The sequence below is a fragment of the Brachionichthys hirsutus genome, chromosome 13, assembly GCF_040956055.1.
Source record: "Brachionichthys hirsutus isolate HB-005 chromosome 13, CSIRO-AGI_Bhir_v1, whole genome shotgun sequence".
Lineage (NCBI taxonomy): Eukaryota > Metazoa > Chordata > Actinopteri > Lophiiformes > Brachionichthyidae > Brachionichthys > Brachionichthys hirsutus.
The window spans coordinates 9977513-10109924 of record NC_090909.1 but is presented as its reverse complement, the minus strand read 5'-3'; the positions used below and the strand labels follow the sequence as shown (position 1 = coordinate 10109924).

The following is a 132412-nucleotide window of genomic DNA, read 5'->3' as shown; positions in this document are numbered from 1 at the left end:
TGATTAACACTTTCACACGTGAGCAGCGGACCTGCACACATGCAGACACACCATCTTTTGCTGCTGTTGCCTGGCAACAAGTCTGTGTGTCCTGTGTTAGCAGAGCGCTGTCCAGTGGTGCCATGACCGCTGCAGCTGACCGACTGAAGGATGGAGAGAGGAGGGCAGAGAGATAGAGGCAGAGGAAGGGAGGTAGAGAGGATGAGGGGATGAACCGAAGGGCAAATAAAGAAACAGAGGGTGAGGGAGAGGAAATTAGATTTGTAGATACACAACTATGAGTTTATACAACAAAAATAATTATTGATGCTAAATGATAGGAAACAGCATAATTACTATTAAAAAGTAAAATCAGTCCTAAAACAGCCTGGAAGCGGTTGCAGAATATAAAAGACCCAACATGCAGTCAGAATGAATGAGAAATTAAATTGTGGCTGAAGAAATGTGCAGATTGTTTCATTTATTCTGCACCTTCAACATTATTTATGTATTCGTTTTGAATTGAATATGAAAGATATTTTACAAGCAGGCCGGAACATGAACTTCTTTATTCGATGGGCATAAAGAATATTTTAGTCCAGCTTAGGGTGAGACTTTGGTGAAATGACGACAACCCAGTTTTTGTCATCATTTCTTTTGTGATTTGCATTGAAAGCAGTCATTATTTCATGAAACTTTGTGAGACCAGGAGGGGGTTTGCTCTCGCTGTGCTGTAGCCATAACGACCTGAGTATGAAGGTAAGCTAGTTACCAGTGTGTGTGTGTGTGTGTGTGCTGACCCTTAAAGATCCCCTCCACACACACACACACACAGGGATACATCCCCATCGCTGATGTGTGCTGGACATGATTTTTATACAATCTAATCAATGTGATGGGGACAGGTGGAAAAGGCAAGCAGCCAGCTTGCTTGTGTGTGTGTGTGTGTGTGCGAGTGTGTGTGTCACACAACATGGCTGAGACCATGTGACCTCTGACATCCACACGCCAAAACAGCATGAGCAACTGCCCCCCTAAACACACACACACACACAGAGAAACCCACGCGCCGTCTGTCACCGGCCTCTGACAAGCGTGACCGGGGTGGGATGGGTTTAGGACCCCTCCAGCCATCCTACGTCCCTCACCCTCACTCATCCCCTTTTCTAATCCGTGGGAGTGGGCAAACGAACCCAAAAGGCTGCAGTCAAACTTTCCTGGTGGAGGTGTGTGTGTGTGTGTGTGTGTGTGCGTGTGTGTGAGGTGTACTTTTTAGATGTTAACATTTTGAGAGTTCCTAAAATCTTTCACTAATTTTATTTTTTAATGTTTTTGGTGTCAGTCATGACTGATGAAGATTTACTGATGAAACCAACTTAATGCTGAGAAACGAGCAACAAAGCAGAAAAATAATAGTTCAAGTCTGATCAGAAAAATAATTCCTCATGTGTGCAGGACATCTGTGACATTTACGGTGTTTGATTTAATATATACGAAGTGGGAGGAAGGATGGAGGGTGGGGGTTCAAACACGGCCAGAGGGGGTTCGGGGGCAGTTGAGATGTTACTGGGAGGGAGGGGGAGATGGACCGGAGGGGAGTGGGATGATAAAATTATTTCATGGGCTCCCTGCCTTCATATGCTGAGAAGTGGAAGGAGGATAGAACAATAAGTGTGTGTGTGTGCGTGTGTGTGTGTGTGTGTGTGCGTGTGTTTTCAGGTGCAGCATATTAACCCATATTTGAATGGATCCAACATTTCGGAGGTTGTGTTTTTTTTAATATTGACTTCACTTGTGTTGACGACGGCAGTGATGACACAAACACTAGCAGTCGATCACTGTTATTGATCCTGATACAAGCAGTGGTGCAGGTAAGTGTATCTGATGCTGGTAGTTGGGCAATGAGCAGCATCCATCCATCCATCCATCCATCTATCGTCCACATCTTATCCGGGGCCGGGGCCCGGAGGCAACAGTTTCTGCAGGGATTTCCAGACTTCCCTCTCTCCAGCTCTTCCGGGGGGGTCCCAAGGCGTAGCCTCTCCAGCGTGTCCTCGATCTTCCCCGAGGGTTCCTCCCAGTGGGACATGCACGCCCCAGGGAGGTGGCCAGGGCACGTCCAAAATAGTCCTCCTCCATGGCTTTTTTTTGACTCCATAACCACTCGGGTACTCTTGCCACTCTTGGTACCTTTCAGCTGCCTCCGGAGTCCCACAAGTCAACAAGACTCGATAAGACTCCTTCTTCAGCTTGATCGCATCCCTTAATTCCAGAGTCCACCACCGAATTTTGGGGTTGCTGCCGCGGCAGGCACTGGAGTCCCTGCGACCACAGCTCCGAGCAGCTGCTTCAACAATGGAGGAGGAGAACATGGTCCACTCCGACTCAACGTCCGTAGCCTCCTCCGGGATCTATAGGAGAAGTTCTCCTGGAAGTGGGAGTTGAAGACGGCACTGACAGAGGGCTCTGCTGGGCGTTCCCAGTAGACCCTTAAAACAGGTTTGGGCCAGCCAAGTCTGTCCAGGCTCCTACCCTGCCGGCGGATCCAACTCACCGCGAGGTCGTGATAAGTTGACAGCTCTTCCCCTCTCTTCACCCGAGTGTCCAAGACCCGTAGTCGGAGGTCCGATGACACAACAACAATGTCAATCATTGACCTCTGGCCTAGGGTGTCCTGATGCCACATGCACTTATGGACAAACTGTGACTAGCACAGAAGTCCAACAACAGAACACCACTCACATTCAGATCGGAGAGGCCGTTCATCCCAATCACCCCCCCCCCCCCCCCCTCCTCTGTCAAGAACGCTGAACAGGATGATATGGATTCAAAATGCAGAGGAACAGACAGACATTAGAGAATCAGAAGGGTTTAATCCAAAAAAGGGTTCGGTAGAGAGAAAGCAGTCCACACTGGTAAAGGTATCATCCAAATCGCCAGGCAAAAGGCAAGGTCAAAAATCATTCAACACAACGAGGCAGGGATATCCAAAGCAGCAGGCTAAAGGCAGGGTCGCCAAAACATGCGAAACAAGGCTGCGGCTATGGCGTGAGAAAAAGGCTGGAACGTGACTGTGAGGCACTGCCGAGGTGCTCTTGAGCAAGGCACCCACACCCCACACTGCTCCAGGTGCATCGACCATGACAGCGCCTGAATATGCATGTGTGGAGGGGCCCAGGGTGGAAATGACATTTCTTCTTCTAAAGTTGCTTAAGGTTTTTTTTTTTTTTTTTACCCGCTGTACCCGTGGGTACACACACGGGAACACACACTTCGACACTTTCGTTCTGATTAAGGAAGATTATTTTGATAGCGGTCCTCGGCCGCTTCTGGCTCAGTATTTCCAGGAGTTTACTGCCACCATCTGGTCGAGTTGTGTAACTGCATCCGTCAACAACTTTTCAGTTTGTATTGACCACAATAATGCAGATGGAATGTATTTATTTATTTATCTTTTAACAGAAAACTAATATTAATAGATTTTCTTTGCCATCTAACACATAACTTAATAAAAGAAGCCACAGAAGGATAAAGGAGCTCGATGTGCATAAAGGTTTATTTTTAATATACATTTTGCATCTTGTTTCCTCAATATATTTTCTTTTCTTTCTTAAACTCATTCTTCTTCATCCCCCTCCTTTGCTTTCTACATTCTTTCATCACACGTTTAACTTTTTCAGGGTGAACTTGATGCAACGATTCACCGTATCGACGTGGTCTGTAAAGGACTCCACTCCTTGGGTCCTGATTTTTACCCGGGTCTCATCCACATACCTGAACCAATGACTGGGTGTCTCCCTGTAAAAGAGGGAATGTTTCTGCCATCGTGGCGGTGAGGACGATTGACTCGTCTTTCTGGTGGATGACTGGGAAACACTTCATGGATCAGAGAGAGAGAGAGACTGGAGTTCAAGTCAAAGTTGAACCAACGAGTGCTCATGAATATATTGTCTGTCTCCTACATTCTGAGAGACCTGTCCTCTGACTGGACCAACGTTCGCCACAGTTGCTCCAGCGCTAATTCATCACTTAACCCTTGTCCCGTTCATAATCACAGAGCTGTCGTAAGTCAGGATTTGTTAATTATTTGTTCGTCTCCATTCATTTTAAGGATCAGTCTGTCAGTCTAAGAAAGTGAACTGTAGAGAATGGAGACAGAACTCTCTGAGAAATATAATTTAGAGGATGTCACTATCAATGATCACTTATTTGTGAGATGATCGATTGATTTCCTTTCAGCTTTTTACAATGGTTTTATAATGATGCCTCTCATAGACGTGATCGCAGTAAAATGAGCCCAGCACAGAAAAACAAGGTCCGTGCAACAACAACTGTCCGCGTGTTGTAGCAGCAGGGTCTTTCTTGTAGGGAGGGTGTGCCATCTAGTGATTCTTAGACACTACAACACAAACCGCCCATGATGACTGCTGGAGAAGGAGACCACTTCATCATTGCAGCTGCTCTGTGACCTTGGCCCGGAGAGAGAAAGGTCACAAGTAAACAGGTCAAAATTAATTGTGTGGCGACACAATTAATGAAAATAGTGCCCAATTTTCACACCAGTTACATCTTAGCTAGGGTGTAATTGGTGTCATGGGACCATGCTTGTGATGCCATTGATCTTTTATTGTATATCTGGTCTGCAGACTGCTGGAGAGGTAAAGTTCAACAAACATTGTTGCTGCAACCTAATGGGACGAAATGAATTTGTTTGCAGGGATTCAATCCAGCGATCTTTGAATCAAGAGGTGAGAAACTAATGGATTGAGCGCATGTAGAACTTGGTCTGCGAGAGCGAGTACCGGCACCTTTTTTGAGCCACACTGAGCACTGATGAGGATTCATCCCTTCTTTCATATTTGAAGAACATATGCAGCAAAAAATATGCAACTTAGGTTCAGATCATTATTGAAAATGAGAAATAGTTCTCAATTAACTTACCTTAAAAGGTAAAAAAAAAAAACATTCTGGGAGGTCACATAACAAAAAGAGGGAGATGAGATGGTGGCAAAATTTTGAAACAAAGAGAAGACAAGTTTGATCTTCTCTCCTAAAACAACAATAAAAAAGACCTGAAGTTTCAGCTACTCTGAGGGGCAGAAATAAGTAGTGAATGTATGCTCGGCCGCTGCCAGCTAGAAGTACTGATGCATGAAATATCTATAATCCCTGGCAGGTATCAGGGCTCCTGCTCTGCTCCGGGCCCCTTGAATGATTCAGGAGTTTTCCTCCCAGTTGGCTCCCCTCTGCCAGATTCGAGAGAAAAGCGCATGCATGCTAAAAGTCCTCCTGCTACATCAGCGACTCTCGACTCACCAAAACTGTGAGAGAATTTAGAGCAAACTGTTGCAGAATAAGGGAGTGCAAAACAGGAAGCGAGGATTTCATGACTTATAAATACACGTTCAGCAGAGAGATGTAGTTCTGATGTTTGGCTTTTTTTTTGCTGATTGAGCAAGAATCACCTGCGTTATTGGTTTAAAGCAGGGGTGGGCAAACTTTTTGAATCGCGGGCCACAATAGGTTCTAAAATTTGACAGACGGGCCGGACCAAGAAAAGAGGGATGGAGTATTTGTGTGAGCTAATATAAATGACACATGAAAGCTATTGCATTAAAGGGTTTGGCCTTTTACAGGTAGCATTACAGGGAAAAGGTCAAATAAATGCGGTTTAATCATAATACAATTTTATTTAATGATATAATTTTGACAAGTTTGGCGGGCCGGATTAAAAAGACCAACGGGCCGCATATGGCCCCCGGGCCTGGGTTTGCCCATGCCTGGTTTAAAGTAAGAATCAAAGAGAGAGAAACATTCTGTGTGTAAAACATTTACCGTCCTCACACCGCCATGCTGCAACGCACACGGTGAGTGTCTTCTATCAGCGAGGACACCAACATGTCTCATCTCAGCTGTCTCTACAGGCAAAAAACAGACGGACGGGGCTTTAAATAAAATACGAACCACATCAGACACAGGAAAGCACAATAACTCTCTGTTCTAGAATAACAAACAAGTTACCGCTGTTTAGTAGTTCAGATTCAGACAACTTAAGCGATCCCTAGACAGATGAATCATCTGAAGCTAACGCAAAATAGCTTCATAAATCACACAAAAAACACATAAGAATAGAACAAGTGGGTAGAATAAAAAAAGAGAACAGCACCTCACAGAGACCTTCACCTTTAATTCTCACTGATCCCCCCCCCCCTACTTTAGTGGATCCACTCCAGAACCCAGTGGTTCTGATTTAGATCATGCTACAGTCTTCCATCACGTTTCATGGAAATCTGTCAAGCAGTTTATGTGTAACTGTTAAAAAATAGGGGTCTAAATATCACAAAAAGCCGTAACAACATAACCCTGGCCTGAGGCCATCACAGAGAATTCTCTGGATAGAACAGAGATTCACTTCCAGAACGGCATTCCAGCTGTTCCTGACGATCCATTAAAGCAGCAGATGAATAAGTTGAGATAATTCCCGAAGGTCAAGAAGAAGAGCTTCACAGATGAAGTCTGGTTTTGTCTAAGTCTGTTCTAAGATTTATGTACATGTCAAACGTTCAATGTCTCTCAATAGAGTCTGAGCAAAAGAAACACTGGTGGAAAAAATTATTTTCAAAGCCTTCATTTGATCAGACATATAAATGTTTTAAAACCTGTGTCCTCCTCTGCGTCTACTCGATGATAAAAAGTGAATTAATATATCAGATTTCTATTTATTTGCTCTTCTGGAGGGTGTTTCTAAGTTCTTTCATTGTTAAGAGCACCTTAATATTTCCCAAATTCACTGCAAACCTGAGCGCTTGTCTTCAGAATTCATTTTTATAATTAGGAGACATATATTTCCCGCAGAAATAACTTTTTAGTTCACATTCCAATTCCAGCGTGAGCAGTTTTCTCTTTTTGTATGGAATTAAATCGCCTGTAATTCCCTGCAGTAATAAAGTCTTTGGATTGCATTGATTTTAATGGAGAAGGATCTTAAAACGACAATACTAAACAACTTTGTTTGTAGGGTTTTATAAAGTGTACTGTACATCATAATGACGGAGATACATATGATGTCTGGACACATTCACGATCTAGAACCTCCCTTGGCTCCAGATCAGTCTCTATGTGGTAGATCTAATGGGGATTTTTTTTCAAAGCATAGTTGACATTTTCCCTGGAAGTAATCACTGTCCCTATCCTGCAATAATGACAAAGAAAAAAACATCCTGCACCCAGATGTTAATCCAGATGATCCGCATCGTGATTGGTTCTCCACCGATATCAAATCAACATTTTATTTGATCTGATCATAAATCTCAAAATCAATTCATCATGATCCAGAGAGAGAAACAAACAATCCGATGCTGGCAAAAACATCTCCTAAAGCGTTAATGAAACACTGGCTGTAAACATTTACTTTCAGAAGTGCTCCAAACATCTGACTTTAACTCTGGAGATCAAAATGTATTTATTATTATTTATTTATTTATTGCGTATCCATGATTGTTCTCTCTGTTTCGTGGCTTCAATTTTTTGTTCAAAACTTTTAAGGAAAAGCTCCTATTTGTTGGACAGCTAGTCGCTTTGTCTTATAAAGTTGGATTTATTAGAGCCTTCTTTAAATTGAAGAACAAAAACCAAACAATTAGCTTGCTGATATATTCTGTGTATAACTCAGAGGAAATAGTTGCATGAACATCATTATTTGATTCAGATTTTAATATATAAATAATACTTACCTTACTTATTATTTTAAATAATAATAATTTCCTGATCATCCTTGATGTCAGTGTTCTCTTTTTCACCTATTTTGCATTTTAAAGTTGCACCTGCACACTTCTTAAGTGGTTTTACACTAAAGCTCAGACTAGAAAAAACTAAAGATCCTCTTTGTGTTTCCTCTGTGAGACGTTTCCTGGAAGTGTCTGGTCTCATTTTTCATTACATCCCGAATCCGGCGAAGGGCCGACAATAAGGACAACGACACAGGGAGGTGACTTTGGTCTAAATTTGCACTTTATTCCTAACACTTACAGGTTTGTTTTGTCCCCCCGTTTCCCTGGCCCCCAAAACAACAGGCACACAGATAGCGATGAATTAAGGGACAGTAGAGATCAGTTTCAAACCCAGACGTTTCCAACAGAATCAGGTTATAGAATTAACTCAGACAGCGAGACAGAGAGCCTCGAGGTCAAAAAACAGCATAGAGTACTTGAAAACAAAAGCTTCATCTTTTATGTTCATCACCAATATCATCATCGCTATATTAAGGAAAACGCTTGAGCTTACAGCCGTCGTAGAAACGTGGGTGTTGTAAAACGAGGAGAAATAGAAAATCAAGGTGAGAAAAAAAAAACACAGCGGAGCTCTTTGGTTTTAACTATTGAGGTTTTTCTTTCGCAGTAAAATCTATCTTTGCTGTCCTCTTAACCTTTGGATTGAAGCTGCATTGTAGAAAAAATAGAACGGAAAAGGTTTCTTCTAAATTCTTCCAAAAACAAAGCAAGGATCACACGGGGAAAATAATGTTGACTGAACTTATTGTGTCTTTTTTCTTCTTCTCTTTTTTCCCCCTCTCTGTTATTAGGTTTTACAGTTTGCTTTCTCAAGGTCGAAAGAAAATCTCTTTTATGTTACGGTGACAAGAAAAGTTGAGCATAGTAATAAAATGAACATTCACAGCCACAGAAGAACTACAGTAGAAAACTGTCAAGGCCTGAAGTGCTCTTATTGTCTGACAGTCGCTTCACATTAACAACAGGCGATGGATAATTAATTTTAGCGGTTACAGCCCCTAACATCCTGCATGTTTATGTACACATGGAATGACAGTGAGTGAGTGTTTGTGTGTGTGTGTGTGTGTGTGTGTGTGTGTGTTGCCGTGTTGTGTGTCAACTGTGGTCGTTTTAACTTTGGTATTATTATTATCACGCTACAGAGGAATACAAAAAAGGCAGAGCTGCTCTGCTGTCAGAGAAAACAAAAAGGCATATCTTAAAAAATAGACATTTGCATTCGCTTTAAGTTTAGTTTGACATCCATTCTGTTTTTGGCTGCAGCCTGAAGGTCTAAAACACATTAGCATGTTTATCCAAAGGAGCTCACGCCTAGAGTTCAAAGTGTTTTCCTCCGACAGCAGTAGTGAACGCATGCGCTCTCCTCTCTACAAGACACGTCCGTGTCCTCAGCGTGTCTCTGAGCACGCAGCCATCAGACACAGTATTCTGTAGGTCGGAGCCTGACGAGAAGTTGGGTATGAAGCCAAACTAAGTTGCTATAGGGCCGGTTTTGCATCCTTCCCTCCTGAGTTCAAGCGATTCCCGTCTTTATTTTTATTTTTCTGTCATTAAAGCTTGCGTGTCTATTTGGTTTTTCCATCAGAATATCAGAGGTATGAGTTCAAGCCCTCGTCCTGGGGAAACCAAAAGGGTTCTCGGAGCGCAGCGGAGGAGGTGTGAATGGAGGGAAATCACTCGACTCCGCTAAAATGTTAGACTTAAAAAGTTAAATACTGTGTTCTTCTAAAACTGTGCTCTAATTACGTGCTGAGTCGTTCCCACGTTCATATTAGCTATTAGCTAGTTTTAGACTAGAGATTTACAAAGTCAGGCTGCCCCTCAGAAAAAAACACATTTATTAAAGATGATTTATTTTATGTGTTGTGACACCATCTAGTCACAAATCCACTGTTAGCATCATTAGCTATTAGATAACTGTAACTCTTCATATTCAATAATGCTTCACATAGCTAGGTTAAGTTTGAACTTAAGAGGGGCTGCAACCTGACGACTTGGTTGAAATTCACATAAGTGCGATCCATAACGAGAAAAGTTAAAAAAGAATTCCATTAAATTAGAGTTATAGAAAAGTAAACATCATTTGCTGATTAGAAATCATGGACAGTGAACATCAAGAGACAATATTCCCACCAGGCTTCTTTAAAAACAGCATTTTCCTCTGCCACATTATTCCCTCCTACGTTCTGTCTCAGGCTGCTACAGACCTCGGGTTTGGTTTTCCTTTGAAACATTCATTTGGCTTCTTCTCTTGTCTTGATCGCAAGAACGACCCAGATAAAACCTTCACAACAACCCCTGAAAAAACTATTACAAAGATCCAGCGAGACATAAATAGCATCCAATAAATACATAAATAAGAAAAAACAAGATATAAATAAACACGTTGATGGACAAAGTTCATAAAATACACATGGACCGTTCCTCCCATCCCCACAAAAACACACACCTCCCTCATACAATAAATACAAATATTAGTATTATTTCCATCGAAGAGCCTGTGAGAGAGTTTTAAAGCTTTTGGTTCGTCGTCTTCGGTCATCATCAAGGATAATAGTCCCAGCCTTTCAATACATACAAGTAAGAGCATTTGAACATAGATTATTTAACCCTTCAAAATCCTAAAATAACTAATGGATACATTCCCTCTAAAATGGACTGCTGTCTGAGGCATCAGTACCCCCACTACCCCTTCACCATCATCCGGATCCTGGGTTATCTTCAGTGTCTTCATTCCGGGCCAGACCTCAGCCTCCGGGCCAGAAGAATGATACTTTTATGGTGATTGTTTATAAAAGTCTCAGACTGGTTTTAAGTTATCACTGGGTCACTTTCACTATTATATTCAGTACATTTCAGTATTGATATTGAAAATCTCTGAGGTTTCTAGCAAGGTATTATTGTAAACTCAAGTGATGCATTCCTTAGAGGCAGCCTCAGATCATCCTTTTGTGATTTACTGGTTTGTTACCGCAATGTTACACCTTTACTGGTTTGTTACCATGCTGTTACACTTTTACTGGTTTGTTACCATGATGTTACACCTTCACTGGTTTGTTACCGCGCAGTTACACTTTTACTGGTTTGTTACCGCCCTGTTACACCTTTACTGGTTTGTTACAGTGCTGTTACACTTTAATTGGTTTGTTACCACGATGTTACACTTTTACTGGTTTGTCACCGCGCTGTTACACTTTAATTGGTTTGTTACCACGATGTTACACTTTTACTGGTTTGTCACCGCGCTGTTACACTTTAATTGGTTTGTTACCACGATGTTACACTTTTACTGGTTTGTTACAGTGCTGTTACACTTTTACTGGTTTGTTACCGGGCTATTACACTTTTATTGGTTTGTTACCATGCTGTTACACCTTTACTGGTTTGTTACCATGCTGTTACACTTTTACTGGTTTGTTACCGCCCTGTTACACTTTTACTGGTTTGTTACCGCCCTGTTACACTCTTACTGGTTTGTTACCGCGCGGTTACACTTTTACTGGTTTGTTACCGTGCTGTTACTTTTACTGGTTTGTTACCGTGCTGTTACACTTTTACTGGTTTGTTACCACGCGGTTACACTTTTACTGGTTTGTTACCCCGCTGTTACACTTTTACTGGTTTGTTACCACGCGGTTACACTTTTACTGGTTTGTTACCACGCGGTTACACTTTTACTGGTTTGTTACCACGCGGTTACACTTTTACTGGTTTGTTACCACGCGGTTACACTTTTACTGGTTTGTTACCCTGCTGTTACACTTTTACTGGTTTGTTACCATGCTGTTAACAAATAAAAACCAGTAGCTGCCTGTAAGATTTTAAAAACACAAACTATAACAGAAGAATTAGATAATTGGTGGTGTAAGATGTGTGAATCCTAAAATGCTGTCCAATAAATAAACTCCAATAATGAGCAATGGCTGACCTGGAAAAACATGTTTTTACGGTTACAGTTTTACTCCTCTTTTTTATTGTTAGCATGATTTTTCATTCATCATGTGTGTTTTGTTTTGAGTTTGATGTTTATAACCCAGATATATTTATTTATTTGGATATGTATCACTTTGACTGTGATCTTCTGCAGCTAATCTGCTTTGTGATAGCATCTTATTGATAAGCTATCTGCAGTTTTTTTCCATCTACCAACCTCTCTTTATGTCTCATATACTGAAACACGATCTTTGTTAAAAAGATATAAATGACTGCTGCTGCGTTATTATCTCGTCCTGCATGACAGAATGTTGGGAGTTTATCAGCTTGCCTTGAATGCGAGATAATTATTATACTGACACACACACACACACCGGCTGAGCGACACTTACAACTTGTGCATTGGTTTGGTTGTACGTCTGCAAAGTTTAACTTTTGGTTATCAGTTTTGGCATTTTCACAACATGCTGGATCGACAAAAAGAAAAAAAGAGCTTAACCTTGGAAGCTACATTTTCACAGCTATTTCCAACCGTAAATGAAGAACCCAAAGCACGACCGAAGAGACAAGAAAATATGAAAATAGGCAACGCTCCACCCAAGCCCCCACCCTGCCCCTCCCTCCACCCCACCAGGTAATAAGTAGAAAGTAGTGAGACGAATCCATACATCATTAACAGACACACTATGGAAAGCAAAAACAAAAATAGATATATTCTCAGAGTCAGTTTGTTGAGGTTATTTTATCCATCCAGGAGAATCAAGGTGAGAGTAAAGGCAATGTCGCTGGCAGAAGGGGAGAAGGAGCATTTCTGTCTGTCGATACAAGAACAGCAATCACAGCTAAAGACAACAGACAGACAGGGCCGCACTCGCCCTTCCTCCCCTCGCCCTCCTCGCCGCTCTTTCTATTTGGTTTAGTTACACTTCAGTCACTCATACTTAACTAGTAGCAGTAGTAGTAGCTTTTGGTTTGGGGTTACTTTTTGGTTTTTTTGGTCCATCACTTCGAGCACACCTCCTCCTGCTCCTCTTCCTCCTCCCCCCCCCCCCCCTGTAGCTTTTCATACCTGTGGCTCCTTCATTTTTGGCTACTTATCCGTTTCTTTTCTTTTGGCCTTTTGATCTGATCTTTGGAGACAAAGGAGATGGGGCAGGTGGGGGGAGGGATGATGGAGGGCAGTGAGGGGAATGGCGGCGCTTCACTTATTTCTTTTGTTCTTTTTTTTTGGTTTTGACTCTGTCTTATGCTTGCAGCATGTGTGTGTGTGTGTGTCTGTTTTCCTTTGACGCTGCTGAGGTTTTCTCTGGACACTCGTCTCTCCGGCGAATCCAGAGACAACGCAGCCAGAGGCGATGCTTTGGTATCCAAGAGTGACTGTCTGGTGGGAGATGATCCGTCTGGAAGATGACATGATGATGGGATGGGTGTGTATGGGATATCATAAATAAAGAACAGCAGCCAATTATAAAAAGAGTTCCACTAAAGTCCGTATCTGCCTGTGGTGTAAATCCTAATAAGTGTGTATACTTTTGTTTGCAAAAACCTTTAAGCGATAATAAAAAAGTTGAATAATAATAATGATGATGATGATGATGATGATAACAAAGGTGATGAAAAGCATAACGGAAATGTTTCCTAAAAACAGAAATGTAAGGTGTAAACAATCCCCTGAAATCACAATCAATCTTTTCATCAGACATTTATGGATAACCAGCCAATATCTAGTCAGATTAAAAGGGATTTCCCAACATCCAATGCACATGCCAGAAGGGCGGGACGCGCCTCGGAGTACCACAATGCTCTACAACCGTCTAATATTACAGCATGCATGGCTGGCATCTTACCAATTAATAAACTCCACCCATCTGCCACGGCAAAAAAAACACGCTGTTCTATTAAATGTAGGTTCCCACTGTAAAGCTGTAAAGAGGTAGGTAGATATCCCGCATGTGGGAGCAGACGTAAACCTGCAAGAAACTACGTTGAATACAAAATAACAGTAAACTAAGTGTTTTTGTAAATCTTGAACTGAATGAAATGAAACTTGATAGTAGGACTGAAATGGAAAATGTTTGACATGAAGTAAGACGGGGGCACCAAACTGATCCAGGACAGATCAGAAGGTCAAAGTCTTTTTGAACTAAAGCTTTTCTCTCCGTTTTTTATTGTTGTTGTTGATGTTTTTGGCTTTTTTGGTTTTCAGTTTTTGGTATTTGGAGATTTTGGTTTTCATCTTTGACAGTATGTGTTTCTCTTTTCTTTTGTAAATGTGGCTGCAACCACTTGATCCTCTGAGCTTGTTGAACAAGTCTCTTTCTTCTTGCCTCCCATTTCTCCCTTTTTTCCCTTCTCATCTCTGCCCTCAGTGAGTTTCTTTTTCTAAATCATCCAGCTGATAAAAAGCACGGGGTTCCTTTCCCAAACACCAAAAACACTTCTTTGAGTCACCTCTCCAGCTGTCGCTCATTATTTGGTTTGAATGCCCTCTGTTCTGCAGTTCTCTCTATCCTCTCCATCCTGCCTCTCTCTTTGCCTCCTTCCGTCTTCATCTCTGTATATTTTTGGCTTCAGGAGACTTCGCCGGGGGAGACAGAGAAAGAGACGCAAATCACAGATGGATCAGACAGAGATGGCTTTGGTTGAAAGGTGAGGTTGTAAGTTTAGATTTTTAAAGCTCCTTTAATGCACTGCTCCTTTTTCCTCCTCCTCCTCCTCCTCTGATAGGATACTTTGGTGGTCAGCCAGGGATCACTCGGCCATGGCGCCTCCTAGGGGTGGTGGCGAGGCCTCGCTGAATGAACAGAACGAGGCGGGGCTTGAACACGGAGATGCGGATTCCTCTGGGCATGAGGTTGGGCTCATGAGGTTGATGGCACCAGCGGGCGGAGACTGGGGGAAAGGGGGTCTCGGGCCGCACACACCACTGCTGCTGCTTACTGGTCCCATGGCAGGTGTGGAGGCTGTCGCCATGGAGCCGGTCACCATGGGGAGAAGGGTGGGCCGATTGAGGAAGAAGGATGGATGGAGGGAGGGAGGAACAGCCGGACCCCCAGGTCCACCCAGAAGCATGTGACCTGCTGCCGCCTCAAGACTGGAGATAGGCAAATGACTGCTGGCTGCTAGGGCTGGTAGTGATGGAAGAGAGGAAGAAGAAGAAGAGGAAGGTGAGCAGTGATGGAAGAAGGACAGGAAGACCAGTGCAGAGAGGGAAGAACGTTGAGATTAGAATACAGAAAAGGTACAGCTCAAGAGAAAAAGGGGGAATAAGAATAGACAAATAAAACATAATAACAATAATGATGAAAAAATAATCATCAAGCAGGCAGAGTGGATGAGAAAAGACAAAATATAGAGGACACAAAAAAGACATTTAAATACTAGATAGGCTTTCTGCATGCAGCGAGACGAATGATTTTATTAGACAGTCACAGCCGCATGTTAGAATAAATGTCGATCCTCCACGAAGTTACAGCCGACGACTTTTGAATTTCACTGTAGTCGTCAACGCTTTAATCCACTATTACCGCACCACGGGTGTCAACATTCATAGCTTGTGTGGTGCCAGAGGGATCCCAACCGCAAATCCTTCCTTGTCAATGATCCATTTGGACCCCCACCCCCCTCTCTTTCACAGAGCTGCCTCTTTCTTCTCCCCTCAGCCTGTGACTCCATCAGAGCCGTGGCTGCAGTTTCCAAAACAGACTGTATCCTTCTCATCAACACATGGCCCGCAGGAACCCGCCGCTAAATGACGTGGAAGAACGGGGGTGAGGTCTGATCGGAGCTATAGGGAGATCGACCCCCATGAGGAATTCAAAGCCGAGCTCAAAGGATCGTATTTGGGATGCTTAATTGATTTGGGAGCACATCATCCCTTTTAAAAAGGGCAGTTTTCAGTGTAAACTGGTTGCTTAGCCAACAGGTTTGAGAGGGCGATTGTGCCTGTTCAACTCTTTACTGTGAGCTGACTTGGCTTCCTAAGCTTTGCCACAAGGGCCTCCTGTGACTTTGTGCTGATAGCAGACTATTGTGCGAGAATCAAATGGAATCTTTCACCTCTGAGTGATTCAAAAAGTTCGGGCTTAGGAGGAGGAGTGTGGCTGCAAGGAAATTCATTCTGTGTAGACGAGATGAAGGGTGAAATGGGAAGTATTCTATAGGAACGGAGACTTGTGGAGGCTTGGTGGGATGGGCGGGATGGACGGGACACGCACACGCACCTTTGAGGGTAGCCAGGGGATTGCTGCCGATGAGAGCCTGGTTCATCGCTGTGCTTACTGCCATCATCGGGTTCCTGAAATGGGAACGGCAGCAAATTCACGTTTTCGTGATGAAATACTGACATGCACCAATCAGAGACGCAGATCTTCAGTCTCCTGTGTGGGTGTTTCCCGAGACAACAGCAGCTGCTATTACTTCTTTGCCGCATCGAACATTTTCTACATAAAGTGGTCTGTACGCTTTCCGTACATCCACGTCTCCATGGTTACGTGAACAGAAGAGAGCGCAGCACACCTTTAGAATTGTGGGTAAATAAGAAGTGAAGCTTTTCTTTTTCCTGACGTGTTTGAGAGCCGATGCTTTACATTCCAGACTCTGGAAGGAACTCGGGAGTTTTTAATATGTTTTTCCTTCAGTGTGTTAAAAGCTGAATTAAACTTTTGCTAACAAGTTGTGAAATGAGTGAAACTAGCCATTAAAAATAAAATAAAACAAAAATACTCACCCGCTGCTGAGCCCGTGGACCCCGAGGTGGGATGGGGCGGGGCTGGCTGTGCTGTGAGGAGGTGGAGTCACAGCAGAAGAGGTGGAGCCTACCGCAGCAGAGCTAACAGGAGTCATGGGGCAGGATGCTGAAGGTGACAAACTGGCGCCTGAAGGGAAGCGAGGTGGGATATTAATGGCGTAGTGGTTTTGCAATCATTCTGTGGACGGTGCTATTAGGGAATAAACGCTTTAGCGCCACAGCTCTTCATCAGCAGTTACAATGCTGAGATCTTTGAGCAGCGCTCTCAAACTACAGACCAGTTATAGACTAGAAAGCATTGGCATCGGCAGGGCAATACATTTCCTGCGTGTTTCTTGCGTGTCAGTCCATCGGTCATATCTATGAAACCTGGGAAAAGCTCACATCGTAGCGATAAATCATGGCGACGGGTCAAGATTCATGGAGACAAACAAGTCAAGATGGAACCAGTTCCTCCATGTCAACAAAACAGCATTGCTTTCTGTTTCAATCGTTCTCTCACGGAAATGATTTTTGTGGAAAAAGACGACACTTCAGATCATATTTCAACTCCTTCCAAATAATATCAGGGCCGGTTTAATCTTCCTGTGACAGACCTTTGGGTCTCAAAAAAAACACCACAGAGGAGCAGCGTGTTAAACTTTCATGACTTATTAGTGCGAGCGAGAAAAGCTCAGACCGCAATTACAGCTCACCTGCTGTACTGAGGCTGGTGGTAACCTGGGACAGACCGTGACTGGATATCTGGAGAGGGAACAAGAAATCAGGAAATATTTCCGTCCATCGGTAAAACAAAATGTCAAGCCCACAGCCAAAATTACACGGCAAAACAAAAAGCAGAAAGGTACCATGTGTGGGCTGTAGCAGGAGGCTTTGTGCGTCACGGCAGGGGGGGTCTGGCTGGGAAGAGGAGGCGTGGTGCTGCTGGACGGGTTGATCCGTTTCTCTTTCTGCCTGCGGTTGCAGAACCAAACGCGAATCACCTCCTTCTCCATGTTGAGCTGCTCTGCCATCAGCAGGATCCCCTCCGAGGTAGGCTTCTGGTTCTGAGGAGAACATCAAACAGGCGGGCGCCGATGTAGCGAAAATATAAATGTGTTTTGGTCAATTTAAGACACGTTGGAAAGAACCGGCATCACTTTATCGCTGCTGTTATAAGATCACAAGTCTGTGTCCCCATTTGTATCCTGATCACATTATTTGTCATAATTTTCTACAAATTGAATCTTAATAGGTGCTTTTATACATTTGAAATGCAAACAAAATAAATATTTTAGATTTCAGACATAAATGATTCGCTCCGTGGTTTATAAGATCGATGCTGGAAACTGGCCGTGTTTTTATGTCTGTCTCCCCGAGCAGGCACCGGTTTATTAATGCCGGCTGTCCTACCGTGTTGAAATTGCGCTCTAAAGCCACTCGCACGTTGGTCTCTATGCTGGTGCGCTTCTTTCTGCGTCGGCCGGCCAGACCCTCAAGGCCCAACATAGGGGAGGAGAGAGAGGATGGGCTGGGCAGCATGCTGTCCACTGCCATGGTTTCTGTCAGGCGGAGAGAGATGAAAGAGATGTAAAGGTTCTGTTGCACAACTCACATGGTGGGAATACATTTTTAGTCTATGGATTTCATGTTAATGTCATTGTGTTGCCTGCAAAGTATTAATGAATGTCGTCTAAATTCAGATTGAGATGACTGTATTAATCCCAAAGGGAAATTCCTGCATTAATAGGCAGCAATGCAGATACAAGCACATTTAGTACACAATAGAAACACATATATACATTAAATATTGCATACATCTGACACATTTTGAGTTCATCAAGCTACGACTTTACACAGTTGAGTTCCATATTAGACATTATTTTTATGAATGGAGGAACAACTTCTGCTTGTTGCCTCTTTTCTTTTGTCATTAAGGATGCCTGTAATCTATTGTCATTCATTGTCACTGTGCATCAGTGGTGTAATTTTTTTTATTATTTTAATTTTTCTAATGTTACGTTGCATCAATTGAGCTATTGAATATTGGTTTTATTTGTATTTGTATTGTTACATGTTGATGATTTATGTACGGAAACAAGACCGCAAGGGCTTTTTTGAAATGCTCCTCTTAGACAGGATGTTTGACTTTATTTGTACTGTAATACATGCTACTGTGTGACTGTACTTGTACTCTAACATTCTATCTAATAAATATATTCATTCATTCATTCATTCATTCATTCATTCATGCTGTGATTTTTTTTTTTTTTTACCTGCATCTCCCAGCCATTTCTCCAGCAGAGGTTTCAGCTTGCACATGTTCTTAAAGCTCAGATTGAGCGCTTCAAATCGCGAGATGGTCGTCTGGCTGAAGTCGTTTCCATACAGTTTTCCCATCGCCACGCCAACGTCTCCCTGACAGAGGCAGACAGACAGTGTCACAAATCACGCGCAGACCCTCCTGCCAGCCCTCCTCTTATCACTGTCTTCTACCTGGGTAAATCCCAGCTTGATGCGTCGCTGTTTGAAGGTACGGGCAAATTGCTCTAACTCTTCCAGGTCGCTGGGCTCTTCCCCCATGTGACTGCTGTGCCCCCCAGGAGTCAAGGCAGATGTCAGGGAGGCGGCCATGGCACTGCTGGATGCTGATGTAGCTCCTGCAGACTCCACGACACTGACACCGCTGCTACCGCTGGTCACAACAGAGCTGCCGCGTCCTCCGACGGCCACTTCACCGCCCTTCTCCCTCTGGGATGTCAGAAAATCAAATCAAATGGTTTTTAGGTGCCTGGACAGATTCTACAGATTTGTCAGGCATCATGCAGGACGCCAGTCTTTTTTCTTTCTAAACAGGATAAAAATACTCTGCATTTATTATTCGGAAATAGGATTTAGCCTCGGCCTGGCTCTGGGTCAGCTGAGAACATGAAGGCGTGACAACCGCTGCTACGCGTTTCACTTACATCCAGCGTCTCTGTGTATAAAACACGGAAACAAGCAGGAGACGCCTGCCTTCGTGTTTGGGATGACGTCATTGTGGCCGTGCGGAGATTCGTTCATGCATTGTTTTAACGAAGGTGAAGGCTGCAGATGGAAGATGAGCTGCTTGACTTCATCGGACTCACAAAGCGTGTCTCACTATGAACACAAGCTGCTGCAGAATATATGTAACAGTGGACATCGACGGATCCCTGATCTAGTTTGACTTCAGCATTCTTGTCTGCAATTGAATAATATCACGAGGGCTAAATGCTGCAAATGCTACGTAGCGGTTAGCGGTGATGACTGCTACATTAAAGAAACTTGAAAGATCATCATTGTCTCGTGGGTCCTTTGAAGTAAACCTGAATAATAATGTTTGATTTATCATATAATATGTAATTATGAGGGCGGGGTGATCGATCCACCTGAGGACCTGGGATTCCTTCACCTTTATTGAGTATATTCTGCAGGTTTCTTTTAACAGTGTACACTTTCCCAGGGCTCCTTTCTCCCGCTGTCGTTCTCTCCACCCCACAAAGAGGTTTTCTACCTGTGCTTGGAGTCCCAGGCGAGGTGGAGTCGCCAGGAGGCCTCCTGGGTTTTGCTGAGGTAGCTGGATCACATTTGGTGTTGAAAGCAAGCCTGTCGAAAGAAGAGCAGTCCGTTAGACAACTGAACGTTCAATCATCCGAAGGATCCAGCAGCTACATCGTAGAGCGGGGAGGGTGGGGGTACAGAGGAGTCCCTCATGGCTAGAATTCTGCAGCGTGACTGTCTAAGCCAGTTTGCTTGTGGACCCTCACTCTGCTGCGGCTGCTGGCTCTGTGGGGCCTGCGACAGGAGGAACTGGGCAGGAGACTGGAGAGGATGGCCCGGCATTAACACCAGCTGCTGGAGCTGCAGAAGCTGCTGGATGTCCTGCAACCAACAGACAAACAAACACGACTTAAAGCTAATCTCTGATGCACAAGGACAAGCAACAGTTTAAAGTGAAGACCAAACATTTAGACCAAAGACTCATCAACAATATGACTCGGGAGATAAGTCTTCTATTTTTCATATGAAGCCACATTTTCGATCAATCAGCTGTTAAACTGTCGGTTGTCCTAACCTGGGCTGTGAGCTGGATTGGCTGCGTCAGTGCCAGCTGTGGCGGAGGCGGGGCTTGGACGGTTTGCTCTTGTTTGACTGGATGTTGCTGCTGCTGCTGGGATTGTGATTGGTTTTGCTGCTGTTGCTGCTGTTGCGCGGCGGCGTGGGCGGCGTGGGCGGCGTGAGCGGCGTGGGCGGCGTTGGTTTGCTGGACGGCAGCTGCCAGGAGCTGAGCCTGCGCCTGCTGCAGGAACAGCTGCTGCTGCGCCGGGAGGAGAGCGGCAAGCTGGGAGGTCGGGAAACAAAATCAAGACGTGAACATGGAGGGAGGATGAGAGGTGAAGAAGCATGAAAAAGGATGCATTAAGGAAGGATAATGAAAAGAGGATGTCGGTAAATCTTTGCAGCCCCCCCCCTTACCCCTGCTAGCTGACTGCCGGCCAGCATCAGCTGCGTGTGATGGTGTTGGGTCTGTTGCTGCTGTTGGGATGGAGGTGCAGGAACAACGTTGCTCATCTCAGAACGCTCCTCGTTCTTCCCCTAAAGTAAATCACAAATGCATGTTAGCAGGTGACGTATGATTAGAGGAGGCACCATCCTGCATCACATATTAACACACACACACACACACACACACACACACACACTGATTCTCGGAAGTCATTAACTTTTACATTGTGCTACCAGGGTGGAAAGCAGCAAACATGTGGCCGAGGGAGAAAACCTCCTTGGAGGAGTTGTTGCTCCTCAGCCTGGCGTCTCTGCAAAAAAAGACCCCAACGCCTGATTGGGTCTGAAACAAGCCTTTCACCAGTGACATAACACAGTCAATGGATATGAGAGAAACCTGCACACAATCTAGCTGCTGCTACTGTCCTTAAGTCAGGCAGGTAACAATGAAAGACGTGAGACACGTCCTGCAAGTCTGTCCCTGGAACAGGAAGTCGATCATGAATAGTTCCTTTCCTCAGGAGAATGAGAGAGGAGAGTAGATCAGAAAGACGAAACCATAAAGCCGCGGTGTTTTGAAAGCTGAAAGGAAATCAATCAACCATCTCACAAATAAGTGATTATTGATAGTCTAACACATTTTTGTACCTCTAAATGATATTTCTCAGAGAGTTCTGTCTCCATTCTCTACAGTTCACTTTATTAGACTGACAGACTGATCCTTAAAATGAATGGAGATGAACAAATAATTAACAAATCCGGACTTACGACAGCTCTGTGATTATGAACGGGACAAGGGTTAAGTGATGAATTAGCGCTGGAGCAACTGTGGCTAGCGTTGGTCCAGTCAGAGGACAGGTCTCTCAGAATGTATATTCATGAGCACTCGTTGGTTCGACTTTGACTTGAACTCCAGTCTCTCTCTCGCTCTGATCCCTGAAGTGTTTGCCAGTCATCCACCAGAAAGACGAGTCAATCGTCCTCGCCGCCACGGTGGCAGAATCATTCCAAAGCCGCTGACCCCTGACCCCCCCACCTGTCGTTACCCATCAGTCACCGCTGCGCTGTGGAGCATCTTTACCTTAATCACTCACTGTCACCTCATTCACAACCATCTCTTCTTGCCTGCCTTTCCCTCTTAGGCCGCTTTGCGGACAAAGACGTTTCCATATTCAGAGCCTCGCTCTGGGCGATATATGAATGACAGGAGAAGCAGAGTCAAAGGGGATTGATCTAAAGCTGTCGGCATGCAGGCATTCAAACAGGGAAGAGGTATCCACCAACTGTTGAATGCATTTCGACGAATCACTCAGCTCTTCGCAGCCAAAGAAAAGAATTCAGCTGCCGACTGCCAATCCCTATGGGCGAGATAAAGCGGACCCAAACAAACACACCTGCACATACATATTCATGCTTACCTTGCCAGCTCGAGTGGGAGAGATGCTGAAGGGGCTGGGCTTCGTGGGCTGGACCTGCAGCAAAACAAACGCCGTCCTGAGATCCGTGCCAGTAGGAATAACATTCAGAGGTGCTCAACCTTACAGGTGAAATGGTAAATGGACTGCACTTAGCGCTTTTCTTCACCCTCGCCGTGCCCAAAGCACTTTGCAAAGCCTCACATTCACACACACACACACACACGCACACACCGGACTGCTGCCAGGCCCACTGGGTTAACAGAGTTCATATTATCAGTAGCAAGAGTAAAAAAAAAAAAAAACTAACCTGGTCATCAGGACTGTTTCTCTCAGAGTCTGAAACACAGAGGGGCCACTGATTAAACACTGTGTGTGTGTGTGTGTGTTTGTGTGATCAAGTCTAAAATTCAAATCAAAATCCAAAACCGTGAAATAATTTCAAAACATTTCACACAAATCATTAGAAGCTGAATGCTGAATGTGAATAAAGGTGTAAGCATGTTTACCTGAACTGTCCCCTGGGTAGTCGGCCCCAGGCTTCTCCTCCTCTGCTGCTTTAGACATCCTGATATCTGTGAGAGACACACACACGTCACAGATGATTAAGCTCCACGGTCGGAAGAGCAGAGGGCTGTTGTTTTAAATTTACTCTCGGCATCGACCGTCTGGGAAAACCTCCGACCAGCCGACTTGCATGTCATCGTGAAAGCAGCGAAACTAGTTGTGTCCCGTAAATATGAATGTGGAATAAGCATTAAACGGATGAATTGTATTTATTGAATGTGATCGATCATCTGTTAATTTCAATGTGCACAGTAATTCAAAGCATTTCATTTGCAGAGTAATTTTTCAAAATGTAAATTAACACAAAACCACAAAAACACGACGATGGCAATTTCATTTAACTGAGAATCATTTTAAATGTGATTCATAAGGAAAATGTAATAATTACTGTAGGAAAATGGGTCAGACGCACAGATAAAAATGAAATGTTTGGACTCTGGCTGTTCTGTCCTCTCGCCGCCCCTCCTGCCCTGCAGCTCATTGTCATCATTCAGAGGCACCAACAGCACGACCACGGCCTTCTGAGCGAGGGGTCTTCCAGAAACGGATTACTCCGTTCCCGTGAGGCGTCGAGCTCAGGTCAGTTTTTTGGATTTACCACCACTCCCTCTGTTTTTGGTGACTTTGGGGATTTCAGAGGTGATTGTTCCAGGAACAACAGCGCCAGAGGAACTGCTTTCCCGATCGCCAGACATTACTCAGCAATCTTGGACACGAGCCTCCTTCGCCTTCTGCACTATTCTTTGAGCGTACAGATGCCGCATTTTTCTTTAACAACAGGTTTCATTTCTTGAGTTGAGCTCAATAAGAAAAGTACTTAAAGTAGTAATAGTGTTTAAAATGCTTTCAGCCTTTCTGCATGAGGTTGAGACTTAAAATATATCAGACTCCTTGAAAAGAGATCAAACAAAAAAACTAGAAAGAATACTGAAAATGACACTGCAAAATGTATATACTGTACATAAAAAAAAGATCTAGCCCTTTTTTTCTTCTGTGGCTTCTTTTATTAAGTTACGTGTTAGATGCCAACAAAAAATTCTAACAATATTAGTTTCAATTGTGTTAAAAGTAATAATTTAATTATTAGAAATAATTAACTAAAAACATTCCATCTGCGTTATTGTGGTAAATAGAAAATGCATTCAGGTGGCAACCGATGTAGTTACACAACGCGACCAAAAGGTGGCAGTAAACTCCTGGAAATGCTGAGCCAGAAGCTGCCGAGGACCACGCGGAGAAATGAACCAAATTAATCTGACAGTGTGAAAATTAGCTTTTACAATCAGAATAAAAGCACAGAAGTGTGTGTTCACGGGTACAGCGGGTAAAAAGCAGAACTCTAAAATGGAAACTGGAATACAATTCTCTAAACTGATTTGTCAGAGTTACCGAAGGAGAAGCATTTCAAAAATACACTTCAAGTCGAGCACATATCTACAACAGAACATCTTTAGTTGCAGACACAAATTTCTTGTGCCACCATTGAGGATCCAGCATCATCTTCATTTGGTGATAACAGTGATCGACTTCTAGTGTTTGTGTCATCTCTGCCGTCAATATTCAAAAAAACACAACCTCCGAAATGTTGGATCCATTCAAATATGGGTTAATATGCTGCACCTGAAAACACACACACACACACACACACACACACACACACACACACACTTATTGTTCTATCCTCCTTCCACTTCTCAGCATATGAAGGCAGGGAGCCCATAAAATCATTTTATCATCCCACTCCCCTCCGGTCCATCTCCCCCTCCCTCCCAGTAACATCTCAACTGCCCCCTAACCCCCTCTGGCCGTGTTTGAACCCCCACCCTCCATCCTTCCTCCCACTTCGTATATATTAAATCAAACACCGTAAATGTCACAGATGTCCTGCACACATGAGGAATTATTTTTCTGATCAGACTTGAACTATTATTTTTCTGCTTTGTTGCTCGTTTCTCAGCATTAAGTTGGTTTCATCAGTAAATCTTCATCAGTCATGACTGACACCAAAAACATTAAAAAATAAAATGAGTGAAAGATTTTAGGAACTCTCAAAATGTTAACATCTAAAAAGTACACCTCACACACACACACACACACACACACACACACCTCCACCAGGAAAGTGTGACTGCAGCCTTTTGGGTTCGATTCCCCACCCCCACCTGTCCTTACTCATCCTATCAGTGCTAATAGCACAGGGAGAAAGACGGAGGACACTGGACAGATGATGAATCTGTCTTCTGGGTTTGACACGGACAGCCTGCCGGTGTGTGTTTGAGGCGGAGGGGGGGGGGGGTCAGGAAATTAGAAAAAGGGGATGAGTGAGCGTGAGGGGCATAGGATGGCTGGAGGGGTCCTAAACCCACCCCACCTCCTTTCTTGCCCACCCATCCCACCCCGGTCACGCTTGTCAGAGGCCGGTGACAGACGGCGCGTGGGTTTCTCTCTGTGTGTGTGTGTGTGTTTAGGGGCGGGGGGGGTTGCTCGTGCTGCTTTGGCGTGTGGATGTCAGAGGTCAGACACATGGTCTCAGCCATGTTGTGTGACACGCACACACACACACACAAGCGAGCTGGCTGCTTGCCTTTTCCACCTGTCCCCGTCACATTGATTAGAAAACAGGCACGCAGCGTCGACGGGTAAATCTGCAAGCAGAGGACGGATCGGTTCAGCTGTGGAGGAGAAACAAGCCACCAACAAAGTGCCCTCAAACACAAGCCGTGCTTTAACTGCTGCTGTTCCTCTTTGTCCACAGAGCGGCATGCAGAGACGCTGAACGGATTGATTGTTTCCAGTTGGTTCTGTAATTCCTCCATTCTGCCAAACTTCTGCTTTTCTAGAGCTTCTGCATTAATTTTTTTGTTTTTTGTATATTTGCTTTGATACAATCGTTTGCTGATCTGTAAACAGGTGACGACATCGGTGTGTTATCCATGGACTGATATTTTATTGATGACTAGCAGGTTAACATCTTGCAGATTGAGAATCCATTGAAAGGTGTTACTATTCAGTTTCAGTTTCAGTCTGAACGTTACGTTTGTAAGGTCTGAGACTTTTAACACATTTTCACAGTCACTGCTGGAATTGACAGCGGACATTTTCTCCGTACGCAATCAAAGTGAAATTTTCAGAGGTCACTTTTATATTTTTATGACATTACAAATAGTTTGGATGCCAGTTCTGGTCCAGTATCTAATATATGTTTTATATATGGCTGATGTGTCCCTGTGTGTGTGTGTGGAGGGGATCTTTAAGGGTCAGCACTCACACACACACACACACACACACTGGTAACTAGCTTACCTTCATACTCAGGTCGTTATGGCTACAGCACAGCAAGAGCAAACCCCCTCCTGGTCTCACAAAGTTTCATGAAATAATGACTTCTTTCAATGCAAATCACAAAAGAAATGATGACAAAAACTGGGTTGTCGTCATTTCACCAAAGTCTCACCCCAAGCTGGACTAAAATATTCTTTATGCCCATCAAATAAAGAAGTTCATGTTCCGGCCTGCTTGTAAAATATCTTTCATATTCAATTCAAAACAAATACATAAATAATGTTGAAGGTGCAGAATAAATGAAACAATCTGCACATTTCTTCAGCCACAATTTAATTTCTCATTCATTCTGACTGCATGTTGGGTCTTTAATATTCTGCAACCGCTTCCAGGCTGTTTTAGGACTGATTTTACTTTTTAATAGTAATTATGCTGTTTCCTATCATTTAGAATCAATAATTATTTTTGTTGTATAAACTCATAGTTGTGTATCTACAAATCTAATTTCCTCTCCCTCACCCTCGGTGTCTTTATTTGCCCTTCGCTTCATCCCCTCATCCTCTCTACCTCCCTTCCTCTGCCTCTCTCTCTCTGCCCTCCTCTCTCCATCCTCCAGTCTTGGTCAGCTGCAGCGGTCATGGCACCACTGGACAGCGCTCTGCTAACACAGGACACACAGACTTGTTGCCAGGCAACAGCAGCAAAAGATGGTGTGTCTGCGTGTGTGCAGGTCTGCTGCTCACGTGTGAAAGTGTTAATCATTAAAAATAAACATGTTTCCCTGCCTGTAGCCGAAGCTTTGCAGCGAGCAAACAAAGTACTGCATGCTAATGCTAATGCTAATGCTAATGTCTGGACTGATGTTGACACTCTAACAACAGCTATTAGGGGATGATTCTGTTTTCTGTCTGCTGATATTAACATCACTGTGTCCTGATAAGAAAGGAGTGAAACCAGGATGACATTCATTCAAAGTATCCGTTTTACACGTGGCAAAGATCAGATGAGGATATTTCTGATTCGACAGGCTGTGAAGAACATCCTTCACGGTTCTGGCTTCATGTCGCTCCTGAAACAAGAACGTTGTCCGAGGTTTTCACAGACATTCCGGCCTCTTCCTCCTTTAAAACAGGCCGATCCTCAGCAGGATCTTCATGAAAGACATTTAAGACTCACACACACACCAAATATCTGTCAGTGGAGGCTTTAATGCTGATGGTTCAGACGTGAGTTTTAACAGAGGGACTGGATTCATGTATTTATAGACTGAGGAGGCTTCATTGTGATTCCATCTGGAGTGTGAATGAGGAAGAGTGTGTGATTGTGTTTGGCTCTTAATGTTAACTGTGCTTGTTTAGCACACACAGTATGTGTGTGTGTGTGTGTGTGTGTGTGTGCGTGCTCACGGGCGTGCAAACGTGCACAAGGGCAAGCGCTTCCCGAATATGTCTCTAGAGTGTTTATTATATCCGATACAGTACCTCTTTCTCGCACCACATATTTCTGTACCGATCGATTCTTCTGACTCCCGACAAGACAATAATCACACCACCCTCCCTCTCTCCTTCTCCCCCCCATTATTACTTCCCTCCCCAAGGAGCACAATGCAGGGATGAAGGGATGGACACAGAAATAAACAGAGGGAGGACAAGGGGAAGGAGGAAATGGCCACTGTGTGCTGCTTCCTCTTCCAGAATCCCCGTGCTGCGGCGTAAACATGGAGGGAGACATTAGATTGGATGAGGGAGGAAGAGAAGAGGAGGATGCTGGGAGATGGATCAAATGAGCATGAAGGATGGAGCTGCTGACTGGTGGTGGTGATGGGGGGGGGGGGGGGGTGTACTGGTGGAAGCTGGGTTTCAAAGAGAGAAAACAAGGTGAGTTAAGAGGTAGAAATCGGCAGGTAGGATGTTGATGCGGCGGCAGAGAAGACATCTAGAGCAAAGCAGAGTGTGACAGAGCTTCCCACAAGAACTAGCAGGGAGGAAGAGACGGTGGCAATTGGACTAACAAAGACACACAGCCTCGCCTTGGTGGTGTGGGGAGTGATTGGACGGGGAGGGAGGGGGCAGATTGTGTGCAACAGAGTCTACGACAAAGTGAAGGGACAGGGGGGACGGACAGACGACCAGAAAATGAGACTGAGGCCTTCAAAATAAAATGCAGGTCACACAAAACCCTTCGAGACGGGAAACATGCATTGTGAAATCTCCCTTTATGTCCAGGCGAAGCAGAATTCATCATCTTAATGCTTATCAAGGACTCGTGTGCTGGTTTAAAAAAAACAAACCTGTAATTATAATTATTGAAGAAGATGAAGAAGTGTCTGACTGCAGGGACAGTTGTGTGCAGACGAGCTGGTTTTGGGGGGAAATCCTTTGTACCGTGCCGGTAGAGCCCCCCCCCCACCTGAAAAGGAGGTGTGTTCATTGTGTTTGTGACTCCTCTCATTCACACTCAGGATGTGAGCTTGTTGATTCGTGAGCTCTGATATCCTGCAAAGCTCCACAAGTGCAAACAAAAGCTTGGACGACTGGATGAGGCGTTGAAAGGCGCCTCTCGTCCCTCCTCCAGCCTTGGATACCCAGTGATCTATGGAGCGCTGCGAGCCGTTAGACGCTCAGGTTTACAGGTTTATCGATTGGACCCGACTTAAATTGGCTTCCAATTAAAGAGAGCACGCACTTGACCTTTGTACCCCTTCCTGTCCTCTCTTTTCCTGTCCCGTTGAATACTCACAACCTCCGTCTCCTGATTCTCTCCACCTCCCTCCCACCATGCTCCTCTCCTTCAAAACGTCCGCCTCATGCTCCATGTAATACCTCTCCTCCCTCCCCCCTTCATCTACGACCATCACCCCATCCCCATTCAGTCCCCCCCCCCCCATTTAAAACACTGACTCTCCGTCACCGTACCGCTCTGCATGACTTCCTGCTCGCTGTCCATTTCCCATCCTTCATCAGTTCTAATGTTTTCTCTTTACACTTTCTCCAAGTCCATCCATTCATCCCTCCATAAATAACAAAAGTGAATTATGAAATTAATTTATTCAAGAGCATTAATTATAAAATACAGGCTTGTCAGTCTGGAGCCGACGAGGAGGAAGAAGAGGAGGGAGGGTCGGGAGGTAAAGGCAAGGTGGAGGGTGAGGTGGTTTGTGGTTACGGTTGGATTGGGGGGTAAAAGGAGAGGAGAAGTAAAAAAAGGGGGGGGGGGGTCAGGAAATTGGCGTGGCTAGCAGAACAGCAGACCTCCCCCCCCACCTCACCCTCCCTCACTCCCTCCTCACCCCCTTCCCTTCCCCATTCTGCTTTGTATTCTGCGGAGATGACAGGGGGAAAGCTTTATTGCTCTGAGTTCGTATCGATCGGGGCCCCACAGAGGGGGGAGCCAGACCCACGCACACGAGAGGCCCTTTTGCAGGGGCCGCTCGCCCCAACCAAGCACACCCTTCGCTCTTCTTCTTTTATTCTACCTCTTTTCGGAGACGCTGCAGCCGTAACTTTTTTCTCCTGGCGTACCTCACAGGAAGCTTTAGAAGACTGACGCCGAAATACGAGATACTTTCCACCCAAACACACGCCAGCAGAGGTGAAGAACGCTCACCGGGAGCAACAACACACACATGAATGCACTCATAGTTATAACACACACACACACACACACAATCCCAGGCTGCAGGGCTGAGCTGCTGTCCGGACCACAGTTGCATCAGAAATCCCTAATCTGAGAGCGTGACGGTCCTCAGTTCCAGCAGGCGGGGATCAGGATGCTCCGGGCAGATTCTGAATTTAAGGATAAGATGGGATGGGGATGTAGTTTCTGAAATCACCCCCAGGGACAGAGGGATGTGATGGGTCCAGGGATCCGGGTGCAGAGGTGAGAGGTATGATGTCCCCCCCCCCCCTTACTGTCCACACAACTTCCCAGCATTAGAGGACTCGAGGAGAGACTGAGGGACGGACGCCTCCCTCTTCTGCTGGGCAGCCTCCTTTAGCTGTTGGTGCAACTCATGTGGAGAGAAAGAAATCTGACTTTGGGGTTTAAATACAATAATGTTTATCAGTGGCAGAGCAATTATTCTGCACCTACTGGAGGCTTTACGGAGTTGTGACAGCAGCTGAATCCTCAAACAGCCAATGTGTGAACTGAAAATATGGACAATAAAGCAGCCTAAATTAAATAGCTGCTTTAACCATACCTATATATTAATTAATTTGAGAATGGTGAGGGGTTTTAAATGTTTGATGACGACGCACATTTTATGGCTTTAATCTATATTACTTTTAATTATATGTTCTGACAGTAACAATTATGTTCTTGGAGTTGAGGAGTGAATATAATTCAAATCTTATTCTATATTATGAGACTCTTTTTTTTTTTTTTTTACCTCCTCCAAAAATCCATCTGCCAAAAGAAACATGTTTTGTGAGAAAGAATGAAAGAGCGTGAATTTAGGGCGAACGACTGCGTCTGTAAATCTACAAGCGCTGCCAACCAATCAACCTCGACTGATCTGTGGATGAAGATCTGTCGGACCATCGTCACACATTCACACAGAACTCATCCGAATCCGTGACGTCTGCCGCAGCGCAGCCCTCCACTTAACAAACTGCACTCATTGAGGGAGAGAAAGAGATGGACGAATTAACAGCTGGAGGCAAGAATGGGTGCTCAAGGCCACCCTGTTCGCCCCCCCCTCCTTAAACTCTTTTTCTCCAGAGTGGCTGTTATCTCTATTTTTACACTCCATCCATCAACAGACTGCCCCAGACCCACTTATGTTCACTCACTAAATGACAAATGGACACACACACATAAAAAATACACAATTACAGATGTAGACAACGACCATGATGCTGTTCAGCCACTGTGTTATTAGGCGTGTGTGTGTGTGTGTGCGTGCGTGCCGCTGAACCTTCTACAGACACTGCCAATCACCTGCTGCCCCGCTGTTTGACCAGAGGTTCGATCAGCAGAGCTTTTCTCCTGCATTAGGCTGCTTTAGAAACGTTTCTCCGAAATGCTGCTCAAATCTCCGACGTGAGGCGTTTTTTTTTTTTTAAATTAGAGCATTACAAATTCTTTTGGAAACCGAAAAACAACATGATGATGAAAGCTGGAGGTGTATCAAGGTTGTTTCATTGGAGTCTTCGTTTTCATCAGGACTTTTTCCGCAGATTTCTCACAAAAGTGAACAAAAATCAAAAGCAATGCGACGGTTAACGATCGCTGGAAGCTGAATGGATGACGCTTTGCAACAACTGTAAGCAGAGACCGGCGGGAAATAATCACATCGGCGAGGTTAGGGTGACACACGCACGCACGCACACACACACGACACAATTACAGGCTTCCAGAGCAGAGATAATTGTAACAACCAAACAGAGAATTGTGTGTGTTATTGTATGGATTCAATCCATAGGGGGGCGACGATACAATAACGACCAATTTAAAGGGAAAGTCTTTTTGTGTGTGTGTGTTTAGATTGGAACACACAACCGGGATGCCAGCATGAGGCCGGTTTTCACTACAATATTATTCCTTACACTGTGTCTTTATGATTTCTGCCATAACTATGTGCTTTATTGTGTGTGTGTGTGTGTGTGGTTGCACATTGACCGTTATTCATTGCAGATGAACGCCTGCTGGTACATGCTGAATGACCATAGTGTTTGGAGCTAGAATATGCTCACACACACACACACACACACACACACACACACAGCCTGGCTGACTGACCTACCGCCATTTCACACTACTGACTAGTACAAATTGGATAAGGGTCCATTCTCTCTGCACCAGCACACTTTCACACACAGACACCAAGTGCACAAGTACACGCACACACACACTACACAACCAGCTCAAAATGGCCGACATGCTGCAGTTCGAGTCAGTCACAGTGGCGAGTAAAGTACAGAGCGGCGAGGGGAGGAGAGGTGAGATAAGGGAGGCGTGAGGAGCGTCCTCGCTGACTTCTAACTTTCAGAGATCAGCTCGGACATTTTGTCAACTGTTGCTTTTCTGAGATCTTTCAAAAGAGGGAAAAGTTGAAAGCGAAGTTCAACAAGGTTTAATCCAATAGAAAATTCTAAATACTTTAGTTACATTTTAATGTAACTAAAAGTTACCACCTTGATTTGTGTGGTTATTTTCAATAGTTTTTCTTTGCCACTTTAACATAAAACAATTACATTAATAAATTATATATGCTAATAAAAATGGTATCAATATAATTATATTCTCATTATTATTGATTAGCTTATTAAACCTTAAATATAACACATTTAAATTCCTCTTAGTCCCCCCCCCCCCCAGTCTCTTTCTCAAACCACTCACACTTTACGGTGACTTCCACCCGCCTTCACTTGCAGCCTTAAAACTGCAACACGAGTGTGGGATGTTAAAAGTTAGAGCTTGAATAGCAATCAGTGCATTTAAGAGAGGGACATGATGCTTTTGTCTCCCTGCAGAGCATGTGTAATTGTCCATGGCTGGGAGGGGGGGGGGGGCAAAGGGGAGAAAGTCCCCTATAGCTAATCGTTCACAGATGCTATCGTTCTCTCAGGCAGCAAAGAGATAAATATAAAAACTGCTAAAATGGACTGCCAGATATAAACAGAGCAAACAAGAGGGGAGGAGAAAAAAAGAAAATTAAAGTGGTAGACGATATTGTAGGTGCTAGCATTAGCTATAGAATCAGCATTAATCTGGCCTGAGTTCTATTCCGAGTCTAAAGGAACCTGTGACACGACTGTCATGTCCCTTGAAGGATGAGAAGTGCTCCACGCTAAAATGTGGGATCATCAGGCATTCTGAAGTATTCCTCATACTGGTGTGAAGAGGGTTAGAAAAACCCTAACAGTACATAGAGCGCTGACTCAGCTTCATATAGACTTTTGTAATTACAAAAACAACAAGTGTGCATTGTAGTCACGATGCAGTAACATCTGCTAACACAACAAAACATAAAACGCCAACATTGAGTTCGACTAAGGCTTCTAGAAAACATCTGAAACAACTGAAGGTCTGTTTGATTGTATTAGACTCTATGATGTTATAAATACCAATTGAGTGCATCACATTAAAAGCAATCAGAGGAAATCAAAGTAAAAAATGACACACGTTATCTGACATTATCTGCAAAGATGTACAATTTACAGACTCTTGCCTAATGTGCCCTTTGCTTTTCACCTAAGTTCTAAAGGTCGTAATCGATCAGCTGCATTTCTCTCTTTTGACGCTCTGTTTAATCTGGTAAAGTCAGAGATGGTGATTTTATTTTCATACTGGAGAGCACATTTAAATCCTGAAAGTAAGAAGATGATCAGTGGAGTGAGAGAAAACACAACATGGAAGTGAGCTATTCACTCAATAATTAAAGTGATGTCACCATATTTACCTGTCATGGTGACTACAGTTTTAATTTATTTTTATTTTTTTTAAATAGATGATGTTCCTTTGATCAGTATACCTGAATGGGATATGTAGTTTCTTAAACGCTGTGCCAGGAGGAACACAGGAAATGATGCGTTGAGGGTTAATTTCAGCTTCTGAGGCATCAAATAAATAAAATGTGCAACACTGCTTCAGATTCTTTTACAGACACAAATACAAACTAAAAGGAGAGGAGGTCCTCCAATATATGAACATGAGCTCTAGTACCTCTACATATTTGAATATATGCGCGTGTTTGTGCTCACAGGCGAGCCACGTGGCCCGCCGGTGTGTTTACAGCTGTTGATGGGGGGGCATGCAGTGCAATGTCTCACGGCAATCGATGAACAAGGGGACGGGAAGGGGAGGTCGGTAGGAGGGGAGGTGAGGAATTGGGGATAGGAAGAAAAATCAGTAAGGAAAGCAGTTTATCTCCTGTCATTAACGGAGGGATTCCCGCGTGGAGGGAAGCCGGGAGGGGCAGGCGGGTTGCGTAGGGGAAAGACCTGGGTTCATTGAGAAAAAACACGGCGTGCTTGGCATGAAGAGAAAGCAGACAATTATCTATATTGATTAAAGCCAGCCAGCCAGCACAGTGAAGACAGAAAACCATGGCTGGATCAATAGAGAGGGAGGGAGAGAGAGAGAGAGAGAGAGTGATGTAGGGCAAAGGAAAGAGGGATAGTTGGGAGGAAGCGATGGCTTGAAGAGAGACGAGTCGGAGATTCAACAGTTGAAGAAGTGAGTGGAGACAGAGTGAACAAAAGAGAGGAAACGAATTAAAGAGACGAGCGAGAGGTGAGAGGGAGGGGTGGCGAAGAAGAAGAAGAGATGGCAGGCAAGACACTTCCTATTGAGGGATGAGGACAAAGGGTTGTGCTTTGTGAGGCGGGTGTAACGAGATCAATGGATAAACAGAATTCCTGTAGGTGCAGATGGATTCTAGAGGGGAACAAACAAAACTCCAGAGGAAGGTAGGAAAGTGTCTGGAAGGAGGACACACATGTGATCACGCACGGCCATCACAAACGAGCTTCTATGCTAATGCCCAGCAGGTAATTAGCTGTGGCCGTATAAAAGCGGTCTGATTTATAGTTTCAGTCTTTATCTTCACGCCTGACTCCGAGGGCCGCCGACAGCTCGCCTCCCTCACTCCGGGTTCTCCTCCCTGATCAACCTTCATTATTTGGATAGTCCCTTGTCGTTGATGTAAAACTGTCCGGTATACCTGGAGCCTGATTTATGACTTGGTCTGACATTATGCAGATCAATCTGAGTCTCTGGCTCTAAAATATCATTGAGGAACTAGAATGCACTTAAATCATGATGATGAAAACCAAACAGACACGTAAACATGCAGAGGTAGCGCTCCTTTTGTTCATGCAACCTTTCCAAAGTTGCCGTTCAACTTGTGGATGGAACAAACTAGCCTGTCTTCTCTGGGTGGCCACTTTCCTTAATTCCCCCTCCTCTATTTTCTAATCTTCTCTTCTCTGCAATTTCTTTTCTCCCACTTTCTCCATCACAATTTCTCTCTCTCTCTCTCTCTCTCTCTCGCCAGTCTCCCTTCTCCCTTGCCATTGCCTCTTCATTTCTCCGTCACTCTGTCTCTCCTTCCGCGGGGTCAGCGTGATGGTGACCGAGGTGCTGTAGTGAGCAGTATGGAGGATTGTAGGTCTGGGTAAAATAGCCCTTAAATGGCTCTCAAACGCACACTGGCTTTATTGATGCCCTGGCCTGACGCCAGCTAGCCTCAGAGCGGTGTGTGTGTGTGTGTGTGTGTGTGTGTGTGGGCAGGCATTGGCCCTGATTGCTATGTTGCTATGATGATTATACAGAACAGACCTACACCTCTTTGGAAGCCTCTAAAAACAGACAAAGAAGAGAGACGAGACAGAGATAAATAGAAAACACAAATTTGATTTGATTGTTTCTGGAGAATATTTACATTTTCTTTGTGTTTATAGCAGATAAAAGGTTTTAAATACATACAAAATATATTGCTTTTCATTTGTGAGAACTTTTAATAATATAAAATATTTGGTTAGTGAGAGTCTTGAGGACATTTTTGTCGTATTTTGACAAGATGCTAGTTTTTTTGGAGTCACTCTGATATGATTGATCGTTACAGTGGCGGTCGACACGCTTCACAGGAAACCACGCAAATGCTTCAGAAACTCCAGGAACACCGAGGCCGTGTTTACAGGAGAGTTGCTCTGCTAAAATGGAAACGCGTTCCATTTAAGAATAGAAAATGTTAGTATTCTGACAAAAGAGCAAGTTTTGTGACTTTCTTTCCAATGTATACATTTAAAAGAAGAAATCCGAAGAATTTGGAAATTATGAATTCCATACAGCCAGATTTATAAAATATTTTAGGAGCATTTTTTATTTCTTTGGGTTAAGTGCTGCTTAAAGAACTTGAACATCCTACATCATTGGAGAAAAGGAAAACCTTGTTTGTCCCTGGATTTAAACATTATAGACGCAACACCTCCGGCTGCTGTCGCTCACTAATTATACTGAATGAGTGCGAGAAAAAAGCAGATCAGCAGAGGATGTTTGTCTGTGAACCTGGACATCCTCCGGTGCTCAGAAGCTTTCAAAGACCCGACTGGCGCTGATAGCAGGAAGTGTGCAGGAAACCCCAGTGTGGGTTGCATCTCTCTTTCCTGCTTCACTTGCTCCTTTCCTGCACACGCGTGTCCGCGCCGCATCAGAGCGGCCTCAGCCAGTCATACATAGTTAGGAGTCTCATCCACATCGCAGAGTATCTGGCTTCTGGTTCTGCAACTGACGTGACGCGTTACCGTGGACACACGCTCACATATACGTATAACCTTTCCCCACTCTGGCGCAAACAGGACGCGTGTGTGATCGGAAGTGTAGCGCGCTTATCCTCAATTTAAAAAATAAAGAAGTTATCAAATGACTTTCAGCTTATCGACAGTTTTAAACAAGGAGTGCGGGTTTTTAATATGTGTGCCGTGCAAATGATATGCAGAACCTGCTTTTATCATGCAATGTTTTCATTCCCCTGAGGAGGAAGGAGGAAATATTGAAATGTGTGGTTATGAGGATGACTCAGTGAATGGCCTCGCTTTGATATTGCTCCTGATGTGCGATTGATGACTGACTGAATTCAATAAACTCTGGCAGACTTCATGAAATTTGGAATGCAAACGCATGTAAAAGTATGTGGGGGGGAGGGGGGGGGGGCATTGCCTTCATTATAAGGAGTATTAGATGTGTCTATATGTGATTGGGGAGAAAGGCAGGGGGGGGGGGAAGGTCATGCTTATGAAAAATAAATTTCAAAAGGCCAACATTACCTCTGCTCAGGCCAGGCTCCAGCCTTTGCATTTCAATGTGAGGAGCAGCCTCCATTATTTATGACGCTTTACACCTCAAAACCGCGGCCTGCCTCTCTCTACCTCGCTCTCTCTCTCTCTCCCCTTATCCCCATAGTAACCGCTGGTCCTGGGTCTTCAGAAGCACTATCTGTGTGTATGCTGTAGTAGAGGGAACGAGATAGCGGCCTTTGGGACGCTTGGGTAACAGCGAGCAACAGCGTACATCACTAAATTATCACAGCTCCCCACTAAACTTCATATACAAACATCTCCGGTGGCTGATAGGAAGATCTTTCTTCTGCTTTTCTTTTTTTTACCACCGGTGACAACAAACACACACACACACACAGAGGCACATGTTTTCTCAACTTTCATTTTGGTCTCATATCTACAAGTTCTTTCCGCGATAGCAGCAGCTGTCACATCGGCATCAAAACCACGTCAAGAATGTTCCTCTCCGCCGCGCGCCTCACTTTCTTCCTGTCAGTATCTCAACCTGAAAGGAAAGTTTATCTTGACATGGAAGACGCTCCGCTGTCAGATGCTGCATATCCAAACTGAACAAAAGACAAAGTCCTGCTCAATGCCAAAAATTATCTGGACATGTTGGATCTTGCAGGGTTTATTGTCTCTATGTACAGTATACCTTAGTGCCTCATTTGTCATCAGAGACAGTATTTGAGTCTTTATAATAAGGGTGTAAATACTTGACTGCTTATTTGTGAGTTGGGAAACAGAGAGACTTTCTAACAGAATGGAGTGGAGGCTAGGACAAACCAGTGGCATCAAAAAATCACTGCTCCGCTGACAATAATTTGTTCCTTCTCAATTTGTGCATTTGCCTGTAATAATATTTTTCAGCCTCGGTCTTATTCATCTTGTCCCAAACATATTTCCACCTCAGTGCAGGAGAAGAAGACGAACAAATCTTGACAGTAAAAATAAGAAGCGTCACCTTCCGTACCGCAAAAAATCACCGCGGCTCAAATTAGGACTTCACTGTCAGCGCTGGACTCCTTTCAGCCGTTTGTCTCAGCCCCCCCCTCCCCCGACACTGAGGAGACGGTGACGGGAACGTCTGACGAAAAAATTGAGCGAGAGTTCTCGCAACTGTCTAAAATCAGGGTTCCATCTGTGTTCTTAAAAATGGTGCTCGCAAAGTCTTGGTCGGACCAACCAGATCCTGACAGGAACGGTTCCGAGTTCTAGACCTCAGGTTTGGGTTCTCCAGCCAAGAGCCGATTCAAAATGAGACGCTGGCTCCAACAGCCGTCTTCAATCATTGGAAAAAGGTTATTTATATGGTATGAAAAACAAAACACACCTTAATCTCTGAGTAAGTGCAAAATGATTACCAGGTTTTTATCGGACGCGCCACAATTAAAAAACGTAGAAGAAAAAAGGCATTAAACTTCAACCACGTTGTCAAAACTTTATTCCTGTATATTAAAGACACTCGATCTCTGCAGTTTTCTGTCTTCTTTATAAACACTCTATGATTGATTTAATCAGAGCAGATTATACATAATTAATATTGTCTAAGAACCGCAACACCCTTGAGGCTCATCGTCACCATTTACGTGTCCTGCCTGCTACCCCACAAATACGATCAAGGGTGCAACAAAATACTGGGTAATAAATTCCCGAGGGCATTGGGGCGCTTTGAGTTAAATCCATGGGAAGTGGAAGCACTTTGATAATTTGCCTCGCAGACGGCGTGCATATCCTCTGTGATGTTAGCGTGCAGCGCGAGGCTCGCTGGCCTGGGCGTGCCGTGAAAGTGTAAAGTGAAACTAATGTAATAACCGCAGCGCATCGAAGAGATGAGGCTTTCATAGAGGAAGATTTATAGTTTAGAGTGCAGGAAAAAAAAAAGAAGAAGCCATTTCCTGAATTAGAAGTGAACTGACCCCAGCGCTGCGACAATAGTTGGCGTGTAGCGTTAGAACATCTGCCAGACATTAGTCAAACACGCCATCGCCTGAATGATGGAGCTTCTGAGGGGGGGGGGCTGTAAATTACAATAGGAAAGAGGGTTAGTATCCATCAGTCCATCCATCTGTGTGTGTGTGTGTGTGTGTGTGTGTGTCTGTCCGGGCCTGCGGACAAAAGGCCCGCTGCTGTTACGCTGGCCAAAAGCTCTGCTGGTCAGATTTAATGACCCCCCCCACCCCCTCACACACACACACACACACACACTACCCATCCCCCTTCATAGGCTCTCTCTCTCTCTCCTCTCCAGTTCTACCTTGGCTGTGTCACTGCTAATATTGACGACCCCCCCCCCCTCCTCCTCTCTCCCGCCTTCCCTCCCCCATGCTTTGGCCAGCAACCGCTGTTGTCCACATCTCACCTCATCCATAGTAGACAGTATTGATTTTCAGCCCGGAAAATAAAAAAGGCCATGAATTTTAATGCCTTACTGTCTGTCTGTCTGTCTGTCGCCCGCCCACCTCTCTCGCTCTCTCTCTCTCCCCCATTCTCTTAGTACTCATCCTCACCTCCTCTTCTTTTATTCTCAGAGCCATGCCTCTCCCTTTCTCTGATGCGTCTTTCTGTCTGTCCATCGTTTCCTCTCTCTCTCTCTCTCTAACTGTCTTTCTTCTCTGACCAGTGTGTTCTCGCTCTATCATTTCACGTTTCTCTCTTTTTTTCCTGAGGGAAGAATGGGAAAATAATGTGGGGAGGAGGCAGTGATGTGTGTGTGTGTGTGTGTGTTTGGGTCAATGATCATTTCCGTGCTTATACGGTGCCACCCTGCTAAATAATCTGTGTGTATGAGTGTGTGTGTGAAGTGCGTGTGCGCGGTGGGATTTGGAAAGAAGCTCGATATTTGAAGAGAGAAAAACCTTTCTGTGTTTTCTTAAAACATCAGCTCATTAAAACCCGACCAGACAGTCTGATCATTACTTGGTTGAACTGCCAGAGAAGAAAACATCTTTTCTTCCAGATCATAAATTCTGGCAGTAACACTGCCGAGGTGTTTCACGATGTCTGAGCGTCATCAACGGCTGCAGCAGAGCGCCATTGGATTTTCTTCAGCCGCTACTAAGCCCGAGGTTCCACCGGTGACCGCTACGATTGATGCTCACTGACGTTAAGTGTCAAAGAAAAGGAAACGCACACGAGTGTTTTCAACATCGGCTGGAACGATGGGATCAGGTTTCCCCTCAGAGGAGTGTTTTTTTTTTTCCATGGGCTTCACATATTCAAGAAAATTATGTATTTACCGTTTCTAATGTTTTTTTTTAAATAGATCGCTAAAAGCACAGCACCAAAGGGAACGACCGGAAAAACGGGAAGATCGTGATTTCACCAGTCAGGAACAGAAGAAGAAAGTGGAAATTGCTATCAGTGGCTGCGTTTACAAAATGTCATTAATCCGATCAGAGTTCTGCTTCAGCTAGCTTCCGGGAATAGCAGCAGCGCGAATAGCTGACGTCACAAACATGCGCAGTAAGGACGGCTTGTACCGAAACATCGGAATAAGTGTTTTCATGCACCCTGATCGGATCATCAATCGGGATAGAATCTTGATCGGATCCTACTATTCCGACTTGGGTGTGTACATGAAGCATTTTTAATTCCGATCAGGCTTTGAATCCGATTAAATTTGTCCATATTCTCTTGTATGTCCACGGATTGTACATGTCAGGTAAAAAACTGTGATTCTTTAATTAAAGTACAATTGGGGGAAATAAATCTGTGTCATTTTTCTGAAATTGTAAATGCAAAAACTTAAAGTTTAAGTAAGAAAACACATAAATGCTAGGATGAGCTGCATCAAATATAGAAACTGAATCCATGAGCTGAGTGAAAGGCTGACAAACCGGCTGCACCAAAGCATTTTGTTACCTGGGATCAAACTAGCCTCCTGCTACATGCACACACATGACCATACGGGGGGGGGGGGTAACTAGATCAAATTTAGACATAACAAATGTGATACCTGGAGCTACGTAAATATGAAAGCCGAAAACCAAATAAAAGGAACTGTGACGGAAGAACCCGCCTCTACAAATCGGCACCATGTGAGTCAAGACGTGTGAATGCGTTTCAGTCAGTGTTTCAGTGCCAAGGTCAGCCGTCTCCGGGCTTTTTTTTTTCTATGACAAATGAGATATCATGGCTTGGTTCGGGACTACATTCACACGGGCAGTTTGACTTTCAGACGGAGACGATGCAAAGCACTATTACAGTTTGTACAACAGTAACCGGGTGTATTTTAGTACAGCCTCAGTCAACATTATTATGGAGCACAAGTTCTGCTGAACGGAAAGAATTAAGGCACAAAAAAAAGATGCTGAATTAATGAAATACCAGGCTCCGCGACTGCATAAAATAACCGCTATCTTCTGTCTGTGTTAATTTGCAAATAAAGTGATTCTGTATCCTCATTATTCAATAGGTTCTGAAATATATTGCAGTATAATGCATCTCAGAGGAAGCATTAGCGGCTGAGCTGCGCTCTCACAGGGTAGAAGCCATCCTCCAGTTGCTGTTTAACCTACAGGCCGGCTCCATCAGCTGCCAACGGAAGCTAAACCTGTTACCACTTTGAATGCCCCCCAAACACAAGCACCGGGTTAAATACCACACGGATGGAAAAAAGATTTCACACTTCACGTGTCCGTGGACTCGGCGCGGCTCCTTTCAGCTTTGCTGCGGAAAACTAGGAACAAATAAACCAAAAAGCACATGTTTGGGTGTTTGTTTGTTTTATTCTAGCATGCGTGGAAAGTGGGGTGCATAATGCAAACATGTTCTTGTTATTATTTCTTTGGCTGTGAATGTGTTTTTTTATTTTTTTTATTCATCTGAGGGTCCTCTGCAGGCTACGGCACCGCGCCCTCACAATAGTAGTATTCTTCCGTTTAATGAAAGCGTAGCTCTTATCAGTCGATGGTTCATTCATTGCATTCATTCACCGCCGCACGTACAAATTGAAGGACAGTGTGTGTTTGTGCTCTCATACACACTTCTTTTGTTAAAGGAGAAAATATAAGATGCGCCGCCCCCCCTCCAAAAAAAAAAAGCAATTTAAAAGTCGCCTCATGAAAACTAATGTAAGAGTCGGGGGCAGCATTAAGATTGCGCTCACAACACGCAAGAATCCACTGCTTTCACCCAAAAAATGACAATGGATAAGAGACATTATTCATTTCTAGAACTCTTACAACAAAAGTCACGCAGGCTTAAAACCAACACAGCCCCCCCCCACAAGAAGCCCCCTCCTTCCAGCTTTCACCGCTGACAATGCGCGTCAACACAAGGCGCCTCCCAATCTTATTAATCTACTCATCCACTCAATGTCAAGTCCACCGTCTGTGCGTCCGTCTGGCTGGCTAACCCGGGCCCCACCCACCTTGACCCTGACCCCGTGAATGCCGCACCAACACCAACCCCCCCCCCCCGCCCCTACAATGGAGCCTCTTGACAAAACCAGATTCTGAAGGTAAAATGCTGCACTGCTATGAAGGAAAGGAACTGCAGACCCCGCGACCATCCCTGCCCCCCCCCCCGCCAATAGAATGCACGATAATAAAATACCCCCTAATAAAATATTAGAACCCAAACATGCAGATTTCTAGCTTTAGCTTGATGCATTTCAAATATGTCAACCAAATGACAAACCTGACACATTTCATTAAATAATTGTCTTTGTGTTACCCCAGCCCCCCCCCCTGTCTGACCCACCCCCCTCCTGACCGGGTCCCCGCGGCCCTCCAGGTCGGGTCTGTCCTGACCTGACGTGGATCTGCATGGCCTGGCCCGTCTAAGGACTTGAACTTGACACGACAGCCTGGTCGGATGAAAGCAGAGAATGGGCGGGTGAGGGGTCACTTGCATATAAATCGCCAGGGCAACACAGAGGGGGGAGGGGGTTAGGGGGTAAAGGGTAAAGGTCAACCCCCCGCGTCCCAGGGTCCCGCGCAGGCCGCTCCCTAACTGACGAGCAGACAAAGGAGATGAGGAGAGGGTGTGGGATGACACGGTGCGCCTGACGCTCGGACGCTGCCCCCCCCCCCGCCCACCAGGAGGAGGAAGGTGGAGAATGGGGCTGGAAAATTAACAGACATATGTCTGGACACACACACACACAGACACACACACTCCACACATCGTCTTCATTGTTCTGTAACTTCTCTAACTGAGCGTCCCGGTTCGGAACAGAGGCGAGACTCAAGGGGAGGAGCCATCCCTCCTTCCTACGTTTACACACACGTGCGTTTCAGCAATGCTGCTGCCTCGTCTTCCTCAACGGAGAACGAGCAGACAGACACCACAGTGAGCCTTTATTTACAGAACGTACGAGTGGAATAAAGTTGCACCTGGAAAACTGTGTAAGTGCCCCCCCGCCCCATCTCCAAACTGTTTCTGCCACCTTTTGTCAGCTGATAAGACAAACCGTCCCTGAACAGTGAGGTCACACTTATTGATTCCATTTATGAGGCATCTGTCCTCAGGCGTGATTCTGAATTTCTATCTCTCTGAAGCCTGGCGCTAATAAATGTTTAATTTTACAAGCCCATGTAATTAGGTTTTACACATTGCATGAATATCTTAATCACCTACTGAAGATAAAGATGATATATATTATATATATATATATATATATATATATCTCAATTTAATGGGGACATCTTCTTGGGCTGCTTTGGCTCGCTGAAATCATAAAAACTCAAATGTTCCTCTATAATACAGATAAACGCTGGATCAAGTTCTTTCAGCCGAACTGATGATGATGATGATGATGATGATGATGATGATGATGATGATGATGATGATGATGACGATGATGCAGACCTGCTGACATGAACACACTCTGAACAGCACAACAGTGGAAACACAAAGCAGGTCCCTGAAGCCTTCTTTGACTTCAACCTGCTTCTCTCTCTCTCTCTCTCTCTCTCTCTCTCTCTCGCTCTAATTTACAACCGCAGTTCCACATTTGCTCATCCACTCCGGCCTGCTTCCCTTGGAGCAGCAGTTAAAGTCCCCGTCTCTGTGTGGAATCAGTTCAGTGATCCTCCAGCCCGTTCAATAAAACCCTTCCAATAACCCCCCCCCCCCCTCCAACCTAAAGACGGGACTCTTTTGCATCCTGCAGGCTTCTTTTATCCAGACTAAAGTTTTACACCAACTCGCAGGCGTCACCTGTACTGCTTTTAGAGGGACATATATCAGTATTTTGATACCGATATTTGTATTGATTGGCAGGTTTGCTGTCGAGGCCAACTCGGTGCAAACAAACGGAATGCTGTGTCTTCTCCGGTAACGGACGCCTGACAGTCTGTCTGAGGGAGCTGCCATCCAACCGTGTTCTCTGACCTCGACAAGGAGCTGCAGCGCTGGATGCGTGTGTGCGTGTGTGTGTGTGTGTGTGTGTGTGACAAAACATGACGATGGCCAATGGTGATCCCTCGGCGCCTCAGGCGAACAATAGTCACCGAGACACTGACATGGATAGAGGCTTCGCATGTGAGTGTAAAAGCCCCGCATCCAGAGAGCGATAGCTGTGTAGCTCCAGCCACCATTTTTAAGCCGCTCTGCTGTGTCGTGTGCTATCGCTGCTGCGGCGGCGGCGGCGCTGAGATAGATAGATAGGAGGATCGGGGCAGGCTGGGGCCCTTTTAAACCCCCAGAGAGCAGAAAGGGAGCGAGTGCTGGGCCTAAATGCAGAATCTCCTTAGCTTCTACCCCCCCGAGGGAGGCAGACACTGGGCCATTTTCTGGGAGAGAATCATGCCGCCAAGCGGACAGCGGATTTACCATATTCATACTCCTCTTTAGAAAGGAGGAGGAGGAGGGAGAGCATCTTCACCTGTCCCATTTCACTGCTATGACTATGTGGCTGCACCAGCTTCCACAGCCACTAAGGCCCCTAGGGGGAACCATTAAGGATAACCGCGCTCACTCCCCCCCCCCCCCCCCCCCCCATCCCTCGCTCCCTCTATCCCCTCCCCTCATCTCCCTGCCTCCTGTTTTCATATGAAATATAGAGCCCCCTCTCATTCATTCAATATCCCCACTAATAAGGCAGGGCCGTTCAGTCAAGGCCAAAGTTAAAATGCGGCGATATCGCCTGTCCCGATGTGGAAGTGGCAGGAATAAAAGGGGGGCGGGGCTATTTCCCAGGCACAAGCCCTGATAAAGGATGTGTAGCTGCTAAAAAGTACAGCTGCCGTGTTGCTGCTGCTGCTGCGGAGAAAATAGCCCAGATTCATATCAATGGCTTTGATTGAAGCGCTGGGAGAAACCCGTTTGTCATACATGTCAACATGTGTGTGTTTGTTTAGATACCTGGAATGAAGTGTGAGTGAGAACAGTGTCTGTGCATGCTTATGCTCACCTCACTGTGCGTGTGCGTGTGTGTGCGTTCCTCATGCGTAAATAACTGTGACAGTGCCTTTGTGTGTTTTTGTGTATGTGCGTGTGTGCAGAAAGTCTGTGGATTGAGATGGGGGGGCGGCCGGGCTAACAGATTCATATCCAATATGAAGAGGTTAAAGTGACGAGCCCAATCCTCCCCACAGAGCAAAGAGAGAATGAGATTGAGATGTGGGAGGAGAAAGGAAAGCTGGGTGGAAGAGGAGGAGGAGGGAGGAGAGGGGAGGACGGAGGGAGGCCTGTCGTACAACAGATTAATTTCATTTCTGAGGCCTCGGAGTCTAGCTTTGAAGAAAAAAGCTGAGTGTAATAATAGAGGATAAAAACGAGAGCAGCAGGGCAGCGATAAGCAGAAGAGCTGGGAGGAGAGAAGAAAACTGCAAAGAAAAACACGTTTTTGTTGTCCCTTTATCTGATGTGTGTCTTCTGTGTGTGGGAGAGTCGCAGAGTGCGAAGACGATTATGAGTTCAAAACTGCCCGTGAGTCTATCTGGCCCGTGTGCGTCTCGACATCACAGGTTGTAAACGTCATTTTAAATCAGGGCGTGCTCGAAAGAACAGCATCTGGGCTCTGAGTGTGAAATATGCACTATTTTTTACTACAATAAAAAATAAATCTGTTCTCCGCTGCCTCATATGGGTTCAGATCCAGCATAATGTAAGCTTGTCACATTGAACCAGTAACCTTTTGGTTGCTAGGTAACCCTGCTAACACAAAAGCCAAATACGTGTCTCTTTTGATTCATACTTAAAGATGTATGCACGTGTCGGGGCTGGACTGTAAGCCTTCAGTAATGCGATCCAGCATCTCAATGAGCAGCACGCTGCAGTGACTGGGAGCTATTTCAGGTGCACGTCTACAAAGACGCGTTAACGGTGGGTCAAAGGGCGTGTCAGCTGACGCTTCTGCATCCCTCTGCCACTCAGAAACACACATTTTTATTGTTTTTAGCGTTAGGAGAATGAATAACGGTACCGCTTGAGTTAAACGTGTCATCCTCGCTTGCATGGACCTTGTTTGGGTTTGAAAAGGTGGAGGTTGCCAAAACACAACAATTATTTTCACCAAGTATATCGCAAAAAAGACGTTGTTCTTACTCTGATGCTTCAGATAATAACAGCAACGGTGTTTCCAATCCGAAGGGACTTGAACCCACAAGGCCACGTGAGTTTGATAACATACTGTCAGAGATTCTGCAAAGAGGCCCTCGCGCTTTCCATCTGATGGGCGGAGACACAACAAAGCTAGTGGTTACAGCTAATGTTTTGGACGGGTGAAATGTTTTCTGCTATTAGACGCCGCTGTGGCAGCTGGAGACGCCTCAACGTGACATCATGTCATGTGAATTGAACCAGTTTACTGTGACGAGTAAGAAAATCGTGGCATCAAACAACAGAATGGGCGCAGAATGTATGCGGCGTAGCCAGAAGCCGGTCTCGAGTGCATTTCTGTGTTGATGTTGTTGTTGTTGTTGTTCGATCTCTCCACACAACCTGACATCAGAGGGAGTGAAGATGTGAAAACTAATATTACACCAACAAATAGCAAAGACATTGTTCTTTTGTTTTCTAGTTTTGTTGGATGGCACACATGAAAAGTCGCTGGGCCCAGTAGAAGTTATCTTAGGGCAGGATTGACCAACCTAAAATATCAGCTCGCTTTGGTCTAGAAATCATCTCAATAATAAGAACATTCATTCATTCTACGAGCGAGAGGCGGGGTACACCCTGGACAAGCCGCCAGTTCATCGCAGGGCCACACACACACACATTTCAGCGTAACCAATTCACCTAAGCTGCATGTGTTTGGTGGTGAGAGGACAGACGCGGGGAGAACACGCCCCAGCCCACTGCAAACACAACAGGAAACAAAACACTGGAGACAAGATGGTGATGTCAGCGTTTCTATTTAACTGTATTCCTTGATGAATAAATGTTCCCGTTTGACTGCTGGTTATTAACAGCTCCGGCAGCGGAGCGCCGCCACGCTGCACCATTAGCTCAGGCTCAGGGGCAGCGCATCGCTGTAGAAGCAGCGTTTAGAAAATGGATTTCCCTTTAAGTCCGGATGCTCAGCTCTTCAGCGGGCTCAGCTTCGTCCCAGCAGCTTGCTGGACCTACGCTGCAGTCATGGAAACAGCGGCTAAAAACACCCCCTAAAAGCCCTTGAACTCCAGAGTCAGGCCAGCGCATATGTTGAAAATGAGCCGTGAAGTGCATGTACACGCACGCATCTGGACGTGTGCGCATGTGTGTCTGCGTGTTGCGTGGTTGTCGAGTTCAGCGGATTGAAACTCTAACTAGAGCACTCAGATTTATTAAAAAGGGCTGGACCCAGCGCCTGTCCACTCCCACCCCTCCTCTATTGTTGTCACTTTACTTCTGTCTCCATGCATAGCCCCCCCCCCCATTTCATAGTGAAACCCTTCACAGTCCCTGCTGGTCCCTCAATAACACAGGCAAGAGGGAAGGATGTGTTCCTGAGGTGAATGGGGAGCCCCCCCCCCCATTCCTCTTGCCTCTCTTCTGTTCTACCCTCTCATGCCTCTTTCTCTGTCCCATACATTCATTACCATAACTCCTGCCTGCTAAATCAAATTGGGGGGTTCTAAATCCCCCCCCCCCCCCAAATGACGCTGACCACCAGCCAAGAGGACGCATGGGTGGAGAGGAGAGACAAAAGAGATGGCATCCAATCTATCTAAGCCCACTTGTGTCATCTGACTTTATTAGCTAAATGTATCAGCGGCGGGAAGAAGCACATTGTTGGCTGTGGGGAGTCAAGCTGCTTAGGAACACACACACACACACACACAAACACAAACACACACTTCCGGATATGCAAAAGAGCGGGACAAAGGACACGTGTTGGCTCTCTGTGTGTGGTTGATTCAATACAAACTACGTACTGAATAAACCACGTGCAGCATAAAACGTCCCTGCGGTCCAGCAAACGGCGAGATTACATTACAGCGGCTCCCGTAAACATGCAAACACACGCAGGGTCGCAGACCAGTGCACTCAACGACACAAACACACACTGCCCTGTCTACTGCCTGTCTTTATTTTAAAAAAATAAAAAATGAAAAGTTCGTAAGCCTTGAGACGACAAGCCGAGCTTCTTCACACAGAAAGGTTGTGTGTGAAAAGCACAGACTGGCATCATTATGTCGGAGACCTGTGAAGACAGGAGACCTCCCTAAGCCCCCGTCCTCTCGATCCTCGCAAGCAGCAGGGGGACAAGATCACTGCCTTTGGTGTTTGGACAAAGGACCAGCACTTCTACATGGCACACCTGTCAGCAGGCAGTGGCAGCTAACAGACGTGCACGTACCTGCACCAAACTGTGGACTGGTCCTCTTTGCAGCCACAATCAGCCACAGAATAAAGCGTCTTTCAGCGGTCCAGACATAGACTGCGTCTGTTTGTGCATTCATTATGGCAAATGGTGCAGCGCTCGGGAATGTCTGACCACAACAAAATTAAATGGTGCACCGCGTCGTAAATCTAAACTGCGCTGAATTATATATTTTCCCACCAGTCGGGTACACGCGGAATAAAAACAACAATTGATAAACGGTTACATTTCAGCGGGAGTTGAGGGACAGACAGGTCTCAGACTGCGGATCATGGCAGCTTGCTACAGGCGAGAGGCGGGGTACACCCCGAATGCGTCGCCAGCGCTTCGGTCTCAGACATACAGACCACATATAGCCGTAATCTGGATCTAGTTTAAACAGAATAAGATGATTATTTATTTTCAGTCATAACAGAAGTGACGCCACGGATTTGACTTTTTTACATATTGTAAATGTGAGTTGAATTTTGGGTTGTAAATAAATACCATTACAAAATAAAACAGGTGTCGATGAAACCATCGAAAAAAGGACCATTAACACGTCGGACCCGCCAACGCGCTCTCACACACCTCTGGTTTGTCTGCTGAGCAGCAAGCCCTGACCTCAGATCAGCCTTCAGACCGCTGTTGCTTTCTCTATTCTTTATGTTGGTCGGGGGTGAATTAACGGTGATGAGGGAGTCGAAGGAGGGATGGAGAAGTGAAGAGACGGAAAGTGAGCCATAAGACGAATAAATAGGCACAAGGGTGTTTGCAGCATTTACATCAGGGAGGGAGGACAAAGCCTCCCAATGGACCCCTTGTTCGACATACAGGGAGCACTCGACTGGGGGGGGGGGGGGGGGGGATTGGTGTTAAAGCCAAAAACGGTCCCCTGTTGCTGGACTCATTATTGAGAGAGGGTGTAAAACAGTCACTGGCCTTTATATATACACATAAACACAAGGACTCAGATGAGCCATCAGGGTAACACCAATTTTCACTCCCACACGTGCATGCACAGTGCACACCCCCATGAGCACAAGACATTTTTATAGACACGGGCATACCTGAAATGTGCTCACACAAACACACACCAACACACACACACACGTGTGATTGCCGATTACAAACTCAAAAGAGAGCTAGAAACGCTGGGCTGTCGACTATAGCCTGAGCACAACCAATTTAGCCCCTAATGGCTGTTGTGACCATCAAACATCAAAAGAGGAAGATGACGGTCCAATGAAGGGTGAACGTACGTCTGTCCGTCTCTACGCGGAGGACAGTGTTTACCTAGGCCTCCCTTCTTCTATGTGTGTGTTTAATGGCTTATGAATGTTTCCACGGTAACAATGACAGTTTGAGCTGGCTGGCTGGACAGAGAAGGGGAAGCAGAGTTCAGGTGAAACATATTTGGCTATACGGGAGGGGTGTGGGGCGGGGGGCGGGGGGGGTCATTTCATGTTTGCACAGAAGGAAACGTCCACGGTTTAGAACGACTTTTATCGTCCACTGGAGACAGAGGCAAAATGTCTGAAAGGGCGTGTGCGTGTTCACAGCAGCATACGCGGGTTCAGAGGCGCCACGCAGCACATGCGTGTGCAGATGAAGGCGTGTAAAACATACCGCCAGGCGGGCTTGTTCTTGTACTTTAATGGGAGCTGTGGAAAAAAGTTTTTAATTGCTTTGCATCATCGGTAGTCTTATTGTCGAAGACTTTCCAACTGGTTCTCCAAAAGTAAAGTTTCAAAGATGAATAAATCTTTGTCTGATTCAAAAAGCAATGAGTAAAGTCATGGCTGTGTTCATGTCGGATCTTTATACATTTTAAGAAGTCCCGAACTGTTGACTAAACTTACTGTTTCTGGCATTCTGCTTGTCATCATCGATAGCGATCAGTAATTGGCGAGGATGGATGCTCCCGGTAGTTAAGAGCTAGCTGCCACTGTAAATTATCCAATAGGCTAGCATTCACACTCATATCTTCTATGGGAGGCTAACGTTTGTGCTACCTTTTCCAACAGGCTAATACTAATGTTAGGCTCTCCGTCTGGCTAAAACCAGCTTGAGTTGGTCTTTTACGGTTTAAGTATCTTTTAATATTCATAACACAGAATATGCTTAATTTTTTTTCCTTCTAATTGCAATATTTATTCCCTTGAATAGCGTAGATTTTTGAGATGTTACTGCTCCTGCAATTTATGAGCAAGCGTTCATACTGTGGGAGATATTACCTGGTATCTGTTCTTTATGTATTTGTCTACAAATTAAATCTGAAGTTCAGTATAGATCAAGGTCAGAAGAAAGAAAGAAAAAACTAAACTAAGATGTTATAAAGTAAAAGAAAACTATCTCATCTTCACACCCAGCTGGACATGCATTTATTTTATCTAATCTAAAAAGTCCAAGTAAATAAAATACTACCGGGAGTATTTTAACCTTGTGATTAATCATGATGTTTGTGATTTGTGATTAATCATGATAAATCACAGTCTGTGATAACTCACTAATGTTTATTATTTAACTCACACCATTAATATAAATTCACCATGTAGCTGAAGAAGACGGACAGGCTGGAGAATCAGTCCGAGAAAAACATTCAAATACGCTGAGAAATACACGCATCTGTTTCAGACCAACAGCACAGACACGCCCACGGTAAAGTTTTGTGTGTGTGCATGTGTGCGTGTGTTTGTGTGAGTGTAGAGCTTTGTGTGGGGGTGAGGCAGCTTAACGCAATAAAGCATGTCGTATTGACATCTGTGTTGTGTCTATTGATTCCCCATTATGGAGCTAACAAACCCGCCTGGACGCTTTGTCATTCGCAATCACGTTAGCACCGGGACCCACCAACGATGCTGCCCCTTTTAAAATCTGATCCATACACACGTGCACACGCACGCACGACACACACACACAAACAGGTGTCCTGACATGCATGCACTGTCTCAAATTCCTACACATGCCATGCCAATCGTTCATGTCACCACACATACCAGTCCAATTACACCCACACACACAGAATGCAACATTTCATATAAACACATCAACATTTCACACAAACACACACAAACGGGATGGTGGGAGAGGGGTCAATGCTGGCCAATCAATAGTAGTGGAAGGTTAAATCCACTCACACAATGGGTGGCTGTGAGCTACTTGTGGTTTGCGGATAAACCGCACACGCCAGATGGATCCATAACTGACCTCAATGTGCAATTATTGAATCATCTACCTGTCTGCCTGCTCACTCGGAGGACTCGCCTCACACATACACATTTACACACACACACGCAACAACTTTGCCCTCTCACTGACAATGTGACACGTATGCACCGGCACAACTAAACACTGTTCCTGAACAAATTCTGAACAAATTCTCCACACTCAAACCAGAATTTGGCAACTAACAGTTCTTGAATGAAACGCTTTCATGCGCCAGTGTTGTACCGAATTATTCAAAAGTTTGAATTTGCATGCGCAGCTGTCAAACGCCACCACACACACACACACACACACACACACACACACACACAGAGCCAATTAGTTCAGCCAGGGCCTTGGCTCAGACCCAGTTTGGCTTCGCCCAGACAACACAGTCCCCTCCTACATGCCGTGAGGTGAAAGATCCTCGGTGGGAGAGGAGGTTGTTATCAAGCAGCATGGAGCACTGTGTGTGTGTGTGTGTGTGTGTGTGTGCGTGCGTGTGTACAGGAGGTTTGTGCTTCTAACTGTGCCATAAAGGCTGTGAACTGTTCTTCAGAACACAGACGACCATCACACCGTTTAAAGTATCTTCTCTTTGTACAGGTAACTTGCATTAAACCATTTCCAGGAGTACGGTGGAAATGGAAACTCTTATTGTGAGTGTCATCGCAGCACAAGTACAGTGCAACAATGAAACAAGAGTCGATGAGTGAGCATCGGCTGCAGCAATTTAATCGCGCTGGTACTTCAAATACTGTTTGCATAAACTATTTTTGCATAGCTCTTTGTGCTTAATTGAGCATCATCGTGGCTTTTCATCCTCTCACCACACTGCAAAGCCACAGAGCAGGTTGGCCCAAACGGCAACTTGCCCCCCCCCCGCTGAAACACTCCAGGTGGAATTAAAGGCCTCTCAGAGTGACCAGCACAAACAAACCATCCCTCTCAATCCAGACTGGCGTCTTCTCTCCGGGAATTTGACAGCAGCTCTCACTTTTATATGGTCCACAGTGGCCCCGGAGGATTTTGCAGCAGCAGATAAAATAATAAGAGCATTTAGATTTCCTTTGTTGTGGTTCAGAGCGGGGACAGCGCGGAGGTAACTACAAGTCCCTGCCTGCCCCTGAACGCCACACAGCAGAACAGACTGTTGGGCCAGCTCTAAAAAGAAGAGTTCTGACTCCTTCTGATTCTTCTGCCTGATTAGAAAAATTACAAAAGTTTTGTTAACGTGCTTTAATGGTCAGTAAAAAAGGATTCAGACCGTTCTCATCCCCACACAGTCACACAGAGCCTCAGATTGTCGTATCAGAGCTCTTGGGTACAGCTATACCAGTTTAGCCAGTACGGTGACCATTTTTACATTTGTTGCCGTAAAAATTTGCGTTAAAAACCGCAACAATATGCTTTAAAGTAAGATTGAAGAAAAGAGTCAGGAAGTTCATTCGCTTCACATTCACACCTGAGTCGTCAGCTTGTTGGGGCTCTCCTGTATATTTAATGAGCTGAAGGATTATCTTAACTGATGTGGCGTCAGGTGGATTAATAAAGATTAAAAGAGAATGATCATTAGTCATTTTATGTTAATATTTAGATTTGGGGTTCAGTGTTTGTATGAGTTTCCACACATATGGAGCTTCTAAAACAGCATTTAGATAATGAAACAGCAAAAAACAGTGGATTTGCTTTGGTGCTAAATGTTAATGGAGCGATCTAACTCATCGACCCATGAGGCCGAGAGACTTAATTGTTTTTATATTCCAACAATATTGTACTGGTCCCTTAAACCCAAAACAATGTTATAGATGCCATCTTTGATCCCAGTGGCTGTTTTAAAGGTCCCATATTATACCCTTTTCCCACAAGTTAATGCAGTTCCCAAAGACTAATCTGCTCTGTATAGCAAACAGATGCTGCAGGACAGCGTCCATCATTTCTGTCTCAAACCGCTCTGCCATAAACGCGCTAAACCCGGAAACAAAAGTACGTTCATAGCGAGCACAAGCGCAGCAGCGCTACCATGGTAACGCGGGAGGTAACGCGTTTTAGCACACAATAAAACATTTTTGGCAATTTTCCCCAGAACATTAGCACAAAAAATAAACTTTATCTACTCTGCTCTTCTTCTTCGACTCATGCAGGAGACAGAGGGAGAGCTGGACGTGTGGAGCGCAATCAGGGGGAGAGTCTCTCTACACACACACACACACACACATGATTAATCTCTGGACGTAATAAGCATGTTTTGAATCATGAAGGTTTTATTTTACACTTCTCCCTCATCAACATTCTTGCAACACAGAGACAAATATCTTGCAGCTCTGAAATAATGGATTCTAGCTAGCTAGTAAGCTACAACAGGTAGCAAAGCCACACACAGGTAACCGAGAAGAGAGCGCAAATAACGTTGAAATACTCACATTTGCTGCTTCGTCTCCACTTCTCGCCCGGACAGATGGTATTGCTCCATCTTTTAAATAAAGTTTAATTGCTAGTCCTGCGTTATATGGCTCAAAGTGTTTAGCACACGCTAAAACATTTTTGCCAATTTTCGTTGGAACATTACCACAAAAAATAAACTTTATCCGCTCCGTTCTTCTGTCCTCTGAAGCTGATAGTGGAGGAAAGATCGTTGATCAGTGCAGCCAACAACACGGCAGCGTTTGTGTGTCCCTGACATGTTGCTCCTCTCTTGACGCGGCGACCCTTGCACGACCCACAGGTAGAGCGTGACCCGCCGAGCGCAGACACAGGGACGCACGCACATCAATCTCCCCCCGGATTTCTTCCACACGTGTTTCCATACGTGATTACAGACCTACGCAAACTACGCAGGATCGACTGGATGGTTTATTTTGCTGTTTTTGGGTTGATAATGGGGGCGGCTCACAGCAAGGAGGTTGCGGGTTCGAGTCCGACTTGTGCCCTTTCTGTGAGGAGTTTGCATGTTCTCCCCGTGTCTGCGTAGGTTCTCTCCGGGTTCTCCGGCTTCCTCCCACCAACCAAAAACATGCAGCTCAGGTGGATTGGTGACACTAAATTGCCCGTAGGTTTTCATAATATGCGACCTTTAAAAGGCTTTCGTTGTGGTGTGCGTGTCAGGCCCGGTGGAGCTGAGGCCAGCGGTCTCAATGCTAGTGTTAAACAGTTGCTCCCACTAAAAACCCATAAGCCCTCACTTCAAACCAGCGCAGAACCGCAGCCTGCTGGCGTCGGCTGTTTGGGACCTCAATCTATCTCCTGCACCGAACCGCCATCACCTCATCTTAGACTTTTGACACCCTCTCTTTGCTCACACCAATAATAAGTACACACACTGCAGCCATTTTTGTATACACATGCACACCTTGGTCAAAGGCGCGGATCAGGGAGAGAGAGAGAGAGAATTGTGGGTAACAGACTTAGCTAAAGTGGCTTATGTGGCCGAGCCACGCCACACCACGAAAATCCAATTCAACAAACTCCCTGTCCGCAGGGAACGACAGCGGGCGAAACAGAGTTTGCATTTTTACTGAAAAGGCTTCCGTGTCAAGTGAATACTTCACAGAAACGAGAGAGAATGGGAAACAGAGGATTCTGGGTTTCCTTCTCTCCAGAGATGAAGGATGAAGGACAGAGAAAAAAGCTGAAGGGGAAATGAGGGACAAGCGTTGGCCTTTGCTCTCCTTCCAAGTGTATTTCTCTCATGTGCATTGGCTGCTTATCGGCCAAACATGTTTAAATAAACATAAAGAAGCTGACAGACACGCCGAGACTCACCGAGGAGGACCATGGGGGGGGGGGGGGGGGAGCTCTCCACTCATTATTCAAATCATGAAACATTCTTTCGGTTCCTGTTTCCATCAGCCGTTTCATTTTTTATTTTATTAGATTCCATCCGCTGATAATGAAATTACAGACACTTTAATTCATTTATTATTCATTTATGCACTCGTTCTTTGTGCTCTCCGTTCAATCTCCCATTCACGCCATCGGACCCGGCCTCCGCCACTTCATCTCCTATATATACTCTCACCATTTACTTTCATTTCTTAAAGGACCACCGGAGAAATTGACCCCACCCCCTAACACCGAAGCCAGTGGTTTTAAATGTGTTGCCTGTCGAAGGCGCTCTCATTAAACCCCCCACCGTTTTTCTCCCCCTGACACCTACTTAAGGTGATAGCCTGAATTACCTCCGCACGCCTCGCCATACACACCTGCCCCCCAGCTGTCATCTGATACGTCCGCCTGGATGGATTAAGGGGGAGACTAAACATGTAGACACACTTCTTCTTCTTCTTCTTCTTCTTCCTCTTCATCTTTCACTGCACTTAATTTATGATGATGCAGCGACCAACAAGACACACTCTTTAGTTTTAAAAGCTTAACGGTGAGAAGAAGATCTAAAGCCGCTCAGTTGAACTTTGACCTCCAGCGTATTTGCTGTCTTTCTTTTCCCTCTCACAACATTTCACACAATTCGACATTTTTATTTTTTTTGCAAATCTGCTGATCAATTCTAAAGAATACGGAGACATCAGGCACGCGATCCAGCCCTTCGGGAATATGGGAACGTTACGCTGATTATGTACCTGTGCAGGTATTGATCAGACTACAAGTCACTGAAGCGATATTAAAGCAATCACATGGTATTAAAAGCAGAACATAAAAGTATGATAAGGCAATAAGAAACAGCACGTATTGATTGACAAACTCATTTCAAGTCCCCTCAGTCGTAACCTGATACCTGATTCTGGGAATATGACACTTCAAACCGGAGTACAAGGAAGGTGTATATCTGTGCTTTTGTCTGTGCCTTATTTTATTTTATTTTTATTTCAGTCATTTGAAGAATGCCACTGGTCCCCCCCCCCCCCCCACATACCATTATCGCAACTGAAACCAAACTTTCTCCCTCAGTCAACTTGACTGTACACCCGTTTTCCCAATATGGCCCCTGTCAGAGATCAATATGTTCTGATCGATAGATGACCATGAATATTTCCCTCCTAGCCTGACGGAGAAAGCCTGAAGGAGAGCAGAGACGAGAGGAGGCAGATGGGATGGAGGCTGCGATGGACAGATCGCCCTGAATGAAAGAGGAGAAGGGGAGCAGGCTGCAGCGCTTCTTGTGATGGATGCTAATGAGCCAGATTATTCCTGAACCCAGGTTTATTATTCCTGCACCCAGGTTTGGGATTGTTTTTCACTTTGGATTTAAATGCATGTAAGTATTTTAATTAAACTCGCTACTGTGTTAAAGACAAATTAGAGAGGGAGAGGACAGAAAGAGTTTAAGGAGGAAAAGGTTCACCGAATGGCTATTTGCTTTTTTAAATTCTTCTTCAAATGTGTGAATCAGATTGTTTGAATTGATTGTAGGATGAGAAGAAATGTCAAAGAGAACGTCAACCAACGTAACCATCCGACCATCCGACCAGGACAAGATTTGTTTTTTTTAGAGGCAAGATTGTAATTAAGGTGCACAGCAGTAAACTCACTTAAATGTTGGGGAATGAAATGCATGCTGTGTATAAAGTAAAATAGATGAACAATTTAAATTGTGTACACTTTACAATCCAACGTATAAAAGTTTACTGGGCCTTTGCTTAAATCTGAGATTAAACCAATGCAAGAATAAATTGAATGCTATGATAACTAAAAGAAAGATGTGAGCTGCTGTGTTTTATGTGTTTTTATGCTTTGGGCGCACTGTGGCGGAGAGAGAGGCCGGTCGGGAGGCGTCTTACCGGGGCTGGACCGCGGAGCCAGCGAGGACTTGAGTCTCCAGGCGCTGAAGTCGGACGCTGACCTCTGAAAGACGAAGGGGACCGGCAGGGGGACAAACATGGTCCTCCGTCGACCTGGGGGTCGCTGATTGTTTCGGTTTTATTTGGGTCTCACTTTTCTTCTTTTCTCATCCGATGTCCTTCCGTCCTTCTTTGGCTTTTCTTCGTATGCTTTTCCAGGTTTGTGCAGCAGCTTGCAAAAAAAAAAAAGACGCTTTGGATGGTTTTAAAAAAAATAATCAAAAAAACAAGAATAAGAGGATTTGATTTATTCTTGCGCGGATCGATGCTGTGTTTCGGGGAGATTACATGTCTTGTATATATATTTGTCTCTGGATACAGCTGGACGTTACGATCCTCTGACTTCTGCCCCCCGACTCGTCCGGCACGCACCCGGTCACGCAGCGATGCGCGGGACGCGCGGAGACCGTTCAGCTTTGGGAGAAAAGCGGTTATCCGTGCGCGTTAACGCAGGCTGAAGAGGACTCATGCGGATCTAGCGCGGTCGGTGCGCCTCTTTCTGGTGCTCTCCATTGGACGGAACGCAGATGTATTGTCCAGGCAGCCTGTGCGTAAAGATGGCAGTGACTCTTTGTCCTTTTTTTTGCCAGTCCTCCTCGGGCGGGATTACTTTGGTTTAGTTTGGGGAGAGGTGGATTTATCCTGCAGCGCGGTCATGGAAAGTGGACAAACACTGTCCGCCGGCGGGAGGAACTGTCCGCGGAACGCAGGAGTTGCTTCTCTTTGGTTCTCCGTATTTGGTTAGTAGCTTGCTGGTCTGCTGAGGAAAACATGCCCACAATGTGGCACAATTATAAAACGTACACGCATTTTTTTTTTTTTAAATGAAAGATAGAAATAATGGAAAAATGAAGTAAGGCTGAGGCAGGCACCTCCTGCGTGACTTTCGCTCCTCCCTCCCCTCCCCTCGTCGTTTCTCTCCCCCCCACCCCTCTCTCTCTCTCCGGCGCGTTACTAATTACAGCCAAAATCAATCGATGAATGAATGAACGCGTCCATAGCAACAATGACGCCTGCCCTCTGCGTTGCTCCTTCCAGTGATGCGCAAGCGAAAGCAAGAAATCAGGAGGGGCCAGCGAGCCCCCCCCACGATGTAGAGTCTTTTCTTCGGCTCTTCTCCGCCATCCGCCGGCGTGTGCCTCACTCTCTCACTCTCTCACTCTTCGGCCCCTCTCAGTGTGGATCCCTCGCGCGTGTGCGCGCCTATCTGCGTCCCCTCAGTGTATTTTGGGAACCCCGGTATAGTTTCGGTCCGACACCGCGCAGCCCTGAACGCACTCTGGCACGGCGAAGCGTTCGGGTAGGAGACAGACAAGAGATACCCCCCCCTTAAACCCCCTCCTACCCCTACCCCCCTTTCCGCTCTCCCTCTTCCCCCTCATCCCAACAGGATCGCATACAATCCCACTTTGTTTTTTTTGTTTTTTTGCTGTTTTACGCACACGCGTATTGACGTCCAACGTTTCCTGTGTGAGAGCACTATTAGTTAGTTCAAGTTGCGCGTGGGAACACCGAGTCCGTGGAAAACTGTAAAGACTGCGTGCGCGTTTAAAGATCAAAGAAGTGCCCTGTGCTGAAACACTGACCACTAATCCTGTACACGGCGGGCACACATCCAGCCAATTGATCTTCTGATTACTTCATTATAATGAAGCCGATAATCGCATCATCGTCTCGTGCGGACGAGAATCCAAAGCGAGAAGCCTCTGAGGTATATTTCAGAGAGGATCCCCGCCTCGCGCGCGCGAATAAATAAATATACGTGCGTGGTTTGGGCCTTTGCGAGGTCACCTGTGAGGTGAATAATCAGAGCCTGCAGAGCCACTGGTGTTAAATCAGTCATTATTTAGAGCTCGAGGAATCGTGCGCGTGTGTGCGTCCTCTCCGACGCACAGCCCAACCTCCGCCGCGCATTTACACTCCAGATTATCATCAACATGGATTTTTAAAATAGAAAAATCTATACGCTAAATACCACAGTCAATAAAAGAAAATCGACCAAAGCGCACGCGCGCGCCCCCCCCCCCCCCCCCCCCGCCCCCCATGCATTCACTCCGAGGTGCGTGGACTGAGCTGTTAATAAGTTATCGATCAATTATGGCTCGTATGGAAAGGCCTCGGGCTCTTTGCTCATGTCTACGGCATTCAGAGCAAACGTCAAACAGAACCTTTCTGCTACACGAATACAACCCGAGTGCAGTATTTGTACTCGGTCCACTCACCCTGCTAGTACTCCGACAGTATACTCACTACTGGGGTAACATATTGTACCATCTAATTACAACCATTATTATTATGAAGTCACGGATATCACAACTACAAACATTACATATCATTTATTTATGATTCTATAAGCTACAGGGTGTCATTACAACTAACTAGTACTAGTACAAATACCTGTGTCATTACAACTAACTAGTACTGGTACAAATACCTGTGTCATTACAACTATAATGGGTGTAATACCAGATCTCTTGTAGTTCTTCAACCCTTTTTAAAATACTATTGATTATAATATTAATAACAGTACTTCTACTTCTATTATTATGGTTTCCACTAGTTGCGACTATAGCAGTTCCCTAATATACAATCATTTGTATAAAATATTTTACTACTCTTGGACTGCTGTTAATTCGTCTATTTCTGCTAGTATTAATACTGTATCCACTACTTGCACTACTGCAGTAGTATCTGCCACGCCTTCCTGTGACCAACGGTTCAGAACGCGTCCGTTACGCAGTTTGATGTCTGTGTGCAAAGACACTCGTCACATCACAAAGACCCCCACCCCCCCACCGCCCCACCGACAGATGACATCCACGAGTCCAACAAGCAAGAAAGAGGGGAAAAAAGAATAGGAGGGCGAGGGAGGGAGAGGAGAAGAGAGGCGAGGGGCCACAGAAGTGACCGGTTGTCCCTCAAGAGCCCCCCTCTCTCCAGATGAGGGCGAGCGCAGAGGAGCCTCGATCCAAACTCCTTCTAGACAAAAGCAATTATTTCTTGCAGAACGTGCATGGTGTGTTTTGTGCGTCCAGGATGGGAGGGAGGTGCGCGTCCTGGAGGGGAGGGAGGTGCGCGTCCAGGAGGTGCGCGTGGATTTGAAGGAGAGGTGAGAAACAGGCCTCGTCCAGAGCAGTGATGTCTGCTCTGTCATAAATACTCTGCAACCTGCTGCGGTGGATGCTTTGTCTGACATGGTGGACTTACAGGCCATCGTGGACATCTGATCAATCACACACACACACACACACCCCCCCCCCCCCCCCCCCCACACACACACGCACACGCACACGCACACACACAGATAGCAGTATAAAGGATACAGAAATACACTCTGTCTCGCCTTCCAATCCAAACATTCTCTTTCTATACCCAAAAAGAAGCAGTTGTACTTAAGTATTTTAAAATAATAATAATATTCAATTTGTATTTCTGATCAAATTAGTCAACTGGTTCAACTGAATACACACACCACGCACGCACACACACACACACAGAACAATAAAGCACATCAGCAGAAAACCCCAAAAGTAATGAATGAACACATCCTTTACAGCGCAAGAAGGCTATTGTACAATTAAATCTTATTGCCTCCTATCTGTCTGCTGTTGGTGTGTGTGTGTGTGTGTGCGTGTGTGTGTGTGTGTGTGAGAGAGAGAGAGAGCGAGAGAGAGCGAGAGTTCATTGTTAAATGGCAGTGTCATGTTGACAAACGAGTCGGTTGAATTAAATTCTCTCTCATCAATAACAAGAGAGCGGCCAATCAATACCAGCTTACAATTATATCACCGCCTACCTCACACCCACACCCACACATGCATGCACACACACACACACACACACACACACACACACAGGAGAGAGTGAGAACCCTTACCTCGCTGTAACATGGGGTTTAAAAAGCATTCAAATATTCACACACTGATGCTGCAGACTGAATTATTACTATGGTGTAATATTACACACACACACAGAAGTAAATACACACTTTATACACACATTATTTGTAGCTTCTGACACTGTATTTTCTTCACCTCTCTCCCTTTTCTCTCTCTCTCTCCCCACTTTTCCTCCGGAGGACAGTTTAAGTAATCAATGCTGACAGATTGCCAATACGCCGTCCGGGTCCTGCCAATACCTCTCCCACATATCCATTACTCCTCTTAATGCTGCGGAGGACAAACACAGGAGAGAGTAGAACACAATGCTGTCGATACGCCACTTTGATCCGATCATTGAGGCCGATCGATGCTCTTCTTGCTTACAGCTCATGGGTTAGAAACACTTGGCGTGAAAATTGGTTTGTGAATAAGCTGATACTATCGTCACAGGCTGGGGGGGGGTTCTTTTATAAACATCCTTCTTTTACTTCATGCATAATTTGATGTGAATGTTGATGACACTTTTCCCTCATCCTGGATGGCTTGAGAAGGATTTAAGACATGAAAGGCGCTGATGTGTGTGTGTGTGTGGGGGGGGGCTATCACTCTTGCTATCGGTTCCTGCAATGCACACAGGTATGAACGCTTACATCCTGAGTCAGGCGTCAACACCTGCAAATGTATCTACATGTTAGCAGCGCTTGTGCAAGGACAAACGTGGACGCGTCATCTCAACACGCTTAAGCAAGCAGGACCCCCCCCCCCCACACACACACACACACCCTCTGGATCTCACATTGAGAGAGGCAAAAACAGCTTAGCAGCACAAATGTAGCATCAAGGCTTGAGGTAATGCCAATGACATGGATGGAGTTTTCCAACCCATGCAGTCTGTAGTGTGAGTGTGTGTGTGTGTGTGTGTGTGTGTGTGTTTGTGTGTGTGTGTGTATGTGTGTGTGTGTGAAACACTGAGAGGATCAGGCCAAGCTCTCCTGGAACGCAAGCTTCACCATGGAATATGATCAAGAGGGAAGACCAGTGTGTGTGTGTGTGTGTGCAAGAGAGAGAGAGAGAGAGAGAGAGGGGTAGCTGCACATTGTCGGTTGCATTTATTGACACAGAGCCTCAAATACTACATTTGCTGTTATTAGTCATTTTGACAGCAGCATTTAAAATTTATTGTAAAACCTCAGAATTTTAAATTAATTTAGAATATTTAAAAATTTAGCACAAAAAAAATCTACTAACCATAACATTCTTTTTAAAATGTTATTGTTCAAGTATGTGTGTATCTTGTGATGCAGCACACACACACACACACACACACATGCTCGAGTTCATGCCCGACCTGCGTGGCGCTCGTGGAGAGAAACAGGCACACAGACACGGATAGTGTGTGTGTGTGTGTGTGTGTGTGTGTGTGTGTGGGTAGATTTAGAAGCTGGATCAATGAGAAATGCAGAAATCAATGCACTTAGCAGTGGGAAATCAATGGGTCCTAATCGGGATGCCGATGGCACAAGTCAAAACAATTAAGATGGAAGGAAAATGTTTAACACCCCCCCCCCCACACACACACACACACACACACACGTGGCAGACTTTTAAAGCCTGCTTTGTGGGTGGTGGGTTCTTCTGGTGGCGGTCCCTTACCCTGCAGGAAGGGGCTATGGGGGGGGGGGGGGGGGGGTTAGCTGAGCAGGGTAAGAAGCGCTTGCCTCTGATAAGTGTGCAACACAATAAGCTTTAAAGTTTGTTTTATGGTTTTTGCAGATCAGAAAGTCTGATTTTTTTATATTTATTAAAACATTTAAATCATGTAGGTTTTTATTATTTGGGCGATATTGTCTAATAATGACCAGATATTCTTCCCTTGTGATTCACCTCATCATCTAAAGGAGCTGTAGGAAAGCTACAGATGTTCTACAGGGAGACCACAGGAGGCTTTTTCTTTGCGTTTGAGCATCGCACTAAAATATAGACACATTAAATATCGACAGCGGGGGCAGCGCAGCTACAGAAGCTGTTTGTTAGATGTCTCAAACAACTCGTAAAAATCTGTCAATACAAATATTTCACTCGGAACAAAAATTGACTGACGGCGATGACACGACTACAACCAACGGGATGGAGGCGGAGGGTGGAGAAAGACCGGTAAGTCTGCATGCCATGTGTGTGTGTGTGTGTGTGTGGGGTTGATCTGGGGCCAATCAATAGCAGCAGGCTCTCTTACGACCCCTGAGTTCCTTCTGGCTTGGCTTGCAGCTGGAAATCAATGGCGCGGGCCAATAACTCAGGATGGTGTGGGGATTAGTGAACTGTCAACTAATCAGAGAGTTACTGAATCTGACACCGCAGCTATTAACCTATCGATACGACACTTGGCACTGGCACACACTCACACACGCGGATATATATATGTGTATGTAACGATGAACACACGTGTACACATGCATTTACTTCCTGGAGGATATACAATGGTTAGAGGCCTGTGTAGTGTGTGTGTGTGTGTGTGTGTGTGTGTGTGTGTGTGTGTGTGTGTGTGTTCATACAGACACGTGTGGATGAGAATGGAAGAATGGAAGAATTGAAAAAATGTTGAGAGCGCAAACTATAAGTTCTTGTCCAACCCGATCCTTTTATTCCTGTGCAGACACGGCTGCTTGACCCTTGACCTCCTCCTCCTCACCAATAGCTTTAAGGTTTAAGTTCACAAGGAGGCCGAGCTCACAATACTTGTGAGAATCTCCTGGAGAATCTCAACAGATTATCTTTTTTTTTTTTTTTTTAATCTTAAACATGCACCAATAGTGCCGTATCAAGCATTGCAGGATCTAATTAAGATTCTTCGATGAAGGCCACGCCTCACACGATCTGTGCACAAGGAGGCGTGCGAAGGAGACTGACGGAGTCTGGTGGAGTTGCCGTGGCGATCGACCTATACTTTACAGTGAGAAAACCTCAGTGTGGATGATCAGGATGCTGCTGTTTAACATCTGTCAGCAGTAGCATGGTAGCTAGCTAAAGGCTCTCAATGGTTATTTATACTAGTGACCTCGTTCAGAAAGTTCTGAAGTGATCCTTCAGATTTGAGCTAAAATGCCGAACGTGCCTGAAGGAGATTAGATGGTCCTGATGTGTGCAGGAGGTTTGGGATGCCTCCCAGATAATTGCCTCAGAGAATGAAGAGGCCTTGTTTCCCATCATTTGAAGCAGCTCATCACTAGTAAATCCAATTTAAAGCTTTCAAATGAAAGAAATGTTTTGCATTTCCCTCTCACCGTTCGGCACGCCACGATTACACAGTGAAATGCACACTTCTGTCGGCTCGGAAGGGAGAGTCGTCTCTATTCTCCTCATAAGAAGGCGGCTAAGCTGAGTTGAGGCGTCTTTATGCTGCGCTACATCGCTGCTTTTAGCCACAATTCATATCCCGGCTCTTTGGCGGCTCTACTAGAACACGCCGGCTCTCTGATCTTTTCGTATTCTCGTGATCCTCTGGTGTGGAACTACCGGCTAAGTCTGTGTCAAAAGGAGCTCGTTCATTTGATATTTTCTATCCTTTTTTCCTCAGTCATTTTCTACATTTTTGAGGGGGGGGGGGGGGCGCAAAAAGGAGATTATTCTTGGGGTTAATTCCATTGGAAGCGCTCTGAAACTACTTGACTTGGCATGTGCCTATAGAAGACTCAACAAAAGGCTGCAGGAATACCGTTCAGTAATTGGGTAAAGAAAGAGAGGAAGCAGGACAAAAAGCATGTGTGTGTGTGTGTGTGTGTGTGTGCGCGCGTTATAATAGTAGCTCAGGGAGAAAAGAGAGAGCGAAATCACCTGAGAGAAAATAAGACAGCTAGCAGGATGAAATGAATGAATGAGCGCCAGAGGAAGCAGAAGAGCAGTGCATGTTCATCATTCCATCTAACCCGAAAGAAGATTAAAGAGGAAAGACACCAAATAAACAGCATATCAGTGAACCTGAAAAAAGAAAACAAAAGAAGGAACAAAAAGGAGGTAAAATGACTCCAGAAATCAGACAACAGGAAAACGAGATGTCGAGTTCCTGCAGCGAGAGAGCTGGAGCAAGGAGGCAGGTTACAACGTTACAGCCACCAAGCAAAAGGAGGAGCAGGTGGGAGGAGGGGGTCTTGGGCCTCCCACAAACTCCGGATTAGGAAACATATGCAGTAGAGTAGAGAGGGATTAAGGGGTGTACTGGAAGAAGGAGAAGAATGTTTTTTGGCTTGAGGAGAGGAGGGGTGAGCGGGAGGGATGAAAACCCGACTGCTCGGCCAGGCGTGTTTCCTCCCTGCTTTCATCCCGCATCCCCATCTCCTCCTCCTCCTCCTCCCTGCCATTCACCTTCATCTTTGAACCGCTGGGATGACGAGATTGGTGTGTGAGGACCCAGAGGGAGACGGGGGTGGAGGCCGCTTGCAGGCGCCGTCCTTTGATTGGGTTTAATTTGCTGCGTACACAAAAGCACGGAGAGGAAACTGCTGGATGAATGGATGAATAAAAAGCTCGACCTTAACTCCTTACGGTTTCATGGGGAGATTACCCCGTTCATCCAAAAGGAAGGGGCGAGCACACAGAATGGCTTTTGACTCCATACATTGAAGCGGAATGCAGCACGATAATGAGAAAACATTTAAAATCACATTTGTGGAATTATTACAGCAGCGCATAAAACTGACAGTCATTTGAACAATGCAATAAAATAGCTGCAAGAAGGGCAATAAATAATCAATAAATGCTGATTTAAATGTGCAACAGTCCTTCAATGAATGGAACCCCCCCCCCAATAATTTCAATAATTTCAATAATTTACGGAGGTAAAATAAGACCAAAAAACACCTCACTCTCACCGTGAATAATGGAAGAAACCTCATTGGTTGCTACTCGAGTTTATGATGTCACACATTTGAATTCACTTTAAACCTTTATTATTTCTGTTTCTGCATTTTGGCACGAAAAAACATAACAGAGTAACGGAGATAATAAAGTACATCTAAATCAGATTACACAAAGGACGTTGTATATTTCCTCGTTTTTCACTGGAGTTCCCTGCAGCCAACCGCAGCGCTCTGCAGACGACAGGGCATGAAACTCGTCTACTGGGCTAACTTCGACTAATTAACTAACCTAAACTACTAAGTGATACAAATAAATGATTACATTGATTTTAAGATTTCCATGAAAAAAACCTCCTGAACAGTCAAACATGTCTGATTCCTGTAGAGATGCAGTGTGTGTGTGTGTGTGTGTGTGTGTGAGAGAGAGAGACAGAAAGAGAGAGAGAGAGAGACAAGGGTCACAAGTCAAAGTTAGGTTATAATTTGCCCCCAAAAAAGCGTGGGGACAGATGAATGGACAGATGAGGAACAGAGCAGAAAGGAGAGAGGAGAAGTGTTAGAAGAGAAGGATGAACTGAGGAAGACTCATACAGAGTCTGGGCTCTTTTCTCACTTCCTGTCGCGTCGTCTCTCAGTGCTCTCCTTTTCTCATTTGAGCCACTTTAAATGGACTCGCTCGTCTTCTGTGGCCCAGTTTGGAATAAAAATGTTATAAAGCACAAAACGTCAAACAAAGATTCTATCAAAAAAAAGATACAAATTAACAAATGGAATTAATAACATTAAATATCACGTGAAAAACTGAGGCTCCCCCCACAGATAGGAGATAGACAGTTAGAAGGAACTTATATTAATTACCGGTAATCGCACAACTTTATCCTCGTCGGAGGTTAAATTCCTCGAACCTTCCACCTTCAGTCTGCTCCTCAAACATTCGGCCATCTTTGTATTCCGTAGCAACGACACGCGGCTCGTTCTTTCCATCCCAAACACGCGCGATCCCGGCTGCAGAGGTCAGCCTCTGGTGGATGAGGTCAGGCGTCTGGGATGAAGCCGACCTTTGACCTGAGGGGCGCAAACGCCTGCTTGCCTCCTAACCAGCTGGACGATGAGCAGGCTGACAAAACATCAATTAGTGTGTGTGTGTGTGTGTGCGTGTGTGCGTGTTCACTGCGTCCATAGAACCAGGACTTACCTGTTCTATTCCTCAGGCCGGGGTCGTCCTTCGGTAAATGCTGCCTTTAGTCTTTCTGATGAACGCTCATCTCTTCCTGTCTTCTTCCTTATTTTGGGTTGATGCCTCATTAACTGGAATCATGTACACACCAGTCACCACGGCAACAACCGGCGAGCCGACAATTCCCCATGGCCTGCCTCCCGCGGATCAGACAGGCGATGACCAGATGATTGGAAATCAATCCGAAGGAAGTTACTGTTCCGCTGACCTCCCACGCTTCATTTACACTATTTATTGAGCACCAGTCAAAAGCGGACTGTTTGCGAGGTTTACACAGACATCAATACATGCAACGGGAATTATGGGTTATAAATCAGATGCTAGCTGGAAGCTAGGTCAGAGTCAGAGGGAAAAGAGGCTGAATTTGACTTGGGCTGTTTCCTGCACTGTAAAACGTTGAAAGTGAAAATATGCTCCTTGATATTATCAGTTAATTTGAACTTAATTCATTTTAGACTACTGAGCCACAGAGAGATGACAGGGAACCACAGGGGGTAAGCACAGGGGTATAAGTGAGGGGCTTTTCCTCCTTATCAGCCACTGGACACTCCTGATACTTATTTTCCACCGAGCGATGGAGGAAATATTATTTATTAGCCCACAATTTGAGCTTAGCTTGCACGAGTTTGCCGTCGCAGCATTTTGACGACGACATAAATCTCGTCCAATAATGTCGATGATTGGTTGTTAAAGATCTGCTTTATAACATTTATAGTGTAGGAAGTGAGATAGATTAACTGAGGATGACATGCAGCAAACAATCTAAATTGAAAAAAGGCAAACGTGGCAAAATAAATAAATTGTTTAATGATAAAAATTCTGGAACAATGCGTCGCATTTAAACAGTTCCATCTGTGTATTGTGTATAATAATTCGGGTTATTAGCTCTGCTCTTACAGTCACAAGCTAATGGAAAGATAAAGTATAGCGCAGTTCTGCACACCTGCAAATTAATGCGCCACTTAAATTATTGCAAGCAGATGCTGAATAAGATTTGTTGAAGTGATCCAAGGTCATCTGATCAATGAAGACATTTTTGCAACCTAAATGAAAACCACTGCTAGTTTATCTGCATGATTTCTGTCTTTCACACGCTTTGTGTAGTTTTTTTGATGACAGAGGAATAGATGAAATAGTTTGGTGCGTCTAATTGAAAATTGATCTGTTTATTGGGTTTACCTGGCTAATCCAAATAGGTTATTCATGTGCGTCACCTTACTGCATGTGTCGCCTAGCAACCACACCATCTGGTGGAGGGATACAGTGTATTTAATACAGAGTAATTAATAGAGATTGAAAACTAATCCTGCTTCTAACATTTGATACAGAGCTCTTATTGGGTCCAACGGTGACTGTCTCCCTGCTGCTTCCTGCATGGGTGCTGATGGGTTAATGGCTGAATGGCCAGCTGACCTTTGACCCAAAGGTCTGGAGGACTGGAGGGCCCCCAAGGATCACCAGGAATTGATGAAAAAGCCAATAGAGTCTGTAATAAAACCGAGCAGCCACCATATAAAGTAATGAAATAACGTCTGCATGATGAGGTTTTGTCAAACAGCACGAAGGACAAAATACGTTTTCAAGTATTCCTGCAGAATGAGACTGATTTAAGTGTTTGCGTCTCAAGTGTATTGATTAAGATTTGTAGTACAAGACAAAAACATGTAAGGATTTGTAAATAATTTGTTTACAAAAAAAAAACCCAAACAAGGCAGCAGAATTTATTCGGCCAAGACTCATGTTTCTATGGTTCATGACGAAATGGTTCATATTCATGAATCCAAATGAAAGTGAAACCGTTAAGCTTCAGATGGAAAATCGATCAGATGAAAAATAAACATCTGGACGGGCTTGTAAATGTGAAACACAACGAATTTTCGAGGCCAATCTTTAGTCCGTATCTTCATCCGGAAATGAAATTCATTTTGATTTAACATTATTTAAATAAATTATCTTTAATCTAATAAATCAATTCTAACATTTAAACATTTATTTAAATGTTTAGATATCATTAGATGCAAAAGTTAAAGGCCTAAAATCTTCCTAATCGCGTTTTTTCGCAATTAAATATTTGATCATTTGAATAATTGATGCAGGAACGTAATTCCGTTAGTGATCTATTTTGCGCTTTTAATGAAACGTTCTTTTTCTGAAACGTTCAGTGATAATTAAGCAAACTTCAATTCTTCCAGCCTCTTGGCAGCAGGTAATTTACATTTCATGCATAAATTGACATTTTGATAAAACGGACTAAATATAAATAAGTAATATCTGAAGATTATTATTAGGTGACAATTATTGTAAGAAATTATAGAATGAAATTAACTTATTTTGACTGGTTTATTTGCATATAAAACAAAACATTGAAATTGCCCTAGAATCGGCGCTTCTTGCGTTTGGTTTAAATTTAACAAAAACAACCTTGTTTAAATGTTTAGAACAAAAACAAAAATGAATAGGATACTTTGTCTTTTTTAGAAAACGATATAAAAAAAATACAAGGTGCGAATAATAACCCTTTAGAGGAACAAAGGCGCGACGAATCTGTCTAAAGATTTAGGACGCAAAGTGCGCGCTAATATCTCAGCTTCCGATCTGCATTAATTCAGTCTTTATCAAATAAATAAAAGCGCAAAGAAATTCGGCAGCATGTTTCTTCCTTTATTACCAGATTCGGGTAAAATCGTGACGTAACAAAATGCTGTGAAATGACGTGCAGAGTTCAAGCAGCCGATTTTGCGTCACGCTTTCAGTAAAGCGACGTTTTGCGGAATTAAAATCTACAACGTAAGAAAATGAAAGATTAAAATTAACCATAACGTGATTTAGAAATGGAAACGATCGATGCTGCGCTAAATTAGTGTGGTCAAACGGACGCGTCAATTATTATAGCAGGCGCAATTTTATTGATCGAGAATTAGGTTGATGTGGGGCGCGTGCGTGTCTCCATGCACGCGGGATGCAGCCGCAGATTTTGGACCGAAGTGTGTTTAACCTCCGAGTCAAGACGAGGGTGAAATCCCATTAACCAGTGTGTGTGCGTGTGCGTGTGCGTGTGCGTGTGCGTGTGTGTGTGTACGCCTGGATTTCCATTCATTAACTTGCAGACGAAAAGCAAACATATTTCGGGGGGTGGCAATTATTGTCAAGTGTGAGCACGCACGTGCACGTGCGGGTTCTGGAGAGACAGAGGAATAAAACTCAGAATCCTAAAAACGACAGAAACCCAAGAGAAAGAGAGAAGACATCACCCCCCCCCCCCCCCCCCCCTGGCAGGGTGTTTCTCTCTCCCTCCTTTTAATTGATTTCTCATAATTAACTCCGCGTGTTCATCGATCTATGCCCCCCCCCCCCCCCCCCCAACGCCGCCTCGAGACCGGCAACCTCATTATTTCCACGTTAACCCGATTAATCCCGAATAAATACTGAGCAGATTCAGAAACAATTAGGGCCTGGTTCTGTCCTCCAGCCCTGCTTCTGTCCTCCAGGCCTGCTTCTGTCCTCCAGGCCTGCTTCTGTCCTACAGGCCTGCTTCTGTCCTCCAGCCCTGCTTCTGTCCTCCAGGGCTGGTTCTGTCCTCCAGCCCTGCTTCTGTCCTCCAGCCCTGCTTCTGTCCTCCAGGCCTGCTTCTGTCCTCCAGCCCTGCTTCTGTCCTCCAGCCCTGCTTCTGTCCTCCAGACCTGCTTCTGTCCTCCAGCCCTGCTTCTGTCCTCCAGGCCTGCTTCTGTCCTCCAGACCTGCTTCTGTCCTCCAGCCCTGCTTCTGTCCTCCAGGCCTGCTTCTGTCCTCCAGACCTGCTTCTGTCCTCCAGGCCTGCTTCTGTCCTACAGGCCTGCTTCTGTCCTCCAGCCCTGCTTCTGTCCTCCAGGGCTGGTTCTGTCCTCCAGCCCTGCTTCTGTCCTCCAGGCCTGCTTCTGTCCTCCAGCCCTGCTTCTGTCCTCCAGGCCTGCTTCTGTCCTCCAGCCCTGCTTCTGTCCTCCAGACCTGCTTCTGTCCTCCAGCCCTGCTTCTGTCCTCCAGGCCTGCTTCTGTCCTCCAGACCTGCTTCTGTCCTCCAGGCCTGCTTCTGTCTTCCAGGCCTGATTCTGTCCTCCAGGCCTGCTTCTGTCTTCCAGGGCTGCTTCTGTCCTCCAGGCCTGCTTCTGTCCTCCAGACCTGCTTCTGTCCTCCAGGCTTGGTTCTGTCCTCCAGGCCTGGTTCTGTCCTCCAGGCCTGCTCTGGAGGACAGAACGAAGAGAGCCATGACTTGCAGGGTCACCAGGGGATGGAACCTGTCCCATGGCATTGAACACAGAAGCGTACACACGGTGGTGTTGTCCAGTCCAGTCTGGTGGCGTTATTTTAGTTTATGGGGTAAAACTCACGAGACTGGAGTAACAAAGTTTACTAATGATCTGCAAAATCCATTTGAGTGGGTCATGTCAGAACAGAAAGCCTGTCGGAGGCAGCAGAGCAGAGAAATGTTCAGAAGAAGGACAGAAAGATCCGGTCAGAATAACGACAAAAACCAGAGCAGCGGAGAGCAGGACCAGACAGGAAGGAGTGTCATTGAAGACAAGATAATAGAGTGAAGTAGAATAGAAGGGGCCAGGAAGGGAGTGAGTGGGGAAGGAGGGAGGTGGGTGATGGTGTCGGTCACGGGGGGGGGGTCTGAAGCCTGAATTAAACGCCGTGAGGCCCCGGTGTCCTCGGCACGTGCGCCGTCCTCGGGAATAAAGGGCAGCTCCAGCCCATCTGGCTTTAGAGCAAGTGGGACATGAACGCAGCCGGATTCATGGCGCCCGTCCCCCCCGTCCCCCCCGTCCCCCCCGTCCCCCCGTCCCTCCGGGTGGCGCCGACGGTCGGGATCCACAGAAATAATCTGATTACAATGTGAGAAGAAGAGGAGACAACTCAGGAGAAAGGAGGAGGATGGGGAAGAGAAGAAGAGCGAGAGAGAGTGGAGAATATTCAGAATGAAGTTTAATGGACGTCTGTGTGTGTGTGTGTGTGCGTGTGTGTGTGTGTGCGTGTGTGTGCGTGTGTGTGTGTGTGCGTGTGTGAGGGCAGGTAGGCATTCAGAGGCAGGGTCAATAAAACACACTCACTTTTAATCTACGTGTCCTTCAGAAGATTTTTTTCTATACCCTCTCACTCTCACACACCCATTACCTCTCCAGCACTCGGCATCCCAGCTGTTTCCATGACAACTGAGTTTAGGCTGCAATGAGAAAGGGGAGGGGTGTGTGTGTGTGTGTGTGTGGAGCAGCAGCAGGTGATGAGGCTCAGCTCATGGCAGACGGTGTTTCAGCATCTGGGAGAGTGATTTCTCTCCCGTCCAATAAAAGTTATACTCGAGTCATAAAGACGACAGACGAGGAAGAAAACGTCAGTAAAGGAGCGAGGAAGAGGAGGAAAACGGGGTTTATCAGCACGTCTGCTGTCGTCCCGCCGAGCTCTCCAAACGGCCGGATGCAGGATGGTTTCCGTAGTTACGGTTGTAGTATTTTAACATCGCTGACCTCATTATAAACATTTATTTAACAGCAACTGTGGGTTTTAAACTATCTATCTATCTATCTATCTATCTATCTATCTATCTATCTATCTATCTATCTATCTATCTATCTATCTATCTATCTATCTATCTATCTATCTATCTATCTATCTATCTATCTATCTATCTCCATCTCTATCTATCTATCTATCTATCTATCTATCTATCTATCTATCTATCTATCTATCTATCTATCTATCTATCTATCACCTAACTATCTATCTATCTATCTATCTATCTATCTATCTATCTATCTATCTATCTATCTATCACCTAACTATCTATCTATCTATCTATCTATCTATCTATCTATCTATCTATCTATCTATCTATCTATCTATCTATCTATCTATCTATCTATCTATCTATCTATCTATCTATCTATCTATCTATCTATCTATCTATCTATCTATCTATCTATCTATCTATCTATCTATCTATCTATCTATCTATCTATCTATCTATCTATCTATCTATCTATCTATCTATCTATCTATCTATCACCTATCTATCTATCTATCTATCTATCTATCTATCTATCTATCTATCTATCTATCTATCTATCTATCTATCTATCCATCTATCCATCTATCTATCTATCTATCTATCTATCTATCTATCTATCCATCTATCCATCTATCTATCTATCTATCTATCTATCTATCTATCTATCTATCTATCTATCTATCTATCCATCTATCCATCTATCCATCTTCTATCTATCTATCTATCTATCTATCCATCTATCCATCTATCCATCTTCTATCTATCTATCTATCTATCTATCTATCTATCTATCTATCTATCTATCTATCTATCTATCACCTAACTATCTATCTATCTATCTATCTATCTATCTATCTATCTATCTATCTATCTATCTATCTATCTATCTATCTATCTATCTATCTACATATGTATCTATCTATCTATCTATCTATCTATCTATCTATCTATCTATCTATCTATCTATTCTTTGAATCAGATACGACTCCGGTTGTCCCTGCTTGGATATTTTAATATTATTGATTATATATTTATTATTTATTATCTTACCAAAACGTTTTAAAGAAAGAAAGTGTGTAATTGATCCGGAGTCCTGAATCCAATCATCTGGAGATCCACCCTGACACAAAATGTCCTCACAATCTGTTGACTGTTTTTGGAGGGATCTGTGGGTGAACACTAACTTCCTCTGAGTGTGGTCGACAGAAGTCATTACTTTTATGTGACCTGGCGTCTCATCCTGGGTGTGCCCCGCCTCTCGCCCGTAGCCACTCTGGGATAGGCTCCTGCAGGCCCGTGACCCCCCCCAAGGAGGATAAAGCAGCTGCAGACGAGAGGATTGTGATCCAGAAGATGATTGAATGAATGAATGAATGAATGAATATGAATGTATAATGTCTGAATTTTGTGTTGTTACTACCGTCGCCATTTGTGCCGCCGTTTGTTTGTCCGTTAGCAAGATACCTCAAAAGGTTCTCCACGAATCTGAATGAATATTTCAGGAAATGTTGGGAACTTTTCCAGGAATAAATGAATACATTTAGGTGTTGATCCAGAAGAGATCCTGCACTGCAGTCACGGAGGGCGGGGCCTCTATGTTACCATAATTTAAAACCAGATCGGATCCAGAATGACGTTAGGAAAAAAATATTATTTTTTAACATTGAAAACATTTACGGATTCAAAAAGCAGTTAAAAATACACATTGACTCTGATTCACTTTTACTTTTCATGGTTGGTGTATAAAAATACCGAGAACAATTTATAAAATGTTTGGTGTTGATCCAGATCAACCATGTGAACGGTGTGAATACAATTAGGAGGGGAGTGAGCTGCTTGGTGGAGGTCTGCGCTCTCTGAGAGCTTTTCTAGTCTAGTTCCAGGCTTTATTCAAATTGGCTTGCTCCAAACATATCTAATCTAATCTGATCTAATCTAATCCGATCTAAATTTATCTGATCTAATCTCATTCATCAGCAATTAATGAATGCAGCCAAACTCTATTTGTGATTAAAACGTAACATAAAAGGTCTCACTCGATGTTTATAGACAAACAACAAATCATTTAAACTGAGGTTCTCCTCCTCGGGGAGGAGGTGGAAGCTGTGAAAACTTCCCGCCCTCCTCTTCCTCTTCCTCCTTTCACGCGAGCAGACCTGACGTCATTAACGTGTTGCGTGAATAAGGAAGCGAAAGGAAAGACGCGTCCTCCTGTCGAAAAGAGATCGACATCAAAAGAAAGTGAACACGAATGGATTATAATCCAGAGGATCAGATGACGCAGGAAGAAAAGAGCGAGGAAGAGGAAGGAGTTCCGGAGGTGGTCGAGGGTTCGGATCCGAGGTAGGACAGGCAGCCGTGACGTAACACAGCCCTGCGGGGAGACCGTTCCCTTATATAGTGTGTTCATAAAACAGGCCATTAAAAGATGATAATAATAATAATAATAAATGTTGCCCGCTGGAGTTCAGATCAAAGGACAAGGGTCATGTTTACTTGTGTTTCACGCAGGCCCTCGCTCGGAGAATTAAATCCGGACGGCTGTCAGCGACGCCTTGTGGACAGGATGGCGAACTGCAGCATCGACACGCTGGAGGAAGATGTGTTCAACCGACGCCTGAAGATCTGCTTCGCGCTCCTCTTGGTGGTTTCTGTATTGAAGTGAGTGGATTCAGTGATTGCCCTGATTTCAGTTTTAAGATTAATTCACTTCATTCATTTATTGGGCAGTAGACAAATCATTGAAGAGCCAAAACACACAAAAAAAATAATAATAATAATGCAACATTTGGTCGTAAAAAGAGCAGGAAACGTCTGTTAACGTACTTTATTTAATCAATTATTGTAATCAATAGATAAATTAGCTGACCGACCAGTAATTCCATCCACCATTTGGTGTATTTTCTGTTTTTATAAACCCATTAAAAACCGAAGGAGGAATAAACGGAGTCCCAGATTTATCGTGTGCCGCATCCACGATGAACAACATTTTCTCAAATTTTTTTTTGTGACATCACATGTGTGTGTGTTTTTATTTTATTTTATTTATTATGAGATGGAAGGACAAATTGCTTTAAATTAAATTCTACCCTCAGATTATCCATTTGAATTTTATTTTTCTTCTTATGTTACAGGATCATTATCCTGGATGTCACAATGTACGCTGGGATTGTTTTCATCCGAGGACGTGGATTTATGTGTCTAACAATATTAGGTGAGGGTTTGCTTTGTGCCGTTTAGAAATGGATTTGCCTTTTAAGAAGTTTTCTGCTGCCCACACAGAGCAAGCGTGATCAGTAGCTCTGAAATCCGCCACACAGACGTCGTCCCGGCTGCACAGAGACTGTTGATAACCCTGCAGTCGTAGGGGGGGGGGGGGGGATTGGCTTTGCACGGACGCCTTGTGACTTTAAGATCCTATTTGGCCCACTGGCTTAAAATCCTAAAAAAGGAAATTGTGCCACTAAAGGTGCTTTTGACCAGATAAGTGAAGCCTGGATGTGAGTTTATATTCCTAAAAGCAGGCCGGAAACATTTCTCAGTCCTCTAAACACTGAAGCATCCTCCATTACCTTTTTGCAGAATTGAGCATTTCTGAAAAAGTGGCAGCTACACGACAGGGAGGAGAGGAGACGATGGTGTCGACACCTCCACGGTGTGGCAGAGGGATGAGAGACACAGCTGTTTGTTTTTAAATAAAAGATGAGAGATTTTAAAATATTGGAGATCTTATCTGTGTCACATAAGTAAGAGTCTCACTTCACTTCACATCTCTTTAATCCAGACAAATAAAGCGATTTCCTTAACACGTTGGAAACGCTTCCTGATACGCCGCCGCTGTTCTTCATTGTGTGTCTCTTCTAGCTTTTGCCCTTCTGTTCGTTCTACTGAGGAAGACGAGGATAAAGATCACCGCTTTAGCAAAGCAAGAAGAGCCACTGCCAGATATCATCCACCTGGTTTGACGAAATCAAAGCGAGAGAGGGACGATTGTTCTGTTTGAACAGGAGGGGGCTTTAGCTGCGTTATTGCTGTCGCTGCTCTGTGACACATGGAGCTCATCATTGATCGCAATTAATATACAACTTTTTTTTTCTAAATGTTTGTGGGGTTTAAAATTAATTTCCATCAATAGCAGTCTTTCTTTTCTTCAGCGTCTGTGTTGGTCCTGTAAATCAGCCCCACGATTCAGTTCAGCTCATAATTCTTTGAGTTTTGACTTCTTTTTTCACGTTTACAATATTTAAATCGACTGAGCTACGGATGAGCAAAATAACAGGACTGAAATATTTGATTCAGTTTTATGGGAAATTTTTCAAAGTAATAAAAAATGTCATTCATGCAATAATTTATTTTTTTAATGCTGCGCCACGTGTACTATTAAAATGTACTTATATATATATAAAAAAAAATGTTTGAAAACTGTGTGAAGCAAAATAAAGATACTTAAAGCAAAATTCTCCATTCCAGCAATTTTATTGGGAGGAATTTCTAGAAAGTTGAGATTATTATAAATGCATTTTAAACAGTGAAACTCATCATTTTAACTTAGATGGAGTCCTACCTGAGTGTGAGGTGAAGAATGAGAAAAGGACCAACAATAAAAAGAAATCAAGTTTAACAAAGATGTGTGATTTAATTCAGCAAAAATTGTATTTGTATGGTTAAAAAAAAAAAAAGAAAATCTGAATCATGAAATCAGACCACAAAAGACATGAACTCATCAGATGACTCTTCTCCTGGACAGGATGTGATATTATTATTATTATTATTATTATTACACTACAGAAACAGACTACATACGACGCCATTTATTATTTACACAACCGATATCGCTGGACATCACTTCTGTCACTCCTGCTTCTCTCTCTCTCACGCACACACACACAGGAGCCCTTCAGGACCCTCCCTGTGACCCTGTGACCTAGGCACCATGGCAACCCTCTGACCCATCACGCTGTTGCTGTGGTAACAACCTTGGAGCATGTCTGACCACTAGCACCCCCCAACACACACACACACACACTCACACAATCTTCCTTTAGTCCTACAGCCCCCCACCCTCATGCCGAGCCGAGGCAAACCGATCGATATTCTATCACACAGAACAGTGGAGCGAGAGAGAGGAGGCCACGGGCCAGCCAGATTACTGGGAGGTGTATGTGTGTAAGGGGGTGCTGTGCGTGTGTGTGTGTGTGTGTGTGTGCACTTCACACTTGGGTGTGTGAGTCAGAGGAAACAAAAAGGGTTTGAGGGAAGGCAGAAGATGTTGGTGTGCAAAAAGGGGTTTTAGCGTTCTGCTGTAATAAGGAATGAGGCTGTGTGTGTGTGTGTGAGAGAGAGAGAGAGAGATTTGGAAGGAAGAGGTAGTGGTAGGGGGGTGGGGGGGGTCTGTAAGTGGGTAGACGATGGAGAGAGGGTGTGTGTGTGTGTGTGTGTGGTTGTGTGCATGAGCATCATTATGAGTTGAGAGGAGCTGCGCCGCTCACACATTTGTGGGCTCTGGCCTTGTTTGTGTGTCTGTGTGACTTGGACGTTGGTGCCCCCCCCCTCCCACTCGAGGATGTCGGCTGTGAAATGGGTCCACAGGACATTATTCAGATTTCACGCAGGGACAAAAGGAAAGTGGGCACAGAACAAGGTACCAAAAGCACAGGACAAAGGACGAGCAGGGAGGGACAGAGACATTGTGGCGCTTCCTGTTTGGGACACGCACATCACAGGATCACAGCCCTCCTTCAGTTCGGGTTGTTTGTTCTACTATCTGCATTTTATGTTAAGCACCAAGCGGAGCAGCAGTCCTAATCTCGTTGTATATCCACTATGCAATGACAATAAAGGCTTTCTATTCTATTCTATTTCTATTCTAAAAGGTCCACTTTACAAGAACGCTGCGACACACTTTAGTAAAGAGATCACACAACAGATCACAAATTTAAATGTCTTCATGTTTTAAATTAAACTGTAAAATATTATTATTATTATTATTATTATATAAAGAGGTTGTGTCTTCTAGCTGAGCGCATCATGTTGTGGGTGATGCTTCTGCTTCTATGGGACTGAAACACAGACATAGGACATCTTACACTTCTCTTTGATCTCTTCCATGGCTGGACTGAATGGTGACCTGCTGTAATAACGCACCTGTCAGGGCTGCAGTTTCACCATTTCTGTTCAGGCCGTTCAACAATCAGACCCGTACGGGACACGAGACGGGCCTTTGTGCACCATCCTCTCAGGAGGGCCACAAAGACACGGTGAGCAGCAATGCCCCGGTATAAAGGCCCGACTCGGGGGGGGGGGGGGGGGGGGGGTTTACCATTAAGAAATGATGCATCAAGTATCAGAAGTACAAAGACCTACCGGTAGTACTAGCTGGAGTTACATACTCTACACAAGACTGTAATCGTTATTAGTTCATTCCTTTGATTGTTTAGATAATTAAATATTTACCCAGATGCATCTGCTTTATCTTTATCTTTATGCACACCTGAAGACGCTGTGAAGCGTCTCATCACTGACTCTGCAGAGGCGGAACATCTTCTCTGGTTGTTTGCAGACTTTCACGTTGCATTCATTTATAACTCTTCCACTCGGCTTTAGCAGCTAAAAAGCGAGAATGTTGTTTCTTTCACGAAACACAGCACTGAAGGAATTTGATGTTGGTTCTGGTGACCTGCCGGATGTGAAGATAAGCGCCTGTTTTGCTATAAGGTTGACTGTTGACTGGGAATATCGTGACTCGGCTGGTTGGGATCAGCTCGGGAGCCCCCCCCCCCCCGGAGGAGCTGGAGGAGGTGGCCGGGGAGAGGGAAGTCTGGACATCACTGCTGAGACTGTTGCCTCCGCGACCCGGCCTGGATAAGAGGTTGAAGATGGATGAAACTATCGTTTTAAATGTTGCCTTCTGCTGCCACCATGTGGACAAAACCTATAACTGCAAGCTCAAGATGTAAAGACAACATCTCGATTTAGGCAGATTCCATCTGCTGCAATAGAGCTACTAATAAAATCAGGGCCGAGGCTAATGCTTGGAAGAATTAGAATTTAATATACCGGAAGTGAGTTTTGAACTGAAAGCCACAAAGATTCTCCCAAATGATGTGAACGACCTTGAATGTATGTTTATATGGTATCAGTTAATATTTCTGCTTAAGGAACAAAACACACGACTGAAACTTCTCCCATAAATGAAGCTGGCCACAACATTTATTTCCACTTTCTGACAAAACCGGAGACCAAAGCTGAAAAAAGAGAGATCCTTCTCATTTCAGTTCATTTCTCTTTTTTTTTTGCTGCTCTTTCGCAAGTTAAGGTGCTTTGCCTTATTCCATAAAGTGTTTCCTTTGAGTTAAATAATGACATTCGAGGGAAATCTCTTTTTCAGCGTGACGAGTGGGACAGAGGGGAGGAAAGAGAGGGGGAGACGGTGTGCTTTGTCATGTCTGAATGGAAACAAGCAGCTCAAACTTAAAAAAGAAAACATAGAACTTTTACGAACAATTATGTTGTTTTCAATAACACCCAGTCGTCCATTAGTAACATGAGCATCAGCAACAACAACAACACAGGTCAAACGTAACACATGTGGGAGCAGGGAGTGAGGAGATGAATGAGTGTTCAGGTTTTATGGTGAGAAGAGGAGGAGGAGGAGGAAGGAGAGGGAACAACAGCGGGAGATTGGCAGTGAGGAAATAGAAAGTGAAGTGGATCAGGGTGGCGTGTTCAGACGGCGATCGAAGCGGAGCAGGCAGCGTCTCCTCTCTGCTGATGATATCCTTTATTCGTGTCAACACGGTCGTGAGTTCGAGTCCACGCGCAGCATGAAGAGTGGCTGCCGTAATCAGCAGGTCTAGTGCTGTGGACTTTGGGTAGGAGACAGGGGGACAGAGAGGAAGAGGGGGCGGGGCCTCTCGATGTCTCGGTGGGGTGGATGTCGGTTTGTTTCTTCAGACGGTGACGATGGAGGGGTGGAGAGCAGAAGTAAACACAGTTTGCTTGAGGCGGCGTTTTGAGTATGCTGCCAGGAGAGGAAGGACGGACGGAAGGGAGGGAGAGGAGGGAGACAGAGGAGGAGGGGAGACGTAAGGACGCTGTGACAGTTTAATAGTAAGTCTCTTTCTCCACCCAGCCTGTGGGAAGAAAGAGGAGAGAAGGGAGTTTAGCCGTTGATGTTAGAGGTCTGGATGACGTCATTCTGCACAACGTCCTGAAAAGATGTCCTAAAGACTCTAACCTTACATGTGTGTGTGTGTGTGTGTGTGTGTGTGTGTGTGTGTGTGTGTGCGTGCACTATCTGCTATCTCACCTCCAGGGTTCCGGCGAAGGATGAGTTTTCGGATCTCATCGTAAACAAAGATGAGGAAACTGTACGGGAATGCACAGAACCACCAACTGGGCCTGAGACAGAGGAGGGAATGATGGAGAGAGAGAGAGAGAGAGAGAGAGAGAGAGAATACGGTTCTTTACTGTCGCTCCATGAAGGAGGCCTCTGCTGCTGACGGCCTGTTAATGAGGATGTTTCGTCCACACAAACAAACTTAGCAGGCGACAGCATCGTATTAGAACTATTGTGATTCTGGATTAAGGAATGGGATCACATTAACCCATTGCGTCTCAAAGTGTGTTCCGTGTGCTGCTTGTGCTCCTTACTTGAGTGGGTACATCCGGAGTGCCACGTCCATCCCAGGGGCGTAGGACAGGAACGCAGCCAGAGCCGTTTCCTCGAACAGGCCGAAGATCAAAATCTTGTTCCTGCCAGAAAATAAATGAAGAAGTGAAACAAATCAAATAATTCCACTTCAAAAGAGAGAGATATAATACTTGAGTGCAGTTTTCACTGCTTATTCTTTGTCTGCACTGTGTTATAATACTGCTACATCACTCGGAACCACCTGAAGGTGTAGAACAGACCAGGTCTGCACAAAGAGGACCTGCTGGACGGGATTATGTGCTGCAGCCAGTGAGCAAACATCACATTCTCCCACCACTGACAGCTTCTAGCGCTGCAGCGATGTTTATTATTTCGTGCCGCGGTTCATCGTACTTCATGCCTTGCTGGAACACGGAGTTGCGTCTGGTCTTGCAGATGATGACATCTGCCCACTGCACCACCACGATACTGACGAAGAAGGCCGTGTGGCAAGTGAACTCCACAATCTTACGCTGCTCGTAGGTCTGTAACGCAACGGGGGGGGGGGGGGGGGGGCACAGCGGGTTTGACCAATGACAGCGCAATCGTATGAATGAAGAGCCAGGAGAGAAGTGAGAGTAGAATGAGACTCCGACCCATTGCTGCCCGTAGCTGTCCTCCAGGTCGTTGTTGGAGCGGTCGTCCCAGTTGAGCCGGATGCCGACCAGCAAAGAAGGCAGAAACCCATTTTCAGCCATGATGACGAAATAGGCAAAGAACCCGCCGAGAGCTTGGATCATACCTGCAGAGGCAGAGTCACGGACTGATGGGAAATATCTGCCAAAGGAAACGTCTCTACGTCCAGAATAGTCGTTACATTTCATGATGTGATGATTCACCGCAGAGAAAGATACGGCGAGCAGCAACGTTGGACCGAGTGACCACGAACAGGATTAAGATGATTTTACAAAAGACTCTAGATGGCGCTGTTGACTGCAGTGGAATCGTGATACAATCGACATGCAGACAGATAGGCTGGGTACGTGAGACATACCGATCTGTCCGTAGGCGATGCTGATGAGTCTCTCGTTTACCAGTTTGTCCCTCAGCGGGTTCCTGGGCTGGCGCTTCATGATGTCGCTCTCTGCTGCTTCATAGGCCAGAGAGATGGCTGGAACCTGAGAGACAGGCAGGCGGATAGTGGAGCTCGACAGGTGAGTTGTTATTATGTGTGTCTGCAGCTTGCTTTGTGTACAGGAAGGAATACAACGCTAGGTCAGCTTTCCCTTTCTTGCTTTCCAGCTGCTAAACAGTCCATGAACGAAGTACGGGACCCACACTGCCACCTACTGTTGCTCATTGTGTTGAGCTGAGCCTGTACATTAACACCTGTACATTACCACCTGTACACTAACACCTGTACATTAACACCTGTACACTAACACCTGTACACTAACACCTGTACACTAACACCTGTACATTAACACCTGTACATTAACACCTGTACATTAACACCTGTACATTAACACCTGTACACTAACACCTGTACACTAACACCTGTACATTAAGACCTGTACATTAACACCTGTACACTAACACCTGTACACTGACACCTGTACACTAACACCTGTACATTAACACCTGTACATTAACACCTGTACATTAACACCAGTACATTAACACCGGTACATTAACACCTGTACATTAACACCAGTACATTAACACCTGTACATTAACACCTGTACATTAACACCTGTACACTAACACCAGTACATTTACACCTGTACATTAACACCTGTACATTAACACCTGTACACTAACACCTGTACATTTACACCTGTACATTAACACCGGTACATTAACACCTGTACATTTACACCTGTACATTAACACCGGTACATTAACACCTGTACACTAACACCTGTACATTAACACCGGTACATTAACACCTGTACACTAACACCTGTACATTAACACCTGTACATTAACACCTGTACACTAACACCTGTACACTAACACCTGTACATTAACACCTGTACATTAACACCTGTACACTAACACCGGTACATTAACACCTGTACACTAACACCTGTACATTAACACCTGTACATTTACATGCTGTCCTCTTCTGCTGCCTGAAAGCACATAAACACGTTGGCGCTGCAGCTGCCATTTATATGTTTGCATCTTCTACCATGTCCGTTCCCAGGTCGATGCAGAGGATGGTGATGGTGCCCAGAGGCAGTGGGATGTTGACCAAGATAAAGAACAGGAAGGGGGTGATCTCTGGGATGTTGCTGGTCAGAGTGTATGCAATGGACTTTTTCAGGTTGTCAAAGATCAGGCGGCCTGTGAGATGAAAGACAATGGATGAATCAATAGGGGCTGCAGAGCATGTTAAAGTCGAATTAACCGTGGAGTTGAAGTAAAACCAATTCATTCATTCATTCATTCATCTTCAAGAAGACAAGGTGATTGCGATCCCCTCGACTTCAGCTGCGGGTTGTGGGTTATGCTGGATTCTATCCGAGCTGGCTCGGGGCGAGGGGTGGGGCACACCCTGGATGAGTCTCCAGCTCATCACAGGGCCACAGTTAGTCAAACAAACATTCACAACTTCGTTCAATTTAGTGCGTCCAACTCATCAAAGGAGCGGGAGGTGGGAGGAAGCTGGAGAACCCGGAGAGAACAAATAAATGCCGCATGAAATGAACCCAGGACAGCACTACTCACTGCGCCACTGTGCTACCCATGTAAGTAATGTTCTTATTTCTCTATAGTGAAGATGCTCATTAAAACTTTGGCTCAGATGACGCTGTCTCTTTCGTTAACGTCTCACCTTCCTCTACTCCAGTGACGATGGAGGCAAAGTTGTCATCCAGCAGAATCATGTCAGCAGCTTGTTTGGACACATCTGAGCCAGAGATTCCCATGGCAACGCCGATGTCAGCTTTCTTCAGGGCAGGGGAGTCGTTCACGCCGTCGCCTGTCACAGCCACGATGGCCCCCTAACCCAAAGGGAGGATGCACAGTTTAGGTTCTGCAGGTATACATTTACGTTTAGCTGCACACACACATCTACAAACTGTGTATCCACCAGTGACGTGCAAAAAATAAAGGAAAATGTAAAAATAAAATAAATAGTCATATTCATCCAGTGATTTGTCACCAAAAAGTTGTCTCTATTTACTATAGCTTTACCATAAATTACCATAAATTACCATAGATCAGCTGATGTAAATAATGCAGTGTTTTTTTGTGTGATCCATTTGACTCATCTATTAAGTTACAGCTAGCTACAGTTTACAACTAGCAAGTCAAGTGCAGCGGAGCATGGACTTCACTTATAAGTGAAGGTAAGACCATAATAAAGTTTTTTTAAATGTGCTTTTTTGTGTGTTACAGTTTGTACGTGTAAAGAATGCTGATATGAGATTTTTAATATATCCCGTTAACTGCTGCCAATCAAATGGTGAATGAGCTACTCTGTAGATCTGTAGATCTGATTGTGATGAAGTCAGAGCCTCGCCATCCATAAACCTGTCACCGGTAGCTACACCGGTAGCTACACCGGTAGCTACAGTGAATGTACCTGTCTCTGGCAGCCTTCTACGATGATGAGTTTCTGCTGTGGAGAGGTTCTGGCAAAGACAATCTCCGTGTGGTTCTTCAAAATGTCATCCATCTGATCCTGAGTGAGGTCTTTCAAGTCTGTGCCATGGATCACACAGGCCTTGGCATCCCTACAGAACACACATGAAGCAAATTGCTCTTCTAGACTTTCGACACCACATTATGAAATAACACTAGACCTGCTTAGATCTTGATATTTTGCCTCACCTGGGATTGACCTGGCTGACAGGGATGTTGAGGCGTGCAGCAATGTCTTCCACTGTCTCGTTACCCTCGGAGATGATGCCCACACCCTTAGCAATGGCCTTGGCTGTGATTGGGTGGTCACCGGTCACCATAATAACCTGAAATATAGGAAGTGTAGGATAATGAGGGGGTTGGAGATGAAAGCAAAGAACAGTGGAACGATGGAATATTTTTTTTTCCCGAAACATTGCTCTAAAAACGTGGATCCCTGTCGTGCCCAGCCTTCACTTTTAGGCTGGTCCTTTAGAGTCCAGCTTTGAAAGTTGCTCACCTTGATGCCAGCAGAGCGGCATTTGCCCACGGCATCAGGTACAGCAGCACGGGGCGGGTCAATCATGGACATCAGGCCGACGAAGCAGAGGTTATCTGTCTGGAAGTTGACATCATCTGTGTCAAAGGCAAAACCTTTGGGATACTTGTCCTCTGGCAGGAATAAATGGCAAAACCCTAAAGGAACAGAAGGGGATGGAAAAGTATGAATGAACTGTTCAGCATGTTACTACTATTACAGAATATAGGAAAACGTAAGAGGATGAGATATTTCTCATATCTTACCCAGTACTCGCTCTCCCAGTCCTCCCAGTTCCAGATAAGCATTCTGGAAAGCATCTTTCATCTCATCGTCCATGGGCTGCTCCTTGCCCTGCATCATGATGGTGGAACAGCGGTCGAGGATCCTCTCCGGCGCTCCCTTCATCACCAACAGGTAGTGGTTGTCACTTTCCTCTTCACTCTCATGAATTGAGAGCTAATGGGAACAAATTATCGTAGCACTGTTAGTGCTATTAACGTGATGATAATGATGAATATATTTATTAGATAGAATGTTAGAGCACAAGTACAGTCACACAGTAGCATGTATTACAGTAAAAATAAAGTCAAACATCCTGTCTAAGAGGAGCATTTCAAAAAAGCTCTTGCGGTCTTGTTTCCGTTTAAAGTCCTTCGTACATAAATCATCGAAATTTAACAATACCAATAAAATTAAAAATAAATTACTCCACAGATGCAAAATAATAAATTAAAATTAAAAAGACACATAATATGTACAACGTAGGTGGACAAAAAAGGGGGAGGGGGGGGATTGATCCGGGATTGTTTCTGCCCCCCTGAAAGGTGAATTTTTAGGGCCGTTTTGAAGGAGGCCAAAACTACGTAACATCTAGTCTACAATTCCTCATAGATTATATGCATTACTCGTTACTTGTATGATCAAACAACGTAGACAAACCTGATACTTGTTGGTGGAGTTGAAAGGGATCTCGGCCACCTTCTTGTTCTTGTCCCTCATGACTTTGACGGAGCCACAGGACAGCTCAATACACTTCAGCAGGGCTGACTCAGAGGCGTCGCCGGCAACGTCACGCTTCAGGATTGGCAAAGAGTCCTGGCCAGCCTTGAACACAGCACGGTTGCAGAGAGCAGCGATGCGTGCCAAAGACACCCATGTTGTGGAGCTTTTGTCAAAGGAGGAGCCTGAAGAAAGGTTGGAAAACATTGTGTCTTTACACTCCCAGACGCAGCGCTACATTCAAATGCTGCAGGAAAGAACGTTTCCATGCAATGTGGAAAGTCTCACCGGACTGGTCCTCGGTGGTGTCGGCCTCGTGGATCTGGTTGTCGAACCACATGTGGGCCACGGTCATCCGGTTCTGGGTTAGGGTGCCTGTCTTGTCGGAGCAGATGGTGGAGGTGGAACCCAGCGTTTCCACCGCCTCCAGGTTCTTTACCAGGCAGTTTTTACGAGCCATTCGTTTAGCAGTCAGCGTCAGACACACCTGACGGCAGAAAAGAGCCAGACAAAAGCGAAGAAGTAAATAGAGCAAAAAGAGAGAGAGAGAGGATGAAGCAGGAAAGCCAGAATCGGACGGAGAACAGAAAGAAACAAAGAACAATTAGTATCTATTTCTTTAGCTCAAGGCACAGATGAACTTATGATCTTAGCCAATGAGCAGACACATCAGTGCAGAAACAACCCGGGGAGATTTATTTTGTTAGCTTAGGTGACAGCATTTAGCAAAATGCACTAAAGTCAGACCTTCCAAAAATGAAAGCATTGTGCCAAAAAGCGATGCAGAGAGAATATAAAGGTTGAGCTAGCGTAGCAGTGATGCTGAGCGGTGCATTATGTTATCACGCATAAGTAAGGGAAGACCCATGGGCCGATCAGTTCTAGCAAGCAAAGGAGGCCTAATATAGCCTGAAGTCATTACATTAGCTAGTCGTTGTCATTGCAGACGGCACTGTGACTGGCCTGGAAGAGAGACAGAGACACACGTAGAGGATGGAGGAGAAAAAGAGACACACAATCACATATGGGGCTGCATCGGGAGAGGGGAGAGAGATGGAACGAGACAAACTGAGCCAATAACCCACCTTCACCACACAGAGGCTATGTTAGCGTGCAGACTAGAACGATACGCAACATGACAACACACACAGAGATACAGGAAGCAGGAACAAACACACACAAGACATCATCAGCCAAACGCTGTTTACACAATCAGACGTGTAAAATTAAAGTGCTTGAAGCACAACAAAAAGTAGAAAACATAACAACTATGCTTTCTGCTATGCTAACCGGTGAGTCGTAGTTTTCCTGTTTATCCTTCGTACTTTAAGCCGAACTGAAGTTTGCCTCAAGTCTAACACAACCTTGGAAAAGGCACACACATACACACACACACACACACACACACATACTCACGGTGACTGTGGCCAGTAGTCCCTCGGGTACATTAGCAACAATGATACCAATGAGGAAGATGACGGCCTCCAGCCAGCTGTAACCCAGGACGATTGACAGGACGAAGAAGCTCACACCGAGGAAGACTGCCACGCCCGTGATGATGTGGATGAAGTGCTCAATCTCTTTAGCAATGGGTGTCTGAAGAGAAGAAGGTGATTGGATTGATTGATTGATTGATTGATTGGTGACGAATTGATTTCACAGGAATCCACATCTTTATTCTGAAACTGCAATATTCAAGTTTGATAAAAATGTACAGTAATGAATGTTACTTTGCCAGTTTCCAGGCCAGAGGCGAGAGTCGCGATGCGGCCCATCACTGTGCGATCACCAGTGCACACGACGATGCCACGTGCTGTTCCTGTGGAAAGAGAGCAGAGGTGCTCAGAATTACACTTCCTTGTTGCTTTGAGGACCGTGAAACGGCTGCAAGCACAAAGGATTGAACGGAAAGACTTGATTGTTGATGATGTAATGTAAAATAAATCCACATGGGGGCACCATTCATTAAAATATTCCTCATACCTCAGTGGCAGTGTGTGAGGAGCACGGGAGTTTAAACGGTCTCATTTAAACTTTGACCTCATACATGTTCTTTAGGACAGTAGTGATCATCTCACCCTCCACACAGTTGGTGGAGAAGAAGGCAATGTTCCGGGTCTCCAGTGGGTTGTCGTGGGTGCAGTCTGGGGACCTGGTCTGGGGCTCTGATTCACCAGTGAGGGATGAGTTGTCCACCTGAATGAAGGAAATTTAGAGACGCAACGAGCAAGAGGGAGTGATTAAGTGTTGGAGCACGTTCATGATGAGGTAAGAAGCCACATTAAACAGAGGCAGATCGGGCGTCTTTTACCTGAACGTCTCTGAATTAGAGTTACAATAAATACATTCCATTCCATCCATTAGTGTCTGCGTTAGATTTTGGAAGTGGAAGCATTTCATATAAAGGAATGTAAAAACACTTAAAATCCGTGTGAATTTAGAAGGAACATAAATAAATTATTTGTCGATAGCTTGTGTCTGCACCGTTTGGGAAAAGCAGCAACTGGAACGCAGGTTTGCCAAATGTTGGAGGATACTTGATTATCTATTTGGAAGTGTTTATTAATCATTGACAAATACAAGATGGATTCCAAACACTGTGGAAATGTCAAACTCTCATTATTTATAATTACAAACAGCTTTAGTGTTTTCTTCTATGATATCTTTACGGGAGCCAGTTTAAGTAAGGAGGCAGTTAAAACAAAGTAAAATATGTCACTGGAACAACCACTAGACCTTGCAGCCGTGAGATGAGATGATACAGAGGTCAGCCGGGATCCTGTCTCCTCCTTTCACCTCCACCAGGTCTCCAGCCACCACCTGTTCGGCATTGATCTGCATCTTCTCTCCTTCACGGATCACCAGGGCTTGCTGGGAGAGACGACAAGAGAAAGCTAGTGAGACTGGAAAGGAAGGAGCTAAAACATGATACTGTGGTGCGGGCTGAAATGAAAATATAATTTTCCACAGAAAAACCTGAAATCTAATGCAAGCAGGCATTATGAACCTGAAATATAGATTATTATTTGGGGTTTTTGTGGTGGTAAAATCCTACTGTCACAGTACCCGGATGAAGTACTGAGTGGCCGGTACCTGAGGGACCATGTTCTTAAAGGACTCCATGATCTTGGAGCTCTTAGCTTCCTGGAAGTAGGAGAAGCAGCCAGTGATGATGACGACCGCTGACAGCACGATACCCAGGTACAACTACAAGAAGAGGGGAGCAATAAAGCGGAGACTTTTATATTAATTCAGAAATGAATCGACTGACTTCACAATATCTAAAAATGTAACACAAAAGGAAAATAAAATAGCCTGCTGGAGAGACAGGGACACAAAGAGAACTTGAGATGTGATCAAAAGGGCAATCTGACATCAAACTGGGTTCCTGACGAGCGTGAGGTAAAGATTCTGTCAGAAAGTTGATGCTTCTCTAAAGTTTCCTATTTAGAAATAACACAAAGTGTCTTTCAGCCTTTCATTTATTTCTGTATCGTCGGTGTGATTTGATTTGGCTATGACTCGGCGAGTGTGTAACGTGACGTCTCACGCTTTTAATGGAGGACCTCTGAAATAATCATCCCATACAGATCACACCATCCGTGCTAAGGCAGAGATTCTCATCCTCTTTCCGTCGTGGAAATCAAAGAACATATTCATCATTTCAAGACATGTAGCGTATAAAGTTATATCAGGAAGCATCACCTTGTCATGTGCAGACCAGGCTTTCATTGTGTGGCATGAGGGACACCTAAGGCAAGCTTTGATGATAATGATATGATTTCTCAATGATATCCTTTATCATCCATTCATAGCAACAATTCTCAGCCTACATTGTCCCCAGCGGGCTCATCCTCAGTGGCAGCCTGGATGGCGTAGGCCAGGAAGCAGAGGATCGCGCCGATCCACAGCAGGATGGAGAAGCCACCAAACAGCTGGCGACAGAACTTAACCCACTCGGGGGTGGTGGGGGGAGGAGTTAGGGCATTGAGACCATCTCTGGCCAGGTACTCCGCTGCCTTGGCATTGGTCAAGCCCTGAGAGAGGAGGCGGAGAGAACACGGAGGAAAATATGGACACTTGATTACGGCAGAGGAAGTGAAGAATTAACAAAGAGAAAAATGCAGCATTTATTGATGATAAAGCGAAGGGGTGTGCCACAGCATGAACATAAAACACAGGTGATGGTGGCAACGGTCATTTCCGATCAGAAGTGAACAACTTACCTGGACAATATCGGTGGTGTATTTCCGGCAAACCTCCTCGACGGACATTTTGTGCTCCGTCTATAGAACATCAAAATAAAAACGTCAGCTGTTTGAAGGTTTGAGTGAGGCCGGGATACATAATCTCTCTTGTTATGTCTGACAGGTTAATCTCAATGAAATGCTCGAGCGCTCGTGTGCCACCAATCTGGTATCCAAGTGGGTGAAATGAGTCTAGAGTCAGGTGTTAGGAAGCAGGAAGCTGGGTGCTTACTATGGGAACTTCCTTCTTGAGGTCGTCCAGATCCTTGCCTCCCTTCTTCTTGGGGGAGTCCTTCTCGTCCTTGTCCTGCGTGGTCGCCACGCGGTAGCTGTCCGACCGTCCGTACTGCAACACACAAAGATGACTTGACTCAGTATGTTCTTACGTCGCAGTATTTCATTTTGTCACAGTTTACAGACTTATCATGTCCTCCTTGCAGTATAAGACATAATTTACAACACACAACCCAAGTTAATGAGTATATGACACACAATAACTACCTGAGGGACAGGCCTTTGCTGTTCTACATGTATTTAAAGTAGCCATTTTGACTTAGTACAATTATGAAAAACAAGGAGGACGCTCAGATGCTAATCTCCATTTTCCTATAATTTCAAGATCCTGTGAAAATAACTAGATTGACGTCCAAATGTAGACGTAATTCCCTGGGTTGGGAAAGGTTCACTTCCTGATGAACTCTAACATTATTAAAGCACCCGCTTGGTGCAAGAGCCCCACTTACACTGATACTAACAGGCACTACTTTTCTGAGAAGAAGGGAAACAAAAGAAGTCAAGAGAGATTAAAACAATTGGAAAATTAAGATTTAGAAGGGAGACAGAAAGAAAAACCCTGCCGGTAACTGTTCGATGCATCGTGGGATATAGTCACAGTTATTCCAGTTGTGTCCTACATTAGCACCATGAGACATGGGTAAATTAAGAATCATCTTGTTGCGGCAGCTGTCTAAAACACGCAACAGTACATTTAAAGAAGTGACAATACACAAATGCGAAATGTTTCTGTTTCTAGAAATACTGGGTTTGTGTATTGAAGAATGAAACTACTTTTGCAAGACGTTCCATCAGGAAGAATTCCCATTATGGAGCTCATTGGGGGTCTCGGCACCATCAAGAGATCACTGCCCGCCGGACACGTTTGGTAAAACCTGCACATACGCGATTATTCTCTCCTGGTAATTTCATATATAAAGCGATCAAATTAGATTGTGTTGTGTTGCGAGCATGGATGATTTAACATTGTGTAGCTGTAACCAGAATCCAGAATCTGGGTCGCAGGTGTTGCTGGAGCAGTATAGAAAAAGAATAATGTACAGGGGGTCGTCGACTTACGCCCGCACTGGTCTTTTTTTTTTTTTTTTAGCCTATTGACGCTGTGTTTTTACGACATACCGGAAATCCAGTTAGCGAATCGAGTGTGCAACAGTTTCTGCGGTCTCACCCACGATTTAACATGTGCCGATTTACGACCGAGTCGGCATAACCCGGAACCCTCGGAACCAATTGTCGTCGTAAATCAGCGACCCCCTTGCATTTATGCTTTTAAATCAGTGAGCGGCACTTTTTACATAACAGATGAGCACATTTATTTTCTGCCTGACAACAAGAATGGGCATTTTTCCACACTTGTGTGTTTGTGTGTGTCTGGTAATCTGATGATAGGTTTTTTTTGTGTGTGTGTCTGTCTGGTAATCTGATGATAGTTTTTTTTTGTGTGTGTGTCTGTCTGGTAATCTGATGATAGTTTTTTTTTTTGTGTGTGTGTGTCTGTCTGGTAATCTGATGATAGTTTTTTTTTTTTTGTGTGTGTGTCTGTCTGGTAATCTGATGATAGTTTTTTTTTTTTTGTGTGTGTGTCTGTCTGGTAATCTGATGATAGTTTTTTTTTTGTGTGTGTGTGTGTCTGGTAATCTGATGATAGTTTATTTTTTGTGTGTGTGTCTGTCTGGTAATCTGATGATAGTTTTTTTTTGTGTGTGTGTGTCTGTCTGGTAATCTAATGATAGTTTTTTTTGTGTGTGTGTGTCTGGTAATCTGATGATAGTTTTTTTTTTTGTGTGTGTGTGTCTGGTAATCTGATGATAGTTTTTTTTGTGTGTGTGTCTGTCTGGTAATCTGATGATAGTTGTTTTTGTGTGTGTGTGTGTGTCTGGAACTGTCTATGATGCCATCTGTCAGGAGGTGCAGAGTTCCCTGGGCAGCTGCGTCCAGCAGGCCATCAGATTACTGCTGTTTACTACATTGGCAGATTAACCTACTGAACAAAAAGAATCCCTTTCCGCCACGCTCTTATTTTTAATCCAGACTGTCATTCATCTTTATTTAGTCAATGCTTTACATTATGGTTATTTTGTAATCAAATATTTTATTTTATTCAAATAAAGAATTGTATTAAATCAAGGCTGAACAGAATGGTTGTAAACATACCCGCGTTGTTGCCTGCTTACAAACAAACCTACTTTTGCAAAGCCATTTTATTATCGTATAAATTTTGCAGGGCAGATGAAGCAGCTGGAGAAGAGACGGTTGAGGTTTTCTCTTCTACAAGAAAATGGATGGATGGCTTCATTTTGAGAACTGTATCGGTCGTCTCCTACACATGGCAAGTCTCTTGTGATCCAAACTCTACGTGTGACACTTGTAACAGTCATGCATAAATATCTGAAAGAAATGAGGGTGAAATGAATAAGATTATCTTATAATTAATAAGGGAAATGTATTCCCCAACAAATTTTCATTAGTTTCAAGGACATCGCTAAACGGAAACAACTTTTCTGGAGGCTGTTTTATATCCCTTTTCTGGGTATAAGTAATATGTAAAATATGCAGTACACTTCTAACATTCTATCTAATAAATATATTCATCATCACTTACCGGTACACTTACTTATTCTCAGTATCATTGAATGTAATTAACACACACACTCTTACGATTACCACCTTTGCTTAAATACATACAGCCTGTTTTGTGTTTAGTTACAGGTTGTAAAACCTGAGGAGTCTTTAGCAGCATCCAGATGTTCCGCGCTGAGCTATGGAACAGGTTGTGTTTGAGCCTGCTGTCTGCTCTAGTTGCTGCTATTCCCTATCCAGCTGGCCAGGGCACAAATCATAATAGCGTAAGGAAGCCTGAACCAGCCAGTTCTTCATCTGCTGGAGTCACGTTTCAAAGACACGTTAGACATCAAACAGGAATATTTTGATTCGATTAATAGTTAATAAACCAGACATCAATTTAAACATGCAGAATAGTATCTGCTTAATTTCATAGGACAGAGATAGTATAACCATTAGAGACACACCACAGACTGAGTTTAGGCTTGCCCTGGAGTGGGTGGGTGGGGGGTGAGGCATGTTTTGGTACCAAAGTGGATCATTGTAACGACACACATGAAAAATGGATTAACACACAGATGAGCGGACTGACTGACCTAGAAAACACGGACTGGCAGCGTTATCTCTCTCACACACACACACACACACACAGAGTTAGAGGTGTGTGTGTGTGTGTCATCTGTCCCTCCCTTCACTCTCCCACTTTGCATACGTTCTCCCCCCTCTGGGTTGCCCATCTGTCTCTCTCCTCTCTTCTACTCATCTGTAGCAAACTAGAATTAAGTGACGCTAGTCTGAGCCACGCTCATAGTGCAGACCGCCTGAAGATAAGTTTAGTTTTGACAGAGCAGATGTGTATGCAGTGACGAACGTACGTAAAATTCAGAATGAAATAATACACCAGCACGAGGACTTATTGTTTTGAGCCTGTAATGCATTTACAGAACGCCGACCTTTGTGTCGCTCCCCCCCATTTGACACTTTCTGCAGCGCAGTCTGTCTGAGAGAACGATGTCGAATGTCAGTTGTTGACAGAACCAGATTGACAGCATCCACTACCGGTAGGTTTAGAGATGGTGGATATGACGTTTCCTAGCAACATTAAATTCCATGAGCCCAACAGCAGGAGGCAGAAATGAAGGGTTCTTTGTCATTCTGAATGATGCCCTTAATGTGAAGGTGTGTTGTGTAACACTGCTAGGACTACAACTGAGACAGACTTTTGATTGTGCAGTTTATTGGTTCGCTCTCATTCGCCCTGTTATTTCTGTTTGGTGGAAATCCAGATGTTGACATGCACGGGCAAAGCAGTCCCTCTGCTGGTCATGATATTGGTGCTAGTTTTAATATTTGCAGTTGCTACTGTCCTATGACCGCGAACGCCTTTTCGGCACAGGCTCAAGGAATGTTCCACCCGTACAGAACACACTGAGACAAAAGACACATGACCTTGGATTACTTTGTGGCTCTATTATCACTACAGCAGCCCAGCAGAGAAGGGCAGACCTATCGCAAAGCTAAAGGCTAACACTTGCCCACAGGTGCTATCGTATGTGTTGCTCGGTAACATTTGCTCTCTGGACTGGACCTGTGCCGCTTAAACATCCAGCTGACCAGCCAGTCTGGAATGCTAATGCAATAAGGTGCTCTATATTGCTAGCTGTGAGCAGCCCCCCCCCCCCTAAAACAGATCTATCATCATTGCTGAGGACTTAAGCACACTAACTTTATTTGCAGAATCTAATTGAAACCATTATCTTGAATGGACTCTGAGGAGAACATTTCTATTGATTCCTGTATTACTGTTACCGCTGTGTAGAAATGATCATTGACTGGATGTTAAACTCACAAGGTTTAAAGATAAGTGGATAACAAGTTCAACTGAAGACTCTATTTTCATTTTGTTTTATTAAGGCTATATTATAAAAGAAGGAAAATTATGTTTTATGTCAATTTGGTATACAGTACTTCAAAATATCACAATATATCACACACACATATCGGGACCTGTCCTTCCATTCCCTCATAAAATATTTCAAGGACTGTGTTCTTTCACCTTCACAATATATCAGGCTCATATTAGCCCAACAAGATGCAGATCAGGTAGTCCATGTTTTTGTTGCTTCCAGGCTGGATTACTACAATTGATTACTGTCAGGTTGCCCCAACAACCCTGTTGTGCATCTTCAGCTGATCCAGGACGCAGCAGCTCGTGTTCTAACTCGGACACATTTCCCCAGTTCTGGCATCTCTGCATCAGCTCCTTTTTCCTCACAAATCTCACAGATAGAATTTAAAATCCTTCTTCTAAATAAAGTTAGGCACAATGGGCTATTATGACCATCGTGCCATATTGTTTCATGACATAAAATGATAAAGGCAGTAGAACCACTGTTGCAGGAGGCATGGAAAACCACTAGCCACCCTGCAAAGAGGAAATATTGATCAGTTGACCTCAACTTGCATTCTACGATTCTGTACGATTATGTAATCTAAGCACAAGGGAACAAACAATACAAGATCCAAAAATAAACTGTGACTCGCCACAGAAACATCTTCATATATAAACAGGCATATTCAGTCAATCACTTATTGGTGGATTTCATCAATACAGGACCTTCCTGTAATGGCTGACTCTTCCATCCTCTCACACGCCATCCCGATCAATCAACCTAACAATCGACTGGCCTAACTCAAATAGCCCCAGTTGCATTGCCAACTGAACCTCCCTCTGATCTACCCACCTCCACTGCAATTGATTTTTCCAACTCCCCCCCCCCCCCCCACTCCCACCCGCCTTTGTAGCCAGAGATGCACATCCACTGATCAGACATCAGTGTAGCCCATTTAAGTCAGTCTCCTCTAAATGCTCTCTCATCCAAATCCTAAAATCCCAGTTGTGCAGCAGAGGAGAAACTATTGTGCATCACCCTTATTGAAAAGAACATCCTACGAAATAGAAACTAGTTCTCCTACTATAAACTATTATTTCGAGGAGTGCATCAGGGAGCCTAAATTCCCTAGAACTGGATGTCCTCCATCCTTTTTGCAAGGCAGCTGGGTTTAAGATGAGGAAGGCTGACTTTGAGGCACACGAGCCTGAGTCCGTGTCACACCCAAAACCTAATCTGCCTTCCTGCCCTCGCCAAGCCCAGCACTGTCGATGACAGTAGCACCATACCGCATTGCATTCAGTAATGTTTGAATAAAAATGCCCCAAATAGTTGAAAAAAGAGAAGAGAAAAAGAGAAAATTGACTTCATGGTGTCCCAGCCTCCATCCTAAGGATTTGTGGGTTTCATTCCAAATAATATTATAAATTAAGGGGCAACTGAAAAGACATTCAGTATTTGATTTCTTAGAGTTGCTGCTGCCAGATTTGGAGGGATGACGTTCATATATTACAGTTTCTTTTTCTCATCAGCAGGTTGCATATTCTCAAGTGCGCATGTCACCTCTATAAGTAATTTAAAAACGCTTTCGTTTGCGACTGGATGTTCCCGCAGTCTGTCTCATCGTGCAGCTTGGAACCGCAAATTCCCTCGTTCGTCTGCAGCAGTTCTCTCATCTCGTTTATCGGCACTGATCCAGCACATCTGCCCCCCCCCCTCCCCCCCTCTTCTTGCTCATTAGAAATTAAGGAATTCGGCACACAGATTTTGTCCCGTTACTCGTTACATTACTCTTGCGTTACGACCCCCAAAAAATCTTTTTGGGCGTTTAGAAATAGCTGATACGTGTCTTTCTTGTAAAACTGACAGCAGCAGTAACGTAGTAGTTCTTGTTTTTTTTTTTTTTATGTTGCAAGCTCTAAGGAGATATTAGGTCTGAAATACTGGAGATAGTAACTGTAACGCGGAACGACCCTGTTCCGGTTCTGTCGGTCCAACGCGACGGATTAAGATTAAGCAGGAAACGACACCGAGTCCGGGCCACAAACATCCCTTTAAATAGCCCAGAGATGAATCGTTGTAATAATTAGAACATTGATTTTTATAGCGGATACTTTAGGTAATTTATTGATTTGTAAGGAGCAATTAGCTACACCCTCCCTGCAGTAATAGTTCAAACAGAGGGGCTAGCTTAAATTAGTCGTATTGTGTATCCCACCTGGTTCAATGTAATTATTTAATCACTATTCCTGTTGCTCCTGGCCTCGTGAAAGTCGCCAAATACCGACGGAATGACTTGCTAAAGCATAACTGATATGTTACAGTGTATCACAGCTATATAGCATAGCTTATACAGAATATTTACTTGGTAAATTTAGGAGATATAACGCAGCTCTTACCCCCATTCCGGTGCTTTCAGTCGGGTCTCTTCAGAAGATGAATTGCTCTCGAGCTCGATTCAATCAGAAAGTCCGACTTTAAAGCGATCAGAACAAGCAGAAAGCAGTTTGAAAAGGGGAATAAAATGTCTTCGTTCAGAGGATAGCTTTAGCAGTCACAGGCTAAAAAACAAACAACAACTAGCTAACATAACATTTTAATATATCGCTTTTATTATCGACGACCGAGTAAAAATATAATTTTCAGAGCTAAAATTTTATTGAAGCGGCATCTCGTTCCGATGAAAATCCAACAGTTTGGTTTCTAGACATAAAATGTAAAAACATTAACGCGCATTCGGCGGTGATTCCTCACCGAGTCGTCTCTGCAGAACGCAAATAATGCCGGTGGGAAGTAGACCCGGGGATCAGGCTGCTTCTCCGGATACCGTCTCCCTCCGCAGCTGTGCACAGGCTGCCAGAGCACTCAAGGCTTCACGGTTATCTCTCCGCGAACGAAGCAAAAACCAACTAGATACTGGTTCTTGGATGCGCTTTCTGCGTTCCATGCCACACAGGATACACCATATTGATAAAATGAGTTGGATAACATTTATTTCAGCCTGTAGGTAAAAAAAAAAAAAAAAAGGTTCCCTGGAAACAAGGTTGATGCCCACCTACTTTAAGATGTGCAATGTGTAGACTTAACTATTCTCTAACTGAAATTCAACTGAGCCCAGAATAAACACACACTCTATTTGGATTTATACTTACAGTATTTGATATTCATGGTGCGTCTGAGAAAAAAAATACAGCTTCCAATTTAATTTGTCTGCAACACCTGCTGCAAAATATCTTGTTCTTGTTCTTCTGACTTTGAAATGATTTAAAACTAAATATTTCTTTAAGTTGTTTCAAAATGTTGCATTGTTTCCACATCGTTGTAAGTATTGAGCGCGGTTAAAGTGTAACGTTTGTGTGCGCGACGCGACGCGACATGAACGTACCGACGAGTCCCAAAAGGACTGCGTGTCCTGTGTTACTCAGGCTGCGCCGCAGCGCCTACTTCGAGGCGCGAACCCGCAGCGCCTGATCCCCACGGGACTGACATGCTCCGTTTCTTTAGCGACATGCTTTTATTGCCAGGCCCGTGGCTCATCTCAGAGATCTTTCATATAGATGCCGACTTGTCAGCGCAGACACCCGATCGGCATAGCGGAGCTCCTGAGCTCTACGGATCCACCAGCCCGCCTCCCGTAGCTGGGATTACAGGCGCACGCCACTGCGCCCGGCAATTGGAGTACAAGATCATAGCCTTTTAAGTTTGACTAACATGTATCGCTGGGCGCCCTCTATTGGTGAACATAATAACTGCATCTACTCAGGCGACGTCAGGTCCTCAAACGCGAATCTATTTGAATTACGTGTAAAATTAAGCTCTTATATAATTGAGAATTATTGATTCATGTTATTGTGTAGATTGTTTGGCACATTCCATTATAGGAGTTGATACTGGATTATCTTAAAATATTAAATTATTCTCTCCCATTAAATCCACTAAAACCGGCTGACCTCTCGTCTCTCAGCTCAACCATCTAACGTACTTTCCTACTTTGGTTTAAGACCTGCGTGTAAATGACTTCAGGAAACAGAATGTTCTGCTGCAGCGCTGGAAAAATCATCTCACTGTGAATGTTTGAATAAATAGAAATCCTGACTCCACAAGTGAAGTTGCTAGTATAGCACATTAATTAATAAAACGTTTCATCAGTGTTTATCAGCATCTCGTGGTTTATTGGGAAAGCGGTAAATCAAAACTACAGTTTTCATTTTTAATACAACTTTTATTCTACTTTTTTAGGGATTTTCCAAAACACAGCCAGGAAAATCCTGACTGACGATCTTTACTCAGCGACGGTACCATAATCTGAACACTGTTTCGAACCAACAGAAAATGATGACATGATATTGATGTAAGGTTCACTTTGATAAATGTTTAATTTTCTCACAGCATCAGCAAAAACTTAATTGAATTTAGCTTACAAAATACTTCTCTTAATCCAAATGAATCCAAATAATAAAAAACTAACGAAACAACAGTTAAATCTCAGAATTAAAACAAATCGACACAGATAACGATCATCTTGTATCACTTCACTTTATCCATCAGGCTCTCTGAACATCATGAGCTGTGAAAAAGAAAGACAAGCTTTTAATGAGTGCAATAAAACAAAATGAATTTCACCATTGAAAGTCACATTAGGATCAGCAGGTTAAAATAAACACACGAGACATTGACTTTTTTGACTTCTGTCTCACCTGGCCTGAGTTTTTTTTATTTTTATTTTTATTTATTTATTTATTTCGACCACGTAAACAACCAAAAATGATAAAACAATGCCAAATACATGTGCACACATATACATAAACATAAATACATATATATACTGTACACACATATGTAAAGACATATTCACACACACACGCAGCACATGTAATATTAATTAACAATAACTCAAACAATAAATAATAACCATAATGCACTAACTATGCAATTTACGTGAGCGAAAGGGAGTAGGAAGAAGTAAATACTTATTTAACCCTACCCCTTCTAAACTTAAACATATACACTAAACTTAAATATACATTATTTGCTAATAAAGATAGCAATTCACCCCATGTTTGGACTCACGAGCGATATTGTCAGGTATTGTCCCTGTATGTTTGCAAAATCATTTCTTTTGTCCACTTCAAGGCATGTCTTGGTGGCAGAGATGTGTTTGGGTGGTAGAAGGTACATCCGGCACGTTTCCACAGGGCTGCGAAGCGACGTGGCTAAAATAGATAAAAGAAGCTGCGCGTTAGAAATTCAGACTCCTTCATACACTAAAAATGACTGCTGACAATCCACATTCTTGCAGTCTGGGAAGAAGCGACAATCGCTTGTGATTTGCACCGGCTGCACTGCTGCAGAGAGAGAAATGTGCATTTCAGAGCAGCGCTGCTGACCAGTCAGGTGAGTCGCAGAGACAGTGACGGGTTACCTGGCCTGGGTGGGGGCCCCACTGCTCTCCTGCGGCTGACATGGCTGAAGGGGCAGTCAGCCTTTGTGCATCTGGCATCATATTTACAACAAGAGACAATCAGGGATTGCAGACCCTTGCCTCCAAGTGCCCTATCTCGCAATGTTAAAGAATCCTTTAGAATCTGGATCCAGATCCGGATCAACGCCATTCTCGGGGAGGACCGAGCCACGGACAGAACCTTGCTTGTGTAAAAATTTCAAGTCGATTGGGTTACTAGTTCTTGAGTTATGCGCGTGGACAGACAAACAGACCCAATTGCAATACCCTCGCCTCCCCTTCGGCGAGGGTAATTAGGATGGACAAAAATGCATTTATCCCCAAACTTGCAGCTGGGAAAAGTCCTGAAAAAACAAACAAACAAAGGGTTAGTGCAGACTGCAGAGCAAGATGTATCCCACTAAACATGACTAGAATTGACCAACGACACTCACTTGCACTGTGCCGTCGGGTGATGGTACAGACAGTCATCTCCACTATACAGACTGGCCAGTACTTGCATCTCTCCATCACCTTCAAGTCCATTACGTCCTCTGTCAAAAGAGGACGAGATGCATGAAGCACCAATAAGCAGTACAAACGCAGCAGACTATTGAGCTGAGAAACCCAGATTGTGGGTCTCTCTTCCTCAGAAATAGGTGTGGGAGGTTTCTAATAAGTACAGAATTATTGAGGGGAAGTGAAGAATCGTGTAGATGCTGCATGATGAGCGCAAAACCGGCTCTAACGCATGTGTGGGTTTAAATATACTGAATATTAATATTCCCTTCAAAATAAAAGGTCATTGGTGAGTCATGGCAGAAAGGTGTAAAGTCCAGTTCACAATGATATCAAGTGACTTTCAGCCCTCAGAGACCGTTTGGTTGAAAAGCAACAATCAGTCATTTGTGGTTTACCTTAAATGTCAGCTGTTAAACAAAAAACTAAATATTTCTTCAAGTTGTTTCAAAATGTTGCATTGTTTCCACATCGTTGTAGGTATTGAGCGCGGTTAAAGTGTAACGTTTGTGTGCGCGACGCGACGCGACATGAACGTATCGACGAGTCCCAAAAGGACTGCGTATCCTGTATTACTCAGGCTGCGCTGCAGCGCCTGCTTCGAGGCGCGAACCCGCAGCGCCTGATCTCCACGGGACTGACATGCTCCGTTTCCTTAGCGACATGCTTTTATTGCCAGGCCCGTGGTGCTTCTCATAGATCTTTCATATCGATGCCGACTTGTCAGCGCAGACACCCGATCGGCATAGCGGAGCTCCTGAGCTCTACGGATCCGCCAGCCCGCCTCCCGTAGCTGGGATTACAGGCGCACGCCACTGCGCCCGGCAATTGGAGTACAAGATCATAGCCTTTTAAGTTTGACTAACATCGTATCGCTGCAGCGCCCTCTATTGGTGAACATGATAATTGCATCGACTCAGGCGACGTCAGGTCCTCCACCGCGAATCTATTTGAATTACGTGTAAAATTAAGCGCTTATGTAATTGAGAATTATTGATTCATGTTGTTGTGTAGATTGTTTGTGATTAAATTAAATGTGATTTAAGTAAATCACATTTAAATCACACACAGACCAGGAAGTAAGTGTTCCTGAGAATTCACCTTGATGGGCCCACAACCCCTCCCCCCCACAAACACACACACACACCACCCCCCACCCCGTGCACCCCCCAAATGGTCGATCCCATTGGATAAGATGCAGAGCAAGAGCAGGATCTGATTGGATGCCAGCACCAAGCCTGTTGCTAGGCTGTCTCCACGGAGATCACTATCATCATTTTTACTCATCTGTGTGAAGAGAGGAGACACAGAAAGAGAGGGAGATGGATGAGAGGAGAGGAGAAATGAAAAGGAGTGGAAAAAGCCATTAGGGAATGAATGAAGGTGAGGAGAGCGACGGAAGCGAGCATGTGCAGTAGCTGTGAGGGATTTGGGACAGGAAATGAGTAATGGGGAATCATTTTGGGATTGCTGCACTCAAAGATGGCGGACACTTTCTCACCACGCATCCTATAATTTTCTTCTTGCAGAATCTATCACGCTGAGATACAGGCGTCCTCTCACATAGAACTTTTATGCATGCTAATCTGGGAAATTTGGGCACTTTTGATCAGATATGTGCAGCGGAGCAGAAGAAAGCAAACTGGCAGCGCACCGTTATGTCGGTCAGAGGCCCGGGAGAGGATTCCAGCTGTTTGTATTCACACACAAATCAGATTAATGGATGTCTGATGTGCTAATATTAGACGACAGACGGGCCCAGCCCACACATTCATTTTAGCAGAACATTCAATTGTCTCCTTGCATCTACGGTCGTAGATGTTCTTTAGTCTAATCTGGTTTTTATCAGCTTCCACAAAGGGATCTTTGCTCGTCCTGGAGTCCATTCAAAAGAAACGACAGTACAGTTTAACAGAGAATATTAAAAACTAGGATGACATACTCAGAATGTCCCTCAGAAAGCCCAGCCAAAGAATGAGCTCAAGGCTGATGGGTATCCACGGTAACAAAAAAATAACAACAACAAAATCCTGAAATAAGTAAAGTTGTCTGAAAAAATATGAAAGTGTAGAAATATCATATAAATGAACCAATCAGAGAGAAGCACAAACACAAAACTCTGATGATGTCACAGAGGTGTCATGTCTGTCCACCAGAGAACGAACCCTGAGAGGATAATATCAGCCGCAGCTTCTTCAGTTGACCTTTAACCTTTGACAGTAGACATTCCAGCCCACATAAGAGGCAATGCATTATTTACAGGTAGCTTTAAAGCAACGGGCGGAAACCAAAGACATGGCAAGGAGAAGCCTTCCTGTTTGTGCGTGACCTTCAGGTGCACCAGAAGGCAGAGGAATTTTCACTCACGGCGAGATAATGAGAGAAGGAGCTCTCCATCATGTCGTACCTCACCCCCCCCCCCCCCCCCAGCCTGCTCAGACTCTCTCTCCTCCTGATGCTCGGTGTGTCTGACTTCCCTCACAAATCCGGACTGCCCTGCAGTTTACGGCTCCCTCTGCCGGGAGACGGCTGACACAACAATCTGGAGGACTGATGCTGAAGAAAACAGATATGACTTTAACGCGTAACATTTTTAAAGTGTGACATTTAAAAGATAAAATAAAAAAAATAAAGAAAATTTAAGATGATATTCAAAGACTCCTTGTTGTATCCGGCAACTTCAGCTTGACTTTACCTCGAGAATAAAATGATAAAAGATGAAAATGAACTGCTCTAATTTAAAATGTCCCTGCATCCAGTGAATGTCTGGCAGCAGTTCTCGAGGACTGAATATGCTCTCCAGGAGGAGAATGAGACGGAGTCAAACTGTCCCAATGCAGCCTCATGGGCTCTTTCACAGATGCAGCATGGTGCCCCATGTGATTAGAGTGCGCAATGCATTCTGGGACGTCCTTTCAGTTGTGAAACTGTTTTGCCCGATCTTGCTTGTTAATCGTAAATATGGAGAAGAAGGGATAAAATGGAAGACTGGCATGTGTCTGAACTTCGACAGTTCCTCACGGTGAGAGAAGTAACTGTTTCGAATCAGTCACAGGCTGCTCGGTCAGAAACTGTTATGCAGCTGTGATGCTTGGCCTGATCGCAAAGAAGTTGTCCGAAGAACAGTGAAGAGAGAGCCCAGCCTATCAGCTGCTGCTTAGGGCCCCCTGGTTTACAACAAACATAAACAAGACATAGATAAAGAACAGGCTTACAAAGAAGTGCTTTAAAACCACATTCATGGAACGACTGCTTTGATCAGAGTGTGTGAGATGGAGATGTTCTGACTTCTGATTGGTCCATACTGGGACATGCACTCGATGATGAGGGTCTCCATGTTCCAGTTCTCTGCACTTTATTGGCATTTGACTTCAAATATGAAAATTAAATCTATTAAGTTGTTGTTATATTGTTTGAAATTGCCTTTGAAAAACTAAAGCACATTATGCAGGTTCTCAAAAATACAGCCTCCGTGTTCACATCACGTCCCACACATAGGACCTAAAACTAAATACATCTGAGCCTTTTATTCTTATTTATTATTCGTTTGGAACGACCGGATCAGATTTGGAGAATTCGTGCCTGCCACGCCACACAACAAACTCCGTAGTGATTTACTGCGGATTGAAGCCCGAATCGACTATATTCCCGAAGGCTCCCGAGTTTTGCCGATCTCAGAAAGGTCCAAGAATCCCACATCCACCGATCTCTCCATTCAACCTGCTGCCGACCCGGCTCCGGTGAAGTGCGTTGTCTCAGGCTGGGGGGGGGGCTGTGGGCTGGAAGAGATTCATGAAGTAGAGCAACCAGAAAGCATCCATCACAGCCCGGGAATACTCGGCTCCCAGCTTCGACAAAGGTAATTATACACGCAGATGTATCTCTGTTTCTCTGCCGCCGGTCTTTTTTCGCTCTGTCCGGCGTGCAATGGGTTAAATCCTGCAGGTTTTCGCAGTTTAGACTACAGAGCTGAGCGGTTCCGTTTGATTCAGGGCGTGATGCGGCCGTCTTCATCCGAGAATAAATCTTAAATTCAAAGTAATACCTGGGAGGGGGGGTCGGCCTGTTGGGGAATTCTGCAATTCTTTAATCACGCAATCTTTTTACGCAATCAGTGCGTTGGGATCTGAAATGCGCCCCGATGGAGACAAGCGCGTCAGCCTGATTTTAACGCGAGTAAAACGCTTGCTGCCGCCGCGTTCTTCGTCTGGGATATACCCCACATTATGGGATGTTCTCAGGGCTATCCCGATGGAAACGGTCACGCACAGTCCAGCCATCGGATCCGCTGAGTCGGTATTTCTCTCATATGGAGGAGCCATTAATGGAGCGTTGAACGAGAGATCCTGATAACTAATGGATGAACATTGGAGGAAGAGGCACCTGGTAAAAAACAAACAAAAAAACAATCTCCTCCATCAGGATGAGTTTCTCTAAAATGAAACAGCAGCCATAATTATTTTTATAAATGTGTGTGTGTGTGTGTGTGGTTTGACAGTTTTTCACTGTGGTGGTAAATCTCCCCATCTTGTCTGCTTCATCCTCCTATTGGACTGTCCCATAAGAGGACATGCAGGCCCCCCCTGCTTTAAGATGGCCGTGACACACCCTTGGTGCACCAGCAGCTGCTCCTGGTGTGAGCTGCATGAGGAGGAAGGGGAGAGAGGAGGAGGAGGAGGAGGAGGAGGGGCTGCGCTGTCTTTAAAACGTCCTGTATTTGGACCGATGCTCGAACTATTCACACCATTAGATTTGATCTTTTCATCATAATCCATTCATTACTTCCAGAGATGCAGTGGAAAAAGTGTAAGAACAAAGAAATCACACGACCAGAAAGAAAGATGGGAGAAAAGCCTTCATCTGAAACAACATCTAAAGAACAGTCGCCTGGTTTGGCCCATTCAGTGTTTTATTTGAAAATCCATCGTGTAGTTTTTGTCTCATCCCGCGCTGACAGTTCGACAAACCAATAAAAAGAATACACACGGGTGAACACGGGCCCCCTTAGTGGAGGTGGGAGCAGCACATGCCAGGAGAAACCTGTTTATCAGCCGTGCAGAGGAAGGTGAGATCAGGAGGAGGAGGAGGAGGATGGAGGCAGGATGTGTGTGTGAGAGGAGAGACGAGGGGATGAAGGTTCTTCAGCCAGAGAGACGTAACCCCCCCCCCCCAGGAGGCTGCTGGATGTGTCACATGCTTTCAGGGAAGGGTTTGTAGTTTGGGTGATCCACACAGGAGAGCAGCCCTGTCCCATTTATCTGACTTCTAAAATACAAATCAAGGACTCCTCTTCCTAATGCATGTACTTCAGCACATGTATCACAATCACAGTACTATCAACTGGAGTTCAACTGGTGCCTGAAATATTTGAGTTAGTATCGGCTTTCTTTATGTCTTACAAAGTTGTCTTTTTTTAATTTTTATATGAGATTACTTCTGCATAGGAGTTAGTTGGGTTCAAGATAAATTTGGATTACAGTGAAAATGCACGGGAGGGTTGGGTGTGTACCATGAAAGAAATCACCCAATTTTATAATTGGATCTATCTTAATGGACAAAGAGTTATGTTACATTCAAACCACAGCGTAGCGCGATAATTGCTTTTAGGTGCAATGACATCACGATGAAATTGAGCTGCCGTGGTGGTTTGGGCTCTCTGAGTGCTTCTGGCTGTTAAATGCACTCGCGTGTTCACGATCAATGAGGTATGAAGCAGAATCAACAAGTCTTTAGTCACGCTGATGAATATCGAAGACAATTCAGTTCGACAAAGTCAGTCTGTGAAAGTGGCTCGCGGGGAAGAAACAGGGACGACTGGGCTGGCGTGAAACGTTAAATACATTTAAATCAGGCCGACAATGAAATCAGATTCAATATGCTGGCAGCTCCACGTCGTTTCTTGTGCTTGCGTTGTGTGTTTTCAATGATTTATCACGTGCGACCTTGACACAATCGGCAGCAACATCTAGATTTACTGCCGGATATGGAGTCGTCCGATCAATTTGAAAGCTGCGATCTATGTCTTTGCACGCTCATACTGGGGGGGGGGGGGGCAATGCAATGATCAAATAATCTAATGGCTCTGCAGAGCATTATTAGACAAGGCTCGAAGGCTCGGGGGCAGTTTTTCTGCTCTCATTCCTGTGTGGTTTTGCATAGAGAGTGCAGAAGATGCCTCATCCATTTATCCCGTAATTGACAGTCTAATTCGATATTTGAGGCAGCTGGTAGGAAATCATGGACTTTTTATTGTTCTCTCAGACTGTCTGTCAGACGATTCACTTTGAAGAGGCAGACGTCACCGTTTGTGCAAGAAGTCATAAACCGACCACGGCTTTTTAAAGCTTATTGCTATAAGGCACAATATGCTGAAGGCAAGTCTCATTCCAGTGAAAACACGTGACTGACAAATCGGGTTGTGGCTCGTCGTCGTCCGAGTGTCGGCCCAGTCATATGTGTGGCGTTGGAAAAGTGGAATTTCACTGTTGAATGTAAGTCTGGTCGGATTTAATGCGAATGCATCGTTATTTGTAACAGTGACCTCTAATGCCCTCGTGCCCCATCAAAAGCGGATCCTATTTCACCCACAGACTGGGGGGTGGGGTGGGGGGGTGACGTTTTTCTGCTGAAAGGAGTAGCTGTCAGAATCCAGAATCCTTGTCCGATAATAAAACTTAAAAAAAAAGTAAAGTAAGGCTCCAGCAGTCGAATTTAGGTGAATAAACGATGTGTTCATGTTTGCTCGTGTGTCGTCTGCTGTGAAACCTCGATGGGACTTCCAGGATATATTCCTCATCTATGCTACGGCCAGAAAAAAAGCGTCACCATGTAGACTCTGACATAATTTACACGTGAGCATTTACTGTTGAGATAAGCAAAAAGGATATACGTAAAGAAGACGACTGGAGAAGCAGAACGAGGACATTTAAATCCTCCTGTTGTTTTGGGACATTTTCTGAAAGAAGGCATTGTTTCTCTTTGCTTTCAAGACACTTTATAAGACTTTTCTTAACAGTATATTTCCCTTTACAGCAACTCTATGCTGTCTTGACAAGTAAATAGTCCTCTCTCTCCTTGGTATTTGAACTTCTGATTGGTGAAATGTTTTTTCATGCAGTGAGCCCAAAGTAACATATGCTTAAGTCAAGTTATCCTATTTTGATATAATGAATGCAGCAACAGAAGGTTTTTTTCTATGAAATGATGATCTGACGCTTCGGAGCCGCGATCACGCTGTAAAAAAACACGTTCTGGTTTGCGATGTTTTGTGTGTGGGTTTCTTTTTTCCAGGGAAAGACTGATCAAGATGAAGGCGATCAGCGCTGCAGTGCTCAGCACCCTTTTCTACTCCGGTAAGCACAAACATAATCAGCCCCTCGGGGCAGGTTTTAGACGAATGAAAGGCCTTCCTGCAAATCGGGAATTGTTGCAAGCGAATGATTAGCAATGGGCTCATGAAAAGCACCAGCAGAAAGCACAAGTGATCTGATTTACTTTCCAATTACCGGTATTTATTTTCTAGTACTTATATCTGGCCTAATTTGAGCTGTAATTATGTGAGGCATTTACATTTCAAATACATTTTTTTTACATTTTTGGGGAAGCGGATCATCAGGAAAAACCAAGAAACTCCCTCTTGTTTCGAGATCTTTGTGCATCAAATCAAAAAAGGAACTAAAAAACAATGCATTTTACAATAAGCTCTGTATTTTGTCTTCTCCAGTTGTGTCAGCGTCTTTGAAAGGTAACATCTGCATGCCTGTTTGACTTCCAATGCATGCCCAGGAATGCTGTGTGAGACTGAACGGACTCTATGTGCATGAGGAATGAAACAGAGCGAGGAGGATCAGAAATCTGGCAGACAGAAGACAAGACTGTCAGATACATCTAATAAAACCATCTGTGCTGTGTCTGCAAGTCAAAACGGAGCGCAGGACGGCTTTCTTTGGGGAAGACATCTACATCGCCATCCCGCCTGGAAACGTCGGGGAGGTTGGTTTCAGGCCCAAGACCAACCGCTCCTCGGTGGTGGATCTGCTGCGAGGAGGGCTGGTGGTGAACCCGCGGTGCCGCATCAACGCTCTGGGCCGCCTGGTGCTGGAGGACGTGCAGGAGGAGGATGAAGGGGTCTACATCGTCACGAACACAAACAGCTCCAACACAGTCAAACACCTCGTCCTCATCGTCAGGGGTAAGGAGGGAGGGATGGAGGGATGGATGGGTGGATGGATGGATGGATGGAGGGATGGATGGAGGGAGGGGTGGATGGAGGGATGGAGGGATGGAGGGATGGATGGATGGATGGATGGAGGGAGGGAGGGATGGATGGCCCTAATTATAGTACAGCTGGTCCTCACTTAACGACATTAAACAAACGCTGCAACACGCGAGTTAACAATAGTCTGAAAATGACGTATGAGCTATAAGCTACTTAATGAATGGCTTTCTGGATTGTTTGTGGAAGCTTTGAGCATCATAAGGAAAGTGTTGTTTAATTCAGGAGGGAGCAGAAGTCTTTTCAGCTGATATCTCCATTAGTCAGAGAGTCCACCCGAAACAAGAGGGCAGAAACACACACACACACACACACATGAGCTCAATGCTTTACATTGACCTGCATCTCCTCTTGCTGCTCAGACTGTGCTGTGGAGCAGCTGGTGAAGTACGGGGACACTTACAGCATCCATCTTAACCACGTCGACGGGCCCGTCACCCTGGAGTTCAGGTACAGGCAATGCATCCATGTTGCTGGCCTCTGCTTCAAAGTGAAACACCCTCTGCTGAGCATCCTTAGATGAACATCTGTTCCCGTGTGTTTTGATCTCTAACCATGCGAAGGCCCAGCCTGGTTCAGGCCAATCACACTGACACACAGCAGACAACAGAAGCTCCGCCTGTGGTGCTTTACAACCAGATGGGAGTGTCGGCGGAGGAATACGCAGGGCGCCTGAGTGTGACAGAGAAACGGGTGACGCTGCACTCGGTCCGGATGACGGATGAGGGGAGCTTCACGGTGCTGGACCGCGAGGGCAAAGTCAGGAGGAGGAACTGCCTGAATGTCAGAGGTGAGGCGGGATCTTCGTGGCCTCCGCCCAATGATGGATCCATTCACGTGCGGGAGATTATTCTGGGTTTATTGGGTTTCTGTCGGCATCATCTCGTCGAGTGTTCACCTCCAGGTCATACGTCGATAATTCATTCATCTTAAACGAGCTCAAACCTGCCTGCAGGGATACTACAGAAAATACGGCATAAAAAAGATACAATAAAACCGTAGATAAATACGTCATGAACATATTTACTTTAAGGAAGGTTGGTGGATAGAAATGGGAATTCCGACAACAACAGCTTCTGAAGAAGGCTTTCTATTAAACAAGGCCTGTCTGGAGCTAATGGCTCCGACTGGCACAGAGTGCTTTGAGTTGTTAAATCCACGTAATGGGATTCGTCTGTTGATGCTTGCCATGGTGCGATCTCTGTGTTATGGGAACTTCCTGCAGCATGGCGCATGCAGCATCACGAAGTTTGCTCTGCAAACTGCAATGCGCAAAGTGCTTCTCCCTGTGGGTCACATGTTGTTGGTGAATGTCGCTCACACAAGCAAAGATGGCAGCCGGGATGAATGATAATACTAATCAGGAATGACATTGTTAGGATTTGTTCTGCAGTCGATCTCTCAGTCTCTTGGACTAATAGCTGGACTATTGCAGCTTTCTGCTAATAGACACTTATTCCCATTTCCTGTACATTTCCATTTGTTCTCTTGGTTCTCCACAGAGCACCAGAACGTCTTGCACGTCTCCTATGGCGGAAACCTGACGATGAGACTCTACACGCACCATTCCAATGTTAATATTGCCTACAGGACCAAATCAGACAACGTGGATCGGGTCGTCGTGGATCAGGGAATCCTGGTGACGCCGCTGGATCCTCTGCTGGAGGGCAGGCTGACCGTGGAGGGATCCCAACTCAGCATGAAGAAGGTCCACATGGCCGATGCCGGCGTCTTCATCGTGACCGACCTGGCCGGCTTCCCCGTGGCTCACGTCTACATAGAGGTTGACCGTAAGTAGAAGCGGCACATTTCTATTATTAAGCAATTGTACTTAATTACATTTTAGTGTATATTTCTATTATTTTGAATTGGTAATTTAAATATTGAGTGCCGCGTTTCCATATTGCACTAGATTTGTGAGCATCCGTCTAAAGTGAGATATGGTGTCAGATTATTATTATTTATTTTAGATGTTAAAATGAGACCAATTCAAGAATGTTAATCCCTGATCATAAAAGGCGCCTAAAGTCTGAGGCGACCTCGGTGACCTTGGTGCAGTGACAGGAGGCTGCTTTCTCCTCCCTCTCAGCCTATAAGCTGCCTCCTCTGACGGTCGCCATCCTCTCCCTGCTGGGCCTGATCGCCGTCATGCTGCTGGTGTGCCTGTTGTCCTGTCTCTATAAAATCCACAAGAGGAATGAGAAGAACAAGAAGCTGATGCTCATTGCTCAACAGGCTGGCAAGGGAGACGGCGGCGCTTTCAGACAGGTAATACCCGCCTCACGCTTTGCAGCCGTTCTTTATTGGGGTATCGGATTCAAATGCGGAGAAGGATGGTGTTTTCCTGCTGTGGGAGTCAGGATGGTCAGAGGAGCGCCGTCTTCCTCCTCTGTGGTGTTCAAAGTGGGAAACGTGAAAGGCAGCAACATGTTAGGACAATCTAGAGTTTTGTTTTTAAGTACTTTAACAGTAAAAGTGTTGTGATGAGATCAGATGAGATAATCCTCTCATTTAATTTTAAACAAGGAATAAATCTCCCTAGAATAAATGTACTGTAACAACTGACAGATTCAGCAGTATCATTAATTGACTTAGTTTTTAGGTCAATATAAATATGCGATATTAATACTCTCCTTCTCCAGCCAGCTAAATTAAGATGAATTTATGGACCAATGAAAATGCTCCGCAGAGTGACGACTCACTCGTTGTCGCATGCTGATTGTTTCTTTGCATGGATCAGATTAGAAGATAATATGCGTCACTCACCTTGATAATAAAGTAAATTCTTGAGTTCATTGGATTTAGAAGATATTAATATAGGAATATCAAAAATCTGTGTATTCAACCAAAAACCAGCTCTTAGAAATCATACTTTGGAACCTGATCCAATCAATCAATCTTTAAATGAGCCCGGATTATTCTTCGTCATGATTGTTATTGCCTGTTGTCCACCTTTCCCGTCACACGATGTGTATTACTCTGTATTTGCCGCTCCATCTTAAATCCATACTTCATGAAGTTAATGACATTTTGACGCTTTTGTCTTCACGTCAAACGTTAGGAAGGCGAAGACAAACCGCAGAAAGCAGAAAGCAGAAAGCACTCAGAGAGCAGAGCAGAGCACGCTGACGGCACTAGATCAGCACTAAAACCACTAATACTGTTACAAAGCTAAAACTAAATCCTGCATCTGACCACAAAGGTGGCCGGATATGCTCCATCATGATTACGCACCGAACTCCAGGCGACCTTTAGGTGCTTTAGGATTTGAACTGGTCAACCGTCGACAAGAGAAAAGCCTCGAAGAAAGGATGTCTTTAAAATAGACCCTGTCTGCCATTGTCTTATTTTTATTTATTTTTACGGTGTATAACTTAAATATATTCAGGGTTAGTGTGCCAGAAGTAAGGCTTTCCATTTTCTACATAACCCTGTCACTATTGTTTTTCTTAGGTTTAACCACAACGATTGGAAGTCACAGCACTCCCATTTTCTTGCTGTAAGGAACACCACCCAATCATGAATTATTAAAATATATGATATTTTTCCTCCTTTATTTCACTTTCGACTAAAGATTTCATGGAAATAAACGGATATATTGCAGACCAACAGACAAAAAAAAACAACAACATGGTTTAGATTCCAGCTCACCTAAACTACATGCGTACCCTTTTCCGTGTCATGTGGTGATGCTTGTGTGCTGGTTTGTATTTGTTTGAATGTATTTAGTCGTGGGGCTTCTGAGAGTGTAAACGTTTGTCCAGCTGATTCTGCATTTTGGATTCACGTGCATTGAGAGATTGAGGCCTTTTGGGACCTCCAGCTGAAGGCCTCTGATTGGCCGCCCAGCTAACGCTGTTGCCTTTGCATGCGTTTCTCCCTCTCACCTTTAAGGAGCCTCAAACAAACCTCTTCTCACTGAGAAGAGGCTTCTTCACGGTGTCTTACGGTAGAAAAATGAACCGCTTTCTTTATTTTTTTTAACAAACAAGTTCCTCGATCAACACCTTCGCTGTTTCGTTCATCCCGGTGCTTCTGAGGTGAGAGTAATCCATTAAAGGGATTGAGCACCGGGGGGGACGCTGAAAAGACGCTGCCATCAGTCTTAATGAACATGCGGAAGTTGATTGAAGACCTCATTTGAGAAAAAGTCAATGAATTAGTCAAAGTGGATCCGGCACTGCAACGTGGAACAAACTGTCTCCGTGGTCCTGACTGAGTAAACGTTTAAATGAGTGAACTGAGCCCAGGCTGTGCATCAATACCAGCGAGAGCTTATTTCTACATCTTTTAATCACTAAATCAATCTAAAAAAAAAAAGATAATCTAAGAAAAATATTAATCAGTAGTGTATTTGTGAATTGGCTAAAACCCCAGTATATGAAAAATAAATGATTACATCTTTCTGTAAATACTCTTGTTTGTCTTCCTATTGGGGCTTGAATGGAAAGAGCAATATTCTATATTAATATTCATGTTTAAGCTCATTTACCAGGCTTAGAAAGCCGGTTCAATGACATCGCCCTAGCTGTGCTGGTGCCAAAGGCTCGGTCAGTCCGTCTTCCAGGACTCGGAACCAGGCTTCAGAAACCAGGGAATAAATTCAATATTTACTCTCTCTCCCTCGGATTGAGCGAGTTTTTCCTCTGTGGAATATTTTAAAAGCTGTTTACAATTGAGGTTTCTTTTTCTCTTGCACACTGACTTTGTTGGTTTGCATTAATCAGTAACAAGCGCCGCCGCCCCACGTCTCTGCTCCCTCAGGCCAAGGCTTAGAGACCTCGTCGTTCTAGTCGGCTTGCTGGCTCAGATTAGATTTGGTTATTTTGACGCTATTGTGACATGTGTCCTATGTGTGTGTGTGTGTGTGTGTGTGTGTGTGTGTGTCGGCTGGTAGGTGGTCCATGAGGCTTACAGCAGGTTCACTGAGGAATCTATGACGCAGTCCATGTGTGACAAGACCCCCGAGAGCACGGAGGTCACGATCAAGGTCAGTGATGAGGAACACACAGAGGTACAGAGGAGCGCAAACACAATCACACTGAAATATACTGTGCATGTTATATGTGTGACCCAAACTGGAAGAGGTGTAAAAGTGAAAGAAACTTCTGAATGGATCACATCTGCAGTTGGAGCTGATTCACTTCTGATCACTAAGGATGGATGTGACCGAGGTGCGAACCGGGAATGAACAGAGGCCAAAGTGTCCTGATTAGATTTATCCCGGGTTCAATGGAGACGTAAGAAACCAAATAAAGGCTCACTGGGTTACTGCAGAACACACGCCGCTCAGACTAGCTGCTGCAACAGGAAGCGCATGCTCCAGTAACATGCGTTCCATCGGGATCGGGATCAGCTGCAACCGCTTGTCAAAAATGTGCATCTTAAGGTTTCTTCAGTCAGATTTCAGCTTGAATTAAATCCTGCAGATTATTGAGCGCTTGACAAGGACAGTAAGTTGTGGCTGCTGCATGGAAGCAGAAGGTAAAGCTATAAATATGGTCCTTGTAACATGTTCATGATTTATTCATGTTGTTATTCCTCTGACCTCGATTTCTACCACTTCCCATTCTTTCCCTTCCCCATCCTCCCTGCTGGGGGGACTCCCCTGACTCTGCCTCTTTTTCCCTCTCTTTTCATTTTATTTTTCTCTCTTTTGTACCACCTCACCTCCTGTCTTTTTCATCTCTTGTTTCCCACGCTCCATCCTTCCTGTCTCTGCAGGGCCTTGAGGTGTCCAAACAAGGCCGCTACCAGGCTCTCCCCTCAGACAACTTCCTTGATCCGAGTGATTCGGCGGGGGATTTAACGGCTTCTGGCCTCCCGCTGGACAGTGACACTGATGCTGCGACGACCTACGCTTCCCACAAGCCCCTCTTGAATGCCGTCTTCCCTACAGCCGTGACCGAAGGCGCTCTTTCTGTCAGCACGGAGGCCACCATCGCTCCTCCTTGTGACCTCAGCGCCAGCCGGACCCCTGATTCGGTACTGAGCGCCAGCCCTGCCTCCAATCCTCGCTCACTTGGACCAGCAACTCCTGATGGCAGCCTGGGTGGCACGGCAACACCGGGAACACCCTCCGGGGGCGCCGTTGGCTCAGATTCAGCCATGGCAGATGGAGGAGTTGAGAATGAAGAAGCTGGTCAGCAGGAGGGAGGTGCTCAGAGCACCTGAGAGGATGCCCCCCCCCAGCTCCTGGTCCTGATACAGAATCAAGATTCACTATCTGGTTCTGTGCTGCTGGGAAACACATCTTATCTTAAACGGCACCAAGTCCTTGAAGGCTGCATTTGTAACAACATGACAGACACAATCCTCAGAGGTCAGTTTCTCCTGGGAGACAATAATGGCAAAGCAGTCGCACAAAATTCAGTGAGATGCAAAAGAACAAACCGAAGCTCTCTCAAAAGAAGAACAAGCCAATTCTCTGTGTGTGTGTGTGGGGAATGCATGCATTTAAATGAAACGTCACAGTAGACATGACAAGTTTAGAGCTACAGTAAAATGCTGGCGTTAAGACTAAGACCTACTGCATGAAAAAAGGTTTAAAATAATAATAATAATGTATTTAACACATTTAGAAAAACACCTAAATAGATTTAGTCAAATGGTTGTTGAACGGCGTTTCAGGAGGTTGACAGTTAACACCATCAGCGACGGAAACGTGCTCCGGCTACGTTGAGGCGAGGCGCCATGCGTTGAACGGCAGCGCCTCTGTCTTCTCCCATCAGACAAACACTGAAACGGTGGCGCTTCTTCCCACGCTTCTTCCACAGAGTCTATTATTATTAGTACAAGCATGTCAGAAAGCGCCTTGTCCTGTCAGACACACGTCCCCGCCTCAGCACTCCGTCACTGCTGCCGAACTCTGTCGTTTGACACCACTTCTATGCAAGTGCCAGTTTTCCTGTCTCTCACATCCGGGGTTTTTTTTTTTTTTTTAGATCTGCATCCAAAGAAACCTTGTCGAAAAAACCCCGCCTCATTTCACTCACGATAATGAAGCGTGCCAGAGACACCGCCCCGTGAAAGTGACAGCAAACTGCAGACGCCATCCTCGTCTGTTCTCGAATTGAGGCCCGGCGGAGTTGTCGAAAGCCCCGTCAGAGTTGGAATTGAATTCTTGTTCTCCCCCAGAGGCGGAACAATTTTAGGGACACGCAGGCGTGACGAGCGGCGATGAAAGAGGAGAAACACGGATGGAACACGGTTCAATTCCACAAGGAGATAAACAAACAACCTGTGTGAGTCCATCTCAGCCTCCATCCATTGGACAGAGTTCTTTCTGATTATCGAACCCAGGTGTTGTTTTTGTTTTGTTGTTTTGCCTAAATGAAATGGTTGGAAAGAAGCAGCCTGATCAATTTGTGATAATGATCTACCACTAGACCTTTAGTGATTGGACTCTTTATTTCCTTTCCCCCCCCCAGAGTATAGTGGCAGTCAGATTAATATTAATAAATGGGTCAGTCCATTCATGTCCCCCTCCAGATTATGAGTGCAGGTCCGTTATACCTTTATGGAATTGGAGCAGCGTCCTCATCATACAGAAGGGCCTTCTGTCCCAGTGATCCCATTTGGACGTCTCCATAACCGCTGCCACTCACGGCTGGTTACAGCAGCATGGCTGCCTCCTGCTCAAAGTCACGTCAGCCTTGAAAGTCTGTGAGAATTTGTGAATTTACTTTCAAGGATGACTAAAGACAGTGAGACAGACCCAGAGAAAAGCACAAGATATGACCGAATTTCTATTCTAATGGGTAAATCAGAAGCAGCTAATTTACAAATGGGTCTAAAAAAAACATCAAATAAATAAAAAAGAAGGCTAAGAAGTTCCCTTCGTATTCAGGATGAAGTTTTTATTCATTACATTACATTTAGTACCACAATTGTGCAAAGATGTCCTGCAGACCCTACTTCGATGCCATTAAAGTGCTTCAGGTTGATTCGGTGCTTTTGCTGGTTCAGGCCTGTCTGATTTACTTGGATAAGAGGCAGCTTTCAAAGCTGGCTTTGTTTATTATGACATAAATGTCCAGTTGCTTCAAATGAGCAATATGAAGGTTAAATGTGTTAATGATGAGGACTTAAATCTAAAGCGATGTAAATGATGACGGTACCTGGTAGGAAAAGGAATCTCAACATCAGTCACTATGTTTCACTGTTGTAAAAATAACATTGTGGTCTGCATGTTGATCCTTTAACCACACATCCACAAGTAAAACATCACATATCTGGCTGGAGATGCTTTTGTCAATCACCATGTGAACTCATTTCATCGAGATTGATCGGTGCTGAATTATCTGCGGTCCTGAGGGCGAGCTGTTTGGTGAAAAGAGGAGCAGGACAGAAAATCACAAGATGTCAGGATGCTCATCAAAGCAAGAACCAAATAATTAGCTGTGAAATCACAGTTCTGTTTTTGAAAATATACACATTTGATGATTCAGAAACCTTTATAGCTATCTATTTCCTGAGGTGATAGATAGCTGATTAAAAATACTGACTTGCAACAAGGAAAAACGATGTAAAACATGCCGCATCCGTGGACGCCTGCATTCTTACATGCATCCACCTGCAGGCAGTGGTGAGTCCAACAGCTCAACCGCAGCAAAAACAATGACAACAGTAGAGGAATGGGTGATAATGGTGTATAAAAAAGCATCACAATCGGAGGTATAGCGATGTTCTCTTGGTGGCCTGATGAGTCTAGTTTGATCCACACCTTCAGAAAATGTGCAGAAACCCGAACCCAACTTAACACCAAAGCATTCTGTCAGGGAACTGAAAGGAAACTGTTTACCTGTTTATTTGTGCAGAATCACAGCACGGCCATTTATGGTCAGATGTGTCTGATGAGTCGAGGCTAAAAATGTTAGCGACCTCTTTGGACTAACACATGAAAGCTCCCAGCTTTGAATTTGAAATATATATATATATTTTTCCTTATTCTTCCAATAACACTGTAAAATCCGATCCTGTAATGATGTTTGATTAAAGATCTGAACCACTGCTTCACAGCCACTGAAATAGAAGGAGCTATAAGGCCTTTGTAGAGCTCTCAATATGTTGGGATAAAAGTTCAAGCAATCACAGCTGATAAATGATTGATGAAAGGATTTTACCCCTTTTGTAACTCAACCTTGTCCAATTTTCTATTCCTTTGCACATCAGCGCTGTTATTCACAAAGCCGTTCGGAACAGAAGTGCTGCTCTGTGCGTTTTTAGGGAAGCCTGAATGAAATTCTGACAGATTCGCTCTTCTGTTAATCCACACTCACTTTAATTCCACAGAATAGATGAAGACCCTGCAGCGTTACGATTTCCCAATAACACTAATTATAGTGCTCCCTTTAAAATGTTGTGAAAGACAGTTCAATTCAGAATCAGTTTGTTTTAATTCTATTCAGTTCAATGCAATGCCTTTTACAATGTTGAAATGTAGATTTGATCAATGCAGTTAATTGAAGAAAAAAATATATTAAAAAAAGACACTTCAAACCGTTATATATTTTAAGAGCATTTATTTGAAAAAAGGACAAATAATTTTGAAAATCTTCCAAACAAACTGATCCCAGTTGAGAAACGCTCCTGCTCTGTTTTCTATGTGCTTGTTATCACACCACCACACCTGAGAAGGACAATCCTAAAAAATACTTTTTCAAGTTTTTTCACATAACCTTTGTGTCAACTCAACAAACTAAGACGTGCATGTGGTGTAAAATTAAAGTAAACATCCATGTCTGCTGCTACTAACGTGCTGATATTATATCCTATATCTGGAGTATACCTAAGACATATTCTAACTGCAGCATGCTGACCTGTAGATTGCTTGTGGGACAACAGCCGTAATGCTTGTAGTTTATAATGCAAATTATATTATTATATGAATTGCACTCCTCTGTACAGCTTGTCTCCTGATTCCAACCTAATCTCATTGCTGACGCACAGCCTCGGTTTCCCATGATGCACCTGACTCATAAAAAAAAACCTTTATTGCTGGATTTCAGCTAGAAGTGACAGTTGAAAGATTATACTGTAACATTTTTTTTCTATTGCTGCCGATCACAGAGGATGGCGATTGGCTGCTGCAGCCTCCATCTGGTTGTTTTGATGTGTGTCTTATTGTCATCTTATAGCATTGAGGTTTTTTCCTGTGATAATTGTAGCCAATCAGATGATGATCAAAGACATTTCAGCCTGAATTTGTCACGTGATTCATGTTTTTGTCGTTTATCGTCGTTACTCTTACGTCGCTTCAACGGTGCACAAACTCCAATCCTTAGCTTGATGCTAATGCTTCTGTGACCTGCTCAAATGGAACATGCATTGTCTTGTTATGAAGGGCATTGAACTATTCCAGAGATTTATTTCATATGGATTTAATACCACGCTCACATGTTTAATGTACCGGTAATGGTTTCTCCTTGGCATGCCATCTCAGTAGTCCTGTATTACTGGTACGGATACAATTTTGTGTGTTGTGAAAATTTAGGTTATAAAAGAAAAGCTGCAATGAGACAATTACAGTCTGAATACAGGCAGTCATACCTTCATTTTTTTTTTTTGTATTCTGGTTTGTCTGCATAAACATGTTGCTGCTTTTATTTTGAAGAAGTCACTTGAATGCTTCATATCTAAGAGTGCATTTGACATTTTTCCAAAGCTGGGTAACTATTGCCTCTAAAGATACTTCACATACTGCGATGAAGAAGCGACCACAACCCCTTGTTTGCTTGAAGATTCCCCCCAGTGATTATTTATATATCCGTATTGTATTGGACCTCTTTGGCATCCTGCACAGACTTTTGTAAAGCTGCTTTTTTTTCTTCTTCCTGTAATGAATGATAAATTCAAATTAAATGACTTTTCAAAAGAGACTCGCTGCTTTTGATTCTCTTTTCAGTTCGGGTGTCTGCACTCAATATTTCATATTTAAATTTGGTAAAAAAAAGAAAAGAAATAATTTCAAAAGAACAAAAGGAAAAGTATTTTCAAATAAAAACTCTCGAGAGGCTCTCAATCTTCAAACATTATCCATATAAAACAGCATATAGAATACATTATGGTGAAAAAAAACAACAGAATTTGTTACGACTAAACATTGCAAACATTAGTAGATTGTAGAATTTATAATAAGCAGCTCTAAAGTTCTAAACAAATAAATAAATAAAAGCTCTCAAAATGACATTGGGCTGAGTCTTTGTGAACTCGTTTCTCAGTTCTCAGTCAGGCCCCAACGAGCCTGTCTTTCCCCGCTGAGGGCGCGCTGGCCGTCAGCCAATCGGGGAGGAACCGGACGTGACGTAGCGTCTAACACAAGGAAGCCCAGGGAACGGCGCGCCAAATTTCAAAGTACTTCCTCTTGGGAGTAAAGAAAGCGTAAAGCTCCACCGAAGCCTGACGGCGATCTGTTAATCATCGAAACAAGGATCGATATCGATATTTAAAGGGATCCTTTACGCGGATGGATCTCGGGAGAATCCCGCGCTAACCCGGGGCGGAAGTCTGCTACTGTTGTAAGTGGAAGCTTTGACGCTCATTGTGGTCTGACGTCAGCTAGCTCGATCCCGGGTTGGACTGACAAGCTAAACGATCTATCGATCCTGTTCGGATTTCCGCGGATGCTATTATAAGCACACGGATCAAACCTTTATGTCAGCAGTTAAAAGGGCAACTCAGTATTTAGCTGACGAGACCGTAACTTCCATCGTTCGCGTCGCCGGTGCGCGTGCATGCGGTGGGAGGCGTCTAAACTCACAGTTACGGTTAGCTTGTTGTAAAAATGTAGCATCTGTGTGTGTTCTGGGTCGCTCTGACGTCACTGTAACGTAACGCAGGCCAGTAACGCAGAAGCCATTGTTATCTCAAAGATCTGCTTTTTCCTTTTCTTTCAGGATGGACTGAACCTCAAACCCTGCTCGGGTTTCCCCTCACAGCCTTCATCCCCCCCCAGATCTCCTGCACCTTTTGAATTGGGAAGGCAGTAATCCCGGCTGCCCATGTAACAGAAGCGCTCCATTCTGCCACCGGCCTCGCCCTCCGGGGGGGGTGGGGGGGGGTGATTGAGTTTGAGCTCACAGCAGTGTGCAGATCACATTTGCCCACTTGAACAGTTCACGCCGGGCTCTTCTCCTTCATTATTTATTCATATATTCACAGCAGGACGTCCCCGATCAGCCGCCCACACAGCACGCCGTGCTCTCAGGCCCACGTTGGGGAGATTCCATCCAACCAGAAGTAGCCTCATGTCAGCAGTCAAACCCGCTTTAATGTCTGGTCTCTAGCAAAGAGGTGCACCGCGCCATGGATCACAGCCTTCTGTAACTCAGGGCTGCTTCCAGATTATAATCTGACAGCAGGTGAGACGAGCGAGCCTTTAAGCCATGCTGTCTGGGGTGCAGCCGTGCTTCCAGTTGCTCCGGATCGGTTCGTCTGCTGGAGACTCGGCGCGCGACCTGTACACGTTCAGGCCGTCGCTGAGCCACTCCGTGTTCCGCCTGGGCCGGGCTGCGGAGCTCTGCGACGTCACGCTGGACTCGGCATCGGTGTCCCGGATCCACGCCGAGCTGCACGCCGAGAAGGAGGCGAGTGGGGGTGAAGCGGCGCCGGCGGAGGAGGGCTGGAGGGTCCACGTCAAGGACAGGAGCAGTCACGGTAGGAGAGAGAGAGAGAAACACACACACACACACACACACACCTCAAAAAGAAACGTTCACACACACACACACAAAAAGCAGAACTTCATGGGTGACACAGAAACACGACAGAATCTGAAACGGAAACGCGCTTCAGATTCTGACACTCGACACTTGAGCTGAGCTTAAATCCACACAGGCGGCTGACATGCAGAAAAGATGAATAATAATGATTTAAATAGCAAATATCATGTCTTTAATATTAGTTTTAAATATGAGAAAACACCAAACGAGTAAGAGAGTCGGGCTCCAGACAAATCCAACTCGCACAATGAGCTAATTTATAACCTGTAACCATGGAAACCATGAAATCTCAGCAAAAGGCAGCACTTCAGTACTTGTAGTTTTTGTGAATAAAGTATCCTGACAAGATATGAGGTTGTGTTTTGAGGTTTGGTCCAGGAATAGAATAAGGCGGATGACCGTTAAAAGGATGTTACTTTGTTTAATTTGGAAGGTTTGCTGCTGCTGTTGTTTTTTGGGGTTATTTATTCAAAATAAAAAAAAATCTGAAATGTTACATTCACGATGAACATTTTGACTATTTTTCTTACTTTATGAATTCAATTGAAAACCTTCCGTCGCGGCCTCACGAGGAAGAAATGGCAAAATATAGCCAGTAAAATCTTCAAAGACAAATGAGCTCAGACACAATTTTAAGCAGCAATAAATCTGCAACGATGTCACAGGTACAAAATTATACCTCTCGATAAGCGCTGAATGAAAAGATCCATGAAACTTAAAATATGCACATACTTAGAAAATCAACCAGGCTTGGGCTTTCCTTTTTTCTTGGTGGGGTTTTAAATGGAGCCGATCATCCTAAACTGCAGAAGGAAGAATAAAAAAAAAAAACAGAAGGAGGAATAATGGTGAGGAATTCAAGATTAAGGTGCTCCATCTGTGGATGTGATTTAAGAAGGGAAATGGCCGTCCATCGAACGCTGCGGGAGGTCAGAGGCGTCCCGTCTCCCCGCCGTGGCCGTCTAATCGTCCTCGGTGAAATCTGCGGTGCACAGGAGGGGGGTAAGGAGGTGAGCAGAGGAGGTCTGACGGGGCTCGCAGCCTCACCCGAACCCTCACAGTCTTAATTTTTCCGAGTAATTTCACAGTCCGTTTCCCACATTCTTCCCTCCCGCTCTTAAAAGGACATTCTGCTATTCGCAGTGCGTTTTCTCATTTAGCGCTGCGCCGCCGCGGCCGTTTGATCGCCTCGTCGCCTTCCAGCTCCTCATCCTGCTCCATTTCACAGACTGCTTTCCATTCCGCCTCAGTTCCGGAAGCTGTAAACACCGCGGATAATTAAGGAGTTTTATTTTGGCACGCCGCTTGCCGCGTCCTCCGTCTCGTTTCCCGAGCTGAGAGTTGGGCGACATCGCCTTCGCTTGCGGCGCTGCTGTTTGTGTGTTTGTTTGACCTCACTGCGTGACCTGGTGACACGTTTCATCATTGGCAGGCACCTGGGTTAACGAGGTCCGCCTCCAGCCTGGCGTCCAATGGGAGCTCTCGGACAGTGACACCCTGACTTTCGGTGGCCAGTCGACTCAAGGGAGCCCCGAGTTCTACTTCCTGTTCCAGAAGGTCAAAGTCCGCCCGCTCGACTTCGATGCGATTACAATTCCAAAGGTAAACCCCCGGGCTGCTCTCGACCCGGTTGCTTCTGGTTCCAGTTCCAGAACAGAACCAACATCAGGATCAGCAGATCTAAACTCACTGCTTCTGTAGCGCTTGAATGGAAAAGGCTAAAGAGGTGATTTAAGTTAGTTCTTACAGTATATTTCGTCTTCTAGGCAGGAACCTTCTCCTCCGACTTACAGAACAGGATCAGAACCAATCTGGACCGTAAGGTGGCCGCCAACCTGGACCTGTCCAAGCTGTCCATCAACCGTGCCAGCGTCGTCCTCAACTCCATCGGCAGCCTGAGTAAGATGAGGGGCAGCACCTGGACCTTCCAGAGGAGCTACAGCCACGAGGGCGCCACCTCCGACCCCGGCTCCTCCTACTCGCCTCCCCTGGCCGCGGGCTTCTCCTCCCTGCTCCCCTCTTCCACGCCTCCGGCGCTCTCCCACGCGACTCCGGCGCCGACGACAAAGTCCCTCCAGCCGACCTCCAGGAGCAGGAGGAAGTCCGCTCACACGGTGCTCCTCGAGGACGACAGCTCAGACGAGCCCAGAAGTCGAGGAGGTGAGGCTAAAAGAATGAAATCTAAATCACCGGACCGGTTACGTCCTCAGACGACCCAGTCGTCTTTAAATGCGTCTCATTTATCAGAATGTGGGCTGCGCTTCACAGTTTCATCTCAAAAACGTTTTCCTGTCTGAATTTTGAACGGATGTTGCATCCAGTGGGGAAACGGAGGATCTGAAAGTGGTAGTTCCTCTAAAACACGTCAATAAAGGAAAACGAACTCGCACTTCTGTCCTGAAGGCGAAACTTTGGACCTCCCTTTGAAATCAGCCTTTTCTTGTCGCCCTCGTGATCGTTGAAGTCGTTTGTCCTCTGACATGACATCATCTCGATGCTCAGCTCCAGCAGGAGTCGTGGATGACGGGCCGAGACCGAGGGGGAGGAAGAGGAGGCGCCTCTACAGATCGGAGTCGGAGGGCCTCGGCGGTCCTCCGCCTCCTCTTTCTCTGCAGCACAAGAAGAACGACATCCGACGGCCGCTGGAGCTCAAGCCCTTCCCCGTTGGCATCAGGACCATTGGCAGTTCCCATGGCGCCGTGACCAACAGCAGATTAAACCGCCACGTCATCCCGGCGCCGTTTTCCAGCCCCGTTGTTCACAAGCAGGCGGTGCAGACGGTGCACCGGGTCCCGGCGGCGGCGGCGACGCGGGGCCACATCGCAGCCTTCTGCCATCAGAAAGCTGCATACGGTTCTCCGAGAGGCCGACGGAGAGCCAACAGCTCCCCGGTGTTCTCCCCTCTAGTGGTCGGAGGAGAGAACTACAGCCTGGCCTCCCCTTCGGTGAGGGTCCGCACAGAAGGCAGAGCGCAGTTCAACCGGCTTCACCATCCGGCGAGGTGAGCGGCTGCAGGAAGCAGATTCTTTTATTCCTGAATGAATCTATTCCTCTTTACTGGCGACTCCTCTGGATGATCTTTTCCTGTCCTCCTCCTCATCTCGCAGCAAACGCCGAGGCCGACCCAGAAAACACCCCCTCCTCCCCCCTCAGCCCTCCCTGCCCTCGCCATCCTCCTCATCCTCCTCTTCCACCTCCTCGGCCTCTTCCTCCTCGGAGTCCTCGTCTTCCTCCTCTGACGACGAGGACGACGAAGACGAGGACGAGGAGGCGACCGGCGGGGCGGTGGAGCCGTGCGCGGCGCCGCGGTGCCGGCTGCCCCAGCAGGACACGGTGCAGTGGATCCAGTGCGACGTGTGCGACGCCTGGTACCACATCGACTGTCTGCACATCGACCGCAAGAAGCTCCTGAGGGACCCCAACGCCGACTTCCACTGCGGCTGCCGCTGAGGGGGTGGAAGCGGAGTCGGGTCGGACCGCACGTCGTCGCGTTCTCAATTCGTATCATGAAATGAGCTGCTTCTACTTCCAACGGCAACTGAGCCGCTCTTCTCAAGCACACAGGGCTTCTTTCTTTTTTTTGGGGGGGGGGGGGGGGGGCGATGCCCTAGTGACAGAGCAACCACACCGCTGCCTTGCTAAACTTTTCCCCGCTCGGTGTAAAGGTGCCAAAATCCGAGCCCGAAGAGGCACGTTCCAAACGGGGCGGGGGGGGCTGTCTTTGACCAGGATTCACTATTAGCCACTAGGTGAATTATTCAGGGCAGGACGGGGGCCCTAAGTGACCATTTACCACCAACAACCACAGATCACCACCAGGCTGGGAGTTCCCACTACCCAGCGGACTGAGATGAGAGCTCCAGCGCTGCGCTCCTGGGTTCAGCAGGCGCGGCAGGCAGCCATCTTTGCCGCTGACGGGAGGCGCTCTCCGGACGGGACTCGCATGCTGGACGAGACGACCCTGCAGCAGAAGCAGCTGCAGGGTGGAGCGTGTCACTGGGGGACTGGGGGGGGGTCATCGTGGGTCTGCTGCCGGATCGGGAGGAATAACGGTGATTTATAATCTGATGCAACAGGAGGAGCCGATCAGGAACACGATCCTCAGATCAGTCGTCACACAGCTGGACATGTGACCAGAGGCGACAGGAAGGAGGTGTTCATGTTTGCTCGGGTGCTGTGTGTATGTGGGGGGGGGAATAAAATCCGAGTGGAGAACTCTGAAGCGCCTTTCCCATTATTTAATCACTTCTCTTGGCTCATCCCAAACGCATCAGTTAAACTTTAATCTGCGTAATGGCTCCGACTGATGTTTCATGATGCGTCTCGTCGTGATCATATCGCTGCAGACGTTCTCAAGCAATGACGAAACGCGGCGAAATCAGGTTCCCTTTCATCTTTGGCTCTGCTGTGACTGTCCTGACGCAGAGCTGCCGTCTCAGCGACGGCGGCTCAGAAGGAGCGCCGAAGGAGATGCGCCCAGTTTCTAGATGAAATGTCACCAGATGCACACCGGATCGCTAAAGATAGCGTTTTGGGTCCGTCCTCTCATAAAGTAGCGAATCCCATCTACCAGCATTGGATCAGTCTGCTGCACACGTCACACGTGTACTGTTTCATGTACTGTACTGGTGCATCTCAGCAAATTAGAATAACAAGGAAATGCCATTTCAGAAAGTGAAACTAAAAAGTTCCAAGCATGCCTTTATTTTAGTTTTTATAATTACATTCTAAAGTTCAAAGAAATAAAACGTATCTGAATAATTGGGATATTTCATGTCTGGGGGACGAGTGGAGAAGCTCGGAATCCGAGCGGCGTGATGTCCAGAGTGAAGCGTCCAACCAGTGACGGTTTGATGTCCATTTTGTCTGATCTTATGAGAATTCTAATTTTGAGATCCCAGATTTTCGTTTTTCATGAGATCTGAGCGATAATCATCAAAACATAAAAAGAAAAGGCTTGAAATATTTGTGTAGCAAAGCTCAAATCTGAAAATTTCACTGTTTGCATTAATTTCCAAGAAAATGCCCTTTTTCTTTGATGTTTGCGTTTTCTACGAGTCATCTGTGTTTGATGAGTCAGCAGATGTTTGTGGTTGCTGCCTGCTGGAGAGGAATTAACGTCTTTCCAAATGAATTCTACCTGTAAATAACAAATAAAAACTATTTGTCATCTCTGATCCCTGCAATAAGTGCATTCATTATTAAAACAGCAGGACGCATGGACACGTTGCCACGGCGATTCTGAGCTTGTGCAGCCTCACCAGAAAGCCGGCTGGCAGTCAGTTTAGTGGTCCGTTCATTTTCATGCGATAAAAGTTTTGTCGGTGTTCATTTCGATAAAGTAATTGATCCTGAATACCTTTCATTATTAACCAATCAAAGGATGGGAAGATCATGGGAAGATCAATCAATAATAAAAACACTGCCCTTCCTGACATGACTGAGTTTAGAGTTTGCTGAGATGTTATCAAAACTATCAGACAAAAAATGAAAGATTTGCACAGACTTCTTTCTGTCTTTGGTTTTCATCGTCATGCCATATTCTCTGTTCACAAAAAATGATTCTAAAGGCCATTATCAAAACAATAAATAAAAAAATATTGTCATGCACGCGGGATAGATAAAAAACTGATACTGTTCTGGTTTCCGGTGTTGACAGAGATTAGATTTATCTCCTTTGTACTTTTTTGCGAAGTGATCCCAGCAGAGAGAGTCATCGTCACTGAAGCTGCTTATCTTCATCACGCCTTTGCCTTATCCGGCGCCGCGTGCTCCAGCTCACACGTATGCACAATCACTGCACCATGTTTTCTGTTTCACACGCATCAGGTGAGAAGATTCGTGCTTTGTGAAAACGTTGGTGTGGGACGCAGGATCCCGTTCAACGCGTGAGATCAGTTTCGGCCTGCGATGAGGAAATGGCATCGTTTAAAATGGGTGTTCCCTAAATGTGAACAACGTTGCATGATAATGACAAACAATGATTCTGCAGCTCTGCTCTGAATCTGCAATCAGTTCCTTTGATGAGGACTTCTAATGCTAAATATATGCTCACCAGTGACGTGCGGTCAGGGGAGGCAGGGGAGGCAGCGCCTCACCTGTCATCGTGAGAATTTAAAAAATAAATAGTATTTACTGTACAATTTGTCTGACATTTAGAAGAAGAAGAAATACGCGAGTTCTAAACTAGGAAGTATTTTTACAGCAACAATGGGAGATGCAGATGCTACATCAAAGCTCAAGCATTTCTCAAAACTGGACTTTCAGTCAAAAGAAGAAATCATAAATAATGGATTTTCTTCCAGAATGATCAGTGTAGGCTTCATTTACAAGTCAAGGTAAGACCATATATATATATGTATATATATATATATGTTGTGGACTGTACAAATATTATATATATATATATATATAATATTTGTACAGTCCACAACAAATAATCAAAGTATATCAAAAATCAAAGATGCAGCATTATATTTTAGAGCAAAAATAGGATTCTGACACAGACACACGACAACAAAGTGTTGGAACCGTCCTCAACGTGATGCAGAATATTCTGAACTCTGCACTCCAGGAAATCCATTATAGCCCCACCGGGTAGGGGCCGAGGAGATGGAGAGATGATGGCGCTGAAACATCATCCACTGCCTTGACCTGCAAAGGTGGAGGAGGACAATTACATTTGTCCGAACTGTTTCCATAGCAACGTTTCTCTCATTCTTCTCTTTTTTTCACCCTTTAATAAAGACCAGAACCTGCTTCTCCCCTGATGACGAATGGACTGAGACAGACAGAGGGTGAAAAGCTGATTCTGTTCAACTCAAACGGAGGTGTGTGTGTGTGTCTGTGTGTATATGTGCGTGTGTGTGTGTGCGTGTGTGTGTAGGTGTGTGTGATAGGCAGCAGTTATTTGACTCACACCAGTATATTGGGGTGTTTCCATTATGATGCTGGTAAAGGAAGAGGTCAAAGCAAGATGAAAGCAGAGGGTGAAAACTGCAGAGCACATATTTCACACGCGCTCACACACGCGCACACACACACACACACGCACACACACACTGAGTCATTTCCACTCTATTTGTCATCAGGACACGGCAACAACGAGGCTGCACTTCTGATTCTCTTCTCCTGGGCCGCATGTCGTCTGAGATTCTGCTGCTGCTCTGACGTTGAGTCACTGGGATGAAGATCTGAATTTATTTGGGATCAATGCTTTGGTTATTGTTGGGTAGTTTTGCAATATGATGCAAAGAAAAAAAATAATAATCTAATTTTCACCTTTAAACCATAAACTTTTTCTTGTAATTTCAGGGAATATTTTCTTTGTCGTCCTGAGACAGCTTACAAGAGGTGTGTGTTGTATGGAAGATTACATCACGCCGTCCGTATGATGATCCGCTGCACTGAGGCGGTCCACCTGAAGCTGAAGTGTGTCGGGTCGGTGATCTGTCCAGGATCGATCGCATCGCCACCTCTCAACCAACGTGACTCTGGGACAGGGTCAAGCTCGCCTGTGAATCGCCACGGGTGATGCATCCCGAGGGTCATCAGAGACCATCACCCAAGCAGCCCAGCTGGGCCGGTCCGACCACCCAGTCTCAGACCCTGGATCAGCCCTCTTTATCCACAAGGAGCTCAGAGTTCTTTCTGCAGCGTTGTCGATGAGGATGTTGCCCTTCCTCCCTGCTTCCCCTTAACCTAAATGCTTAGCACAGTGATCCCCCCCCCCCCCCCCCCCCCCCCCGCGAATCCTCCACCAGCTGCGAGCTCCCGGTACTTTGTGTGGTTCCTCTTGGCCTCTTCCAGACATGATCTCCCGTTCAGCATGATCAGTTGGACAAGCTGGGAACTGTGGCACAAAAAACTAATGTCAATGGGACCTGGGCTTCCCTCCAGCTTTGAGGAAGGCATTCTCTTTGATTGATGGCGGACCCCGAGAACACGGTCATGTCTCTCTGGCAGAATAGCGAGGGCAATGGGGTGCCATTATTGCCCCGGATGTGTAGCGTGGACATCCTTTACATCCGGGATGAATACCATGAAACTGCATGCGTGGATGAATGATGGACCACATTATTGAATCCAGAAAAACATCCCTATCTGTTATTTATAAACGTCTTACATCTGCAAACGTCTCTGCCACCAATACGGCCACCCAAGGGTGGAACTGTTTGACTCCTGCCCTCAAAACATGCACCTCTTTGGCCTCCTTCAAAACGGCCCTAAAAATACACCTTTCAGGGGGGCAGAAACGGAGATAGTCATCACGACTCTCTCCGGATCAATCCCCCCCACTCCCTTCTTTGTCCACCTACGTTGCACATATTAAGTGTCTTTTTAATTTATTATTATTATAATTTATTGTAATTTATTGTCATTCATTGCCATTTTGCATCAGTGGTGTAATTTATTTTAAATGTATTGTTAGTTTGCATCTGTGGTGTAAAATTATTTCTATTTTTCTATTGTTATTTTGCATCTGTGGTGTAAATGTATTTATATTTTTCTATTGTTATTTTGAATAAATTGAGTAATTTAATATTCGTTTTATTTGTATTGTTAAATGTCGATGATTTATGTACTAAGGACTTTCAACGGAAACAAGACCGCAATGGCTTTTTTGAAATGCTCCTCTTAGACAGGATGTTTGACTGTATTTGTACTGTAATACATGCTACTGTGTGACTGTACTTGTACTCTAACATTCTATCTCATAAATATATTCATCATCATCTCCTCATCTAAAGATTGTGTGCCCACATCAGGCCAGCCATAATATCCACACATTTATTCTTTCATATCTTCATCGTTTTCACTCCCACTCTTTCCTTAATTGACCTCAGTTGTGTCTTTTTATTCAACCAGTCACGCCTTCTATATTGTCCATTCTCTAAAACCCTGATTACATCATCAGGGTTAGTTCCTCAAACTTATGCAGATTAATGGGGGGGGGGGGGGGGGGGGGGCAGCTCGGATGTGTTACTAATCACAGGATATACATCATGCATCAAGCTGAGCCCAAGTGGGTCAGAATCAATCACGGGAACCGGTCAATGCAAGCCGGTGGAGCGTGGCTGCTGTCCCCCAGCCGGCCAGCAGGGGGCAGTGTCAGCCTGATCCAGCCCAGCGGATCAGCGCGCAGGCAGCAGAGGGTGAACGCAGACCAGCGGACCCGTGCGTGGAGCCACTCCCTGCACATCGAACCCACAGTGGAAGCTGCGTGTTCATTATTCCTCTCAGAGAGGAGGAATGCATGCGAGTCTGAGTGGAGTCAGCCGTGGGAGGGACGGTGGGTGATGGTTGCATCTGAACGGTGATGATGGAGTATAGGTGTGTGTGGGTGTGTGTGTGTGCGGGTGTGGGTAGGTGTGTGTGTCTGTGTGTGTGTGGGTGTGGGT

General features: G+C 44.9%; 3 protein-coding genes across 3 annotated transcripts; 1 reads left to right on the top strand and 2 right to left on the bottom strand.

Moving 5' to 3' along the window:
- Positions 1 to 14453: 14453 nt before the first annotated feature.
- On the bottom strand, positions 14454 to 57785 carry pou2f2a (POU class 2 homeobox 2a). The gene is made up of 16 exons (XM_068747297.1): positions 57686 to 57785; positions 22883 to 22948; positions 22684 to 22712; positions 22377 to 22430; positions 20929 to 21048; positions 20528 to 20794; positions 20220 to 20334; positions 19967 to 20058; positions 18928 to 19182; positions 18708 to 18849; positions 17845 to 17993; positions 17301 to 17498; positions 17148 to 17196; positions 16432 to 16579; positions 15926 to 15999; positions 14454 to 14830 (listed from the first exon to the last, which is right to left on the bottom strand). The coding sequence occupies exons 1-16, from the start codon at positions 57783 to 57785 to the stop codon at positions 14454 to 14456; spliced, it is 2235 nt and encodes a 744-aa protein (XP_068603398.1).
- Positions 57786 to 81361: 23576 nt separating this feature from the next.
- On the bottom strand, positions 81362 to 92409 carry atp1a3a (ATPase Na+/K+ transporting subunit alpha 3a). The gene is made up of 23 exons (XM_068746806.1): positions 92394 to 92409; positions 91540 to 91646; positions 91287 to 91346; positions 90894 to 91097; positions 90154 to 90267; positions 89797 to 89931; positions 89139 to 89256; positions 88791 to 88879; positions 88477 to 88656; positions 87349 to 87547; positions 87001 to 87245; positions 86325 to 86517; positions 86041 to 86216; positions 85731 to 85867; positions 85483 to 85633; positions 84730 to 84898; positions 84085 to 84239; positions 82945 to 83068; positions 82547 to 82692; positions 82305 to 82435; positions 81911 to 82012; positions 81567 to 81658; positions 81362 to 81390 (listed from the first exon to the last, which is right to left on the bottom strand). The coding sequence occupies exons 1-23, from the start codon at positions 92407 to 92409 to the stop codon at positions 81362 to 81364; spliced, it is 3072 nt and encodes a 1023-aa protein (XP_068602907.1).
- A 30266-nt stretch (positions 92410 to 122675) lies between these two features.
- Positions 122676 to 126461, top strand: tcf19l (transcription factor 19 (SC1), like). The gene is made up of 5 exons (XM_068747670.1): positions 122676 to 122946; positions 124444 to 124613; positions 124778 to 125171; positions 125514 to 126012; positions 126119 to 126461. The coding sequence occupies exons 1-5, from the start codon at positions 122676 to 122678 to the stop codon at positions 126459 to 126461; spliced, it is 1677 nt and encodes a 558-aa protein (XP_068603771.1).
- Positions 126462 to 132412: the final 5951 nt, after the last annotated feature.

Coding starts and splice junctions, on each gene's coding strand:
- tcf19l (XM_068747670.1), top strand. CDS start 122,676: ATGCTGTCTGGGGTGCAGCCGTGCTTCCAGTTGCTCCGGATCGGTTCG. Junction 125,172..125,513: donor CGAGCCCAGAAGTCGAGGAG/GTGAGGCTAAAA, acceptor CTCGATGCTCAG/CTCCAGCAGGAGTCGTGGAT. Junction 126,013..126,118: donor CGGCTTCACCATCCGGCGAG/GTGAGCGGCTGC, acceptor CTCATCTCGCAG/CAAACGCCGAGGCCGACCCA.
- atp1a3a (XM_068746806.1), bottom strand. Junction 84,899..85,482: donor TAGAAGGCTGCCAGAGACAG/GTACATTCACTG, acceptor CCTTTGGGTTAG/GGGGCCATCGTGGCTGTGAC. Junction 84,240..84,729: donor CGTCACTGGAGTAGAGGAAG/GTGAGACGTTAA, acceptor TTCATCTCACAG/GCCGCCTGATCTTTGACAAC.
- pou2f2a (XM_068747297.1), bottom strand. CDS start 57,785: ATGTTTGTCCCCCTGCCGGTCCCCTTCGTCTTTCAGAGGTCAGCGTCC. Junction 22,949..57,685: donor GGCTCCGCGGTCCAGCCCCG/GTAAGACGCCTC, acceptor TGTCTCTCACAG/ATATCAGGATGTCTAAAGCA. Junction 18,850..18,927: donor TCAAGCTGGGATTTACCCAG/GTAGAAGACAGT, acceptor TGCCTCTGTCAG/GGAGACGTTGGCGTGGCGAT.